The 144,179-nt window shown below is 39.7% G+C and overlaps 2 protein-coding genes and 1 long non-coding RNA gene across 3 annotated transcripts in view; 1 reads left to right on the top strand and 2 right to left on the bottom strand.

The window, feature by feature from the left end:
* LOC124874870 (V-set and transmembrane domain-containing protein 2-like protein) overlaps nt 1-39,233 on the bottom strand; it is a 71,274-nt gene extending 32,041 nt beyond the window's left edge. The window contains exon 1 of the mRNA XM_047376476.1: nt 38,891-39,233. Within this exon, the coding sequence (XP_047232432.1) occupies nt 38,891-39,008 (118 nt within the window). The 5' untranslated portion in view covers nt 39,009-39,233. The remainder of the gene's footprint in view (nt 1-38,890) is intronic.
* LOC124874880 lies at nt 38,376-41,029 on the top strand. Its single transcript, XR_007039908.1, has 2 exons — nt 38,376-38,969; nt 40,875-41,029. It is a non-coding gene; the product is annotated as an uncharacterized LOC124874880 (long non-coding RNA).
* Nucleotides 41,030-46,603: 5,574 nt separating this feature from the next.
* Nucleotides 46,604-141,076, bottom strand: ctnnbl1 (catenin, beta like 1). The gene is made up of 16 exons (XM_047362895.1): nt 140,929-141,076; nt 139,771-140,004; nt 136,173-136,279; nt 135,835-135,974; nt 133,110-133,207; nt 127,180-127,273; nt 116,285-116,376; nt 115,457-115,529; nt 114,458-114,516; nt 110,908-111,056; nt 101,499-101,680; nt 84,038-84,135; nt 79,993-80,073; nt 63,603-63,740; nt 62,017-62,089; nt 46,604-47,057 (listed from the first exon to the last, which is right to left on the bottom strand). Exons 1-16 carry the CDS (start codon nt 140,956-140,958, stop codon nt 46,969-46,971), a joined length of 1,737 nt encoding a protein of 578 aa, XP_047218851.1. The 5' UTR covers nt 140,959-141,076; the 3' UTR covers nt 46,604-46,968.
* Between the last annotated feature and the right edge of the window lie 3,103 nt (nt 141,077-144,179).

Raw genomic sequence — 144,179 nt, 5'->3', positions numbered from 1 at the left:
AACACCAGCAGCTGACACGGCACCCCAGACCATCACTGACTGTGGGTACTTGACACTGGACTTCTGGCATTTTGGCATTTCCTTCTCCCCAGTCTTCCTCCAGACTCTGGCACCTTGATTTCCGAATGACATGCAGAATTTGCTTTCATCCGAAAAAAGTACTTTGGACCACTGAGCAACAGTCCAGTGCTGCTTCTCTGTAGCCCAGGTCAGGCGCTTCTGCCGCTGTTTCTGGTTCAAAGGTGGCTTGACCTGGGGAATACGGCACCTATAGCCCATTTCCTGCACACGCCTGTGCACGGTGGCTCTGGATGTTTCTACTCCAGACTCAGTCCACTGCTTCCGCAGGTCCCCCAAGGTCTGGAATCGGCCCTTCTCCACAATCTTCCTCAGGGTCCGGACACCTCTTCTCGTTGTGCAGCGTTTTCTGCCACAATTTTTCCTTCCCACAGACTTCCCACTGAGGTGCCTTGATACAGCACTCTGGGAACAGCCTATTCGTTCAGAAATTTCTTTCTGTGTCTTACCCTCTTGCTTGAGGGTGTCAATAGTGGCCTTCTGGACAGCAGTCAGGTCGGCAGTCTTACCCATGATTGGGGTTTTGAGTGATGAACCAGGCTGTGAGTTTTAAAGGCCTCAGGAATCTTTTGCAGGTGTTTAGAGTTAACTCGTTGATTCAGATGATTAGGTTCATAGCTCGTTTAGAGACCCTTTTAATGATATGCTAATTTTGTGAGATAGGAATTTTGGGTTTTCATGAGCTGTATGCCAAAATAATCCATATTAAGACAATAAAAGACCTGAAATATTTCAGTTAGTGTGCAATGAATCTAAAATATATGAATGTTAAATTTTCATCATGACATTATGGAAAATAATGAACTTTATCACAATATGCTAATATTTTGAGAAGGACCTGTATACTGAGTGTAATGTACACACAGATTAAATATTTGCACTGCGTAATTGGTTGCCATGTGTTGTATTTAGGGGTATCATAGTAAATGGGGTAATATACAAATATAATTTACAAATTCAGAGTTAGTTTTATTTGTCAGAAAACATGAACGCATGTATAGTTTTGGCACCGCTTCACAATTCTGTACTACTTTGTGATGGTCTGTCAAAAAATATTGCAGGTTGTGGTTGTAATGCAACAAAATCAGAGAAATTTCCAAAGGTATAAATAGTTGTGCAAGGTGTTCTATTTCATGTTTTAATATGATTCTCAAACTATATATAGTTTATCTAAAACTAAAAAAAACATTAAAAAAACTTTGAATATCATAAAAAACGTTTTTGTCACACATTTCAGCAAGCGAAACCCGTATTATATAAATTCATTACACATAGAGTGAAATATTTAAAGTCTTTAGTTATTGTATTGCTGATGATTATGGCTTGCAGATATTGAAAACCCAAAATTCAGTGTCTAAGAAAATGTTAATATTGTCTAAACATTAAATATTGGAAATTCATGGAAACTCCCGAATCAGCTAATTAACTCCAAACACCTGCGAAGGTTTCCTGAGCCATTAAATGGTCTCGCAGTCCGGTCATTGGCTATACAATCATGGAGAAGACTACTGAGTAAATGGCAACACTACATTACTCTAAGATTTGGGGTATATGTGCATGCTTCCTATTTGTCTGTGCGTTGGCCCCGCAACAAACTGGAGACATGTTCAATGTGGACGGCACTGCACCATGACTCTCACCAGGACATATAGGGTACAGAAAATGAATGAAAGTTTAAAATTAGGCCATTTATTTCAACCTGGAAGAACCTTTGGAATGTCGACTCATTGTAAAGTGAACATTTAGAGTTCAGACTATAAAGTGTGTGCTATAGGAAAAGAGCAACTTCTTTTGACACAGAAAAGGATAGAAGCTCTGCTCTAAAAGCGCATTTTTAACACACATAGAGCTGGAGCCAAATGGCCCCCCATTATGGCTGCACTGTTAAAAGCCAGGACTAGGAGAGCTTTTGTGTCCAATGATGAAAAGGCTGCAACAGGGAGAAAAAAAGTGGTGGAGGTGTTGTTTGTGTGTGTGTGTTTGGGGGGGGGGGGGGGGGGGGGGGGGGGGGGGGTTGGAGGGGTAGACAGGACAGCTGGAACTGAGCCTCAGTTTCTGGCAGAGAGTTGAGATTCCCTTCTGCTCAAGTCACTCCTTCCTTCTCTCCCTCCACCTCCTGTTTCTCTGCTATTCTCTTGCTCTTCCTCCTCATCCCTCTCTTCCCTGCAGGTTACTGTTGTGCGAGCTAGGCTCTCATGGGGCCAGCTGACAGCACGGATAGATGAGCGAACTGGCTTATTGGAAGCAGGAACACACACTCCTGTCCACACAGAAGAACACACTTAATCCAGCGTTCCAACACCAAACATATATTCCTGTACACACTTACTCTAACTAAGTCTGTTTTTTAAAAGGAAGCATAGAGTCTGAGGAGCTTTGATTACACACACACACACACCCCACACACACACTCTTGTTTTGCTATATGTAGTGAGGACCATGTGTTGACTCCCATTGACTTCCATTGATTTACAGTTATTTTCAACCCTTTCTATGCCCTAACCCTGACAATAACCCTAAACCTAACCATTATCAGTGCATGCCTAACCCTAACCTTAACCTAAACTCAATTCACACCTTAGTCCTAAACCTAACTGTTAGCAAAATAGGTTGTGAGGACCAGCAAAATGTCCTCACTTTGGTACAAATGGTCCTCAATTTGATGGTGATATCGGAAAATTGGTTCTCACTGTGATGCCAAGACAGGAACACACACACACACACACACACACCCTCAGATATACACCCACAGGAGGTTTATCCACAGGGCTCCCTTACACCCCTTTTCCTCTCTGCTTCTATTAAGGCTGACATTGATGAATGACAGAGATTACAGGACAGACCGCCGCTTAGCCTCATCACAGAATGAATGTAATCAAACACAGAGACATGAGCAGCATTCAGGGGACGTAATACTCTGCAAGAGGGAGGCTTGAGATCTATCCACTGTAATGTGGGTTTGCTTTGGTTTGGCAATATGAAAATAGACAGTTTAACACAGGAGCTTAAGATTTATGAAGAAGCAAGAATGTTACATTGTCCTTTTGCAGAATTTCTTCAATGTCTTTTAAGCTTTAAACATCCAAATTCCAGTTTACCTCCAGCAACAGATATTCTGTTAAAATATGTGCAGATATGACAGGGTGATACGATCTTGGAGGCATACTTAAAAATGCTCTAATATAGCCTTGAAAAAGAAGTAAATGAGTTATTCCTCTTCTCAATGTTAAATTGTGGATTAGTAAGATTATTATAAATCAATGAGATCTAACTGGGGGCATTTTTGTGAGAGTTATTTATTTTATCATTTAACAGGTGATAAAATAACTTGTAAAACTGCACCTAAACACAGTTGTTTATCTCAGTGAACCATGCTCTCCATCTGTAGAAGATGCACCAAAAAGTAATAGTTTTCTACAAAATCAGTGGGGCTTAACAATTAAGGCATACATTAAAAAATCAGCACAATGATTATTAAAGGAAATGGATTTCTGATGCTCTGGGTGACGTTTAAAGCAGAGTAGGGTTATAAACCAATATCAAACTCACTGAACATCTCATACAGCACTTTTCAATCATTTGAAAATAAAAAAGGTAGAAACACCTGCAAACCTACTAAGACTGGCCATCCACCTAAAGTCACCTGCCGATCTAGGAGAGCATTAATCAGACAAGCAGACAAGAGGCCGATGGTAACTCTTGAGGAAATAACACCACAAGAAGTCTTGCTTGCAGTTTGCTAAAAGCCGTGTAGGGGACACTTTAAACATGTGGAATACATAGGGGTTTGGCAAAAATATCATACAGAGATTTTTTTTTTTTTAAAGGAAAATCACAATATTGATTTTATCATAATTCCCCAACTTACAAACATGGATCTCACAAATGAAATATACAACTGAGCATACAGGCCAATAAAACAGATATTAAATGATTAGTTTGTGTAAGTTTTGCCCATCCTAAAATCTACATTTTATCTTCAAACGTAAATGACAACACATGACTAAAGTACAGTCTGGCATAACATAAATATGCAAGTGTCTGAACACTTTGTGTGACTACTGTGTGCAAGTTTATTAAAGTTATCAGCATAAATGTCATTATCAAATATTACAATTGGTAATAGTAGTAGTATTATTCATCAGTTCATGATGCTCATCATGAACATACACAGAATGTCTTCACTATATCTGATAGATAAAACCTTTGACCAATAAACATTTTTGTTATTTCACGCTTTTTGTTTACTACATAATTCCATGTGTTCATTCTTAGCTTTGTTGACTTTGGTGAGAATCTACTATTTAAATAGTCATGAAAATAAAGAGACCTATTAAGTGAGAAGGTGTATCTAAAACCTTTGACCGGTAGTGTGTATATATACAGGGGTTGGACAATGAAACTGAAACACGTGGTTTTAGACCACAATAATTTATTAGTATGGTGTAGGGCCTCCTTTTGCGGCCAATACAGCATCAATTCATCTTGGGAATGATATATACAAGTCCTGCACAGTGGTCAGAGGGATTTTAAGCCATTCTTCTTGCAGGATAGTGGCCAGGTCACTACGTGATACTGGTGGAGGAAAACGTTTCCTGACTCGCTCTTCCAAAACACCCCAAAGTGGCTCAATAATATTTAGATCTGGTGACTGTGCAGGCCATGGGAGATGATTAACTTCACTTTCATGTTCATCAAACCAATCTTTCACTAGTCTTGCTGTGTGTATTGGTGCATTGTCATCCTGATACACGACACCGCCTTCAGGATACAATGTTTGAACCATTGGATGCACATGGTCCTCAAGAATGGTTCGGTAGTCCTTGGCAGTGACGCGCCCATCTAGCACAAGTATTGGGCCAAGGGAATGCCATGATATGGCAGCCCAAACCATCACTGATCCACCCCCATGCTTCACTCTGGGCATGCAACAGTCTGGGTGGTACGCTTCTTTGGGGCTTCTCCACACCGTAACTCTCCCGGATGTGGGGAAAACAGTAAAGGTGGACTCATCAGAGAACAATACATGTTTCACATTGTCCACAGCCCAAGATTTGCGCTCCTTGCACCATTGAAACTGACGTTTGGCATTGGCATGAGTGACCAAAGGTTTGGCTATAGCAGCCCGGCCGTGTACAGGTCCTTCTCAAAATATTAGCATATTGTGATAAAGTTAATTATTTTCCATAATGTAATGATGAAAATTTAACATTCATATATTTTAGATTCATTGCACACTAACTGAAATATTTCAGGTCTTTTATTGTCTTAATACGGATGATTGTGGCATACAGCTCATGAAAACCCAAAATTCCTATCTCACAAAATTAGCATATCATTAAAAGGGTCTCTAAACGAGCTATGAACCTAATCATCTGAATCAACGAGTTAACTCTAAACACCTGCAAAAGATTCCTGAGGCCTTTAAATCTCCCAGCCTGGTTCATCACTCAAAACCCCAATCATGGGTAAGACTGCCGACCTGACTGCTGTCCAGAAGGCCACTATTGACACTCTCAAGCAAGAGGGTAAGACACAGAAAGAAATTTCTGAACGAATAGGCTGTTCCCAGAGTGCTGTATCAAGGCACCTCAGTGGGAAGTCTGTGGGAAGGAAAAAGTGTGGCAGAAAACGCTGCACAACAAGAAGAGGTGACCGGACCCTGAGGAAGATTGTGGAGAAGGGCCGATTCCAGACCTTGGGGGACCTGCGGAAGCAGTGGACTGAGTCTGGAGTAGAAACATCCAGAGCCACCGTGCACAGGCGTGTGCAGGAAATGGGCTACAGGTGCCGCATTCCCCAGGTCAAGCCACTTTTGAACCAGAAACAGTAGCAGAAGCGCCTGACCTGGGCTACAAAGAAGCAGCACTGGACTGTTGCTCAGTGGTCCAAAGTACTTTTTTCGGATGAAAGCAAATTCTGCATGTCATTCGGAAATCAAGGTGCCAGAGTCTGGAGGAAGACTGGGGAGAAGGAAATGCCAAAATGCCAGAAGTCCAGTGTCAAGTACCCACAGTCAGTGATGGTCTGGGGTGCCGTGTCAGCAACTGGTGTTGGTCCACTGTGTTTTATCAAGGGCAGGGTCAATGCAGCTAGCTATCAGGAGATTTTGGAGCACTTCATGCTTCCATCTGCTGAAAAGCTTTATGGAGATGAAAATGTCATTTTTCAGCACGACCTGGCACCTGCTCACAGTGCCAAAACCACTGGTAAATGGTTTACTGACCATGGTATCACTGTGCTCAATTGGCCTGCCAACTCTCCTGACCTGAACCCCATAGAGAATCTGTGGGATATTGTGAAGAGAACGTTGAGAGACTCAAGACCCAACACTCTGGATGAGCTAAAGGCCGCTATCGAAGCATCCTGGGCCTCCATAAGACCTCAGCAGTGCCACAGGCTGATTGCCTCCATGCCACGCCGCATTGAAGCAGTAATTTCTGCCAAAGGATTCCCGACCAAGTATTGAGTGCATAACTGTACATGATTATTTGAAGGTTGATGTTTTTTGTATTAAAAACACTTTTCTTTTTTTTGGTCGGATGAAATATGCTAATTTTGTGAGATAGGAATTTTGGGTTTTCATGAGCTGTATGCCAAAATCATCCGTATTAAGACAATAAAAGACCTGAAATATTTCAGTTAGTGTGCAATGAATCTAAAATATATGAATGTTAAATTTTCATCATTACATTATGGAAAATAATGAACTTTATCACAATATGCTAATATTTTGAGAAGGACCTGTATATTGACCCTGTGGAGCTCCCGACGGACAGTTCTGGTGGAAACAGGAGAGTTGAGGTGCACATTTAATTCTGCCATGATTTGGGCAGCCGTGGTTTTATGTTTTTTGGATACAATCCGGGTTAGCACCCGAACATCCCTTTCAGACAACTTCCTCTTGCGTCCACAGTTAATCCTGTTGGATGTGGTTCGTCCTTCTTGGTGGTATGCTGACATTACCCTGGATACCGTGTCTCTTGATACATCACAAAGACTTGCTGTCTTGGCCAAAGATGCGCCAGCAAAACGTGCACCAACAATTTGTCCTCTTTTGAACTCTGGTATGTCATTCATAATGTTGTGTGTATTTCAATATTTTGAGCAAAACTGTGCTCTTACCCTGCTAATTGAACCTTCACACTCTGCTCTTACTGGTGCAATGTGCAATCAATGAAGACTGGCTAGCAGGCTGGTCCAATTTAGCCTTGAAACCTCCCACACTAAAATGACAGGTGTTTCAGTTTCATTGTCCAACCCCTGTATATATATATATATATATATATATATATATATATATCCAGTACAGACCAAACGTTTGGACACACCTCATTCAAAGAGTTGTCTTTATTTTCACGACTATGAATATTGTAGCTTCACACTGAAGGCATCAAAACTATGAATTAACACATGTGGAATTATATAGTGAATAAAAAAGTGTGAATCAACTGAAAATATGTCTTATATTCTAGGTTCTTCAAAGTAGCCACCTTTTGCTTTGATTACTGCTCCGCACACTCTTGGCATTCTGTTGATGAGCTTCAAGAGGTAGTCACCTGGAATGGTTTTCACTTCACAGGTGTGCCCTGTCAGGTTTAATAAGTGGGATTTCAAGCCTTATAAATGGAGTTGGGACCATCAGTTGTGTTGTGCAGGAGGTGGATACAGTACACAGCTGATAGTCCTACTGAATAGACTGTTAGAATTTGTATTATGGCAAGAAAAAAGCAGCTAAGTAAAGAAAAACAAGTGGCCATCATTACTTTAAGAAAGTAGGTCAGTCAGTCCGAACAATTGGGAAAACTTTGAAAGTGTCCCCAAGTGCAGTCGCAAAAATCATCAAGCGCTACAAAGAAACTGGCTCACATGAGCACCGCCCCAGGAAAGGAAGACCAAGAGTCACCTCTGCTGCAGATGATAAGTTCATCCGAGTCACCAGCCTCAGAAATTGCAGGTTAACAGCAGCTCAGATTAGAGAACAGGTCAATGCCACACAGAGTTCTAGCAGCAGACACATCTCTAGAACAACTGTTAAGAGGAGACTGTGTGAATCAGGCCTTCATGGTAAAATAGCTGCTAGGAAACCACTGCTGAGGACAGGCAACAAGCAGAAGAGACTTGTTTGGGCTAAAGAACACAAGGAATGGACATTAGACCAGTGGAAATCTGTGCTTTGGTCTGATGAGTCCAAGTTTGAGATCTTTGGTTCCAACCACCATGTCTTGGTACGGCGCAGAAGAGGTGAACGGATGGACTCTACATGCCTGGCTCCCACTGTGAAGCATGGAGGAGGAGGTGTGATGGTGTGGGGGTGCTTTGCTGGTGACACTGTTGGGGATTTATTCAAAATTGTAGGCATACTGAACCAGCATGGCTACCACAGCAACTTGCAGCGGTATGCTATTCCATCCGGTTTGCGTTTAGTTGGACCATCATTTATTTTTCAACAGGACAATGACCCCAAACACACCTCCATTGTCCAAGCTTCTGCTGGCAACAACTTAATGCTCACCTTCTACAGATGATACACATGGCCCTGTCTTTCAGTGTTTAACCCTTTCTCTCTCCTAGATATAGCAATTGACTGAGCTTTTATTGTGACTAACTTTATGTGCTCTCTTTCAGACTCTAACCTTGAAAACTGGCTCAGAGTTTATCTGTTCTTTCTTTCTAGGTGAAACGACTAAAGGAGCTACATCCATTAACATTTACTTTTCCTGCCCATAGAAAGTACTCCTGGGTCAGTGCTTCTTTGTTCTCTTTGTGTCTCTGCTCTGTTGTCTCAAACCCCCAGTCGGTCGTGGCAGATGGCTGCTCACACTGAGCCTGGTCCTGCTGGAGGTTTCTTCCTGTTAAAAGGGAGTTTTTCCTCTCTGCTGTCTCTACATGCATGCTCAGTATGAGGGATTGCTGCAAAGTCAACGCCAGTGACTGTCCACTGTCTCTACATGCTCATCTGGGAGGAGGGAATGCTGCAAGTCACTGACTGGATGCAATCTGCTGGGTTTCCTTAGACAGAAACTTTTTATCCAATTTTAATAAATAACTGAATCTGACTGTACTGTTCAGTGATTGGAATGTATGTACCTGACTTTTGTGAAGTGCCTTGAGACGATGTGTTGTGAATTGGCGCTATATAAATAAACTGAATTTAATTGAATATTGTTATAGCCTACAACAAATAAAACTTACATTTTAGCTTGAGCTACACCTGCAACCAGCTTTAAAATAAACATAGATTTAACAAAAAAAATACAAATGTATGATTTCTAAACCAGGCCAAGCATAACTAAAGTGAAACATTTATTTGTTCTGTTAGAATTTATGAAAGCCAAAAACAAAAGAAGCTTGTTGTGATCAAACGTTATAACCGTTTGGAGAAAAAAAAAAAAAACAGCTTTAATCTGTTCAATTTCTATCTCAACATACTTAATACATTGACCTGTACCTGAAGAAAACAAGCCTAATGCTCTAGAGACAATGAGATCTTTAAACTGTCTTCACCAAAACACAAGAATCATCACTCCAACATGTCCTGGAAAAACAATGTAAAAATGATGTAAATAGTGTCTCCGCAGGACCTGTCTTAGAATACTGTCCTAAGACACGGCATCATGTATTTAAAACAGTATCTAATAGCAATAAGGAAAAAAAAAATACTTGTATCGACCATGGTAAACCCGTTCTGGTTGACATCTAACTGGAACTACCTTTCTGTTGGCCTTTCTTTAGTGTAGCTAGCTGATATTTTAAAGGCTCATGGAGCGCATGCATCCTATACAATATGCAAAGTTGGAGCTATGTTATGAGTCTGAAACTGCCACCTAAGCTATGACTAGACTCCTGCCAAAGCTGCCATAAGGAAACATGGCCCAGTGTTTACTTACCTGGATCTGATTCAAGTACAGTAGGTGGTTGTAGTTTGTTCTTACCAAGTGTTTCTGTCTGTGTAAATTGGAAGGTGGGGAAATTGATCCACATCGGAATCACACAAACATGCTGTTTGGGTACTTGATTGTTGAGTATTTCTGCTGATGAGAAAACAGTCTTTACAAAAAAAAGAGAAAGCTACGAGTGCTTTGTGTGTTATAAAAAAGTCAATGTGATGTAATAAGGTGGGCGGACAGACAGTGAATTTGCTGCCGATGACGGCGAACACCGAGGGTTGCTGCTGTCTGGCAGCTTTACAATTTATTACAGGGTTCTGATGGCAAAGTTAAGCAAAATAATACAGAAATTTGTCTTCATATGCAAGCCTGAAATGTTAGTATTCCAGCACACTGATTTAAAGTTAATATTTTGCTTAATCCAAATTTGCATGATAAGCTATTTGCACAAGCCACGAGGAGGGGAGCCTCATTTTCCACTAGAGATAGCCTCAATTCTCCACTGCCTATAATTATACAAATGTAACTTTCCCCTCATTCCCAAGAGAAATATGATAGGAAAATATTTTCGGCCTCCTTTCCTGAACCTGTCCAACATTTTCAAGTAAATTTCATTAATCAGAGACTAAAAAAAAAACTACTTTTCCTGACAGAGGCGAATGCCTGCTCTGCTGCATCAGTGCTTTGTCTTCCAAAACTTCTTGGTAGCTGGCACAAATAAAGTGAGAGCGTGACTTTCACACGGCAGATTAAAAAAGAATAACAGGCACAGAAAGTGTCACATCTAATAGGAAAACGACACATCAAGCCTCCTCTGAGAAGGCGAGCTGTCGCGCAACAACTTCTCCCTCTAAAAACAGAATGAGTGGCGTCCTTGGCAGCGCTAATCAGAGCTGACGTTGGGAATACAACTCCTCAGTTGTGATCTATTTGCAGTGGCGAATGCGGAGCTTCGTTTGGAGGAGATTTCATTTGTGGTGTTTGTCTTCCTGAGACTACAGTTTGGTCTGACTAATGAGCTCCACGTACTGCACAGCTCAAGACAATAGAGACATTGCGGCTTATCAGAGGCTCAGTGTTACAAGGGCGATAACATTTAACCTAGGAAGAGTGACATTTTCAAATTAGCTGTTTAAACATGTCTTTTAAATCTAATGAGACGGTAATTGTTCTGACATGGGTGGCACGCACCTCATCTGCATTTGACCTTAACATTCCTGATGGAATACCAACTTGCTTCTACTAAAAGCACCCGCATCTCAGAGATTAGTGCAGTGCCCTCCACATTTATTGGCACCCCTGATAAAGATGTCAAGAAAGCTTTAAAATGAATGAATCTTTTATTCCGAATCATGATCTCTCCCTGAAAATGCAGAACAATGCTTTAATTGGAGTAAATGTATTCAGTCAGAAGAAAAACATGTTAAGAAATACCAAATACAATAGTTTCACAATTGTTAGTATTTATTTCCAAATGACAAATGTAACCATTACAGACAAAAAACAAATGTGCAGAACAGCACCTCATGCCCACTACAAAGTACGGTGGAGGATGTGTGATGCTCTGGACTTGTTGCTCTTAAATTCCTGGTAACCCAGTCATAGAGCATGGCATCATAAAATCTTTAAAATAGCAGAGCATTTTAAATACAAGCCCATTTGGATTCTAACAATACAATTCAAATGAGTTGTGAATGTGTCTCTGAATATCAGCTTCAATAGGAATATTTTAATCAGACACAACATCAACCTTCCTTCCCCAGACTGAAGTCCCAGAGTAAACGTATGTAGGTAGCTGACAAAAGGCCAATATGAGAGAGGATTAGATTTTTCTGGATCATTCATTTTAGACACTAATAGATGTAAAGAAAGGAGACTCTGGACTGTTGCTTAAAGCTGTGAGTCTTCTAGTGTGATGGGGTTACTACTTCAGTGAAAGGCAAATTAATTTTAAGACTTTTTTACCAATATGTATGTAAAGCATTGAAATGTAACACTGAAACATTTCCTGTTAAATTCTTCTTTTAAAATTCGATTCAGTGTGTATTATTTCAAGACTCTTTGTTAGTTTACTAAAAAGTTTCAGATCCTGAGAGAACCCATAACTTATTGCATATTCTGGTAACAAATATCAGAGATCACAATAGAGTAATTTTGGATGATGGGTGATGCAGATATTTTGGGGCCATCGTTGGAACCGCAGAAATTGAATGTAACTACACTTCCCAGCATCCATTGGAGCTCTGATATCACTGCAAATGATAAACAGCCCTTACAGGCTGATGGTGCGTTGCTTTTAGCTGCTGCTTGGTGCAAAAACTGTACCTCTGCACAAAGGACTTTATTACAACTTGCGGGACAAGTTAACTTTAACTCCCTCAACAACTCTTCGAAGAATAGCTTGGAATAGTTTTGAATTCTAGCTGTCTGACTACCCAGCGGGTTTAAATCACTCACCCCAATCGATGACCTGGATTAGCCTATAGCATTTTGTAATCCAGGTGTGCAGACTAAGGATTCCCCAAGAAGACAACCCTACCTCCTTGTGTTTTCTTATTCAGTCGACTGACCGCAGTTCAGAATATTTGACCCTTTGGGCTTAAAAGGAGAAGTTCACCACTCATGGATTGCATCACAGATGTGTGTGCAGCTCAAACCCTTGTTCCTGACTAAAGACGTCATGTAAAATCTTTCCTTTGTTACTTTTCTCATAGCCTGGGCAGGATGAAATAGGTTAGAAGTAAGACAATCCAGGATTGTCACTGTTTTATTTTGATGTGCCTTGAACTATGTGTGCTCAGACATCATGTTTTTCAAAGTTAATTTGTGTTTTCGACTGTCCAATTTTACGTCAGCTGCAAAGCCGTGTAACTAATCTGTAAGATTTGTATTATGAAACAGCTCTACAGATGCTGTTGCCAGGCATATATAATTTGTGATCTTGGTGCCATACTAACACAGTTTATTTTAAAATCAGTTCTATATTAAAAACTGTCTTACTCATAAAGCAATTTGAGATCATGAAGATATTTAACAAGGATACACTGGACATAAAGCAAATGGCCTCCACAGTGGGTATGGGCTGAGTCCTGGGAGAGGAGACGAGGAAAGTCAGAGTCTAAATGTACTGCTGAGACCCATCAACTCTGGGCAGAGTCATTCCTTCAGTCAAAAGGTGATTTGATATGCAACATATTCTTATCAGTAATCCCTTGTCGAAGGTTATAGCTTCAGCACTGAGCAGTTTCATGGTTAAAGCATTCCTCTGGTGGCAATTGGACTGGAAATTCAACATGAGCTCATCACTGATAGTGTGTCATGTTCAGGGCAATGGAGCTCCAGTACTGAGCTAAACCCTTCTGGCCAAACTATTCCTCTCAAAGCTACACAGCTAGATCCAGGTTGAAGTTCGCCCGGGGGACAGTTAAACATCGGAGCTATGAAATGTCTGATGCTTCTTAGCTTTAAGAACCCTTTCTGCTCTTTCTTTTATGGTCCTGTAAATCCACTGTATGAAAATATCTTAACAGTATTCTACCATATCCTTTGACTTTCTTACAGATGAACTTTTCTTTCAATATACATTGCTGTATTGTATTGACCCTAGCATATGTTTCAGTCAGACATAGATGATTCAGATCATTGAACAAATATTGTTATTGGTCAAATAATATCATTTATGAAGGAAAAACTATCAAAACTTTATTTTTTGGCAAGTTGTGTTCAATTTAATTAGCTTAACTCAGACCTGTTTACTGCCATATCTGTATACTCTAGAAATCACCTAAATTTAATCTATGTAACAGCATGAGGTAGGCTAAAACATCTGAAAAGCAACGCATCATGTCAGGATCTAAAGAAAGTAATTGACACTTATCAGTCTGGAAAGGGTTACAAAGACATTTCTAAGGTCACAAAACAACATCAAAAGCACTGCAGGCCCACGTGCCTCAGTTAAGGTCAGTGTTTATGACTCATCAATAAGAAAGACACTGGGCAAAAATGGCCTCCATGTGAGAAATCTAAGGTCTAAACCTTCTGCTGAACAAAAACATGACAAAGAGCCATCTCATATTTACCAACAAACATTTTGATGACACCAAGTACTTCAGAGAAAATATTTTGTAGACTGATAAGACAAAAGTTGAACTTTTTGGAAGGTGTGTGTCCACAACATTTTAGGAAAAGAACATCATATAGACAGTCAAACATGGTGGTGGCAGTGGGATCGTCTGGGGCTGCTTTGCTGGGTCAGAACTTGACTAATTGTCGTAATTGATGGAACCATAAATTCTGCTCTCTATCAAAAAATCCTGAAGGATAATGTCTAGCCATCAGTTTGCAACCTTAAGGTCAGACATACTTGGACTGTACAACAGAACAATGACCCGAAGCACACCAGGATGTCAACTTTTGAATGACTAAGAAAAAAACTAAATTGAATCTTATGGAGTGGCCAAGTCAAAACCTGGACTAAAATATAAAGTAAAAGTACTTACGTTAGGCCATATATGTTAGAAAGACCCTTCAACATGACTGAATGAAAACAATTCTGCAAACAAGAGCAGCCTGAAACCCCGCTGAGGGGACTTGCAAGTAGTTATTAGGGGCAGGTTGGTTAGGATAACTTTTCCCCTAACTAAAATAAGCAATCATTTGAAAACTACTTTTTGTATCTACTAAGGTTATCTGTGTCTGATGTTGAACTTGTTTGGTGATCTGAAGCATTTAAGAGTGACAGAAAGCAAAAGAACAAGAAATCTGTAAGAGGGCAAACATTTTCACCGCACTGTAGTCATATTCAGCTTCATTTATACAGGGATGAGTTGCAAAGACATCCTAACATAAGAATTAATAAAATATCTAATTTACAACACTAATAAGAAGAAATACCAGGATGAATGATGACAATTTTAAGAAACTGCTGGTAAACCTACCAATAACACAAAAATCACAAATGAGCATGTTCTATCTGATCCCAAACGTGTTTTTTGAATGTTTTTAAGAAGGCTTTTAAGAATGTAAACTTTTAATGTATTAGTTTAGTTAAATAAAACTTAACAAAAAAAACTAAATTAACAAACATGAATGCACATATTCTAGTTTCAACAATTTTAGAAACGTATTAAATAAACTATCTTTGCAGTGGAAGTTCAAGCAACTGCTGTATCAGTAGTTGGAACATTGTGCAATATTTAGATCCATCTAGTGGCAAAGTCTGAGACACAAATTGCTGTTCTCATTTGATAAAAACAATTGAAAACTATATTTTCCCAAAAGAATAAAAAATCTTATTGTCTGTTTGTAGTTGGGCTTAATGTATGCATTTTTAGATTTTTTTATGTTATTTGAATTTCAGAGTGTGGCAATATGTATGCTTTTACATTGAAGGTTTGTGATGCTGCTTCAGTTATGAGTCTTGTTTTATTATTTTAGCCACCCTGCTGAGTATAGGAAGACCCTCGGCTACAAAGTCAGTCGTCTAAGAAATTGGACAAGATGTCAAAGTTGTATTAGGGAGTTCTGAGAAAACCTGGACTTAGCCTGAAAAATTGAAAAAGCACACCTTACAGGTCCTCCTTGTTCTCTGCTGTGCTACAGCTCCTCCCCCAGAGTGGAGCCTGCCGTAAATGCCTAGCTTTCATTTCGTCATCGGTCTTCTGTTTACTTGTCTTTGTTTTCTGAGCAGGTGCCAATCGAGAAATTGGCAGTTTTACTTTAATGTTAGGTTGTTTCTCCGCCGTTAGCACAGCTGCAGCACACTAGGCGGTGTGTGGGGCAGGGGTTTGAGCAGCACCGCTAAGACATTCCTCTTGGTGCTGATGGTTGGTAGAAGTATTGTATTTATATATGTGTCAAGAATATGCATTTCTGCAAAAAGCAGTAGAACCACTGGGAGGAGCCAGAGGAGCTTGATTTTTTTTTCATAGATCATCTGTCTAATATTTTACTGTCAGGACATAGGGACAGTTTTAACAAATATGTAATAAATACACTTTTACAAAAGTTACCTACTGCAGCTTTAACTGCATAGAAGACTGCATAGATGATGCTAAAAGCCTTTATTAGCTAATTAGCCACTAGGCATCTACAGCCTAATTAATAACTGAGCCTATTCACACTAGCATTTTACTCACAGAGAAATGACTCATAATTTATTTATATTTCATAACATGTAAAGATACATACTAAATTAAAGGGAACTGCATGGATAATTAATGTTAATTTGGTTGCAAGATATTGACTCAAAAATAATTTCAAGGCAAATGTAGTAGAACAATTTCAGTTCTCGTTAGGGTCAATGTTTGGAATACTAGAGCATGAAAATAACTGCAGGACACAAGAAAAATTTCAAGGTGGCTAACATCATCTGAAGTCCAAGCAACCATTAAAAATCCCACTGAGAAAATAGATTTACTACGATGCTGCTCTTCCACACCAAGCTGAGTGCAATGCTGTCAGTGTGTGCATTTGTTCACTCCATTCTACACTGCCCACAGGTATCAAGCTGTCCAACGCAGCAGCCTTTTGTAAATACCATGCAGGGCCTCAAAGACGGCCAAGAGCCCATTAGTTGGACATGAAAGGCAGAATATGTGAATCTCTGGCAGCCGGCTAAAAGAATGGAAGAAGATTGGTTGGACTCAAGAGACTTTGTGGCAATCCAGGAAAAATAACACTTAAAGCTATGTATGCCAGCTCATTTGGCTTATATTTTGGTAATTTTAAAACCAACTACCAGCGGTAAAGACATTCAAGTTCCAGCTAGACACAAGTGCATTCACAGGTCCGCTGTGCAGGAGAGAGGCTCTCCACCACAATATAATTAGGCCTGGTCACTGCAGAAATGCTGTAATGGATAACCCTGTCTGAAAATGGCCAGAGGCAGCACACATTATTGAGCATGCTGTTGCTATGTACAGATGTGTGTTAGTGTGTGTGCTTCACCAGGAAGAGGTACAGAGGTAGAGAAATTGCATTTTTTTTCCACTCTTTGCTTTGTTTGATGTTGACTCTTTGGATTATTTGCAAATTAATAAGCACAGAGCTTCAAGATCTGTGCTCTGTGTCCAGAAATGAGAGACTTTGGTATGAAGATAGAAAACTCTAATATCGCTGGTATTTACACAGCTATTTAAATACCCAAGTTGGCCGTCTTTTTACAGTATATTTTAAAAGCCCTTTATTAGAGCTAGTGGTTGGTAGCTCCAATCACCAGTCTTCAATACAACATAATACAGGTGTAGATCATGCATGAGCTGCTGGGAGATTTTCACAGTATAATATCCTTAAATAGAAATACCCCAGTTTCATATTTATACAAAAAATGTATTACCTGATCTAATTGCTTTTAATTACAGCAGAAATACAACAATTATTTCTGCGGCTGATAAATTAACATATTGAATGTGACAGTTATAACAACGTCATCTAAAAAATGTATTGACTGGTAATTAGTGTTTTAGACACAAACCTAAGCTGATACAACCCACTTAATAAAGTTATAGTTTTCAAGTGCTTACTAACAGAACCTTGTAGATTTTTGCTGCTCTACCCTTTAAGGAGTAAAACAAGTGTAACGAGCTTATATTAAAAGATTAATTAGTTACTATTAAATATTATCTGCTCAGGAATAACCTGAAGTTGGATGCTTAACAGACATATCGCTCGTAACTTGTTTACCGTTTTACTGTTATTAAAACAGCGTTACCTTAAGAAGTGGGATTAGTGGAGCTTCTTAATTTCGTGTTTTCTATGATCGCAAACAGACTAATTTCTCTTACTTATAAACGAGGGGGGAAATCTAGGAGCCTACTTGCAGCTTGTTAACTAGCACTGTGCAGCAACAGGTGGGGGAGGATCAGCGCAGGAGAAATTAAAGTCTTTCCTTCACTTTCTCTGCATCTCATAAAAAGGATTTTAATGGCAAGAACGTTATGATGGCAGTTTTAGCGGTTTTGAAACTGGATTTTTTTTTTTTTAAATCATGGTACATTCATGGTATCATCATGGTACATGGATTCCTGTAACTGTCCCAAGCCTACTGCATACATTGGGACCTATAAGCAAGCTGTCCAAGTGTTGTTAAAACGCTTTCAAGGTTAAATTCCAGGCTTAAAAATGTATGATTAAAGTAAGCTTCTGTCATATGGTTATATTTCTGTTTTAAGTTTGCTTTTTTAAAAGGTTTCATCAGGACAAAAGCTTCACTGATTAGTATTTTAAAATGACTGATCCAAATCTTCAGAAATGTATAACTGATTCATTAAGCTGATTATTTTCTATTTGGCTGCAAATATAACAGCAGGAAAACAATATTGAATATTGAAGTCTGAATCTTTTGAGCACAGTGTCACACTCCAACTTGTTGTACCCAGACATTAAGAAGGCAGGAAAAAAGTCATTTAAAAAATGCATTACTGTAAATGGACACATGTTGAGCTAGCAATCTGTACTCTCCCACCCCTTCTCTTCAACATTCCCTCTCCACACAATCCTCAACAACACTCTGTCTACCGTGGATGACTTCAGACCGGAGATGGTCTTCACACGTAAATACCGTTCAGAAGAAGTCTAGCAGAGACTGTATTTTCTGCAGCAACTGAAGAAGTATAACCTGCTACAGGAGCTGCTGGTTATCTTTAACATGCCTTTTATTCCGTCTGTCCTGGGTTGATCCACCACTGTGTGGTTTGGGTCATCCTCTTAACAGAACAGGGCAAGACTGCAACAATCAGGTCTGCAGAGAGGATCATAGGGACTCCCCTTCCCTCCATCTAGGACTTCCACAGGTCTGGAGTCAGGAAACGGGGCACTAACATCTTTGCTGACCCCACACATCCTCGACACAAATTGTTTAGACAGTTACCTTTGGACTGTCTCAGTGATTAACACTTAACAGTCAGAAAGCTGAGCTACTCTGCTGAGAATCAATACAATTCAACCATAGTTTCTTCATTTATAACAATAGTGTACATGCACATATCTCTTTATGAAAAAAAAAATATTTGTTTATATCTTACCAAATTTATATATCTTTATTTAAATGTCTGTACACTGAGAGTAAAGTAGAACCAAGTTCCAAACAAGGCATCAGATTCCTTGTTTATGTGCACAACCCTGACCAATAAGCTGATTCAGATTCCTATAGTCTTGTGATAAAGGGATATTTTTATTGCTGTCACAAGATAACAATGTTTATTTTCTAAAAATGTTAAGACTATTCCTTAATTGCAACTACAACTTTCTTTTTTTTTATAAGAGAACAAATACATAGAGGCAATGGCCAGTCCCGGTTTGCACAGGTTTAAACACATTCCCACAACAACCAGTAGAAAGCTTTCAAATAATGTGGTTAAGCAGAAAGCATCAAGCATATTTTTCCTTTAAATAAAACACTTTCTATGATTAAATATATGTAGAAGACAAAAATCTTAATTTTTTCTTTCAAGTTGCTATCAAATTCCTATCACCTTCTTTTGGAGTCCTTAAAGCATGCACATGGGCTTAGTGTCAAGTAGAAAAACATTGTGTTGCACACAGATATGTCCACCTTTTAATCAGCTTTGTATGCTCAGGTTTTGAAGGTGTCCATATTGTGTATTAAAAAACAAAACAAAGATGAAAACAGCAAATCTTGCTATTAAAAAAATTTTAGAATCACCTTAAGCTGCAGCAAATTTAAGTAATCAACCTCAGTTTCACTTATTCTAGATAAAGTTAGCCCTTTTCTTCTTTGCAACATGCTTTAGCTAATTGAGTTCTGAGGTTGTTCAGTAAAGTCCTTCAGGCCCCTCAGAGCATTTCAATCACACTGTTGTCTTGACTTTGACTGGGCCAATGACTTCAAAAAGATTGAAGGGAAGGGGTGGGAGGTGACAGTATAAGAACCAAATGCCTGACAAATTATGAGTTGTAAACATAATGTAGCCGTTCTGTGATTCACTTCAAACATCTCTTAGGAAAATTAGCAAAATATAAATGGTTTTCTAATATGTGCCATATGAAAGGCGTAGCAGAAGAGCGAACACATTAAAGCAATCTTGAAAGTAATTTTCTCTCTTATGCCTGAAGTCGTGATGCCTGCTGATTGTGTGAAGGTTTGATTTCAAAGGACTGACACGGAGATATGAGGCTACTTCTTCTAGGACAAAAGGATTTACATTTTTGATAGCAGGAGGCCTTCAAGTGGCAGCAGCTGTGACGGTAAGGAGGGAGGATGGGATGTGACAAAGTAAGAAACATGATTTGGAGAAAGATGTTAGTAAGTCTCATATATTAAGACAGCAACTGTCTCTATAGATGACTCATAGGTTAAATCAGTATGTTTATAAGGTCTATAGGTCTACTGTTGGATCATGTGACAGCAGGGTTATGACTATGTTACCTTTACATATTTACTTATGATGGCTTAATGCTTTTTATATCTCAACAGTATGTGAGTCATTGTTGACAGGTGAAGACTGTAATAAACTTGAATAATCAACACTTTAGAAACTTTGTGCCAGAATGACTCAAAATGTATTCTCTTTAACAGTGCTGTAAAGCAGAGGTGAACCATTAGCGCCGTCTCAGCACTCCGAGGATCTACTCAATTCTAAAATTAGTTTGAATGAACCCAATAATAATGAAGACTAAAATCTGATTTTATATCTGAATGACATTTATATTTGATTATTTTCACTGTGAATAAACCCATTGTTCGGTAGGTGTTGGAATTTCTAGCTGTATTTGAAAGCAACCAGTTTTCTTCCAATCAGAATTCATCCAGCTCTGTTGCTCGGCAGACAAAAAGACTTTGTAGTTTTGGCCTTTCGTGATTTTCACAGAGCTAATAATTAAATTTAATCATCTTTAGTTAAGATTTTTGCTTAGGTCTTCAACTACAGTGGACATATAATCTTACAAAGTTAAAACATCCTTTTGTTACAGCTGAACCCTTACCGTGAACATCAGTAAATAAAACAACCTGCTGCAGGTGGTTAGCGAGACAGCTAACCTGGCTAATTAAGTGCTAACATCAGTTTGTCTGTCTGCCCATGTTATTTTGCAAAGAGCCCAACAGTAGTTATCTGGCCAAAAGGCACTTTTAGTCAGAAAATACAAGGAAATTTGCTGGTGGTTGCTTTACCTTTATGTTCAAGTAGCTTTTAAAACTACAGTACTTCCTGGTTCTCTCATGTTTTAGCAGCATTAACTGATATTCATTTCAATGCTTCAGTCTTTCTTGTTTTCTCACTTCCATTATGTTATTGGATTAAAATCAGAATACAGTAATAAATGTAATCATTATAGATGTTCTAATATGTCCACAGTCCGAAAGTCCGTGAATGATGTTTGGTCTCTGAGGTTCCCTGCGATGGATTGGCGACCTGTCAAGAGCGTACTGCATTAAACTGTATTTTATTTTTTGCTCAAGATCCTTAAAAGGCTCATGCCTACTTTTAGGGAAATAATGGAACTTCACAAAATAATACTGGTGTCATACCTGCTTCTGTTTTTGATATATTACCTGGTCTAGTCCTTTGTTTTCTGTCTCCCTACACCCCCAGCCCACACCTATTCTGTGTTTTCTCCTGATTGTCTTGTCCCGTTTGTCATTGGTTCCCCCTGCTGTTCAGTTTTTTGTATTTAAGCCCGTTTGTTTCCTTTGTTCCCCGCTGGTTACTTATGTTATGTGTATGTGCGATCTCGTGTGTTGGCTACCCTGTCTGTGTCCTGCCATGGATGATAAAGACTCATCTTACCTGAAAACCTCGAGCTTCAGGAGTTCTTCCCCGCATTTCAATCCATCAAAAACCCACTTTATGACAGAAGGAACCAACCAATGGGACCAAGCGGGAGAAATGGTGAGGGAATTCAAGAGGGGTGAGATTCTGGCCAAATTATTTTCTCACCTGGTGACCTCTCCCAGCTCACCATGGAGAAGGCTGGAAATAGCTGGCAGCCTTCAAGAATGGTTCGAGGCGAGGAAGGATTTTTTTCCTGATCCTCGGATACACCACATCATTGAGGCCGAGCGACAAAGGGCCCTGGGAGAAATCGCCACTTCAATGAAGAGGCCTCATGCCCCCTCCTCCGCTTGCCTCTCCACTGAAGCTGGAGGTGGCTTTCCAGTTCATGGTTTAGCTCCTGATCAGCCATAGCCGCTGCTTCCGACTCCTAATCCTGTTCCTGGTCCAGTTCTGGAGGGGTTCTTGGATGAACCACCTCCACACCCCGATTCTGTTCCTGGTCCTGTTCCAGAGGGGTTCATGGAAGAACTGCCTCCACACCCCAATCCTGTTTCTGGTCCTGTTTCCAGAGGGGTTCATGGATGAACCGCCTCCACACCCCGATCCTGTTCCTAGTTCTGTTCCGGAGGGGTCTCAAGCCGAGCCACTCTCACAATCCTGGTCCTGCCGCCGGCCGTCAGATCATCATCTCCTACGTTGCCGGCCTGCTCAGCTCCTACGTTGCTGACCTGCTGATTGCCTGCCTCTTCGTCGCCGGCCTGCTGATCGCCGGATCTGCCGGGGACGGCCACCGGGCCGGCCACCTGAACTCTGGATCTGCCGGGGACAGCCTCCAGGCCATCCTCCTGAACTCTGAAGGTTGGTGCAGAGACGTAAAAGTGCTGGGAAAAACATGTAGCCCGGATTTGGAGTCATTTTCCATAATCTGTAAACTGTTTTATTCACCGAGAGAGTTTTCCTCGTTTATAATAATTGGCTCATATTTTCCACCGCATTGCTGCACTTCTGCTATTGAAAAACATCTTGCTGAGCTGATTACAGACCTGGAGAAAAAATACACGGACTCTTTCATCATAATACTGGGAGATTTTAACAGAGCAAACCTCTCAAATGAACTCCCCAAATACAGACAGCATATTAAGTGTTCCACCAGAGACAAAAACACACTGGACCATTGTTACACAGCTTTAAAGGACTCATATCATGCTGTTACCAGGGCTGCTCTGGGTTTTTCGGATCATTATCTAATCCACCTCATCCCAACCTACAGACAGAAACTAAGAGCTTCCAAACCCAAGGTTCACACTGTTAAGAAGTGGACTGAGGAATCAAAGCAGATGCTACAGGCCTGCTTTGAATGCACAGACTGGACTGTTTTTGAAACTTCAGCCAACTAACTGATGAGGTGACATCTAACATCAGTTTCTGTGAGGACATATGTGTGCAGACCAAGACCTTCTGCACCTTTGGGAACAACAAGCCATGGTTCACTCCACACCTCAGGAATCTGCGCAGGGAAAAGGAAGAAACTCACAGCAGTAGAGATTGGGCGCGGTACAGGCAGGCCAGGAACAGACTAACAAAAGAGATCAAAGCAGCTAAGAGAAACTATAGTGAGAAGCTTAAGAACAGCCTTTCTACTGGTGACACTTCAGCTGTATGGACTGGTCTGAGAAACCTGACTGCCTACAAGAGCCCCTCCACCCATCCTGAACAGAGTCGTCTCCTGGCCAACCGTCTGAATGGCTTCTACAGCAGACATGACAAGAAGCCATTCACACCTCAAATCATCTCCTCTACATCCCATTCAGGAACAAGTTCTTCCCACAAAGCTACCAACCCCCTACCTTCAGATCCTCTGCCTGCACTAAAGATCTCAGAGGAAGAGGTAAACAGGCTCTTTCAGCGCATGAAAACAAAGAAAGCTGGAGGACCTGATAACGTCTCCCCATCATGCCTGAAAGCCTGCGCAAATCGACTCGCTCCGATCTTCACAAGGATCTTCAACAAGTCACTGGAGAAATGTGAGGTCTCCTCCTGCCTCAAATGATCCATCATCATCCCGGTGCCCAAGAAACCCACCATCGTAGGATTAAATGACTACAGGCCTGTAGCCCTGACGTCTGTGGTCATGAAATCCTTTGAGCGGCTGGTGTTGAAGCACCTGAAAGACATCACAGGCCCCCTGCTGGACCCCCTGCAGTTTGCTTACCGAGCAAACAGGTCGGCAGATGATGCTGTTAACTTAGGTCTACACTTCATCCTGCGACACCTCGACCATCCAGGGACGTACGCCAGGTTCCTGTTTGTAGACTTCAGCTCGACCTTCAACACCATCATGCCAGACATCCTCCACCAGAAGCTCACCCAGCTCAACGTCCCAGCCTCCACCTGTCAGTGGATCAACAGCTTCCTGACGGACCGACAGCAGCAGGTGAGACTGGGGAGCATCTTCTCCCGATCCAGATCAATAAGTACTGGTGCCCCCCAGGGGTGTGTTCTATCCCCACTCCTCTTCTCTCTGTACACAAATGACTGCACCTCATCGGACTCGTCCGTGAAACTCCTGAAGTTTGCAGACGACACCACTGTCATTGGACTGATCCAGGACGGTGATGAGTCTGCATATAGACAGCAGGTGGATCGGCTGGTACACTGGTGCGGTCAGAACTACCTTGAACTGAACCCACTCAAGACTGTGGAAATGGTGGTGAACTTTCGGAGAACACCACCCCCATACACCCCCCTCACCATCCTCAACAACACTGTATCGGCCGTGGACCACTTCAGGTTCTTAGGAACCACCATCTCTGAGGACCTGAGATGGTCTTCACACATAGACACTGTTCGGAAGAAGGCCCAGCAGAGACTGCACTTCCTGAGGCAACTCAAGAAGTTCAACCTTCCACGGGAGCTGCTGGTTATCTTCTACACTGCCATCATTCAGTCTGTCCTGTCTTCATCCATCTCAGTGTGGTTTGGTTCATCCACAAAACAGGACAGGTCCAGACTGCAACAAATAATCAGGACTGCAGAGAGAATAATCAGGGCTGACCTTCCCTCCATCCAGGACTTATACAGGTTTAGGGTCAAGAAAAGAGCTGCTAAAATCTCTGCAGACCCCACACACCTGCACACAAACTGTTCAGAGTTTTACCTTCAGGCCGCCGCTACAGAGCACTGTTTACTAAAACCAGCCGCCACAGAGACAGTTTCTTCCCCCAGGCTGTTTCTCTGATGAACATTCAATAGAGTATAGAACAACAGCATACAGATGTTGCAAATGCACCTTCTTTATTAGATATGTGTATATTGTACATTGTAAATTGTACATTTGTATATTCTGTAATGCAAAAACAGAACAAAAAAGCAAAGTGTACCGGAGGCAAATTCCTTGTTTGTATGTACGAACTTGGCAATAAAGCTGATTCTGATTCTGATCAAAAACCCACTTTATGACAACTGGAAGCTGAAGAGCTCTTCAGACTGGAAATGACTGATCATGGACCATCGATGCATCACATTTCCCTCTTTGCCGTCTCCTTCAACCTCCTCCTCTTTTTTCTCTTTCCACCCTCAGTGAGGATGCCAAAAGATGATTCCTGCCAAGAGGCTCCCCAGGAGAAGTGTGTGTTGTATCTCTTTCTCTCAGTCTGACTCTTTGCGAGAGTGTGTCTTTCCACGTTGATGGCAACGTTGGCAGTAATGTGTCTAATAGAAGATAAGCAACATTCTCTCAGACAAGTGTTCACAGCCAAAACCTTCCCCAACATCATCAGGCTGAGTGCTAGACAGAATACCGTATCCTGTTTTTTTAAAATCTTTTTAAAGCATGCACACACACTCAGTGTTTATCCATGCAAAGATAGACTTTACTGACATAATACAAAGGGTTTGGTCTCAAAGCTGCCTGTATCATCTCCCACACACACATTCCCAAGTCTGATGATGAATCAATCCCAGAGATGAGTTTCAGCTCTTGAAGGACACTTAAGAGAAAGTCCAGCTTTGCACCAATAAACTGAAAGCTACCCGCAATAATTTTTTCCTTTAAAGTGTGTCCAACTCCCACACAGACACACATACACGTACACCCACACCAGCAGAGCAGTAGAGTGCTTTGAAAGAAAATGAAGGACAAATGCAACCAACGGCACTTGAGTAGAAAGACAGAGGAAGAGCCCTTGACTGCCAGCTGACCCTGCAGCTTGTTTGTGCCGATTCTGAAGAGGGCTTTCTGATTGAGCTGGGGTTGGGGTGGGGTCGGTTTTATTAGGTGTTGCAGAGCCGAAAGTGACAGGCGAGGGATGGAGGAAGAGCTAAGAATGATGAAGTACACAAAAGGTCTGAGTCCACATTGTCAAGCAATGAGTACAACACGTGACCTGCTGCCATGTGTCTGAACAGGTGCGGACTGATAAATTGTCAGGGTGTTTCAGATATAGGCAGATAGAGTTGTCTTTTCATTTAATGTCCTCCCAGACTAGAACAACAGGAACGGATAGAGCAGCAAAGGTGAAGCATATCATACCTAAAGACAGTTTTCTGCTTGTTTCTGTCTGTTGTTTTAACATTCGATGACAATGGCACTCAAGATTTTAAGAAAGCTGTTTAAATCCAAAAAATGTTGGTTAATGTCAGCAGCTTATTTTTTCACATTTTATCAAATTACTACCCATAGACTTTAGTGTAATTTATTGGAATTTTATATGATAGACCAACACAAAGAAATGAAAATTGGGAAGCAAATGGTTTTTCAACATGGTTTACAACTGAATATCTGAAAAAGTGTGGCATGCTTGAGTATTCTGCCCTGAGTCAATACTAAGTACAACCACATTGCTCTTCATTTATGCTGTTTTGTGTCAACCAGCACATCTAGAGACTAAATATTTACCTGGGTCATCCTGACACAAGAATGCTTTGATCTAAACGCTTCCACTGTAGCTCTGTCTCTATGTTTAAGGTCGTCTCCTGCTGGAAAGTTAACCTTTGCCCCACTCTCGAGTCTTAACGGTTATCTGCCTCCGATTTACCTCCATCCATCTTCCAATAAACTGACTTTCTTCTGTATCCCGGCTGATGAAAAGCATGACCACAGCATGGCGCCGCAACCACCATTTTTCCCAATGGAGATGGTGTATTCAGATGATGTGCAACCTTCGTTTTTCAACCCAAATAGTATTTTGCATGTAGACTAGAAAGATTGTTCCAGATTATTATTTGTAAACAAACATTGAAAACCATATTTCACATTTCTCTCTACTTCACAATTATTCACCACTTTGTGTTGGTCTATCACCAATCTCCAACTCCTTGTCCTCAAAAGCCAGTGTCCTGCATGTTCACTTGAAAGAACATTACCAGATCTCTGCAGAACCTGGTCACATACTCTGGTATTAATTCAGCTGTGTTGGAGCAGGGACACTAAAACATGCAGGACCCAGCTCTTGAGGACTGGAAGTGGACACTCCTGGCTCATATACAACTCATATACAACTCATATAGTATTTGGAAATGTATGTTGTAACTAGTCACTTTTGCAAGATACTGTATATAATTCATATTTCCCACAAAATGGAAGTGATTTAAAATCAAATCAACCAGTAACGAAATAATAAAATTAAAAACAATAAGTGTCAGAGTGGTGTAAGACTGCTGCAGCATTTTCACATTTAAAAATACTAAAACTACAAGACACTGTATAGTTATAGATGGTGAGTGCAGAGTTTTTGAACAGTGAAGTACCATACAGACACAAAGGCAATGAGGTCAAAGGTTTTTAATTAACGGACCTTGCTTTCATAGCACTGCAGAGAAAGATACATAATCCAGTTTATTAAAATAGTGTCCACACTACAGAATCCAGCAAGATTCTGCTACATCTGCTTGGTCAACAGGTTTAGACGTTGACCAAGCTGGTGAAAAAGGTGAAAGACACACCAGTGGCTGCAAAGAATTAAACATCAATGGTTTGCAAAACTTTCTATAGGCTTCAACTATTTACTATTTCATTTATTTTATCAACATGACTTTCTAGAATTGAATGATTTGTCTATATAAAAATCAGGATTTTCTACACAAGCAGTACATGGGGCAATGATGTTGATATGAATTACACATAAAACTACACTGCTCAAAAAAAATAAAGGGAACACTTAAACAACACAATATAACTCCAAGTAAATCAAACTTCTGTGAAATCAAACTGTCCACTTAGGAAGCAACACTGATTGACAATCAATTTCACATGTTGTTGTGCAAATGAAATTAACAACAGGGGGAAATCTTGGGTGATTAGCAAGACACTCAATAAAGGAGTGGTTCTGCAGGTGGGGACCACAGACCACTTCTCAGTACCTATGCTTTCTGGCTGATGTTTTGGTCACTTTTGAATGTTGGTGGTGCTTTCACACCCGTGGTAGCATGAGACGGACTCTACAACCCACACAAGTGGCTCAGGTAGTGCAGCTCATCCAGGATGGCACATCAATGTGAGCTGTGGCAAGAAGGTTTGCTGTGTCTGTCAGCGTAGTGTCCAGAGCCTGGAGGCGCTACCAGAAGACAGGCCAGTACACCAGGAGACGTGGAGGAGGTCGTAGGAGGGCAACAACCCAGCAGCAGGACCACTACCTCCACCTTTGTGCAAGGAGGAACAGGAGGAGCACTGCCAGAGCCCTGCAAAACGACCTCCAGCAGGCCACAAATGTGCATGTGTCTGCACAAACGGTTAGAAACCGACTCCATGAAGATGGTATGAGGGCCTGACGTCCACAAATGGGGGTTGTGCTCACAGCCCAACACCATGCAGGACGCTTGGCCAGAAAACACCAGGATTGGCAAATTCGCCACTGGCGCCCTGTGCTCTTCACAGATGAAAGCAGGTTCACACTGAGCACATGTGACAGACGTGACAGAGTCTGGAGACACCATGGAGAGAGATCTGCTGCCTGCAACATCCTTCAGCATGACCGGTTTGGCAGTGGGTCAGTAATGGTGTGGGGTGGCATTTCTTTGGAGGGCAGCATGGCCCTCCATGTGCTCCCCAGAGGTAGCCTTACTGCCATTAGGTACCGAGATGAGGTCCTCAGACCCCTTGTGAGACCATATGCTGGTGCGGTTGGCCCTGGGTTCCTCCTGATGCAGGACAATGCTAGACCTCATGTGGCTGGAGTGTGTCAGCAGGTCCTGCAAGATGAAGACATTGAAGCTATGGACTGGCCCGCCCGTTCCCCAGACCTGAATCCGATTGAGCACATCTGGGACATCATGTCTCGCTCCATCCATCAACGTCACATTGCACCACAGACTGTCCAGGAGTTGGCGGATGCTTTAGTCCAGGTCTGGGAGGAGATCCCTCAGGAGACCATCCACCATCTCATCAGGAGCATGACCAGGCGTTGTAGGGAGGTCATACAGGCACATGGAGGCCACACACAATACTGAGCCTCATTTTGACTTGTTTTAAGGACATTACATCAAAGTTGGATCAGCCTGTAGTGTGTTTTTCCACTTTAATTTTGTGTGTGACTCCAAATCCAGGCCTCCATTGGTTAATAAATTTGATTTCCATTGATTATTTTTGTGTGATTTTGTTGTCAGCACATTCAACTTTGTACAGAACAAAGTATTCAATGAGAATATTTCATTCATTCAGATCTAGGATGTGTTATTTGAGTGTTCCCTTTATTTTTTTGAGCAGTGTACAAAGTAAGAACTTTGCAAACATGGCTGAAGATTACCCCCCAAACAACTGCAGGACATGTTTTCTTTGACTCCGTTTACTATTTTCATTCAGTCAATAACTCTCAGTGCACATTTGAAGGTTAATGGCGACAGAGTCAGGAAAAATGAAGCAGACACAGACTAGAAACAATAATTAAAATAGATTCAGTAAGAGTTCTTTCTAGCATCTGCGCAGTACTTTAGGCCCCTACATCATTGTTTCTCAATATCTGTTTGCCAGGTTTACATGGAAACACAAAAAATTTGTTTTTAAAAAGCTTTCTTTTTTTAAGCAAAAGGTACTAAATGCATGTAAAGAAGACATCCAAATGTCTCAGGACTTAAACATAACACAGTAGGGTTTTCTCTTTAATCCAATCAAACTTTGCTGTCTCCTTGGTTATGTGTTCCTTATTAAGAATAATCAGGAAATCTATGTATTGTATTTGCAACATTAAAATGACACTGTGTAGTGTTCAGTAAGTCAGCATTATTTAATCTGTTTTTTTGAATCCCTGGGAGATAAAATACACTGAAGGCCATAGATAATATAATCACATTTGTGGGATGTTTGTATTTCCATTAAGGAAAATGTTTACTCTTAATTTTATTAGTGAAGCTAAAGTCCCCGCTACTTATAGCAACCTGTTCATAGGGCCTCAGACTTTCAGGTGCCCTTCAGGTCAGTTGATTACAAACGTTTATACTTCCAACCCATATAGTAGCAGTGAAAGAGTTGTGACTCAGACAATTGACTGAGTATATCCAAACATTCCCCACAAGTCAATTATACTGGTAACAACCAATAGTTTTCCATTTTACCATCATATTTTTTTTGTTAGAATAGTTGAACAGAAATATCCCTTGATGTCCCTCAGTGCAGAAATTCAGGTCTACCAGCAGCAAAATGACAGGCAGATGGAAGCAAGCATATTCATGAAAGGTAAAATATAATAAAGAATAATAAGAACTAAGAGACTATACAGTAAGGGCAAACTTACGGCATAAGAAAAAAAGCTTTACAATTATTAAAAATGTCATACTCAGGTTCTAAGAAATGTGCAACTGAGCAAGATAATTTAAAACAAAAAGTACAAACTGTGCTTCGTATATGTGTGTATAAAATTTTGACTATTCACAAGATATGGAAAAACTGTGCAAACAGTAGCAGGGATGTAAACAACCTATTGAGTCTGATTATGTTGGGAGCAGTGATGGTTAGTTTGATTTCTGGAAAGGACCTCAAAATCTCACACTTGTTTATCTGTGACCTGACTTGGGTCATGACTACAACCAATGTTTTTGATCATTTAATTAGGTGGAATTACGCCGGATGACACTTGATTAACGAGTGACTATCACTGATTGATGATGTGAAGTTTGACACATTCTCTACATTTCAAAATAAATGAACCAATGATATAAGTGGCAGGACACATTTATTGAAATGTGTAAGTTTGCACTTTTCTGGTACACCATGACAACTATTTTAATTGAATTTTCCTATAAATACTTTCTAAAAACTTGCCAAATCTTGTTAAAGCATCCAGCCCAAAGCTACCTTTTCCAGCCCAACATGTTCAAAACAAGCCCAATTGGGAGTAAATCTGCCCTATCTGGCAACACTGTGGATGAGTTATGGTACATGTAATGCTGTGAAAAGTAATATCATGTTCAGAAACAATTCTGCTTAATATCTGTATGAATGAAAAAAGCAGATTGCAATCCTTAAAATCTAAAAATAGTCAGAAATGTAGCTTGATTCATATCAAATCTGAGATGTACTCAAGTTTTAAGTGAAATTTATTGAAGGAAAGATATGCAGACAAAAGCAGGAGAATGTAAAATTCTCTCAAGTCCCAAGAAAAACAGACTGTGTGATGTGTGAAGGAAAGAAACAGCTACTTTAATAATTTCCCTTCCTCTCACCGTTTATCACAGGCTGCCCTCCAGCACTTGTCTTCTGAGTGAGGAGTATATGCTGAGGTCAGGACCTAAATACATCAACTCTACCTACCACTGAGCGCCAACAAGCTTTAAAACTGTCACCCTGTCCCCCTCTCCCAACGCATCCTTCCTGTCTGTTCTGACAGTCACCGTCTTCCTCCATTTACAGAGAGGGTCAGACATGGACAGATAGAGTAAATCTCTGAAAGACATTTAGGGCAGAGCTTAAATTGGAAATAACATTTGGAAAATAAATTTTTATTGACTTTGTTATGTGCAACTGTAGAATTGCTATTGGCTTATAATTGTGGATGTCACAAGATATCTATTACAAACCCACCTAAACACCTCAGGGGTATAGATAGAGTTTTATACTGTTAAAGTCAAAGTTGGTCTTGTATTATTCTTTGGGTGAATAATGAGTTTTCACACATTTAACCAAAGACATAATAATTATTTACTTAGGAGGAATGAGAATTAAAAAGCGAAGAAAAACATTGGCGAGAAGTTGTTTTTTTTGGAGATACTGCTTTGCCAGTGGAAAATTAGCAGCTGCCCGATAATCAAGCAGAACACACATCTTGTTTCACTTTCATTTGTTCAGCTTGACAAACAGTTACTGCCCTAATCAATCACTGATGAATGTTTAATGCAGAAAAGGAATTTGTTTTAAGTAAAACTGAAGAGGTTCTGATGGAGCTGCTCAAATCTGTTAAAATCATTCATGGTTAAAAACTCAGTTAGTCAAAACTAGAGGTAATCCTTCTCTGGCTCCAAGTGACAGGTGTTAATTTAGACATTTATCCAGTCTAATATAAATAGATCTACAGTATCAAAAATGAATTTTTTACCACTGAACTCCACACCTGTGGTGTTACAATGCAGACAAATATTGAGTTTGGTGCAAGCTTAAGCTGTCAGTCCGTCAGTCATTTTCTATCGCTTCTTTCATAGTGGGTCACAGGGAAGCTGGTGCCTATCTCCAGCAGTCTATGGGCGGGAGGCAGGGTACATCCTGGAAAGGTCGCCAGTCCATCGCAGGGCAACATGGAGACACACAGGACAAACGACCACGGGCACACTCATTCACACCTAAGGGCAACTTAGAGAGACCAATTAACCTAACAGTCATGTTTTTGGACTGTGGAGGAAGCCGGAGTACCTGGAGAGAACCCAGGAATGCACAGGGAGAACATGCAAACTCCATGTAGAGCCCCGGCCGCTGCTAGCTAACGCCGCTACATGCTAATGTCTGATAAAAAGTCATGCATTCATAGTTCCTATTTGGTAGAAATAAAATATCTTCGTAGCATAAAACAACATACTGCTGTGCTAACAAGCTGTTCATTTAAGATTACAGTTAAACATTTTTACATTCATACAATTCCAACGCACAAGTATATACTGTATATATAATAGATCAGTGTATCTTCTGTAGATATTTTTAAATGGAACCAAGCAGCTGTTTACATAACTTTTTGTGAAAGTCGGTGACTGGGAAATTTATTAATACTGGATCAAATTTAATAATACTGGATCAAAGCACACATTAGATTGCTCAGAATCAAATATGTTTCAGACAGTTTCTTATTGAGTTTTTCATGAGAGTTTTTCCTAGTGGAGGCATTGATGTGATAATATAGAGAAGCCCACTGTCATGATGAACTGTAAGTGAGTGGGAGGAGATGGGCAGACGGGCACATTTGGTGTTTAATTCAGCAGAAGACACGAGTAAACTCCACAAGCTGCTTCATCTGCCATTTTGACAGTAATACTGTATCGGCCATTGTTAAATATTTAAATGTCTAATAGAAGCATGATGCCATTGCCTTGCAGTTCCCTTTAATTGTTGCCCCCTGCCTTTTCCAGATTGCACGCCAGTTTTTAAGCTAATGGAGATGGGGGTTAGAATAGGCTTAATCACAGAACACTGCAGCTGTGCCAGATTTAAACTCAAATATCTATCTACTCAATCCCTCTCAAATATCGCCAAAGTGTGAAGGAGCAGCCATGCTTGAAGCAGCCAATAAGGATTCACTGAATGAGTAAATTAGAAAAAATGGTTCAAATCCAGTCTGATAATGGGAATCAGGATGGTGCTCGTTTCTCTCGTGTTATGGGGTCAAAAGAGGGTGAAAATATAGAACTCAGGCTTTGTTTTATTTGCCAGTGCTCTTAAGAAACCTTTTTTCAACATAGGTCTAGTTGTAGTTTAAACTGGAGTAATCTGTGATTGATTAACAGAACCTTTGTTATTGCCACAGTGCCCTAAACAACCACTGGATGAATACAAAAGCCATTAAATAAATTATTACTGAGATTATATGACCCCAAAATGCCACTCATTGCTGCAGTTCTTGAACAGTGAGCTCAGATTTGTTAGGTTGACTCCACCCATTGTCTACACCTGCTTATCTTTGTGCTTGTCCTGGATAACCATCATTGGGCAAGAGACAGGGACCAGTTAACCTAACAGGCAGGTTTTTAGACTGTAGAAGTAAGCCAGAGTACCCAGAGGGAACCAATGCAAGCGCAGGGAGAACATGCAAGCTCCGTGCAGAAAGCCAAAAGGCCAGGATATGAACCCAGGACCTTCTTGGTTCAAGGCAGGAGTGCTAACAACTGCACCATCAAGCAGCCATAAGTTGATCAATGAATTCAAATTTTACTATAATGTTTTCAGAGATGAGGCTGTTTCACAGCAAAGCTAAATTTGATATCACTGGCTGGAACTGCAGCCTACTTGATGTCTACTGACATGGATTGAATATTAAAGTTTTTTATGTTTGTGCTTCAAAAAACATCCTCACTTCCCTAGGTATTACATAAATATGGTGGCACATTTTCTTTACATTGAAATTACAATTATAGTCGCTGCAGATCTCTAACAGTGAGCTTTACAGACTTGTTTACCATCCTCCTCATTGTGCATGGAGGGTTTCGATTGGTTTAAACATTTTGAGTGCAGATATGGGCAAGTTTCGGGAGTATGTATTTTCTTGTAGCTATTTCCTAGATTTTCTTGAGTTTTAAGGATCAACACATCTATTTCTTAATTAAATGTCATGTCCCCTATTCTTTCCCATTTTGAAGAGTGGCTAAGAGAAATGGGCCTTTGTATCACATATTTATGTTACGGGTAAACAGTAGGTCGTGGATAATTAAAATTTGAAAAGTAATGTATAATTGTCAACTATGCTCCAGTGACATTCCTCAGAAATTGTGAAGGGTACAAATAATTTTGTAAATAAAAAAAGATTTGATTTTGTTTGCTTTTCACACATCTTTACCAGGGATGCCAATTACATCGGACAGTGTTGTAGTTTCGCCTGTTTCCTTTTTTCTTTGAAAACTTTCGGGCTCCTGCTGACAAAACGGCTCATTTACCCTCCACCGAATACTTACGGCAATTGATTGGATGGAATAATCGCCTCACTTGCTCCTAATTAGGAGTTAATTGAAAAGTATCAAAGACTAAAACAACGCCCGAGCAGATGTAGATTTGAAACACTTTCCGAGAATTTCTAATTGATATTCTTTTTATTCTATTCCTTTTCTTTTTGTTTGCCCTTCGTGCATTTCTGTTCCAGCTGGTGGAGTGACAGTGAAGAAAAAGGAAGATTAATTATGACCCTCAGGGGGTTGGAAACAAGCAAGATGGGCCAGATTTGCTAAAAAAGCTTGAGTAAAGCAGACGAGAGCCTCTCCATTTCTCTCAGCTGACCATTTTATTTCATAAGGGTGATGTGAGTCACTGTGAGATCACCAACAAGTTGAAATGATCTCAACAGAAATAATTTTAAAACAAAGAAACAATGCTTGTGCAAAGAATTAAGGTGCTAAATGATTTCTAGAGCATCCATCTTCTCATCATCCCCATCCTCTAAATTATTTCCACAAAATTCCATCAGAAAAGCTAATTTGCCTTAACTCCACACACCACTAATATGCTCCATTCTTTGTTAATTAATACAGCACAAGGCCATTTACTGTTTCAATTAAGACTTAGGAATTACACTACATGAATCTGGTAAAGCACTTGAGTTTGAAATATCTTGTTGCCCTCCTCTTTTTCTCGCTTTCTACCCCCAGGACAAACAAAAACAAGTTTAGACGCATAAGCTCATTTCCATAAAAATCCCCCACACACTGCTCTAAAATATCTCTTCACGCGAACAAACACATCATTCAGCTCGAAGAAGAAGAAAAAAAAAAAACACAGTCGCACATTCTTTATGTCACAGATGCACCAGCATGCTGTGAGGTATTATTCATATGGATCCACGTGGGAACAGCATAATGAACACTTCATTTTTTAAACGGAAAGAAAGTGAGATCAAGAAACGGTTTAAAAAACAAAGCGATTAACGAGGATCCAGCCTAAAGTGCTCTATATATGATGACCACGAGTAAGAACGATGTGATTTATGGAGATAAAGATGAACCATTCAGTTTCTTACAATGTCTGCTGTAAAAAGCTAAAAAGCCTGTAGAACAGATAGACTACATCAGGACATCCTCCACAAGAGGACAACCGTAGGAACACTAGGTAATCTAGACAATTCCTTTACATCAGACTTGACTCTGGGAAATACACTTCCTCGCTTTTAACGTTGTAAGCCCAGCTGGTTTTAGGCAGGATTTAAGATGTTGCTGCTGGGTCTTTCTAGAGCAATATGCACAAATATCTAGTTTCAGTGTAAATGTCTCTTATTGGTCTTTTTGTCTTCAGTGTTTCAATGTTATGACCAGTCTGGCCTTCTGTTCCGGTTGGGTACCATGCCATGCCATGCCATGTCATGCCGCCTTGTTTTTAAAGCACTTAAAAAACAACAATAAAGCTGACCGGAGTCCTGTACAGTGTTACAATAATTGATTAATATAAAAAAAATAAAATAAAACAAGTTAACAAAATAGTAAATAAAAACGAGTTGAAGGCCTGGGACGTAAAAGTTTTTAAACCTGATTTAAAAACAGTAATAGAAGGAGCCTGACTTCCAGAGTTTAGGAGCCACAACAGAAAAAGCCCGGTCAACTCTCAGTTCACACCTTGTCTTTGGAATCACTAAAAGCAATCGATCCACCTATCTGAGAGAACAAGACGGTACATATGGTTGCAGAAGATCAGACAGATGAATGAAGCAAGATTATTAAGAGACTTAAAATCAATGTGAGAATTTTGAAATGAATTTCAAAATAAACAGAAAACCATTTGGTGTTCTTGTTTAATCCCCTCAGGTTTTATGCTGCTGGCTCTGGTGGTGTCAGGCAATAAAGTAATTACAGTATTTTATCAAGGAACAAAAAACTCAAAATAACAAAAAAGGGGAGCTTTAAAAGTCAATAAAACAGACAATACATGCGGTGTATCAGGCAGGATGTGGGGCCACCATAATCTAAGTGTTTTTAGAAGACGGAGGACAAATTTCAACCGGTACTATGACCTTGATTGGTGTTGTTTTTTGCTTGTAGTAAAATATATATGCAGTTCTAAACAGCACTTCAAACAGATTTTCTACATCAATATATTGCTGGTTTAGAAAGTGTCATTTTTTGCTTGTTTTTTGATTGTTACTCCATATTTTCCCACAATGCTAAAGGGATTCTCTTTAGTTTGTGGCAAGTTTTGAAAATAAATCTCATTAGTTATTAATCAAGTATTTTATTGTTCTATTTACTGTTCTTTCGGTTTGTACTAAAATGGATACAACTGGATTGGTAATTTGAAACTGTAACATGGAAACTGTCAATACTGTTAATTACATAAAACAAATATGATCATTATTTTTGGTCCATATTGCCAAGCACTATGGTCTGGTTACCTTTCTAGGGTAATCTTCAGCCTAATTGGCGCTGACCGCTTACCAGCCGGCAGGGATTTCTGCAAGGCGATATGTTTCCGATCAGTAAATGCGGCATAGGTGAGCACGACTGGCTTATGTTGCCAAAATCACATTTTTAAGGAATTTGCCAATAAGTAAACACCATTTGAAATTAGAAAACTTTATTTCCTTTGTAGGCTTCCTGAGACAAGACTATATTATAGGCTGTACTCTAACAGTCCCTAAAAAGTGTTTTTCACCCTTTACAGTGAAAAAGAGACTGTATTCAATGCTATGGTTTCCAGTCTGTGTCATGTTATCAACTCTGCACTGTCCTCAGATATCTCCAGTTGTCCTGGGAGATTGGTGTAGAGAGCAGCTGAAACACCAGTCATTATATTGTATGACGTCGAAGCAAAGCACTAAGTTTAAAAGCTGAACAATGTTTCTGTTAGCTTTATTTGCACAAAATGATCAGGAACAGCACTACAAGAACTTACAAACGGAATTATCAATGAATTTTATTAAAACAAAGAGAAAAGAGAAACACGCTAGCATTGGCCTATGTCAGCAACATACTCTGCAAGAAAACAGCATCACCAGGAGCTGTTTGTGTATGAGCCAAACATATTTTTCAGAAAGCTAAGATTGTTCTGCAGAAACATTATTGGAGATATGGAGTGTCCGACTTTAAGTTGCCTTAGTTCTGCTTTCAGTCGTTCCTTAATAGAAAATGAAATCAACTTCCTGATGTTTTAACAAATCTCTTCCTATGGACGCAGACATGAGCATTAGTATGTTTTCACTTTGTAAGTCAGTGCTTATTGATTCCGATTTGAGCATTTTCCTAGTTAGCATAACTTCCTCAGGTTTTGTGAGGGATATATATATATATGTGTGTGTGTGTTTAAATATTATTCACAGTTAATCATATTTAATGCATGGTAAATATCCACTATATCTGCAACTTAAATCTCCACTCCTGCTTCATAATTATTTTTATGTTGTTTTTTTTTATCATCCTCATCCTATTGCACAGATTCACTCAGCCTCCTATTGTTTAGTTATACATTAAAAGTTGTCCTCTTTACATTTTTGTCAGTTTGAAACTTGTGGAGATTAGCAACCCAAAGCAAAGTAGCCAGGTGTTTGGACATTTACTCTGTGTTTAGCCTCTGCAACGGGCCCAAGAACACACCTGAGGCCATTTAGGGAAGCTCCTGGTTGGGGAAAAGGGGGCGGATCAGAACATTTCTGTGGGACACTAATACAGAATATTAACATCAATACATCAGCCCCTGATAGGAAGGAGCACAGAAAACAAAACCATGTCCATAGCAACAGGATCTGGCTGAATAACAAAAACAAACCTCAGGAGGATGAAATCATCTGAATTTGAAAAAGGCAATTAATTGAGACTTACAGGTTGCTGCAGTTCTGGCACAAAAGGAAACTTACTTACTGTTACTTGTGTGATATCAAAAAATCCCATTTGGTTTCATTGACAGAGAGGAGGAAACACTCATTTGCATCAGTTGCATATATTCATCACCAATCTTTCAAGCCTGCGCTCTTTGTCTGCCTTCTCTTCTGCCGGTGAGCAGATGGCATTACCTGTGCCAGCCTCAACTCTGCTCTTCTGATGTGCTCTCACGCAAGGAAAAGAGTGAAAAAAGAAAGATCTAACACCTACCGTTCCCAGAGATGCGGTTCCCCACGTCTCGGTGTCCAGCCTGCCTTGTAGAGACACTAAGTTGCAGATAGAGTCCCAGGTAATGTAAACTCCCCAGCAGCAACCTGAACGCTCCCATTTCTCTGCTGTTGTCTCTTCGTTTTAGCCCCTTTTTCTCTTTACATCGGACAGAGTGCTTGGCGAATGTTTCTTTTCTTTTTTTTATTTCTTTATTTTAAAATCCAAGTGAGCGGTTCCTTCTAAGCAGTGTTGGGGATGAACAGAAAAGAAAAGTATGCACAGTCTTCTCCTATGCCAGCTGCCTGACTAACTGACTCACTGCCTCCGTTCAGTCGGCTCTACATGAGGCGGAGGAAGACCACTCCCCTACGGGAAGTGCCGCGGCTTGCAGCAGGGAATATCAATTATGAAAGGAGGGATATTAAAAACGCGGTCTTTCTGTCACTTGAAACTTAATGAGACACGTTTTCATTTTGGGAATTTGCTTTTCGAAAAGGCAGAAAGGATTCCAACCCATTTTATTATGTTTTGATTAATGCAAACTATTGTCAAATATTGGTATGTGTTTTTTTTTTGTTTTTTTCCAGACGTGCTTCCATTGTTGTCAGTTAAGCAGAGCCTTAAACGTAAAAATACAATGCAGTGAGAGTATGAATGGTTAGGTACATGTTACACTCACTAACAGCTAACTTTATGCTTTTTTTAATAGTCGTGAGCTATTAGCTACTTTAGCTACCTAGCTTCTTTGTTAGGAATACAGAGGTATAGCTTTGCTTAGTTTGTGTATAGCCTCTGTAACACATTTACTGCTGCCTTAAAGGGTACAGGTGTAAAATAACATTCGTCAATCATTTTTACTGTTTACTAACCAGCCCACTTATATATGTGGGGCCCATCTGGATTTTGGTCAAGGACTAAGTAAGCCTTGGCACCAAGTCCTTGGCACACAGTGGACTTCTTGTGTGGGACCCACTTGGGTTTATAAAATAAAGCTATGCCAGTGAAACCAGTTAGGCATGTCTTGGCTGGGTCTAAAATAGGTACAAAAACATTTTATTCAACAGATCTAAGGCCAATATGGGTCCCACCTTTTACCCAGAGTTGCATCAAACCTATCCAGGTAATTAACATGGGGCCATTATGCAACCTGTGAACAATCCCATATGGGGCACATTCTTTGGCCCATTTCCTGTCCATGTGGGTCATATGTCCATATGTCAATGTTGGCTGGAGAACTGTGTGCTGCTTCCTGCTTTGTTGCCATTATACAGTACAGAGGGCCCTCACCACAAGACACAACCAATCAGTCAAAGCAGCACTATTCACTTTACCATTGTCATTGTTTGGCTTTTTTCTCTGCTCATCAGTCCAACCAGTCTTGAATGACATCTGAATGAAGAGTATACGGCTTTATAAGTTAGTAGGGATCTTGTTTGTCATTGTTTTCGATGTTTTTCCAGAGCTGCTTTCAATCCCAATCAGCCATGGTCACAGGAGATCTCTTCCTGTTAGAAGGGATTTCTTTCTCTCTACCAGCACCCTGTGCTTGTTAAGGATGAGGGTCTGCATCCACTACTTTTTATTAATTATGTTCTCCTGAATCTGTGTGTAGTGTTATAACTCGTTACAATAATACTGAGTATTGCTGAATTTGAATCTGACTGTATTATGCTCAAATGTGTTATACTGAATTGGGTTGTACACAATTGGAAATTAAATGTGAATCCAATAGGGTATAATGGGATGAGGTTTTCTGTGAATTGAAGTTATATCAATAAGCAAAATTTTCCTGTGAGCTCCTTGCTTCCTTCATACCTGGATGGTACTGTTTCTCTGTCCATGGTGCTGAAAAGCAGATCTGACAACACATTGAAAAGCAAGGGATACAGTTTCATCAAAACCAGTATTATTGCACATTGAAATGTGGGGCTTTTATAATGTTTACAGATTCTTAATGTGGATTTTCTTCTTTATTTCATTACAGTGGCCAAAGGAGGTGTTTTTCCACTAACCCAGGGGGAATGATTTGGGTGAAAAGGAAATTAATTCCATTTGGTTTGCCGACTTGACTGATGACCTTATGCATAATTATATGCAAAAATGTGCTAATTAAAGATGACTGGAATATGCTATATTTTACATCAGACTAGCCCTTATTGGTGATTGGCTGCTTGTAAACAACAAATACAGAAAATCCAATCTTTTTTCATGTCAGTGAAAGCACTTCACTAAGCACTAACTGGTTGTGCTGACAGCAATACTCTCTGTTGTTGTAGTTGTTACTGATCGAAGACCTATGAATGTTCACAGCATCTGGGAGGTGTTTAAATTTAAGTCAGAAAAACCCAACAGTTGTTTAAAGCTTCTAAAAAATAAACCATATTTTAAATAAGGAGAGAGATGATAAGATAACAGAAAAGCTTAACATATTACACCAGAACTGCTTGGTTTTATCCAGTTGAGCATTCAACCTGTGTGTGTAATAGTATATTTATTTAACAAACAAGGGTTTTAGTGGTGCATGGGAGAACAACATTCTGGAACCTCCTACTTATGCTGGTGGCCTAGTGGTTAGAGAGCAGGGCTTTTGTATCCTGGAGAGGCCACAAGTACCCTGGTTCAGATCCCACAGACTGACACTCTGGGTTCCTGAGCAAGACTCCCAGAATGCTCCCTGGGCACTGCACTCCCTATAGAGAAATGCAGAGTACAAATTTGGTTGGAATGTGCAATGACAAATAAAGGTTATCATTATCCATACAGGCTGATTTGTTGCAAATCACACTGCTTCTATCAAAGACGTTTTGGCACCAAACCTAATATGGCACGATTTAAGGGGGTTAAAGGCTTTCCAACAATAGGATTTATTCAATAAATCTCCCAAACACAATTTTTCTTACCTTTGTCATTATATGGCATTATCATATGCTTAAGTAATAAAACAGTCAGTCAGTCAGTCATAAAGGACTTAAAGCACTAACGCAAGTTCTAATCATTTAATTACTTAAAGTCTCAGCTTTAATACTCATGAAAGGTGTAAAATATAACAGAAAAAACAAAGCAGGAGCTGTTTTATGTTCCAAATGAAAAGGATCAATGTTGGAAAAAATATCTTTACACAGCTAAGAGCCAAGTATAGATTAATGAAAGCAAAATCAGCCGGATAATAACAGTATGCATACTCTTCTTAAGACTTTGTCTAATTAAAATGATCTTTAAAGACCACAGTAGTTCTGGAGGGGCTTTGTGCAGACGGAGGGAAGATCAATCTGTGGGTGAATGATGGGAAGTAGAGGCTGTGTGACATCGTCCAATTGCTCTGATTCACCGCTTTATTGATGAGGAGATTAAAAAAGCCAAAAGAAGTCAGATCAATACTGAAGTCTGCAGGCAGATCCTGTCTATCCGTCCATGCCTGGTGAATTATCATAAAGCAGCAGCAGTCTAGATGCGTCCAGTACTTGCCGTCCACAAAGACTCTTGAGAAAATAGTTAGAAAGTTCCTTCAAGTTGGACTGTAAGCGAGCATGTTCTGGTAAACAGCTAAAATAACTTGAACCAAGCCGTCGTCCAAATGTTGCCAGTTCTAACTGCAAGCTGTTGCTCGCTGCATGTTTAACTACGAGTTAAAAGGACTCCATCCGTGTCTGTACCATACAGTTTAGGATCTGCCTTTTGTGTGTGCAGTGTTTGGCTCCAGCATCTGTGAAAACATTCTCCTTTGAGGATCTGAGCATTTTTGTGCTGTCTGATATTCCCAAGGCAGCTTCCGATTCAATAAAAAATTTTCAAATATTATTTAGAGTAGCATTGGGACCCAAAATCATGAATGTTAAACCATTACTTCTCAAAATCCCATTGCTTTCCATAAACATGAAGGAGAAACCTCTTCGACTACCTGATAAAAATCCTGTGGTAAACAAAGCAAAGGATTCAGCATTGAAAGAACAAATGGCCAATACTTGAAAATTATCCTTCAATTTCATGATGATCAACAAATAATGGTTCATTTGCCTCTGCAGGGGTGATTAGGCCGTATTCTTCAAGGGCAATCATTGGAAATGAATGTGTTTCTCCATTAGTTGAGTTTACAGCAGCTGAGCTCTGCCGCTGTGCTGCAGCTGGACAGCTGTGCAGCGGTTACAAACAGCTGCTTTAGGCTTCTGATCATTTACTATGTCTGTGCATTTAAATTATTGTTAGGATGCAAAGGCAACAATGATGGAAGTAAGAAATAAGGTTCACCAGACCTGTAACTTTAGCGTTTTGGTTTCATGAGAAGTTAAAATCCTCCTGGAAGAGAATAAATCCTGGACCTTAGACCTAAAGAAATCCAGAAACAATTCAATTATAGGGGAAACCTCAAACTTGACAGAAACATTTTTTTATATGAGAGGACAGATGCTTTCAGTAAAATCTGATCCTATTAACGCTTGTAAAGTTGCTAATCGAAGGTGAGGACAGACAGTTTGTCATGAAGATGTTCATTTGCATCACTACCTGAACAACATTTAACATGTTTAGTTACATCTTTAAATACTCAATGATACATTTTTATCCTGAAAACACCCGAATCAAGATCCTCAGTGTTAATTATACAGATGTGGACAAATTGTCGACTCCTTTCGGCAAAACGTATTCATCTTTGCAGCAGATGAATAATCTCACAGTGAAACATGCAGAAACCTTTGTTTTGAGCACATTTATTCAGTAGGATATAAAATAATTTTTTTTTAATTTTTAACTAAATTCCCATTGGCAAAATTATTCCCACCCCTGCTGTTCCTAACTCACTCAGTTTCAGTGCTCTCTTTTCTTTGGCTCACCTCACGTTTTTAAATACGATGCAAGTCTGGGACTGATGCTAGAAGAGAAGATGCTCTTTGACATCAATGCCAAGTAACCAGGTGCCATGTACATAGTATGTAAGGACTGTTATGGAGACGTGATGATCTCAGGATGCCACTTTTTGTTCTCTAGCAGTGAGCTTTGGAGATTTTTTTAACTCTTGTACCATGTGGTGGCAAGATAAATATGGGTCCTGGTCCACCTCAGTGTCCAATGGTTAAAATAAATGGACCTCTGGGTCACACATTTTTACCCCAGGAAACAGAAAGTCATGGAATGTTATTAGACGTTCCAGGGCTCTCTGATGAACAGAAAAAGCATAAAGAAATGCTTGTTATATTTTAAAGGGATTCTTCAATAATTGCACCACTGGTGAACTTTAATTCCTCACGGAATAAATTTATTCAAATTAAAGGGTGGATTTTTGAAGTTTTTTAGGGTGAGATTGTGGTGATGCAATAAAATATTAATTGGATGACGTTTTAAAAATAACTATCAGGGGTGCCCATTTTGTGAGGGACTGCAGATGAATGAGTGGCAATAAACAGGAAATGTCTTTGAAAAAAAGGGTGGGGGGGGAATCAGACCTTTGATTTCTACACCCTTTATCACTGCTGTCCCTGTGCTTGCCATCAGTAAAACACTACCTTTTCCTTTCAGCCCCGACCAAAAGAGACGAGCCCAACAGCACAGTGGTGCACTGTTTGCACTCAGTCATTTGGAAAATACAATTATTCCCCTTCCCCTCGGCTGTGAAATTGCTGTACGACCGCTGTTAAACACGCTGCAGTCATAATCACTGATAAGAGATGCACAGGGCCGCGCCTCCTCTGCCGATACGGTATGCAGCCGACTCCCCACCGTTCTCCCCATCTTGTTACTGAGCGATATAAGAGTTGCTGAAGACACTTAGGACAGGAAGCAGATGTGACATCACCGTTGCTTGCTGCCAGGAATCGTGGTCCACAAAGGACATCATGTGCTAAATGAGAGGTTAATACAGATGTGCACTAGACAAAACATGAAAAAAGGGTTAGTTATAATCTTTGTTTTATACACGCAAAAAAACCTTTTTAGTATAAAGAGCCACTAAACGGGGTTATGAATGAACAAACCAGTGATAACTTGGGGCAAAATCTTGAAGTATTCTGGTTAGGGGCGTTTTATTTGCATGGTTTTACACAGGCTTGTCCTGTTAAAGGATGGGCCACATAAAATTTGGCCAGAGTTGCCTCGAATGATCTTAGTCCTAGAATAAAACATTTCTGTGCTGATGGCATTGAGCTTGTCCAGGACGACATGGCCCTCATTCAGAGAACATGAAGAGCAACTAAACTGCTTAATGAGTGTGAAAATGAGACACTCACCTGTGGGGGGCTTCAGAGTGAATTGGCTGAACCAAAATATAATCATCAAAATCTTTTTCTTTTTTTTAAAGAAAATGATTCCTTAGAAATACACAGAGAAACCAGCTGGTGACCACAAACGAACAATTTTTTGCTTGGCTGTCTTATCGTTTTACCCAAGCCCCACCAAGGTGTTGCAACACTTATCAGGGTGAATAATGTTACTGTGGGAATCACAAAGTTAGCTATTTTTGGCATCAGCAAGGTGTACAAACTGCAGTGAGAGGTGACACAGAAGGTGCTGTTTTAAAGGACCTTTCATTTCCTATGGAGGCATGTCAGCAGTTCATTTCAGGTTGCTGCAATATAGCGACCTCCATATATAAAATATTGGGAAAAAAGGCACTAGCATTTTAGATATTCTTATTTTAAACTTAGAAAGCAGAAAAGGCATTAACATCAGGAATCTCAAACATTTTTCCATACTCAATTTTCTTTTTTCCCAAACTTATCTGGACCTGGACTATGAGACCAGCCAATTCCATACATTAGAGCATGCAGTAACCTTGGACTTTTAGTGCAAAGAAACGTGCACAAATGTAAAAAATATCTTTGTTCTTTTGTCATAAAAGCAAAAGACGACATAAAAAAATGACACATTTGAAATGTCTCACTAATGCTGGTACATGGAAAGCTTAGTATTTACTGAGGTGAACCACTGATTTAAAACATTAAAAACTACTCTAGTTTGGTGTAGCTTTTCAAAGCACATTACATCCAGATCCTCCTTTCCAGTTGTAGTAATGAGCCTTTTCTCTGCTGCGCTGGGTCAGAAAGTCAAGCATCAGATGGAGAGCTGCACTACTGGCTGCTTATTTGTGACCGTCTGATAAAGGAGCTCACCACCCTCCGATAAAATCAAGTCTCACATTTATATATTTAGCAAAGAGCACTCGACAGTCTGTCTGGCACCACTGTGACGTGAACAGGAAGTAAAGATTCAGACTAAAAATATACGGTAAAACAAGTTTAAGTGGGTTATATCTATGAAAATATCTTTGTTGCACTGATTTCTAATCCAAAGGTAATCAAAATGTGTTTTTTGACTTCAAAGTGTAAAGAAAGCCATGATCCAATATAATGTGGTACACAACATGGGAGAATAACAGTGGATTTGTTTGTGTAAACAGCTGAACTGTAATACACCTCCACAATGATGTGAGCGGCATCACAAAGAAAAAAGCAGCAGTGGGGTGAGAGCTCAGGGAGACTGCTGAGATTCATCCGTGGGTGGGTTCTCAGAAAAATCAGCACAAGCAGGTTGGATTTCTGAGTGGATTCTTACGCTGCGAGGAAAGCTGCCAACATGGCTCGCCGGTCTCCGTCTCTGCTTTCTGTGCAACAATAATCAAGGGGGAGTGTAATGAGATTCATGCGGCAGACTGCTATCAGGACGCGGCGCACGACTCAGTCTGTAAACCGTGACATTAATGAAACAAGCCGCACTTGGAGACAGGAGTTTAATACCAAATGTTTTATTAGAAAATAGCGTACAGCTTCAAAAAACAAAAAGGCGGAGCAGGTGCAATGGAAGAGGACATGCAGGGATGTAATTTATCTACTGTGATCTCATGTTAGTTTAATCAGATAAAACTTTAAATCATTATTTACTCGAGCCGATGGATTGAGTTTCATTTAGGCAAGGTAAGAATAACAAGGGAGTTTCAAGGTACTTTTCTGTACATTTTCTAAACAAACCAACATGTCTTTTTGCAGTTTGTATTTTAATTTCAGTTTCAGTAAATGTTGACTTTAACTGTCTGGAATATGAATGTATTTTGTTTGCGGTGAAGGGTTTCTGTGTCTGTGCAGGAGAGAAAAAGATTAAAAGTTGTCTGCTAGGTCCATGATCCTCTTCCGCTCAGCCTCTTTGAACTCGTCGCTCTTTCCATCTCCGATGCTCTCTGCGTATTCTGCAAAAGACCAAAGAAAAACCAGAGGATTAGTTGGTTTGACACCACAGGCTCTGCTGTTGGGAGTTTTAATCAGAACATCCTCGAGACCAGAGTAGAGACGGGCCCTCTCGTTACACCGAGTAGAAGAACTGTGTGGATTTTAGGAATGTGACGAGGAAGGTCCTAGATTTTAAGCTTAGACTTCTGCAGACAGATCTGTTATGACTTGATTTTAAAACACAAGGAGGCAAAGATGAAAACTGTTCTTAAACACCACACAAGGATCATAAAAATTGAGATTTGAACAGTGGTCAAAATATGTAGAGGTTTGATAAAGAATGTGGCATCTTCATATAGAAAAAACAAAAGAAATGCATCACATTTCTTCCATAGTCAAGCAAAGCTAATGTTTGGACCTTCTATTCCTGTAAATCCTGTAAAGTTGAGAATTTATAATCAACTCCAAAGTAAATGGAGCAGCAAGAACTCTGTTTGCCATGTATGACACCGTAATGAAAAACGAGTCTCTTGTATTTCTAAATGAGAGGAATTGAAGGAGATTAAGTTCAACATAAAGCCCTGCCACATTTTTGAAGTATATGTGTCGATTTTGATGCGCTCTCATTCTGAATAGAGTACGTATGTGTGTAACGGGATCAAGGGTGCTGAATTCAGCGATCTACTTCCTCAAGGTTACTTTCACCTTAACGTCACCGTCTTATTTTAGTTTGTTTTTTTAACCCACCAGGGAGTGTGATGAAAGGAAGCAAATTTTGTGGAGAATGAAGTCTGGCCACACTGATGCACTACAGAGACATCCCATAAAATCAGAATATCATAAAATGTTCAAGATTTTTCATCACTCATTTCAGAGAGTAAACCCTATACAGGTCCTTCTCAAAATATTAGCATATTGTGATAAAGTTCATTATTTTCCATAATGTCATGATGAAAATTTAACATTCATATATTTTAGATTCATTGCACACTAACTGAAATATTTCAGGTCTTTTATTGTCTTAATACGGATGATTTTGGCATACAGCTCATGAAAACCCAAAATTCCTATCTCACAAAATTAGCATATCATTAAAAGGGTCTCTAAACGAGCTATGAACCTAATCATCTGAATCAACGAGTTAACTCTAAACACCTGCAAAAGATTCCTGAGGCCTTTAAAACTCCCAGCCTGGTTCATCACTCAAAACCCCAATCATGGGTAAGACTGCCGACCTGACTGCTGTCCAGAAGGCCACTATTGACACCCTCAAGCAAGAGGGTAAGACACAGAAAGAAATTTCTGAACGAATAGGCTGTTCCCAGAGTGCTGTATCAAGGCACCTCAGTGGGAAGTCTGTGGGAAGGAAAAAGTGTGGCAGAAAACGCTGCACAACGAGAAGAGGTGACCGGACCCTGAGGAAGATTGTGGAGAAGGGCCGATTCCAGACCTTGGGGGACCTGCGGAAGCAGTGGACTGAGTCTGGAGTAGAAACATCCAGAGCCACCGTGCACAGGCGTGTGCAGGAAATGGGCTACAGGTGCCGCATTCCCCAGACCTGGGCTACAGAGAAGCAGCACTGGACTGTTGCTCAGTGGTCCAAAGTACTTTTTTCGGATGAAAGCAAATTCTGCATGTCATTCGGAAATCAAGGTGACAGAGTCTGGAGGAAGACTGGGGAGAAGGAAATGCCAAAATGCCAGAAGTCCAGTGTCAAGTACCCACAGTCAGTGATGGTCTGGGGTGCCGTGTCAGCTGCTGGTGTTGGTCCACTGTGTTTTATCAAGGGCAGGGTCAATGCAGCTAGCTATCAGGAGATTTTGGAGCACTTCATGCTTCCATCTGATGAAAAGCTTTATGGAGATGAAGATTTCATTTTTCAGCACGACCTGGCACCTGCTCACAGTGCCAAAACCACTGGTAAATGGTTTACTGACCATGGTATCACTGTGCTCAATTGGCCTGCCAACTCTCCTGACCTGAACCCCATAGAGAATCTGTGGGATATTGTGAGAGAACGTTGAGAGACTCAAGACCCAACACTCTGGATGAGCTAAAGGCCGCTATCGAAGCATCCTGTGCCTCCATAAGACCTCAGCAGTGCCACAGGCTGATTGCCTCCATGCCACGCCGCTTTGAAGCAGTCATTTCTGCAAAAGGATTCCCGACCAAGTATTGAGTGCATAACTGTACATGATTATTTGAAGGTTGACGTTTTTTGTATTAAAAACATGTGTATTATATTGAATAAAAATGAAACGAAAACCCAAAGATAACAAAAGCCCCAAATTATCACAAATTAAAAAAATAATTAATTTTTAATGCATCAATGGCCAGATCATGGCCTACACAATCATAAGGAAGACTGCTAACTGGACAGATGTCCACAAGACACTAGTTGACACCCTCCAGGAGGGTGATCACAAAAGGCCATTGCTAAGCAAGTTGGTTATTATATGTTGTATCCAAGCATATACAAAGAAAGTTGAGAGGAAGGAAAAAGTGTGGTAGAAAAAGTTGCACCAGCAACAGGGATAACCCTAGCCTTTAGAAGATTGTCAGGCAAAATCCCTTCAGGATTATGGGGAAGCTTCACAAGGATTGGACTGAGGCTGAAGTTAGCACATCAAGATCAACTACGCACAGAGGAATTCTACGAATGTCACATTCCTGCTGTCAAGCAACTCCTGAGTCAATGTCAGAAGCATCCAACCTGGGTTAAGGTGAAAAAGAACTAGATTGTTGCCTCAGTGGTCCTAAGTATCTCAGATGAAAGTAAAGTTTGTTTTTCATTTGGAAATCCAGGTATCAGAATCTGGAGGAAGAGTGGAGAGGCACAGAATCCATGTTATTTTCTGAAGTCCACAGTCAGCACAGACATCTACCAAGATATTTTAGAGCACCTCATGCTCCCTACTGTTCACAAGAAGTGTGGAGACAATGATTTATTTTCCAGCAGGACTTGCCACTTGCCCACTCTGCCAAAGATACCAAAGCTGGTTTAATAACCATGATGTTACTGTGCTTGATTGGCCAGCAAAGTGGCCTGACCTGAAAACCAACACAGTTGACAAGAAGGTCTATCCAAAGGAACCTTCCATTACAGCTCAACAGAACGATTGGCCGATCGTCTCTATGCCACGTCGCATTGATGCGCCAGCCCCAAGTATTAAGAGCATAGAAATGAACATACTTTACAGAAGCCTGACACCTCTGTTTAAAATATTCTTTATTTTATTCATCTGATTTAATAATTTAATTTTGAAGTTTGGATTTCCGTTATCTGAAAGCCATAATCATCAAAATTACAAGAAATAAAGGCTTGAAATACACTGCCTGGCCAAAACAAAAAGTCGCCACCTTGATTTAACAAAGCAAATAGGTATGAGCCTCCCATTGCATAATTACTGTATGAGCGATTATGTTTTGGCTGCTGGCAACAAGTTATTTAACCCTAACTGGTGCAATGAGTTGCTTCTCATTTCTTAAACAGCCATGTCAAAAGACACATCCTGTGGTCGTGGAAAAGATGTTTCAGAAGGGTCAAATCATTGGGATGCATCAAGCAGAGAAAACATCTAAGGAGATTACAGAAACTACCAAAATTGGGTTAAGAATTGTCCAACACATTATTAAAAACTGGAACGATAGTGGGACCCATCGTCTTCGAGGAAGAAATATGTCCGGAAAAAAATCCTGAATGATCGGGATGGGATTTTTTCTTCCCTGATGGCACGGGCATATTCCAAGATGACAATACCAGGATTCATCGGGCTCAAATGGTAAAAGAGTGGTTCAAGGAGCATGAGACATCATTCTCACACATGGATTGGCCACCAAAGAGTCCAGACCTTAACCCCATTAAGAATCTGTGGGATGTGCTGGAGAAGGCTTTGCGCAGCGGTGAGACTCTACCATCATCAATGGAAGATCTTGGTGAAAAATCTATGCAACATTAGGTGGAAATAAATCTTATGACATTGTAGATGCTTATTGAAACAATGCCACAGCGAATGCGTGCCGTAATCAAAGCTAAAGGCGGTCCAACCAAATATTAGTGTATGAGACCTTTTTTTGGTGGCGCCTTTTTTTTTGGCCAGGTGGTGTATTTCTTTCTATGTATAATGAATCTTTATAATGCATGAATTTCACTTTCGGAAATGAGTGACAACAATGCTGAACTTTTTCATGCTATTCTAATTTTTTAGATGGACCTGTATAGGATGGGCAATGTTACATTTGTTGTTACAACATAAATAAGCTTTTTATTTTTTTATAAATACATAATGTGGGTGAAAGTTCTGTGTCCTCCTATTAGCTAAACTAATCAGAAAATCCATCCGGCTGCTGATCATTATGCAAGCATTCGTGATGCCAAGGTGTGTCAATCTTTATCAGACCAGACAAAGCATCTGCATAGCATTAGATTGAGTGATGCTATCAGCTCATTGCTACAACATTTGAGTAACCCGAGCAGCACTAGAATCAATCGGTGCATGTGTTCGGTATATGCGGCCCGCTACACTGAAATGCGCTAGCAAGAACCCAGTACAGGATATCAAATTGTGTATGCAACAGTATCAGAGGTGCTGCAATGCTTTCTGCACGAACACACCCTGTCTACATGGATAAATATTCACTCACCTCGACATGATGAATGCTTAAACTTAAATTAAAATGAATGGTTCGCCCTACCTCCTAATTATTTTTGCTAATATTTATTTGGTCACTTGGGGGCACAGATTGTTGAAATTTCATTTACCATTGAGATAAAATTAAATAAAAAACACAAACAGCGTCTCTCTTGACCCCAAAGGAGTGCCACCCAATATTTCTTTAAGGTAATGTAGTTTTAAACATAATGATCACAAAAAGGTAAAACAGTTAACATGGGTCTTAGTAGATTACACTGCAGCCAACCGGGCAGCTATACGGCTAATTAAGCAGCTAATGTAAGACTTCCTTGTTACTTTCCCAAGAGCAGAATGGCAGAAAATGCACAATGTAAGCATGTTTACCACACATGCAGGAAATTACGATTTCTACCTTGATTTCTCAAAAGAGCTGACCTTGTGTTACAATTGGTGTAATAAGTAGTGTGTTCCTTGTGCCTCTCAATCTTTACCAGTATCCATTGCAAATTCCAAATAAAATATCATTGATAAAAAAAATTATAGTTGTATGAATCGGTAATATAGCAACATGCAACCTTATTTTAGCAGTGTGGTGATATTTTAGTTGTTTTCTTTTTTTTGTTAAAGTAGTAATTAGATTAAATTATTAGTTTCATAAAGTGACGCTGAAAAAATTTATCTGAAAAAAAAAAAAGAATAATAATAATAATCTTTTTCCAGTCAGTAAATGCATCATACCAAAGTGATACCAGGCTATGAAATGCCCTAAGGTAATTTCCAGGTGTTAAGGCATGGCTCTATATTGTGTAAAGTATTTGTTTACATTTTATTTTGTGAAAACAATTAAATGCAAAACTTGGCAGAAAAAAATACATACATTTCTTAGTACTGGTGGAAATAAAGTCCTTTTGATTAACCGATTTATAGAAGAATTAGTCCTTAGATATAAAAATAAAAATCTTTACTAGCAGCCCCGATGATGCAGACATATTGATATGAGAAACAGCAAATAGTATTGAATACAGCAAAAATAAAAAAATATTTTGCTTCTCAGAGGGAATACGAATAGGGACCGTTATCATACATTATTAATAAATCCGTGCCTCAAACAGCTGATTCCTCATTTTGTCTTTTTCAGTCACCAAGGTGACATCTTAATGTTGCTTCCTTTAATAATAGAAGACAACAGCATACGCACACCATTTGTCAGAAAACAGACTGAATCACTTTCAGAAAAATAAAGAGTGGAATAAAATTTTGATCAAGGCAAATAAAGCTCCGTTTTTCATTTTGTGGTCTTGTGTTTGTTTTGTGTCTGTGCGGTTTGACTTTGAACACATTCATTCAGGAGTATGCTTGAAAGTATACTTGAACTGACCACAGCAGGCTCCAAGGTAATTTCTCCATTTGACATCTCAGCGGTTACTAAATCTTCATGATCTTCAAATAATGAACAATTTGTATTTGGAATGGCGGCACAACAGCTTCTTTAGCTTCAAACAACCGAGTTTAAATATTTTATTATATTTTGTGGCATTAAGAAAAGAGCAAAACTGAGATGCCTTAAAAACGAGAATTATATAAAAGCTTTCTGCATCCATTAAGACAATCTTTAGTCTGTTTATGGTTCTGCATCAGAGACTTGTATAAAAACTTCAGCATAAATAGATCCTGACTGTTATTCTGAAACCCAAACAGGTCCTGCTACATTCTGCAGTGCTTCCCTATGTGCTGTTCAACATTTCCACTGTTTTCTTCATTTTGTGTTTCTGCCTCCCACACAAGGCCTTTGAGACCGTTCGACAGTCGATTTGTGAGTCTAATGTGCAGAAAGAGGAAGTTGCAGCTGCCGCAGCCCCGGTGGACTCTGTGCATCCGCTCTGCCTCTGAAGGAGGGATTACACATTAAACCCAGAGACAGAAAGATGGAAAAAAAACAAACTGTTTTTCTCTGGGAGACACTGCAGAGACAATAGAATAAAGGAAGCTTTCCTGACTAACGCCAGCTGGGTTTAGAGGAACGAGGAATGGCTGTCAGTTTTTATTTCTTTCCCTGCAGGCAGATATGCTTTTACATTGTAAGGCTGTAAATAAAAGATTATGGCAGATGAAATGGGACTAAGAAAGGATTTTACAAATACTGAGAACAAATAATACTTGACATTTTCTGTTTAGGAAAGCATAATAAAAACATTCACAGCAGTACTTTTGACCTCATCTATGCATTTCTAACTATTTAAATGATTTCATGTCAGAATTTCAAGATCACCTTATTTTGACCTGGTGGTTTCTGCAAGTTATATTTAAGACTTTTTCAGGAGAGATTCAGGACATCCAACCACATCAAGCAAATGCCAGGGTGTCTCCTCCTGGGAAGTTCTCTACAAAATTATGCTGCCACCATTGCACAGCTTGCTCAACACTGGCAGCAACAAAAGCTGGGTGTGAGTGCATCTGCAGGCACAGTGAGTTGAAGACTTTAAGAGGACAGGCTTGTCCAAAGAAAACGGAGCAAAGTAGCAGCTTCTGTCCAAAAACCATGAAGCACAGGTGGAAATTCTGCAGGAACCTACAGCGATGAACAGCAGAAGATTGGTTCAAGTTATTTTCTCCAATGAATTCTGCTCTCAATCATTTTATCAGGAGGAGAAGAGATGAATACTATGATGAGCTGTGTCATATGATTGGTGAAGCATCCTGAATCATACACAAAGAAGGGTCTTAGTCCCAATTCTGTCCCAGATCTCTGCCATGAATAAAGTGTTGGATCAAATGGTCGTCCAAGACCAGCTTCTTCCAACAATCCAGAAGCAACCTGGTTATAACTAGTGGATTTTCCAGCATGAGGGAGCACTGTGTGACAACACAAGATGGTAACAATGAATGGAAGCGAATTAGTGGCTCTTTAAACTTATGATTAGTAAAGACCTCTGAGAACCTGTGGTTACCTCCCAAAAAGGAGGTGGAGAAGCTGCAACCGATGATCAACAGCAAACACTTATAAGACAAGACTGTGGACCGTCTGTCAGGATTTAATCCAGAAGTTGATTTCAGCATTTCAGAGTGAAATGACAGAAGCATAAACCTTCAAAACTAATAAATATCTGACCATAGTATACCAATATTATACTATAAACATGTTGACATTACTATAGATAAAATTGAATTTATATTTGAACTGGACTAAAATTGAGAATTGTTATTTTAACCCAGTAGAACCCAGTCTGACCTGTAACTACTGCTACTTATTACAATAGATGAGAATAAATCAGCTCTATTGACATGCATTCGGCCATCTCTGAATCAGGGCAAAAAAAATAACTTTTTCTTTTCATGCATACATTTTTTCCTACATATGCAGTAAAATGACATTTAAGAGAGGCTGCAAATAGAGTTATGGGAGGTTTTAATTTCAAGCATAACCTTTAAAAAAGCAGGAAGAGTACATGGAAGCAGAGCTGGCGGGAAAGCAGACCTGCAAGGTACGTGATAGGTTTCTTGAGAAGTTTTCAGTGCTGCTCAGGTCAGAAAGCAAACAGTGACAGTAACCCAAGCCAGAAGACGGAGGTCACTGCATCATTGGGTGTTCTGCAGAGAATTTAATTATGACAGGCCACCATCAATGAAACGAAGTTATGAAATTACATGTATGAAGACACAGGGGTGAAGGGGTGGACAACAGTATGGAGATATTAAGTATGCTATGCTACGAGCTGAATTTTAAGGCTCACTGAGTCCTAAAGGGACAGAGGGAAGGAGAGTCAATAAAAAACACGAGAATCCACAGCCTCTTTAACCGCCCGCCTGTCATTGTGGACCAGTTTCTGCGTCTCCGTGTCCATGAATGGCTTTGCAGTCAGCCATACATACAGAAAGGTCAGAGATTAGGTGACTCTTCAACTCTCCCCAAAGCTTTTCTTCAAGTGCTGCAACCCTCTCCTCCTGTCACCACGGCAACAGGGTAGAAGACAATACAGTACTGAGCATTGCCATTACTCAGGTCAGTGACTACAACTGATCTGCCATGAATACAAGCAGAATCATTTCCAGGTGCCGTTTCTGCAACTGCAGCCAAGGATGGGGACACAGTGATGGACTTTGACGGTGGTTACAGCTGCAGCTGGAACAACATAAAGTCAGCTAAAACATGGCTACGCCAGGGTAGGAGGCAGAGACAATGCAGGGGAGTGTTGATGACTAAAAGCTATGAAATCATGCAGCCTGTGTGATCTTTTAAGAAAGAGATTCTCTCATAAATAATAAAAAAGATCACTAAAACAACCATTAGATAAAGTGTAGTCAGCAAATAAAAAAGTGATAACTAAAATTGCATTTTTGAACTTCTGGATCAAAACATACCATCATAACCCACTGTCTGCAAACATCACTTGCTAATAAATTAAGTGCATCCCTTCTCAGTAAAATATGGGCATGTATCGCATCACCTGCAGACTGTAGCTTACAAACCAGAATGTTGTTACTCCAGTTCACAGGAGAAAAAACAAGATTGTTGATGAGACTCTAGTCTCAGACTATAAATTAAAGTCAAGTCTCAAGTCTTTGCAGTTTAAGTCTAACTCGAGTCTGAAGTCCTTGTTTTTGCGACTTGAGTCCGAGTCACTCTCTCTGAACTCTGAAAAATGACGATTCAAAAAGATAAAAACTAGGAGAGAAACCATTTTGAGTAATTCATAAGTCACACCAAACTGTGAAGCTTTGCAGAGTCAAAAGAATCACATACAATCATTACTGTCACCTTTCTTGCCAGAAGCTCCGTGTGAACTACAAACTTCATCTGAGCACATGTGATGTTTGAGATGAATTGTTGCAGCATCTTCTCCGTAACTGTCAGCCTTTCAGTCTGTGTGACTTTTTGCCAAGTTAGCTTTACCAAATACCTCATTAACTACACCCCACTTACAGGATGTTATTCTCATTCTCAGTCAAATAAAGTCTCAAAAACAATCTAAAATCCCACAGCGGAGTTTCACATCATCACTTGGAGCTGAGCCACTTTGGTGAGCTAAAGCCACCAAGGGTCAAAACAGGTCAGTCGGTGGCACCCTCTGCATGTGCTTAACTTTTTCCTGCAATTTTAAGCTGACCAGGTGGGGCACCTGAAATGGGAGAGGTCTGCACATGTAGGCCTGCTGGAAAAGGTGAGGACACACATGGTGAGCCAGAAAGGTATATATATTAAAGGAGATCAGATGCGCTGGTCCTCAGCTAGTATGGATAAACAGACAAAGATTCTAACTCTAAGTAGCCCTGAGGTTCTGCAATAATACATACTTTAGTGGTTTGAATAGTAAAAGCAAACAGAATCATAAAAAGAAACACCCACATGAAAAAAGCTACTACGGTCAAGAGTGAAAACATAACTATGTAATTAATATAACGGAAACCCTTTTATACACACAAACAAAAACAGTGTTGGTAAGCAAAAACACTGTGTGGACAAGCCAGGCACAAGTGTATGCAAATATGCAGATGAACACTGAGGAGACACCACACAACAACAGGTTCCCATATGTGTGTGCAAAACACAAGCACGCTCTGAGGACTGGAGAAATGCCACGCTGGCTGGCGAGTGACGGATGACTCCATCTACAGCGATACATGCCACAAAGGCCAGGGGGGGGCGTCATCTTCAAGCTGTACCTGATGATTAAACAGGGAGGATGGATGGCACACAAGGACAAAAGTAACACCTGCTACATCTTTGAAAGCAAACAAAACCAAATACGGCAGGACAGGGAATGTAAAAGCAGAAACAGTCTGTTTCATTCTCACAGGGAGGCTCTGATAACACTGCAGTGCAAATATACGTGCCAGAAAGAATCTGAGTGTAAAGTTTTATCATCTGAACACTGGCAATATGTATGAAAACCAATAAACACTTCTGCCTGGCAGTATATTCCTGTGCTTACTACCATTACATCTTTATTTTTACAGCTGTGTTGTATATTCAGCAGACACTTCAGAACTGCCATACTATTACACTCAATTTGCGAGAACTATATAGCAACAATATGTGTACTGCATGGCTATTCATTTTAAAGGTGCATGCAGTACCCTGGAAAAGTATTCACACCCCTAGAACCTTCCTGCTTTGTCAACTTACGACAAACCTTTAGGCTTTTAGGGGGATTTTATGTGATAGAACCACACAAAATCAGCACATATCTTTAATGTGGAAATAAAATGATTCACAGCTTTTAAATATTTCATGAATAAAAAACATATTTGTGTTCACCGCCTGTAAAACAATCAACTTTCACTGCAAAAACACCATCAAGTAATTTGGGTTGTTTCTCTGCAAGCTTTGAAAATCTAGAGACAAAGCAGCAAAACAGCTGAAGCTCAGTTGGAGAGCTTCCGTGACCAGAAACCTTCTAAGTCTTGCTGCAGATTCTCACTTTGCCCATTCTGACAGATGACTGTGCTTTGGTCTGAACCATTTGATTGTAGGCCTGGCTGTAGGTTTGGGTTTGTTCGCCCCAGTTTCACGTTTTTGGGCAGGTTTTCCTCCAGGACTTCGATATAGTTGATTTGATTCATTTTTCAGCAGCACTGACTAACATCACTGTTCCTGCAAAAGAAAATCCCTCCCCCAGCATGATGCTGCCTCAGGAGAGCCCGCAGCATCATTAGGGACTCCTCACACTCCGGTCACCATCTTTTTCAACTGCTCCCCTCTGGGAGGCGTTTCAGGGCAATAAGGACAAAAACAAAGACTGAAAAACAGCTTTTTTCCGAGAGCTGTTATTGCCCTGAACGCCTCATGTACACTGTAACAACTGTCACTATCAATAATGACATTAACAGTAAATACATTCCATGCAATTTCTTCAACACCAAGTGCAATACGCTACCTGATGTGCAATACTGGAACAACCTGTCAATATTCTTGTATATATAATTTTTTTCCACCTGCACAGTCCTTTTTTTTATAACTTTTTTATAACTTTTAAACTTTTTAATATTTATTTTCTTTAATTCGCACTACTTGCCTGCACTGTTTTGTTTTGTTTTGGTTTGAAAATTTGGTTGCACCCATGTGGAGCAATGACAAATAAAGAATTCTGATTCTGAACATGCTTCAGTCTGAGGATTGGGTGTTTATGGTAATGAGAGGTGGCAGTTTTCAGCCAAACACAGCATTTCGCATGTAGATCAAAACGTTCCATATTGGTCTTGTCTGACCAGAGCACCTTTTCCATGTTTTCTAAGTTCGTACAAGGCTTGTAGCAAACAGGACATTCTTTTAACAAAGGCTTTCTTCTTACCGCTCTTCTAGCACTCTAAAGGCCAGATTTGTGAGGTGCATGACTAAAATGTATTCTGCTGATATATTCTCTCCACCTCTCTGCAGCTCCTCCAGAGTAACAATGGGAATCTTGGCTGCTGCTCTAATTAATGCTCTCATTGCCTGGCCTGTCAGCTTAGTTAAACAATCTTGTCTTCGTAGGTTTATAGTTGTTTAATTTCAGATAAATTAAAAAGGTCTCCTGTTAGATGTTTGGATTTTGGGATATAGTTGCAGCCTTTAAAGAACAAATCTATTTAAACTGAGATCAAATTAAACACACAGATGGACTAATGTGACTTCTGTGGGCAATTCGTTACCAAAATTGTACTCGGTAGGCATTAGAGTGAAGTGGTTTGAATACAAATGCATGCCACAATTCAGATTTTAGCTCTAAAAAAAATTTTGAAACCACTTTCAATATTTCACTTATTCTGTCCATAATAAAAAAATCCAATAAAATTTGTGGTTGCAATGGGACAAAAGAGCTATAAATCAGGAACACAATCAGGCTCGAGACCGTTTAGTCCCGGGCTCGGTCTTGTATTGTTGGGCCTCAAAAAATTGGGTCAAGGCTGGTTCAAGACTCAATATGTTTTGTCAAATATACAAAAACGTAACTCCCTTTGATCTTGACCCGCAGACTCACACCCCGAGAAAAAAATCGCCCGACAACAAACTGTAATCGAATAAAAAGCTAAAGCAACAGAAGTGATGAGAGGGAAGCTGCCATCTCAGCAAAAACTGTTGCTAATGACAGCGAATTCTTAAATGTTCAAAGCAACAGACTAGATTACGGCATTTGGTCCTCAAAGTGAACAGAGCGTATTTGTAAGTCCACCTCCAGTCTAGCTTTTATGGAGGAAACACCGGCAATATAACGGCAGAAAAATAACCGCAGAATGCAACGTTACTAAATTTGCTTTCATGAACATAAAGCGTATGAAGAGAAGGAGAAGAAAAAACACAAGGTAAGGGGGACGACATCTAGTTTTACTGGACATTTACAACAGACACACAGGGCAAAGCAGCAATATCTTATTTAATTACCATCAACCTTTGGGAAAATGTGACAATGTACTGTAATTAATGTTCAATAATATTTTTTCTCTTATTTAACGTTGAAATGTGCAGCTTGGTAGCATGATTTATTCATCTAGTACATGGTCAAGTTTGAACCATATCAGATTAATTGTAAAATGTTAATAACATGGTCCTTTCATACCTTGAGCTTAATGACATTTTCGCTCATTTAGGACTGGTGTCCAATGTAATGACGATTTTTTGTCCCTGTATTTGTTTTGTGAAGAGTGGTAAAAATCGATTTCTTTTGCACATTAAACTGTGGGGGTTAAACAAGTTACAACTTGTACAGCTGGCTGGAAGTCTCCTGCATTTGAGTATTCATCCTAGCAACCTCACTCTCATCACAAAACATCTAAGTAAAGCCAATTTATCTTCCTTTTAAACAGAAAGCACTTACCTGTAATATTAGCAATCAGTAGTTCATTTCAGCTGTGACATTATGTATATAATGTCAGACCTTATTTTACAAAAGTAAATTTTGATCAATTATGTTTTGTAAAAGTTTTTAATATTTTATTTTACATAATTATTCTTCTATGTTTTTTTATTTATTAAACAACAACTGTACAACATAAGCTGATGAATTCAGTTCATCAGCTTATTTGTATTGAGAGATTGTGTATCGATGTCTGGATGCATTTAAAAACGTACATATTAGTTTATTATGACGATTATTAGATTATTACCAAGAAGTTGTTCTGGTTGGGTAAATTACTATATTTCATACATTTCTGCAATTCGTGGAGTAGAATTTCTTCTTAAAAAATGCTACAAATCCGGCCTTGGCTCGATGTCTGGTATAAATACTTTGGAAAAGCTCTGTTCACATAGTTACATGTACATATACAGAAACATGATGGCTAAAATCCCAACGTGTAAAAGATAAACAGGCCAATTCTGTGTATAAGGAGGTTTGACACCATCTGTAACATTTGAAGAACAATTATTTTTGCAGGGAAGTTACAGAAGGATTTATCATTGCATAATTATCTCCTGTGAAATCAGTACAGCCACCACTGCATTATGTGTCATTCCACCCTTCTAAAAGGCACACAGTGATCGTACAGCGTTTCCGCCATACAAAAGGTTTGTGTTTTCAATGGTTAACATATTTCGGTGAGGCCTAAGGCGAGTTTTTGTCTTGCACTAAAAAACTAAGGATGAGGAGATGCCACGCAGGGTAGCACAAAATGCTCAGTAAAATGAATCAGCAAAGGGCTTTAGACAACAGGAGTATAAAAATAACTCCAGGCAATTCAGCCTTCAAAAGAACTTAAAACCCTTTGCATTATTTTTATTTTAAATGAAATGTTTTACAACGAGGGTGGGATGGGGAATTGGGGGTCCTTTGCACTGGTGTGTTGTGTGACTAAAGTAGCAAATTCAATGGTGGCCCACAGGCTGCAAACATGTTTCAAGCTGTACTGCTGACAACTAGAAACTGATGAATCTTTACAACTGAATATAAACCAATTAACAATTTCATAAATACGGGTAAAAAAAACATGGGCATCTCATAAGATCTCATTCACTGGTTTCTTGTACTTAAAAATGAATGAGGCTTCGAGGATATGATGCAATCCTTTACAACCTGGAGAGAATGAGCTGATAGGAACTATATGCAGTTAAGACGTTGACATTGTTAGTTATCATCTGCATAAAGAAAAGAGGCTGATCAATGCTGTTTCGCAACTTGTCAGTGAATGTGCTGGAATTGTCTCAAAACCATAATATTCCATAGTTTAACTCTGAAGGTGGGAATTCTTACAGGGATAAAAGTTTGAGTGGTCCACATTAGAGAAACACAGCACCTCCTGCTGAAACGTGTCAAAATGTGCAGAAAATGTAGAACTAAATGCATTGTATGAGTTTATGCGTGAATTAGTGAATTAGGGACACACTGTAAAGAACTTTACAGAACCTGGTTACAAGACAGTGAGCCGTACTTACCTCTCATGATGTGGCGCACTACTTTGACCGAACCTCCTCTTATATTAAGAATTTGATGAACCCGCTGTTGCAGCTAAAAGAAATAAAATTGAAACAGAGTTATTATTTTTAAAAAGATTATTCCTATTTCAGCTACTGTTCCAGCATGTTCGGCTCTGTACTTCAGCCTCTGCAGCACGCTTGTCACAGGAAAAGAAAAACAACTTCCAGGCTTGTCGATTTAATTATTTAATGTCTTCACCTTCCAGTTGCGTAAAAACACGTGTTGCTAATGCTAACACATCCAATATGTTTAATATGTTGGCTGAGATCAGAATCTATGTGTTGAGAAGCAGTGTTGAGTGCGTTTGCCCCCCAGGAAAAACTTACCAAATGCTCTCTCACAATCGTAAACAGCTTTTGGTGGAGAAGGTGTGATGGTGGGGGATGGCGTCCCTCTTACTGGAAATCAATGGAGGCAATCTAAATACACCCAGTATCAATATGGGATACTACTGCCAGTGACAATCCCAAATCTCCACTTTTAAGGACCAAACTATACTCCAAGATGTCAACCTTTGACCCCAACAAAGCGGAGTTGATGAAAGACCACATCCAGAATTTGATAGAAAAGAGGATTGAATGACCTGCATGCAGTCCTAACCTCAACCTGTAGGATCAGAACACCTGTGGGATCAACTTGGGCCAACTATTCATATTAGACCGACCGGCACAACCACACCGCCTGACTGGTGAGAAAGGCTGGTTGGGAAATGTGACGCCATCCCACAGCCGTGTGTGACCCAGCTGGTGAGCAGCAGGAGGAGGAGGTGCCACGCTATTATGATTGTGTACAGTTCTTTAACGCACAACTAAGGCCATTGTTTGTTCAATAAAACAATTGTTGAGTGGCCAATATGTGATGTATCTTCAAATTTAATCATTCAAGTCAATAAACAACAACAAACAAGAATCAAAAGCAGAAGAAGCTATTTGGCATCAGTGGAGAGAAGTTTTAAGTTTTTCACCGGCTGTTGTTTCTCAACCCAGAATGAATTTTCCTTCCAGCTGACACTTCAGCATTCAGTCAGTTTTTTTAATTACACACACTCTTAGCCCTTATTAACACCATGTATCGTTCCATCTGACTAACATTTTGTTTAAAAAAAAAAAAATCATAAAATATTGAAGCTACGTGTATGACCTTTTTGTTTGTATGACACAGTGCGATCAATATAACAAATTAAAAACAATGAGGCTCGGTCAATGTCAGACAAACTGTTGGTCTAATAAAGAAGTAATTAAGGACCTAATGATTTTTATCTTTCATTAAAAATCATAAAATGAACAGGATAAGATAACTTCTGGTCAAAATCTGAGTACAAAGTGATTCATTGTTCATGATCAGAAACAAAAGTAGCACTCAACGAGTTCAGTTAACTCAGATTCGGTCTGAACTTTGTGAGCTAATTGGATACAACAACCACATAAACAATCTGATGGTTGTCCGCTTCCACAGACTGCTTGATCGAAAGCCTTAATGATAATTGATTGGTGAGAAAACTCATTTAAAAAGCCAGAGTCAGTGTGTGTGTGTGTATGTGTACCTGTGAGACTCCTGAGCTGCTGATCTCCACCATAATATAGCACAACAGCTGAAGAACAAACAGTCCAGCATCTAGGCGGCGAAGGTAGAACTCGTCCTCCATGCTGTCGTCCAGGATCTCCCCCCGGCGAACCATCTCCTGAAAACACAGCAGGAAGAACACGTTTAAATACACCATGTTGACGATTCTGAAACCTGTTAATAAATCTCCATTTGTTGTTTGTTTTGGTAAAGAGAGGCTCTAACATAAAGAAAAATCTGAATTATTTAGAAGCAGTTTACAACCTTTTTCCACAAATCCATTTTTTACCACTTAACAGTTGCAGAATTAATGGATTTTTACAGAAAAAAATACAAAACAAAACTCTCTGAATAACATGTATCGGCACACTTGCATAGTTATTCATCTCAACAGTCCTGTCAGTATTCCAATAACACACTGCTGCCAATAAGCACACGGTCCACATTAATCATCATTAGAGATTAAGAGGTAAACCTGAGAGTGGAGAGCTGAGCCTGAAGTGAGAGCTACTGGAATGGTACAGAAACACGACCAGCCTGCGTTGAGCTGTCAGACTCTTAAACAGAGCTAATAATAAACCTCACTTATGCAACTCATTTAGAGGCTTTCTGACCGCATTATAACATCATTTAACATCCCAATCTCTTTCACGAAACACTTCATGAACGCACTTGGATACTTTCTGGCCACCTCTGTGATTACTGAAAGAACCAAAGCAACATGAGGGGTCGAAGTCGACCTAACGCTGTTACACCTCTGGCTCATCAAGCAAGTTGTTCATGACCTCATAACGGCAGACGTATGCTATATTTAGCTGGCTTTGTGACTCGAGGGTGTTATGTAGCAGTGACCGACGGTTTGTGTGAATGGCTGGTTGGGAGATTTCTGGAGAAAAAACACCATGACCACTCTGAGTGGTGCTTTCTATGTACACTGCGGTTTTAAAACTGCAAAAATGTTTTGTTGCTACAAATTAAAAACGTTTTTAGTTTTCAGTTTTTCCCCAGATGTACTGCACCTTCCCCACCTGTTGCTGTGCACTGCTGGTCAGCTGACTGAAGCAAGGCTACTACCCTTTTCCCTAGCTTACAAGAAAGAGACAGTTGGCTGTTTGGAAACTTAAGAAGTTGTCTCTTATTAAGGTAACACTGTTTTAGAACCACAGGGGGAAAACCAACACCAGTATGTATGTTAAGCAGCCAACTGCAGGGTGGCTTGCAGAGCAGACCGCCCAACTAATTAACTAGTTAGTATCGACCTATAATAGTTGGTGATTCTTTATTAAAAGAAGAATAAAAAAGACAACATTGTGATGCAGAATAAAAGTTAACTATAAAACTATTTATATGTAGTGCGCCATATCGAGCCTATTTGGCTTTGCGATGCAGTTAAATAACACAACTGCTTTGAGAAAGAAGCTAATTATTATTAAACTTAAGGTACCCACAGTTTCAGGTCAATTAACCTCTTAATTTGTACCCCATTTGGCACCCGCACATTGTCTTTTTTCCTCAAACCTACTCCAATTTTGTAACTATTAAGAAACCATTTCATATAAAGGTAACATAATAGTAGTTAATTAATTAGAAAAATTACAGGGAAAAATAATTGTATTACATGGAAATTTGTTCAACTTCAATTAAAGAAAACATATCAAGCAAAATCTACTTTTTTAGCCCTTAAATACATGTTGTTGCGTACTTGGAGGCTGTAATAGTGCAGAAAAGGTGAATTTAGTGTTGCAAAGATATCTTTATATTCTGTTTGGGTCATATTTTTCAGTCCGTTCACTTTTCTTTATCATCTATTACGATTTTCCATCTATTACGTCACAGTATTTGCTGTGGAACAGCTAAAACAGTCATGGACTTCCAGCTGATCAATTTCGCATAACCGCCATATTTATTTCTTGCTGCCATTTTGTAGTCCGAGCTCAAGTATGCATTTGCAGAAAGATGACAAGTTTGTTTCAGCTGTTGGGTGTTAACCCACACAATTCATTACACTGACCCCTGGCATCAGAGCCTCCTCAAAGTGCCTGGTTAAATTTTATTTTTCATGGAAATGTTCCCACATCAGTGGGAATATTTCCCCACTTCAAGGACGAGTTCCTTCAACAACCTCCTCTAGAATCAAGAAGGATTTGCTGAAAGACTTCATCTGATTAAGGGGTCAGTTCCTTCTGTCTATGGAAACGATGGATGCAGCAAAGCGGTAAGCTGCAAATAACGCTTAAATTAGCAAAACACTTTATTTTAGACATGAATTTATTGTGTGTTGATATGACATCCAGGCCATTGTTTTGTGAGCAGTAGCATCATGCCTTCTGCTTATGTTAGTGCAGTGTGCTGCTTTTAGCTCTATGAGGACAGAACCGTGCTGCATGTTTTGAATATTATTATAACATAAACAGTTTAGCATCGTTTTTGCTTTGTTCCTGCACCTCTAGATAATTTTGCCTCTGTTATCAAACTACACAAATGGCCAAACAGGTTCAAGTGGAGCGCTCTTTGACCTGTAGGGGGGCGGGGTGTAAAGTGCCTGTACAGCATTTAAAGAGACTGCACCAAAACGAGTTGCTCTCAGACGCACCTCAGAACGGTGAAAGCGGAGCCTGTGGAGCTACAAGAATGAGGAGTTCAGACCAAATCATTGCAGTTCCACTTGATATAGACCACAACTGAATGATTTTAATGTGAAAAAGGATTTAAAAGCATGATATGCCCCCTTCAATTAATTAGAGAAAGGAATAATGTATTAAATGTATTTACAGATTTAAGCATACTGTGAACTGTAAACCCATGTACGATCTGAACCAGTGTTTAAATGATACCTCAAACAAAAACATCAATATGGTTCTTCATAAAAAATAAAGTCATTCTTAAACCCAATCCTAACGTTTGGTTCACTAAAATGTCTCAGCCATGCCTAAATTATACCTCCCATTCTGCTCTACTGTCCACTCGACCACGAAGCCTGTGAGAAGTAAAGTTTCTCATTCATCTGTACTCGCCTGTGCTTGGTCAGATGTTTGTGACTGCATGGTGGGTGTGCCCACAGGAAAAATAATACTTCCAGTCAGAGGGCGGCAACAAACAAACAGCAATTTAAAAAATGCACGGAATCAGATCATGCGCAAAAGAAGAAACACAACAATAAAACTTGTTTGAAAGGAACACAGTGAACAGAGATCTGCAGTTTTCTTAGTGTAGATATTTTAAATCTCGGGGACAATAAGGATATAAAAAACCACAATGATATTCTGTTGAGAAAACAGTTTTTCCCTTTTCCCTATTTTTTGTTTCTTTTATTCTCCGCTTTACCATAGATAAGTGTAAAGAAGCCCATTATCACCCCCTTTGATGGAGCCCATGATTGTCTGCAGGGTCCAAGCAGTTTGCGAACACAGATATGGACAGGTAAAAGCCTCTAGATAGCAGTTATGCAGAACAGTACACAACACATCTGCGACCTATTTGTAGGGTTGTGTTAAGAAGTATTGATTTTTGAATTATTTTATCCTGACTAATAAAAATGCACCCTCAACAATTCTGCAAAATAAAATGTTAATACCAGCTTTAAATTATTAGCCAAAGAACGGAAATAATTAAAACTAAAACCTTTGTTAAGGTCATTAAATGCGGGGCATTTATCTTGTTTATTTCCTCTGGGTATAAAACTGGCCTAGAGCTCTGTTTTAATACAAACATGACCAGTATCACATCGTAAAATACTTCCACAGCCTGGACGCAAACTAAAATAATGCGATATGAATATAAAACTGTTTTCTTTTCCCGTCCAGTAAAAAGGAAACAAGTTTGTCTCTGTAGTCTGTGGAGAAATTGGAAAAATGTAACACCGATTTAAAAGCAACAAAGACACCTGTGCAATCATGGAGGGAGAGTGGAATCCAGACATGCACAATACATATGCTACCCACAGTAATACGGAGCTGGATGCATGTTCTGATAATTGCCTCGGATACCTCCATTATCAACCTGTTTTCATTCCAAGTATCGCCTTCTCAGCTGCAAAAAGATGGACATTTATCCAAGAAAAGTAATATGACCACAATCTAGGTTTAATGGTAATCTAGCTTAAAAATTAGAAAATCAAATCATTCTGAAAAACTTTTCTCATGTCTCCTTTACCATTTTTTTATAGAATTTAGTTCGAAAAATCTTTATCTTTACTTTCTTTTATAATAATTTCCAGCCAGAGGTACACTGACCAAAGGAACACTTCTATAATCAACTTATGCAAATGTATTGTTTTTAACAAATATAAATGTTCTTTATGCAGGATCTGGCACAAAATCAGAAAACGGATGTAAACTTAAAACCCTTGATCATCTCATTGCAAAGCATATTTCTGATTACTGGGCCCCCTCAGACGCCTTGAATATAGCAGCTGGATAGACAAAAGAAGCCTTTGCTGCAGCATGAAGGAAAACTTCGGGATTTCTTACATGAAGCTGCTTAGCAGTGTATGTCTTACCTGCTGCAGACAGAAGTTTAACCATGCAGTGCTTTGCAAAAGCATTCTTCAACCTTTTTCGAACAATATGTTATTGGGATTTTATTTAATAGACCAATAGAAAGAAGCACATCAGTGTGAAATCCATGGATTGTTTAACATTAGATTGACAACAAAAATCCAGAAAGTGACGCATGCCCCCTTTACTCTGAAACCTTTAATTAAAATCCAGTGCAGCCAAGTGTCTATGTAAGCAAACTAATTGGTAAATCAAGTACTCCAGTGTGTAATTTATTTTTAGTATATATATCAATAAAAGCATTCCACAAGGTATCTAAGGGTCAAAGCAACCATGCAGAAAAAGGTGCCTTGGTCAGATGACCCCAAAAATGAACTTTTTGTCCTAAATTTAAACCGCTATGTGTAACAAGAACAAGCAGAGCACATCAACATGGTAGTGGCAGCATCATCCTGCGGAGACACTTTTCTTCAACAGGGACAGGAAAGCAGGTAAAAGTGGGTAAAAGTGAGTAAGTAAATGGATGGCCTACAGGGAAATCCAGAAAGAAATTTAATTACACACCAATGCAATTTTGTTACTAATCAAGTGATTTCTGAAGACAACTGGTTACAATGGATTCATTTAGTTGTCTCAATAAAGTGGCTGAATACAAATGCATGCCCCACTTATCCATTTTGTGTAAAAAATGGGAAAACCAAGCCGTATTTTAGTTCCACTTTAGTTAGTAAGGACTGTGTGTTGGTCTATCAGATAAAATCCCACTAAAACACATAGAAGCTGATGTTACAGCCTGGAAGAACCAGAGGCCTGAAAACAGCAGGACTGACGGCTTAAACGATGAGCGCTCAGGTAAGCTGACCGACCAGGAATTAAACAGTGCCACACTGACCCAAAGTGCTCATCAGAGAGACTGATGGGAGCTGCTGTGTCAAAATCTAACAATGCGCCGAGCAGACAGTTACCACTGACACCCCGGCCTATTTGGCTGCTCTGTTGTTGCCAAAGAGAAAAAGCAGGAAAAACATTTTCAAATAAGATGTTAGACAAGTCGACTGCTGCATTCTCTGGGGAGCCTCACTCTAATAGAATGGAGACAAGATGTTCAACACAAGATGAATCAAACCAGACTTCAAAATATCTGCGAGGATGGGGAGGTTTTGAGCAATGACAAGTGCATTAAATATTCATTATTGTGAGCAGAGGAAGAGGATGTCTGGGATATTAAAATGGGAGCAGGCGTTGCTGCGCTGTGGCCGCACTCATTACAGCCGCAGAGTTTTGTCAACTCGCGAGTTTTGACACTGTGGCCAATATCTTTTATGTGTCAGCTTGGTCCCTTGGGCAAACACCGGACAGAAGAAGCAGAGAAAGAAAAACGTGTTGAAAAGAGGGATTGGACAAGTAAATTACTGCAACCTCAGGGGAGCCCTGCAGCCCTGCTACAGTACAGACAAAGTAATAAGCAGTGATTTTCAGTCTCAGTCCCTTTAATGTAACTCAGCAGCCCTCTGCTTTCGTGCTTGTGAGGTGGAGTGTGTATGATTTATGGAGGGCGCTGCATAACTTTTTAATCCTTTTATTAGTATATGTGCATGGCATGGAACTCACCTTTTTGTAAGAAAGTTTTTATTTGCTTTATATACCTGTGCTGGGATGAATAAACGGATGTGATTTCTTTAAACATTTTGCTAAACCCACACTCTGTGGCAGTGAGTATGTGAGCAAGATATATTGTCCTTGTAAAGGCTTAAGCAAAGACAGCCTTATTATGAAATGGTGGCACACAAGTTAATGCTGAAGTCAAGTTTAAAACTCAGAGATCTCGAGGGAACATGCTGATTTCTTGTTGTGACAGAGAGAAAATGAACAGCCTTGTTCTCTCGGGAGCACATCAGTAACTGTTTCTTCCACAAAATGGGGCAAGGCGAACCAACAGGGCTTCTGGGAGGGAGGAGATCACAAATAAAAACAAGCTAAATCCGTGATGATTTGTCCAGATATTAAAATGCTTCAGAGTAATCAGTAGCTCGTTATGGTTGGTTTCAGAAGGCTTCCTTAAATGCTTGTTTGGTTGATTGAGTATGGCAAACCTGTTTCGATGACACTCTCAGAATAGCACTCCAGCCCTCTGCATTTCCCACAGCTCTAAAATCTTCTGTGGTCTTCCTGTTTTTCTACTCCAAGGCAGCTTCACTTTAAACAACTCTTGACTGATATATCTTCTGCACATATTCAAACTATCTCTGCCTTGCATCTCTGACTTTAGCTCCGAAATTGCTCAACTTGAGCAGTCCATCTGATATACTTATTTCTAATCCTGTCTTTTCTGGTTCCTCCCATTAAAATCGTCTGCTCTCACACCACCAGCTCCTCCACCTGTGTTTTTGTTAGTGCCGTCCTCTTCAAACAATCTCATAGATCCTTCTGTCAAAAACCAGCCATAAGACTAATTTCCTTGCGTCCTGTTATATATATCTCCCTCTCTTGTTCACATCAAGACTAACCCCAGGCACTTAAATTCATCCTCTTTCGATACCTCGACTCCTCACAGTTTCACTGCTCCACCTGTGTTCATCTTATTCGCACACATGTATTTTTTCTCGCTTCAACCAAGCCTAGACACAGGGGTAGGAAAAGGCCAGAGTACTAAAAATGCTGATCACATGAGGAAGGGCTTTCTGTGTAAAAACCTTTCCCAAATCAATGTGCCAAACGACTAATTCGTTCAAATGGAAACTCAAATTTCATTTCCGGTTTTAAACATTTTTACTGAAGCAGACTTATGAGCTTCTTATGCGTAAGAGTAGAAATTAGTTTTTGTTATACCTCTTGCAAATCTTACAAGAAATAACACAAACCACAGCTGCAAGTTAGGCAGCCAGTGAGGGGGAGTGGTGAGCCCTGGTTTAAGGATCAGAACACAACACAAAGTATTAAAGAAAAAGCAAAAAACATTTCTACATTTTAAAAACATTTAAAAAACAAAACTTATTTCTATCAAAATTCAAAAATGTCAAACTTTCTCTTCAGTTGAAAACCTAGTTCCCACAACTGTTTTCTCCAGATTTGAAAAGAACATCTCACAAGAAAACAAGTTTTTTAGAATAATATAATTAGCAAAACATTTCCTAAGATACATTTATTCGTGATAAGTTCATCTCTGAGCCCACAAACGGAGCAAAGTGCAAAACCCAGTGGTTCCTGTCTTCCATTCAGTTTGATTATTTAATGACTTTAATAATGCTGTGAACTAGTTTGTGGTTCTAAGGAGCTTTCAGCTGCTACACATGGAGACAGGCCATGATGCTGCATTCAAGTACCGTTCGTAAACTACATAATCCAAACTAAAGTGGCTATAAATTATTTGTCTCTAATTGTTATAAAAAATTTGGATAATTCAGATCTGCTCCACTTGTTCACTCCTAGGGAATATGAGTATGACGGTCCACCATTATGTTTGCTTTAGTTTTCATGCAATGTGATTGTTCTTCTCCAGAACTTTCCCAACCAACAGAAATTATTCAGTTACATTACGTAAAAATGCTAAATATAATTTTCTTATGCACAAGACAAAGTTTGCATCTTTAGACTGTGCCTAAGAGTGAACACTGTGCAAGCTCCATTAAAATCCAAAACATGAATGGACTGGTTGAAGAGCAAGAGGTTTGAAAACAAGGAAAGATGGAAGACTTTTTATGAATGAAAGCAAAACAACATCGATGTTGAAGAGATGGTGATAAAGCTGCAACAACAAAAACATGAACAGATGCACCTATTATTCTTAGGAATAACTATATATAGCCCATCTAGGTATGACACCAAAATCAAACAAATGCTCTGTTTTAACTATTGGCAAACCTAATCTAGGCCATTTCCACTGTACTGCTACAAGAATGAACAACCACCCAAATGTCTAACTAGTGGGAAAGCATACAGTGGCATTTTATCGTATTAAGGTCTGCCTGAGACAAGTTTTGCTGAGTTTCCCCAATCTCAGATGAGTTTTTAGCAACAAACAGAAAACAGATGAAGGTTTAGGAGGGGGAAATGTGAAGACAACTGAAGGAGGATAGAGAGAGAAATTTGAAAGACGATTTATACATTGGATCAAACTCACTGAAGTTGGTATGGAAAACGAAAAGGGCACATAAGAAATGAAGAGGAGGATATTAGAAGACAAGAAATATTAAAGAAAGAAATGAGTCGGGGAAGACTGGGAAATAAAACAGACTTATGGCAAGAGGGAAAAGTAACTTGAAGGTAAAGGGAATGAGAAGGATAGAAGGAGGGAGGAGGAAGAGAGATACCAAGGTGGGAAGAAAATAAGCAGCTTATTAAAGGCACTGGGGCTGGAGACGCAAAGAAAAAGCAGCAGCAGCTTTTCCTCCGCTATCCTCCTGAGAAATCTGGGGATAATATGTTGCAGAGGAAAAACATTTTGCTTACCGCCCCCTAAAAACAGGCTTAACTAGGGGAAACCAAAAAGGCAGGGCAGAGAAAGATAAAACGCTGCTGCTGACGGCAGCCGATTCAGGCTGAGGAGCGGGACAGAACTGGGTTAGCGTCTTTATCAGCTTATTTAAAGTAACGTGGCATTTGGTGGGGGCTTTGATTAACACCAACTTAAAATGTCATGCAGATGTTTCAGCATTTAACATGCATAGCAGGAAAGAAATCACGGCCTTCTGTCAAGTCGGCAGACAACACTGAATGATATGTTAAATAAATTATCTCAACACAATCAAGACTTGTAAATGTTTTATGAAGTTAACTGATAAAGTAGGGCAATGTAAAACCCTAACTGGAGTAAAACGTTGAGATTAATGCTTTGCAAAATCACATGTGTGTAATTTACTTGAATGCCAACATGGCAAGATCAGAAAGATTCCACTTTCTAAGTTTAATGAAAAGAAGCCTTACCAATGTGTGCTCTATGCTCTGCATATTATACTAAGGTAAAATACCTTCAATATAGTAGTAATTCTGAAATTAAAACATACATATATATACATGCATATACATATATATACACATATACATATATACATAAAGATATACACTCACCGGCCACTTTATTAGGTACACTTTGCTAGTACTGGGTTGGAACCCCTTTTGCCGTCAGAACTGCCTTAATCCCAGGGGTGGAGAATCCAGGTCCAGAAAGTAAAAAGCCTGTACAGAGATTAGTCCCAACCATTTAAATTTCTATCTCCACAACATAGACAGGGACTAATCACCTGGTTAAGTGAACAGGATGAAGGAAAACTAGGCAGGCTTTTTACTTTCTGGACCTGGATTCTCCACCCCTGCTCAATCCTTGGTGGCATAGATTCAACAAGGTACTGGAAACATTCCTCTGAGAGTTTGGTCCATATTGACATGATAGCATCACACAGATGCTGCAGATTTGTCAGCTGCACATCCATGATGCGAATCTCCCGTTCCACCACATCCCAAAGGTGCTCTATTGGATTGAGATCTGGTGACTGTGGAGGCCAGTTGAGTCCATTGAACTCATTGTCATGTTCAAGAATCCAGTCTGAGATGATTCCTGCTTTATGACATGGCGCGTTATCCTGCTGTAAGGAACCATCAGAAGATGGGTACACTGTGGTCATAAAGGGATGGACATGGTCAGCAACAATACTCAGGTAGGCTGTGGCTACCATCCGAATGTCGCAGCAGAAATCCAGACTCATCAGACCAGGCAACGTTTTTCCAATCTTCTATTGTCCAATTTTGGTGAGCCTGTGTGAATTGTAGCCTCAGTTTCCTGTTCTTAGCTGACAGGAGTGGCACCCGGTGTGGTCTTCTGCTGCTGTAGCCCATCTGCCTCAAGGTTCAACGTGTTGTGGGTTCAGAGATCCTCTTCTGCATGACTTTGTTGTAACAAGTGGTTATTTGAGTTACTGTTGCCTTTCTATCAGCTCGAACCAGTCTGGCCATTCTCCTCTGACCTCTGGCATCAACAAGGCATCAACAGAACTGCCGCTCACTGGATATTTTCTCTTTTTCAGACCATTCTCTGTAAACCCTAGAGATGGTAGTGCGTGAAAATCCCAGTAGATCAGAAGTCTCTGAAATACTCAGACCAGCCTGTCGGGCACCAACAACCATGCCACGTTCAAAGTCACTTAAATCACCTTTCTTCCTGTTAGATAAATGTACATACATTACTCAGTTTTCATTCTACATTACTTATTTACTATCTAGATGTGCTGTTTATATTACTGATTGAGAATGGTTGTTATCTCCTTATATGCATAGAGGAATATGATGTTGCAACATGAGCACAGGATGTGAGAACAGTCTGTTTTCACATAAAGATAAACTCCCTCAGCAGTTGAAATCTCATGTAACTAGGGCGTTCCTTTTCTAATAAAAGCATGAAGAGCGGAGACTGTCTTCAGAGTGTGTTTGGAGGATTGTAACTGAGACAGTCTCCGGGACACTCTCCTTGCAAGTTAAAACAAACTAACTTCTCTGTGTCTTTCTTTGTGCAGATGTTGTAATGAGTGTTGGGGTTTAAACCTAACACTTCCCCATTCTGATGATCGGTTTGAACTGCAGCAGATCGTCTTGACCACGTCTACATGCCTAAATGAGTTGCCTAATTGAGTTGCTGCCATGTGATTGGGTGATTGGAAATTTGCATTAACAAGCAGTTGGACAGGTGCACCTAAGAAAGTGGCCGGTGAGTGTATATACATATATAGATAGTTTTTCTTTGATTATTTTTTCTCAAGAAACTGAAGCTGGATCCCACTTGTCTGTGTGGCTAATATATTTCTTCATTTCTAGATTTTGCTTTTATTTTTCATGTTCCAACCACAAACGTCAACGTATTTTAAAGTATATCATCATAAACACCAAGGAATGCAGCAGACAGGTTTAATGTTGGGTTAGGTTGAAAGACAATAGCTCAAGCCTTGGATATCTCCCAGCTGACTTTTAAATTCAACAATTAAAAAAAAAGCATGGAATGATTGCAAACCATGACATGGCCGCTAAACTGACAAGCGGGACAAGGGGAGCATTAATAAGAGAACCATAAAAGAGGCTCTTGGTAACTGGAGAAGCTGCAGAAACCCACATCTCAAATGGGATAATCTGCCAACAAAATAACTAGAAGTTGTGCACAAATATCAGGCAATTATGGAAAGGTCTCAAGAAGAAAGCCATTGTTAACAGAAAGTCATAAAAAGTCCAGTTTGCAGCTTCACTAACCATGTTGGGGCGATAGCAAACATGTGCAAGACAGTAGTCTGGTCAGATGAGACCAAAATGCAACTTTTTGGCCTACATGCAAACCCCTGTGTGGCAGACAACTGCACATCATTGTGAGCATGTCTTCCTCAGAGTGAAACATGGTGGTGGCAGCATTATGCTGCAGGGAAGCTTTCTTCAATAGGGAGAGAGAAGTAGGTTCGAGCTGACAAGAAGTTGGGTGGAGCTAAATATTGGGCAATCCTGGAAGGAAAACCCTTTTGGAGGCTGCAGAAGACTATAGACTGGGGCAGAAGTTCACCTTCCAGTGTGAGAGCAATCCTAAACATTCCGGCAGAGCTACAATGGAATGGTTTAAGATCAAAGCATATTCATTTGTTAGAATGGTCCAGTCTATGTCTAAACGAGAATCCATTTAAAACAATAATCTCAATTCAATTCAGTTTTATTTATATAGCGCCAATTCACAACACGTCGCCTCAAGGCACTTTACAAAGTCAATTCAATCAAATCATACAGATTTCAAGTCAGGTACATACATTCCAATTTTTCCAAAGTATCGAACTGTGCAGTCAGATTCAGTTCATTATTCAAATTGGTTAAGAGTTTTTCAATCTAAGGAAACCCAGCAGATTGCATGGAGTCTGTGACTTGCAGCATTTACTCCTCCTGGATGAGCATGTAGCGACAGTGGGCAGTCGCTTACGCTGACTTTGTAGCAATCCCTCATACTGAGTATGCATTTAGCAACAGTGGAGAAGAAAACTCCATTTTCAATCTAATCTGAATGCGCTAAAAAACTTTTGCAAAGAAGAATAATCTAAAATTTCCATCTGTAGATGGGAAACACTGATAGAGACGCACATCAAAAGACTTGCAGCTATAGTGGCAGCAAAGGTGGTCATTCCCAAACTACTGACTCAGGAGGTCGAATACAAACACACACCCTGGTTTTCAGATTTGTAAAAACAACTTTGTGATAGACCAACTTTGTGTTAGTGTTGGAGTCATCCATTTTGGGTACACAGTTGAACATGCGCAGCTCAACAGACAGCGCAGCTCTGACGTCACCCGGGATAATAAAACCCGCGGAAAACAACTTTCGTGGCCATTTCCAGCGTGTCTTACGGGAAGACGCAACGGAGGCGCATATCTAGAGAGACAAAAGCTCACAGGCGAACTTTTTCTCCACAAGGCCATTCTCGGAAGAGATTGAAAACTGGAATTCTGCCTGATACAAGAAGGTCAGAATATTCATATGCCGATCGAAGACCACGCAGGTGAAAAACCCACAGAGGTTTTATTTCCAAGGAGATGAGTTTCCTCCTTGTTGGTTCAGTCGACTAAACTGTTCTTCATATTTTCCCCACTTGGACGAATGAGAAGTTTACCTTTTTTTTTTTCTTGAGGTGATCACGGACGCGTAATCGCCACCCCCCCACCCCGTTTTTCTTCAGACCTGACCCATCCTCAACTGGTGGAGAGAAGAAATCAATGTCAGTGTAATTGTGTTCTTTTTATATTTAATTGGATAGGTGCATTTAGAGGTCTGGGGAGGATGAGGCATAGTTAAGCTGATTTAGAATCACCAGTAGTTAATCCAAGGTATCAACTTGTTGCATGCAATACTGATTGAAGTGTTTTATGCTGAGCTGTGTTTTGATTTGTTGTGCAAGCGCTGCTGAGTTGTGCGTGTTCATGTTTTTGTCCAGCTGATCCCAAATCAGCCAGGAGTTAGAAGTTGGACCTTTAAAGTTTCCATTCAAAGCAACTGTGGTCTGGGCCTGGCCTGGCCACTCCTTTGTTCCAGTTTTATTACTGGAGTTTTTCCACTGTGTTCCCACCTCAGAGTTTTATTACTCTTTGTTTGAGATTTGGGGCGATCAGCTGCTAGAGGCTAAAGGGGCGTGACCCCACCGTTTTAACAGCTGATCGCTGCAATCGAGACATCAGCACACCAGGATGACTTCTCTTTCTAAGTTAACCCAAATTGCACATGTTGTCCATAAAACTGCTGGTTTGATCTTCATAGACATTAAATGCACATATATTTTTCTTTTATAATTATTGTTAGGTAGTCATTTTTATTCCCTTTGTGTAGAATAGTGCTTGTTAGTTAGGTGAAGGTTTTTGGACCAGAATAATGGTATATCAGGATTATTTGGCTTCAATAAATCTTCATATATATAATTAAGAGAAGCGTTTGTGTTTATTTCGTGCAAGAGTGATTTATCTGTCAAAACAAGGTCGAAGATCCCCCACCTTCGGTGAAGCGGTTGAATAAACAGTGACATTTTGTGGTTTTGGTTAATAATTTATGACTTGTTAATGATGGACAGCTAATTGTAATTATTAGGAGCTTTGAGCCCATAATCACAACACCAGAGGACATCTCTGATTTCTATTTGTAAGTAATGATTTTGTTTAAGAAATTATTTTCCTGAATTATGATTTTTAATTATAATTTTTGATAAATATTAATTAATCGATAATCATAATCCTTACATTAGTCTATCACATCCCAATAAAATTACACTGAAGTTTCTGTGTTATATTGCATCCACTGTCATCCAACAGTACCACGAGAATACACCTAAGTCAGAATTAACAAGCATCCAGCAGTGAGATTAAAAATAATGGCCAGCTACTCTGATGCCTATAAGTGCATCGTAAATGGAGTAAATTGTCTGTGAAAGAAGCCAAGAAAATTATTCGACTGATTTTAATCAAACAATATAAAGTTGCCAATAGATAATTAATGGGTCTCTTAAGGTTTTGACCTATATATTTTAGAGTCCATCAGGAACACCTACCAGATGCTCTCAGAATTAACAGAAAAATAGGTATTAAATAATGTATTCCCCCATGTTTCAACATTTGTATCAAATTGCCCTAAATGCAGAGCAACCCACCCGAACACCAAGGTTAAAATGTTTCGTGGCTCCACAGGGAAGTTAGCACACCCCTCTTCATCTTTGCTCCAAGTTTAAGGGCTCACCGAACACATTATTTTTATTATCTTCATAATAACCTCACTTTTCATAGTGCTAGTAGTTTACCAGCATTTCACTCTGCTGTTCAGCTTGGGTCACATTAATGAGATATTCGGAGTATTATCCAAAGTGTTTAAATTAAGTAAGGAGCAGAAATGTGTAACTGTGCTAGAAATGATAAAAATAAGTGCCTTGTGTCACTTTTTGCCTTCTGTGTGTCTGGCTCCCAGATTGGCTGTGAACTGGGGCAGTTTAGTAATGTGCTTTTAAAGATAGCTGCACACACGGACAATGCTTCTCTTCACCAGGTTATCGTGGAGACCCTCATTCACCATCCCGTAGGAGCAGGAGAGCGGTTGCGACAGAGGGAGATGGGGAGAGAGGAAAGTAAAAAAAAAAGGAGGAGGAGTAGAGGAGAATGTCAAACTGTCTGGCCTTTTCTAGGCAATCTTACCACACTGTCTGTCTGAGAAATTAATCTTGTCATCTTAAGATTGGACTCTCTTACTTATCTGTCTCCACCCACACCTCCTTCGACATTGCCATACCCTCTTTCACTCAAACTATATCACCTCTTTTCATTTTATTTCTCATTTTACCCACCTCCTCTTCAAGTATTTACAATGTTTCTGGGACTTTTTTCTTGTCTGTCTACATTATTGAAGACACCTTGTTTTTACACCAATATCCCCTGCCTGGCCTGCCATACCTCCACCAAGCTGTCTAACCCTGAGCTCCATGCATGAATGTACACCTGCAGAAACACTTATCAAACTTTGCATTCCTCTGTAAACTGCCATAAATACATGATGTTCAGATGGCTTTTGCTCTTTTTTCACACTGTTGAAAAGGAGCCAACATTTACTTATTTTATAACATTGTTAGCAGATAATATCTCAGCATCATAAGATTTCTAGGGCTTCAACTGAAATGAGGAAGAAAGTACTTAGAAAAGATGACATGGACATTTAACTTTTTGTCTACGTGCCCTGGAACGCTCACACAGCACATCACCCTGAACACACCATTCTCACAGTGAGGAACAGTGGTGGCAGCATCATGCTGTGGGGATGTTTTCCTTCAGCAATAGCAGGGGAGGTGGTCAGAGCTGATGGAAAGATGGTTGCAGCTAAATACAGGGTGATCTGGAGGAAATGTCCTAGAATTGGCCTAGTCAAAGTCAAGAACCAAAACCAATTGAAAAACGAATACTTTCCATTTAATTGAGCTTGAGATACTGAACGTGCAAAGAGGTATGAGACGTACCCAAAAAGACTTACAGCTTTGACTGCTCACTTCTCAGAATTGTTTTGTAAAAATGTTATTTATGCACAACTTTGTGTGTGTCTAGCGCAAAAAATGTTTTGTAATGCTACAAAATGTAAACGAGTTAAATGTGTAATAGAAACTGTAAGCTGTATGAGAAACAAAGAAAGTAAATCCGTAAAAAAAACAGCAAACTGTCTGAGCTTGTTTTCAGTGAGCAAACAAAAGCTTTATTCTTGTGCTTTTAATCTTCAAAGTAAAAGATTAATTTTTTCATGAATCCTTCACTTCAACAGGCTCAACATGAAAACAGTCACTGAAAGGTAATGGAAAAAAAAACAAATGAAGATCAATATGGAAAGAGGATAAATAGATGGATCCTTACATGTTTCTCCCCTTCGATCCTCTTATCAGCCTGTTGAACAGCCTCCAGGAACTTAAAATACAACTCCATCAGTCGATCCACCTGGAGATCCAATGAATCCAGAAATGAGGAGGAAAGATGACATAAGATTAGAAAGCAAAGTGAGGGTTTAAAATAACAAATACAGGAAAGAAAACCAGACAAAAAACACATACCGATTAATATAATTAATATAATAGTAATATATAAAAGTTTGGATGGCTAAATATTTTCTCTAACTAAATGAAGATAAAACTGAAAATCTTGTTTGTGCCAGAGAAACTCTGGGTCTTTAAGTTTGAGGTCGGGGGACTTTTTAAAAAAGCAACTAAAGATGTATCTTTTTTTCAACTGCTTTTGATTTACAAATTTCAATGTACTGATGTTTAATGAATTTTATTTTATTTTGTATAGAACTTTGTGATGATGTCCTAGAAAGCTGCTAAATAAAAAAAAGTCTTATTTGCTTAGTATCTGAGGAGAAATGCAAAGTGCACAACATAATCTAACAAAAGCGATTTACTGCTTCATGTATCATCAATATTTACTAACTCATTGTCCTCTTGGCCACAAAGCAGTTTGTTTATTACAAGAAGGTTTTATGAAAAGCTGAAATATACAGAACAAAAAAAATAACAGACATAACTCTTCAAACTGGATCCAAGGGTGTCATACGATCACGCGATCATATGCACTAAGTTAAGTACGAATGAATTGCTGTTTGTGTATCCGGTATTCATTCATGAATGGGCGTAATTAAGGTACAAGCGTATCTTGACTTTTCTCTCTGAGGTCTAAAGAAGCAAACTGTGTTCCAGAGAGTTCCTAGCAGAGACCCTGTCTCTACAACGCCGAGTGGAGCAGTTTTCCCAGTCTGAAGAAGGACAACGGGAGCGCATCACCGTGGCTACAGCAGTAACGTGCAGTTTGGTCGGCCGACAGAGCAAGCCGCCCCATTTGTCGTTTTATGACGTTTGGTTTTGTTTGTGTTGAAAACTCAGCCATCTTAGTGTTAGCAGACTATCTGTAAGCACGTGCTCAGTTTGTGTGTTCTCTGTGTTTTTATTTAAAGTTAAGACGATCTTTATTTAAAGAGTGATTTTAAACACAGAAGATTGGCCATAACGCGCCGTCCACGCTTATGCATTTTAACCCTTTTATTAATGGTATTTGAAAGGTATGTGTTTGATTCTGATGATAAGCTATACGCTTCTTTTGTTAGCTTTAACCGCTAACAGCTAAGAACTCGTGTTTGCCTGCTAAGATCATTTACCCAAAACGTTGTTAGTTTTCAATCCAGTAAAATAATATTTCCCAATAATATTTCCCTAAATATTATTTTACTAGACTTGATAACTAAGTAACACAATTAAGCCCATTTCTCAAAGATTTGTTTCTTATTCAAAATAATTTTTATTTAAATATTATTTTAATAAATAAAGGCAGCTAATTAAACACTGTTGAGAATTGGTCATCCAGAAGGTTGGTTTTATTCAGCAAATCATTCTTTAAAATATTATTTTATTAAAATAATATTTTATCTGATCTTGCATTGTGAATGGTTGTCTAAAGGTATACCAATTATTGCCCAAATTAGTTCCAAGATTAACTTAACTTAATTTCCAGATTCTTCAAGATAATAATTGGTTCTCAAACATAAACATTGCATGGTAATGTTGCATCACTCCTTTGGTCATGATTTCCAATCATCTTTAATCACCTTGTTTATATTGTACATAACTAATTAGTCTACATTATTCTTTAATTCTGCTTGGTAGTTTAGTTGGATTGTTTTAGCATAGTAAAGAGTTTGTTGATTGAAATATGTTTGACTTTGTGTTGACTTATATTTGTTAATAAATTCTTGTATTTTAAGAAATTGTGTGAATTAATTCTGTGTGTATGCAGAGTTTTGCTGTTCAATAATGTCAGAGCTCCGCTCATCCCTTTCTATTTTGTCCTAATACCATCGCCTTACTGGGCTGATATTCACAGGACAACCCTTAACAGACCTAAATATTATTGAATAAAATATTAAAATATTAATCTTAAATATATTCATATTCATAATCACAAAACAAATAATAGTCTTAAAATCTGACAGCCAAATCATTTCGTTACAGTGTTTTATTTGATCTCTCAACCATAGTAAAGGGATGCAGGTGTTAATGAAATTATATTAATTTAATCAAATTTTCAATTGAAACAGAGCATCAACAAGTTTGTCCGGGTCTGTTTATCTGCATAAGAGATACATGTAATGAAATGGGTGAAGGGGCAGCAGAGAGAAAGAAAATTTGTTATTTCGGAGAGGTTTTTAGTGAAACAGCAAGAACATATACAGTCATGGTCCTAAATGTTAGCACCCCTGAAATTTTTCAAGAAAATGAAGTATTTCTCACAGAAAAGGATTACAGTAACACATATTTTGCTATACACATTTATTCCCTTTGTGTGTATTGAAACTAAACCAAAAAACGGAGGAAAAAAGCAAATGGGACAGAATGTCACACCAAACTCCAAAAATGGGCTGGACAAAATTATTGGCACCCTTTCAAAATTGTGAATAAATAAGATTGTTCAAGCATGTGATACTCCTTTAAATTCACCTGGGGCAAGTAACAAGTGTGGGCAATATAAAAATCACACCTGAAAGCAGATAAAAAGGAGAGAAGTTCACTTAGTCTTTGAATTGTTTGTCTGTGTGTGCCACACTAAGCATGGACAACAGAAAGAGAAGAAGAGAACTGACTGAGGACTTGAGAACCAAAATTGTGGAAAAATATCAACAATCTCAAGGTTACAAGTCCATCTCCAGAGATATAGATTTGCCATTGTCCACAGTGCGCAACATTATCAAGACGTTTGCAACTCATGGCACTGTAGCTAATCTCCCTGGGCGTGGGCGGAAGAGAAAAATTGATGAAAAGTGTCAACACAGAATAGTCCGGATGGTGGATAAGCAGCCCCAAACAAGTTTCAAAGATATTCAAGTTGTCCTGCAGGCTCAGGGAGCATCAGTGTCAGCGCAAACTATCCGTCGACATTTAGATGAAATGAAACGCTATGGCAGGAGACCCAGGAGGACCCCACTGCTGACACAGAGACATAAGAAAGCAAGACTACATTTTGTCAAAATGAACTTGAGTACGCCACAAATACTTCTGGGAAGACATCTTGTGTCTACTGCTTACCGAAAACAGAATGAGGCCTACAAAGAAAAGAACACAGTACCTACAGTGAAATATGGTGGAGGTTCAATGATGTTTTGGGGTTGTTATGCTGCCTCTGGCACTGGGCACCTTGAATGTGTGCAAGGCATTGTGAATTCTGAGGATTACCAAAAGATATTGGGTCACACTGTACAGCCCAGTGTCAGAAAGCTGGGTTTGCAACAATGAACCCAAACATATGTCAAAAAGCAACCAGAAATGGATGGAAACCAAGCGCTGTAAAGTTCTGAAGTGGCCAGGAATGAGTCCAGATCTAAATCCCATTGAACACCTGTGGAGAGATCTTAATGTTGCTGTTGGGAAAAGGGGCCCTTCCAATAAGTGAGACCTGGAGCAGTTTGCAAAGGAAGAGTGGTCCAACATTCCAGCTGAGAGGTGAAAGAAGTTTATTGATGGTTATAGGAAGCGACTGATTTCAGTTATTTTTTTCCAAAGGGTGTGCAACCAAATATTAAGTTAAGGGTGCCAATAATTTTGTCCAGCCCATTTTTGGAGTTTGGTGTGACATTCTGCCCAATTTTCTTTTTTTCCTACCTGTTTTGGTTTAGTTTCAATACACACAAAGGGAATAAACATGTGTATAGCAAAATATGTGTTACTGTAATCCTTTTCTGTGAGAAATACTTCATTTTCTTGAACAATTTCAGGGGTGACAACATGTAGGGCCATGACTGCAAATAAGTAGCTTAGACCTACTGCAACCTGTTTTCAATTATTAGCAGTGAATATAAAAGAAATACGAAGCAGGAACGAAGAAAAAAAAAAACATCAAAAGGAACGATAGAAAAACCAACCTTTTCACAGTCGTTTTCTGTAAACTTGTTGAGTAGTCTGGTTCTCTGCTGGGACTTGAGGTTTCTCAGCATGGAACCGATGACAGAGCAGACGTGTTCTGAGGATGAGTTCAAAGTAAAGCTGTTAGTTACAAAACAGTGTCTCAAATCCTGCCAAAGGTGCATATTATTGTAGGCTAATTACATTTACACTACCAGTCAAACGTTTGGACACACTTTCTCTTTCAGAGCTCACAGCATACAAGTACTTGAATTTTAATTGACATACACTATATTGCCAAAAGTATTGAATCCCATGACCAAATCAATGAATTCTGGTGTACCAATAACTTCCATGGTTGCAGGTGTATAAAGTTTGGTGTGAAGAAGCTTGACTGGCCTGCACAGTCTTGACTTTAACCTTCTTAAACACCTTTGAGATGAATTAAAGCAGAGGCTGCAATTCAGGTTTTCTCATCTAACTATAAACACACTCCTAAACCTTGTGGAAGATGTTTACAGAATAGTTAGTAGCTACTGCTGGCAACTGTGGATCCATCAACAAACTGGACCTTATAGATTAAGAACAGGATGTCATCAAAGGTCATGTACATGTAAAAGTAGACAGGCAAATACTTTTGGCAACACAGTGTATGTTATCAGTCAAAGCCCTCAGAAACAGCAACCTGATTAAAAAAAAAAAAAAAACGCCAGCTTGGAACAAAAGGAGAAGAAAATGTAAATTACATTTCAAAATCAATTTTCATTTCAGAGCCTGCTGGAACATGTGTAACAGTTTTGGCCAAAGCTGAATGAGGTTTCTCACAGTGATGGAAATTTGCCTGTGGCAGCTTTGGGGCCATTTAGTGAGCAGAAGATCTGCAGACATGTTAATTGACTAAATTAGCAACACAAACATAATGAAACCCCTTGTTACTCATGCTTTGTGAGAAGGATCATGTTCACATCTCTTCTTAGTCACAGGCTCCAAGAGCAGGTGGCCGTCATAGCACAATATTTCTCCAAGATATTGAATGAAATGCAGTGTATACACAGGAGGGGGCCCAGGATGACATTGTAAAAATCTCTGGATATATACAAAGCGAAGGCAGAAAAATGTAATTGGACTTTATCAACAAGAGGTCAATATTCTCTCTCAATGGGGCTTTTCAGTTGCCAAGCAACAGGAGTGCAGGAATCAATCCAATTTCTGCATTTTAAAAGGGCTCTTGTTTGCTGTCAGCTTCCTTTGTCCAATCCCCCTATGACCCACAGTGTCTTTACTCACAAGACATGAGCGCCAAGAAAACTAAAGACTGTATCACCTGCCACCATCAGTTGCTTCAGAAGGCACATATATCCATCAAGAGTTACAGCATGAGCAGAAATAGCCCAGAAAATGCACTGGAACAACATACAGCACAGCGGTCAGGCTGATTTAAAAGCACAGACTTGAGAAGAAAAGAAAAAAAAAACATCAGAAAAAGCTCACATAATGGGCCACTGCGGATACATTCATCAGGCAGAAGCCTACAACTTTGTGGAAGTCATCTGAAATCTAATGATGAAGCCCACAGATTTCAGATATGTATCTTTAATATGTGTGAAAACATCAAAATATTGGAGAATAAATAAGCAACAAGACCTCTAATACCAAGCATGATACTTGCTATTATTGGAGATGCACCAATAAATCAGCTGGAGGACGGAACAGGCCAATTCTACGCCTGATTGGCAGTAAACGCACCATATCTAATTACTAACAGGAAGCGCCGAGAACACTCTTCAGTGTAGAAGTTGCTACTGAATGAAAAAAGTTAGCCTTTTCCAGTATCACCGGGGTGTTTACAAAACAAATCAGCAAGCACAAGAGTTGTGAGCATTGATTGTTCATTCAGGCTGTTACTTTTAAGCTAGGGCTCAGACTTCATCAAAAACCAGGAGGCTAAATGTTGGCCTGGCTTATCCCTTTGCAGACCCTGATCCTATCTGTTGAAGAACATCCTGGATTAGGAACAGCTTGCAATCGTTTGGAAATCTTACAGTTAAGCAGTGACGCTACTTTTTACAGCTAGAAATCCTAACCATGCTAATCGCTTCTATAAGTCACTAAAGACACTTTAAAATGGCAACTCTGTAATCATTTTATTATTGTTTGCTTTATCAGTGAAATCCTGTTTAAATGCAGATATGCAACACCAAGAGGCCTCTTTCTCACACGTTTGTTTCAAGATAACGACTATTGATGACAGAAAGGGTGCTTAAAGAAATTATGATGGCCATATAGTTTGTAAAAAAAAACAACTCACATGTGGGGCATGTGAAGCTGTTTATAATATTCCATCTCTTCCATATGGGCTTATTTTCTGCGAGGTTTAGTCTGTTTCCCGCTATAAGCTTTAATTTAAGATTTTAAAGATTTAAGCTGTTTGATTGGAAAGATTTGAAGCCACAGATTTAGTTGGAGTAGGATCAATCAGAGATTTATTGACTCACGTTGCCAATGCTTTTATTGAAGCCTAATTGAATTTATGAAGAATCCTGTAGTTTTTGGTTGTTGTTAACATAATAAATGTGACAGAGATATCTGTAAATATAAAAGCCAACTTAACGCAATTACAGTACATCTCATTTACTCCATTCAAAATAAGTAGTGAATGTAGCTAAAAGACAAGACTTAATTTATATTAAGGTAGTGTGGTTGTTCAGGTAATTATGGCGTAATATGCTACATTAGATGTTGCACTTAGATAAAAAAATGCAGAGAATTGAAGCCTAAACAAATGCTGGAAACTTGCAGCAGCTCGGTAGTATCTTAAACTTGAAAAAATAAATTAAATTAAATACCGCTCCGGCTAATATTATCTACTTTGCATAAAAAAAAAAATTAAAGGGCACGGTGCATGGTGCAGAGGTAGAGTGTGTGTCCTACATGCAGGGGCAATAGTCCTCAGCGCAGCCATCTGGGGTTCAATTCCCAACTCGATTACCTTTGCTGCATGCCTTCTCACCTTCTCTCTCTGCCCATTTCCTGTCTAAATAATACAAATAAACCCACTAGTGCCAAAAAAAAAACCTTTAAAAAAGAGGATGATGAATTGTATTGACCAGAGAGCAGCAATGGTAGGGTTTCCTTTGATAGATTTTTTTGACAGGTCAAAGATTAAATAGTTGGTTTTTTTTTTTTCCTAATCTTTTAATGTATCAAGTCTGAATTCTCACCATTTAGGTAGATAAAGGCACCAACAAACAGCATGTCCTTTGGAACACATTTTTGAGTTTATTAAATAGCAGATAGGCAGCGGCCCCTCCATGAACCTGTTAGGATAAAGCTGGTATGTATGGATGTAAGTGTGTGTGTCTGTATGTCGGTGTGTGTGTGTGTGTGTGTGTATGCGTTCATGTGTGGATGGATGGATGGAGGACTGGTTTGATCTATGGTAACTGTCCCGGTAACCAGAGGACAGTAAAAATTCTTAATCCCAAGAACATCTCAGATATTGTTCAGATAGGGTTTTTTTCACTTAACAGATAAACCAGCAAGACAGGAAAAGGATGATTTGGTTGCAAATCAGGTTAGTCTGGTGAAAGGGTCCCTTATTTTATTGTAGAACACGTTCCTTCTTGTACAAAGGGACAAGGAGGCTGACTGCCATTTCCAAAAGGACACTACTTTATCAACTTGATCCAACTGGTAATTGATGTCACCACCCCCATGCCCTGCTCAAGGGGCTATTGATCGCTGGCTGTGGAACGATTCTCTCCAAAGACCTTAAAACTCTACAGAAACTGCTCCTTTGAGATTTGTGAAGCAGTGGAAGCATGATTGGGTTGCAGGTACCAAAGAGGGGGCAAAGCTAAATAAAACAGCTTCTTCATCTGTCTAAAGCAGACATCAGGTCAATACTTATTTCAAAAATGCTGCTTCACACTGAACTATTTAACAATAACACAAAACAAAGATTAACAATAAAATAGGTAATATTATAAAAGGAAAACCATCAACCACTAAATTTTTCTATAGTTTAAAGAGCGCTCACTGGTATCAAAGGAGATCAAGCAGAGCTAATTCAATTCAATGCCAAGACTAAAGCGAAAAAAATGGGTTTTCATCTTTATTAACAAGATGTCCAAACAAGTTCAAACTGGTTTGGAATAAATGGTAAGAGAGAAAAAGATAGTTGACGCAGATTACGTACAGCAATACAACAGATTTGAAAGCCCACCTAAGGTGGTGCCAGGGTGAATAAATGAATGCTAAATATTCACCAATTAAAACTGTAATGGATTTATGTATTGAATCAAAATATGGTATATAACAAAAGTGTCTATAAAAATCTTAGACCTGAAATTCTGATTTTTAACGAAATAATCTGTTTGAAAATGGCTAAACAGCAGAAGCTGAAGGGAACCCATTTCATTTGAAATGACAGGTTGCAATGCTGTATAAACTGTTGAATGGTTTTTTGATTACACTAAATATGATTCCCTCAAATGAATCTGTATAAAAATGGATCATCAAAGAGTTTAAATTATTAAATATGTTCAATCCAAACCTTTCCATTCACAAAATGAAAATATGCACATAAATATGAAACCACACAAGAAACTGCAGCTGGACTTTGTATGGTTTCACAAGGTGGAACAAATTGTGTCGATCTTCTCAGAGTATACTACCTATGTAAGTCTACAAAGCACTGAAAAACAAAATCTACCATTAATTATGGTGCAAGTGTCATATTTGTTGTGTATTAATATTTAAAAAGAAGAAATCTTGAGTCAAGCATTAACTGACAGTTTAGTCCTGAATGACAGAGGAGCAGACAGGTGGCCCTGATTCAACCCGAATCCCCTCTACCCTGGGGAGAGCAATCAGCCTCCCACTCCCATGGACTAGTCTTGTGAAGAGTCTGCATTCAGTGCCTGAAGAAGAAAGATTAAATTCTGGTTCTGATGTGCTGCGTTACTGTTTAAACTTGAATTACAACGACCAAAATCATCACATGTGGTGCTTTTGCCCTTGGGTACCAAATATTGCCCACAAGCATTTTCATAAACCTACATTTTGCTGAAAGTGCTTATTATTTACTCATGCCAGGTGACTATATGTTTTAATTATTATCATCTGTCATTTTTGAAAAATAAGATCCAGGTTTGCATAATAATGGCTCCAAATAGAAAATAATTCATTAAAGAGACGTTTAGTGTCAGTAATTATGAAGTTTGCAGTTGAGACATTTTGTCTACAGCAGTAATGAAAGTGCTGGAGACTCCAACCATCCATTGGCCAGTACAACATTTGGCTACCATGGAGACCAAACACAGGCTTGACAGGAGAAACCGCTGACCAAGGAGGCAGAAATGTCTTATACCCTAGCCCACTGTTTTATATGGATGGGCTGCAGATAGCAGCATGGAAACGCTGCCGTGTCATTTATGTTGAAAGTTAGAGAAGACAACTAGCAAAGTCCTAGGGGCAGATTTGTGGCATAGGAGGAGTTATGTCCTTTTGATGGCATGTTTTCTTCTTTAAGACCTTCTCTTTCAGATGCTGTCTTATAGCTGCTGGTTTGGGGTCATCATCAGTTAGGGTCTTACTTTGGGTCAAGAATCTGCCTGTGCCTTCATGGGCACCTCAATGGATACTCTGGCTCAGTGCAGATGATATTTTTGTGGTCAACCGCTTGACTACGGCCTTGAAAACTCCTGATCAGCTGATAACCATCTAGTTTAAGTTTTAATGCAGTTTTCAATAATTTGTCTAATTTTGATCCGGAGTATAGATCAATAAACTAAATTATAGTGCTGTTTCTGACTTTATCAACACAGTTTATGACTTTGAATATTTGCACTGTCCTATGAGTTTTATTAAAGCAGGATGGTGTTCATGAACTATGCCTGAGAATCTGGGTTTATCCCTCAGTTGCAGTTATTTTCTAAATACCAATAAGTAATCAGAAGTGTTTGCATGGAAAGTACTCACAAACACAAACTGTTGTTTGAACCACATTTATAAATTAGACAGTTTATATTCTGTTGGCGGGGAAAACAAGTTAAATCTTGTAATTTGTGTCAACATACTCTCATTTTGCACTGCAACCCTCCAGAGCATGCAACAGAGATAGAATGACATTTTTAGTGGCACATTGACACATCGTCATAACTCTGGCTGTGGAAGACACACCTTTGTTCTTTGTTGCATCGTTGTAGAAACATTTAGGGGCCAACTCTGGACCAGCTCTGGTCTAGCAATAGAACTGCTCTGGTGAACACAAATACTTGATTCCTTGAAGGGGAAAACACTGCAGTCCGGTCTAGATTTGCAAACATAAATGCCTTATAACAGCGTTTAGGAAAAATGAAAATGTTTCAGCAATCCTAACACAGTATATTCCCCTTATTGTTATAAGTTTAAATAATCTTTAGAAACAGAAAGTATATTGCAAATTTATTCCACCATGAGTCACTTCAAAACCAACAGTACATTTCAAAAAGCTCATAATAAAAAAGTTTGAGCTAATAAACTCTTCCTCCCAACTGAAGGATACTTTTCTTCGAAGCATTCTGAGCTACCTTTCCTGCACAGAATATTGAGCATTTTAAAATTAAGCATAAATATGCCTTAGCATATTAATGGAGATGAAACAGGATGAATCCTCACAGCAGGAAAGACTAAGCTTGAACAAGATGGTAATAAGATGCATCTTTACACAAGGATCTAAACAGCAAAGCTTCCCTCCTAAACAAACTTATAATAGGATTACATGATACGACTATGTCAACAAAGATTACAATCAAATTTGCATCATGTAGAATGCTTCTGATTTCAATCAGTGCTGGAAGGAGATGATTAAGTGAGAGATGCATTTGATTAGTTTTTGATTGAACTGTGTGATTAATTGTTTATTATTAAATTCAAATCACCATGTTTTCCTGCTACAGCGACAAAAAAAAAAAAATATGCAGACGCTGCCAAAAGTATTCACACCCCTTGACCTTTTCATATTTTGTAACATTACAACCAAAAATGTATATTGTACTTTGAGATTTATTTGATTGAAGTGGAAGAAAACTAATATACAGCTTTCCTTTTTTTTATAAAAAAGAAAATTGTTCAATTGAAGTTATTCCATCCTGTAATAATAAGAGGAATGTGGCAGAAATACAAACCTAATAAGACTTGGCTGTCTACCTACAGACCGGGAAAGAGTAGCATTAATCAGAGAAGCAGTGAAGAGGTTCAAGGGAACTCGTGAGGACCTGCAGAGATCCACAGAACAGGTGGGATAATCTGTGGATATGGCTCCTATTAGTTATGCACTTAACAAATCGGGGCCTTTACAAAAGACTGGCACATGTCCACAGATATAAAAGACTGGCACATGTAGCCGACAGCAAATGTGGAAGAGATCAAAAATGAACTTGAACTTTGATATGGAGTAAAACTAAAAGTACCCATCACTCCGAACATACCTTCCTCACAGTAACGCCCCTTTTCCACTGGCTCTACTTGGGTTACACGGCTCTGCTCCACTCAGTCTCTCTCTACTCAGCATGGTACCTGTGTTTCCACTGACCCACTGGTGGCTGGCGCTATCGCTTGAAGCCCCACCTCCAGCCGTCAGTGTAGTGCGCTGTGCCGCTATTAATGTTACTGAGTGACACTATCAAGAAAATGTGATCTGCTTAAAACGATGATAAAAAAAAGTTTTAAATAATAAAAACAAACAAAAAACAAGAAATGTTTCTATTATTGTATATGCAACAATGTCGTATGTTTTTTCCATGTATAAAATGATCCACTGGGATGCTTATCTGGACCACAGCCCAGCCAGATCTTAAGGCTCAGGGGTTCTGATGTGACGGGTTGGCAGGAGAAGCAGAAAGGAGAGAGGCTGCTTTCTGGACTGGTGAAGTTCCAACGTTTGGCTGAAGAAGTTACAATTTTGGGTTTTATGAGGACGTTTTTGTCACAGCCATGGCAATAACGAGGACCAGGATTTAAAGCGCCAAACCGCGGACCTCTGACCGTTATTAAGTTAGCTTTAGGTTAGTTATTGGATATGACCTCTTTCACCCTCTTCGCTACATTCTCACACTACTCTCCAATTTTGCATTATTTGCTGTTATTTCAGCTTTTAACTTTGTTCTCTCTCTTTTCTCTTCCTAGAAGCTACACCTGGCCTGTCTCTGTCTACCTGTGACACCTTTCTGGAGAGGGGCATCGTCCAAGCTTCTGCTGGCAACAACTTAATGCTCACCCTCTACCAATGATCCACATGGCCTGGCCCTGTCTTTCAGTGTTTAACCCTTTCTCTCTCCCAGACATGGCAATTGACTGAGCTTTTACTGTGACTAACTATGTGCTCTCTTTCATACTAACCTTGAAAACTGGCTCAGAGTTGATCTGTTCTTTCTTTCTAGGTGAAACAACTAAAGGAGCTACATCCATTAACATTTACTTTTCCTTCCCATAGAAAGTACTCCTGGATCAGTGCTTCTTTGTTCTCTTTGTGTCTCTGCTCTGTTCTCTCAAACCTCCAGTCGGTTGTGGCAGATGGCCGCTCACACCGAGCCTGGTTCTGGTTCTGCTGGAGGTTTCTTCCTGTTAAAAGGGAGTTTTTCCTCTCCACTGTCGCTACATGCATGCTCAGTATGAGGGATTGCTGCAAAGTCAACACCAGTGACTGCCAACTGTCTCTACATGCTCATCCAGGAGGAGTGAATGCTACAAGTTACTGACTGGATGAAATCTGCTGGCTTTTCTTAGACAGAAAAACCTTTTATCCAATTTGAATAAACAACTGAATCTGACTGCACTGTTCAATGGTTAGGATTAATTGTTATGTATGTGTCTGACTTTTGTGAAGTGCCTCGAGACGAAATGTGTTGTGAATTGGCGCTATATAAATAAACTGAATTGAATTGAATTCGTGCTCCACGGATTCATTGGGGAGCTTCCTCCCATTTGCCTGATTACGGGTAGCTGCTCTCTGCCTGCTCCCTTCTGCAGACACTGACTCGCTTAAGGACCGTCAATACATTTTCGAACCAAACACGCTGTTTCATAGTGGTATTATTTTGTGTGTTTTGGGAGAAATGTTTGTGCCTCTGAACAGCTGATTTTAGGTATGATCAGCTGTTTTATGATATTAAATACAGCGCCCCCTACCCGCATGTAATTCAGAAAGCTGAAGTGTCCTTGTTCTTTTCTTTCAGTATTCAGGCATGGTTTATGATTTGTAAATAGTACAATTATATTCTGGTTTGACCCACTTTGACCATTGTGGTCCACTGTAGTTACTCTTGAGTTTTCTTAACTTTTCCCTGCACTACATCTTCAAAAACCATGGCCATCCCATGGCCAATCAGTAAAGAACAGTCTGTTCATATCACATGTAGTCCCTACTCAGGCCTGAGCTTACCTGCTATGGTAGGTACAGGTATGGAATGAAAACAGTAAACGAAATGCCTACAAAGTAGCTTGAGTGGAGTGAAACCGGCCTAAATAGAGCCAGTGGAAAAGGGGAATGAAACATGGTGGTGGCTACATCTTGCTGTGGGGAATGCTTTTGGTCTGCATGCACAGCAGAGCTGGTCAGGGTTCATGGAAAGATGGATGGGGCTAAATACAGGGGAATCCTAAAGGAAAACCTGCAAAAAGGTAGAGGCTGGGGTGGAGGTTCCCCTTCCAGCAGGATAACAACCTTAAACATAAAGCCAAAGCTACAACTGAATGGTTAAGGTTAAAGTATAATCATGTGTTAGAATCTCCTAGTCAAAGTACAGACCTAAATTCAACTGAGAATCTGTTGCACAACTTAAAATGGATCGCTCTACATCCAGTCCTGCTGGGCTTGAGCTACTCTGCAAAGCAGAATAGGTAAAATGTTCGGTCTGTTGATGTGCTGGGAAGACATAGCCCAAAAGAGTAGTTCTGCAATGTACTGACTCAGGGGGATGAAAACAAATACATGCCATACCTTTCATTTTCATAGATTGTTTTCACTATGAAGAAGTACTTTGAAAGGCAGGTATATTCATCCACATACTGATAACTTGATAAAAATGTACACTTCTTAATAGTAGAAATAAGTAATAACTTAACTGCCTGTTTAAATTATAGTCATAAATTTATGATGAACCTGCAACCTTTGTTTTGTTTGCAGGAGCAGCACGATAAGCCGCTTTAATAGAGATATTCTGTTTTCATTAGATGGGCTTTTCCCTATCAATGCAAATATCCAAAGGAACAGCAGAGGCATTATAATATGACAGTTTCTCTAATACGGGTCTCTCTATCAGCCTGCATGCCTTACTCATTACTTATGTTAGAGCATTCATTAGAAAAATAAAGGTCACAATACAGGCATTCACAGCTCTGGGAGCTTGTTTGTGTGGAATTTAAATTATATCAAGTACAAAGGCCTCTGTGGTCTCTCCCAGCCTCACTCCTTACCAACACAACACACATATGCACACGGGCAGACAAATAAGCCCCATTCCGAGTTGGAGTTGGAGATGGAACTATGACTATTGTGCCTCGCCATGTAAATTAGTTGTTTACTTCTGTTCCCTCGAACACTCGCTCGCATCATTAGCCACCTAAATATTACAACAGGCTGGCACCGATTTCCATCACACAATCTCATTTCAGTGGTAATGACAAAGTACATACACCAATAAACATAGACCCCAAAACAAGTAGCAGAATTGTGACAAGAATACTCATGAGCGACAAGATGTAATTTGTCGTCGGGGTTGTGTTTCCACCCTCCCAGGTTTTTTTTCTTCCCACATACAATCTCTTCATTAATTATGCTCTTTTTATGCTAATCTGGCTTGGTGATCTCAGGTCATTTGGACTGAGTCAGTTTCAGAAAGGATCTTGCAGCGATCAATCTTTGCACTGAAGTTTATAATACAGAGGAATTAAATGGACATGAAAGAAAGACGAGACTAAAGAGGGAAGGACTTAGAGGTCCCAACCTCTTAATTACATTTGTTTGAAGCATACAATAGTTAATTAATCTATAGCGTTATTGTGTTATTCAGAAGAACCTCTTCATTAATGACATTTTCAATTAGTAGGCTTATAGAGAGGGATGGGTAACTCAATGATTTGCATTTTGACAGGCATTTCATTACACCTATGGCACTTTGACAAAACAGTGGAGACTTGCTGGAAAATCTTCTACAGGCTAAATGCAAAGAACATAAAATAATAGCACATGAAATACAAAAGCAAAAGACTACCTGAAGCGATTATAATTATTAGATCAAATTTTCCACTCTTACACAATAATTAAGCTGCACTGATCAAGAAATTGAGATTTAGAACAAAAAATTAAGATTATTTTTGTTTTCACTGATTAATTGAAAGTTTCACCAATGTTTTTTTTGCCATAGGTATCTATGGCAGGTTTAGTTGATGGTCACATTTTACAAACTTGTTTTTTCTGACCTCAAGTTATACTAATCTTTTGGACTGGCTGCACCAGAGTGCGAATTGAATCTGATACAGAATCTATGGAGGTACCTAAAGATTAGTATTATGGCAAAGAGGCCTTCGAGCCACAACTCATCATCAGAGATAAAATCATGAAAATACAAGAGGGAATATGCAAAAAGCCAGCCAGTAATTAGATTAGGAGGATTTGATCATAGAAATACCAATCCATATTTTTTTATTGATTACAAAGAAGAGTATAAAAATGTAAAAATTGACATCGTTTCATTATTTTTTAAAAGAGATGCACCTCTCATGTCATTTAGAAACAAACTTCTTGGCTGGCTAAATTAACCTAATGTATGTTTTTGGACTATGGGAGGAAGCTAAAGTACTTGGAAAGAACAACGAATGTAGGTGGAGAACATGCAGACACCATGCAGGAAGAGCGCAGGCTGGGATTCAACCCCCGGAACTTCTTGCGGTGAGACGGGTCCAAACAACTACCCTAGCTCCACCGTGCACAAAGCTAAGAAGCAGGTGCTAATTTTAGCACTGTTAGCAGCTAACAGACAGTTGCAAAATTCTCACAGTCCTTACAGATCACTATATTGCCTACTGAGTCCAAAAATTGCCAGATAAACAACCTAAAAGTGGTGGAGGCTTCATCAATGACTACGTAATAGTGTTATCAGCCACCCGACAAGGTCTTCATTAGCTCAGTAAGTCAGCATAGTAGGACAATAACTCAAGAACTACTTCCTCTTCAACTTCAAAATAAGAGTCTAAAACATGGAAGAACGTTTTCCAGCTTAAAACATTCTTCTTTACATACTACGCTCATTATCAATATTTACACAGATTTCGCCAGACAAGGTCTCATTGACTGCGACTAGGTATTGATTCACAAGACAGACTTTGCTTTGATGAAGTGACATCTGCCATTTTTTATTTCATGAGAGCTCCTTACCCAGTACTATTTTCTATTTATATATTGATGATGCTGTGACGTACTCTTACATCCACATCTTATCAGACATTTTATAAGTTCCAACTTTCTTTTACTGCAGTTCAGATAACATTAAGCAATCAAAACTAGTTCTGAAGGCTTAAAAAACAGAAGTTATATTGTTCTCTAACTCAAAATTGAAGTATCTGAATCTTCACTCTTCATGGTCAGCGATTGAGTTAGAATCTGAATACAAGCATCTAGCAACCCTGATTGATCATTTCTTTCTCATAGTATCGAATCAAACAGTTTGTAAAACACAGAAGCAAATAGTTGGGTTTCTTTTTAAGTAATGTTTTTCTTTTGAGTCTAAAACATGATCTGTATCTGAACTTTTCCTTTCATACTTACAATCTTAAAGTGCAGGAGTTGTCCTGCCCCTTTTCATTGCGCTAAGGGCTTGTAGTGAGCTGGGAAAAAAAAACATCTCTCTGCCCTCACTCATGGAATCATCTCTAAATTGAACTACATTTGAAGAAAGTCCTCTCACAAACTTTAAACAGTGGAACTACTTAAATGTCTGAGCCAGAAGGACTTTATTTGACCAGACAGTTGCATGTGTCAGTGCACAGATTTTAGTTTTAATTTAAAAACGTATAAAACTAAGTTATGTGTGTTGTATTTTAGAGTCTTTGTAAGCCAATGTCAGGACATCCTTTAAAATGAGATCTTAAATCCCAGAGGGTGTTAATAATGGGTCAAAGAAAGCATTAACACAACGAAAAGGTAAACATGTTTGAATAACAACAAATGTACTTAAATGCCATTTTTTTGACCAGTTATGAAAATATGCCAGAACCTTCAGCACATACGAAAGGGGTGCAAGAGACTTTCACTACCAGGCAGGGTTATCTTCCATACTGTTCCTCTTGCTGCTTAAAAGGTTCAAAGGTTAATTCAGTCTCTTGGTGATAAGCGACACAAAGGCAGACAATTTGTTTTCCTCTGCAAAGCTGAGACGCCTCGCCAGACGGATGAAACTTAATTAACACAGACAAGAAAGAGGGGAGATGTTTCATGTTTTGAATGTAGTCAAACAAAATAATCCTAAGAGTGGAAAAAGGTTTTAACTATTATTTTCCTTTCTTGTTTTCTTCCAGTTTGCACTTCCCATCTCTCATTCCAAAATGAGAGGTTTGAGGGCACAGACAGGAAAATCAATCAAGATTGGACTGATATCAAACTGACAGGCTGAAGAGGGAACAAACCGATGCATGATCAAGCGAGTGACTCCACAGGAGATGAAGATGCAGAGAAATGCATTTACTGCATAGATTTGACTAGTTTATTAATTTAACTTTGCACATTACATATATATACACATACATACACACATACATATATAAACAATTTTAGACATTTAGTTGTTGTTTTTTTATTTGAAAAATAAAGCTAAACAGTATACTGAATCCTCTCCCTGGGCTGCTACCTTACCGTGGTGGAGGGGTAGAGGCTGGCGGTCTGATCCTTGGCTGCAGAAGCTGGCTCTTGGGACATGGAATGTCACCTCTCCGGTGGGGAAAGAGCCTGAGTTGGTGTGCGAGGTAGAGAGGTTCTGGCTAGAAATAATCGGGCTCGCCTCGATGCACGGCTCTGGCTCTGGAACCAGTCGCCCTGAGAGAGGTTGGACACTCTTCCACTCTGGAGTTGCCCTTGGTGAGAGGCGCCGAGCTGGGGTGGGTATACTTGTTGCCCTCCATCTTGGCGCCTGTACATTTGGGTTCACCCCGGTGCACGAGAGGGTAACCTCCTTCCGCCAACCGGTGGGGGGACAGGTTCTGACTTGTTTGTGCTTATGCACCAAGCAGTAGTTCAGACTACCCACCCTTTTTGGAGTTCTTGGAAGGGGTGTTGGAGAGCACTCCTTCGGGGGACCCCCTTGTTCTGCTGGGGGACTTCAACGCTCACACTGGCAATGACAGTGAGACCTGGAGTGGTGTGGTTGGGAGGAATGGCCCTCCCATTCTGAACCCTAGTGGTGTTTTGTTATTGGACGTCTGTGCTCATCATGGATTGTCCATAACTAACACCATGTTCAAGCATAAGGGTGTCTGTATGTGCTCTTGACACCAAGACACCCTAGGCCGCAGTTCAATGGTTGACCACTACCTGTAGGTCAGATGACTCCGATGGCTGGGGGGGGATGCCAGTCAGACCTGGAAGACCCAAAAGAATCTTGAGGGTCTGCTGGGAATGCCTGGCGGAGTCTCCCGTGAGGCGTAGCTTCAACTCCCACCTCCGGGAGAGCTTCAAACAAATTTCGGGCCGTGGGATTGCGTCTCTGCTTTTTGCGGATGATGAGGTCCTATGGCTTCATCAGTTCGTGATCTACAGCTCTCATTGGAGCAGTTTTCAGCAGAGCGTGAAGCGGCTGGAATGAAAATCAGTGCCTCCAGGTATGAGGCCATGGTCTTGAGCCGGAAAAGGGTGCCTTCTCCGGGTCAGGGGGGAGGTCCTGCCTCAAGCGGAGTTCAAGTATCTTGGGGTCTTGCTCACGAATGATGGAAAAATGGAGCGGGAGATCGATCGACGGATTGGTGCTGCCCCGGGTACCCGGGTGTTGTACCGGTCTGTCATAGTGAAGAGAGAGCTGATTAAAAAAGCGAAGCTCTTGATTTACCAGTCAATCTATGTTCCTACCCTCATCTATCGGTCATAACCCAAAGCTCATAACTGAAAGAACGAGATCACGGATACACGCGGCCGAAGTGAGTTTCCTCCGCAGGGTGTCTGGGCTCTCCCTTACAGATAGGGTGAGAAGCTCGGTCATCCGGGGGGGACTCAGAGTAGAGCCGCTGCTTCTCCACATCGAGAGGAGTCAGTTGAGATGGCTCGGGCATCTGGTTAGGATGCCTCCTGGATGCCTCCCCAGTGAGGTGTTCCGGGCACGTCCCAGAGGGAGGAGGCCCAGAAGAAGACCCAGGACATGCTGGAGGGACTATGTTTCTCGGGTGACCTTGGAATTCCTTGGGATTCCCCTGGACGAGCTGGCCCAAGTGGCTGGGGAGAGGGAAGTCTGGGTCTCTCTGCTTAGGCTGCTGTCCCCGCAACCCAACCCACGGATAAGCGGAAGACAATGGCTGGATGGATGGAATGATGGATGGAGTATACTGAATCACAACTGTCGTCACAACATCAATGTGCAGCTCTGCAATCGCAACAGATTGCTTGAAGCCTCCACCATTTTTAGGTTGTTTATATCATTTGGTAGGGTGCTGTATTTCAAGTGCCTATAATACACTCACTGGTCACTTCTAGGAACACCCTGCTGGTACCAAGTAGGACAGCTCAACCTTAAGAACTGCTTTGAATCTGTCTAGCTTAGATTCAACCAGATGTTGGAATCATTCCTAAGAGATGTTGGTCCATATTGACATGACAGCTTTACACAGTTGTTGCAGATTCGTCAGCTGAACATCCATAATACAAATATCCTGTACCAAAACATCCTGTATTATATATTCACCAATTTAACAACTGGCCATTATTAAATGATCTCAAAGATAAGTCCAAGCGACCAAACACATAGAATAAAGCTAATATTTAGGCTGTAAGACAAAGAAGATACTGGAAGCTGTAGGTATTATTAACCCTTGGATAGTTTCTTTATATTCACTTCATCCCTAGTCTGTCAATTCCCCTCTGACATCAGCAACACATTTTCTACCACACAACTGGAGCTTACTGGATATTTTCCCTTTTTCTGTTAACTCTGTCAGCATAAGAGATGGTTGTGTGTAAAAACCCGAGTAGATCAGTGGTTTGTGAAATACTCAGGCCTATCTGGCACCAACAACTATGCAATGTTTGAAGTCGCTTAAACTCCCTTTCTTGCACATTCTGAGGTTCAGTTTAAACTGCAGCAAGTTGTCTTCACTAGGTCTGAGGTGGTGCAACGGGATTGTTTGATTCTCTATTTGTTTAAACAGGGAATTGAATAGGTGTACCTATATAAAATACCATAGATATAAATGGATTTAGAATTTTGTGACTCTTACATAGTGGGGCTATGATGATTAAAAGGACAAGATTACAGAAATATTGATCAATCCCAATGAAAACCATCACCAAAATAATCACAATTGGATGTTTTTCTAATATTATGTAGCTTTAAAAAATAAATTCCCATTTATCGCCTTTACTTTTCTAAACCAAAAACACCTCAAACCTTTCCATGTTAAAGCTGCAAAAATAGTCATCTTAAATGGAAACTTTATCATTGTTATTTCTGATAAAATATTCATCAAACCCAACAGAAAATATGCAAAAGATTAAAGCATTCAACATCAGGGTGCCCCACTGCTGAAATATGGGATTCAATAACAAAGATCAAGGTCTGACTTCATTATACATTTATGCACAATTAATTTTAAACACCTAAAAGTTTTATGTGAAATAAGTGATAGAATATAAGACAGAATAGAAAATGTAGTACAGCCATTAAGATTTAGATAAAGCACAGAATGCTTTCATATTAAATTGGAAATAAAACAGCAGCCAAGCTTCCTGAGACTGCACAAGACACAGTTTGAGTTTACACTGTTGCTTGATACCATCAAATATCAATCAGCAGAGTGATGGAGGCTTGTTGCAATGGTCACAAGAAATGCATCTTAGGTCATTAGTTAAAGCTTCCAAACATGACCCGTTGCAGGATATCAGAGGGAAAAAAACAATTCCAGATATTTTTCAATCAACTCATTGTTCTTTTGGGATTTTTTTTCCTCTTATTTTACAGATGTTTAATTATCAGTACACATGCTTTGCTTTTACCCTGTAGCATGTTGCAAAGGACAGCTGAAGACAAGAAAGTGCTGCATAACATAAGTCAGAAAATAACGACGACTCAAAACGTGCACAGAAATCTCCATTACCCAAAAATAAACAAATCACAGTCTTCAGAATTTTACCCAGTGGGTCATACTATTTGAAGAGGTCACAGCTGGGTTGAATCTTTGCAGCTGACTGCAGCTCTTGTATAGAAATCAGGTTAATGCTGCCCCGTACTTTAATCACTCACTAACCTTCGTGCTCCTTCTCTGAAGAACCAGTTTTCTTCATCTTCTTTGGGGTTTTCATAAAAAGTGGAAAGATGGTCCGCAAGCCCAGGACATCCACAAATTTATGGCAGTTATCGGCTCCCTCAGGCCCAATCATAGCATGGTCCAGGACCTTCAGAGCACTGGTTCGAGACATCTTCTTTTCTCTGCAGAGGAGATACCATCAAAAAGTATATTAGTAAAAGTTCTAAAACACAATTTGGACTGGTGTAAATTCATTTCAACAACCAGCTCCAGTCATATGTTCTTGTTTCCAGACAATAGAGGATTATTATTTTGAAAGAATAACTGGACCAGTCAAAAAGCTGTAGTTCTTGAACAAAATATAGAAAAAAAACAAGCATTTTGTCCACATAGAAGCAGTTTAAAATTGGTAAGGATTTGCACAGCAGTTATTTTTTAGACATCTAAATTCAAACTGTTCAAACTAAAGAGCATACCAATTTATCCACAGTAGATCAATATCAGTTCATTGAGTACAGAGGAAATGCAATAACATCTAGCTTTACATATGAGAACAAAATTAAACTCAACTGTTCCTTAGTAACAGTTCTCAGCTATTCTGTTGTAGATTCGCTGCTGTGTTGTCGTCTTTTTTTCAGTGGACAACCAAGCTTCCGTGAAGCATTAGTCTTTGAACAGATGACCTCATATTTGACTTTAAGATGCTTTGATATCATTTATCAGACCATAGACGATTCTGAGATCAGCCCTCCACCACCGTGCTTCTTAGTGGATGATGCATGATGTGTTTGTCTGACATCTTGTGTTTCCGTTTTCTCCAATCATGGCATTGTGATCGAGCAATCTCTACTTTGTCTCATCTGCATAAAGGAGTTTTTACAGATTTTCTGTAGTTTGCGTATCGTTGTGAGGTTGGGGTTGAAGATGCAATCATACACCTGCTTCAACGAACCCGCTGTTATCTGGACAAAGTAGTCAGCACAGCGGGAATCATGTTCCTTGATTTCTTCAATATATTTAAGCCAGATGAAGTCAGAAAGCACAGAAAACACAGGTGGAGGCTTCAACAATCTCCTGGATCAAGGACTACCTCACAGATCAATGTTTGTGAGACTGAAGGAACAGGTAGTCAGCAGCATAGGAGCAACACAGGGTACCGTACTCTCACCATTTCCCTTTCACTCTGACCACCCCAGACTTCCAGTACAAGACAGTGCTGTCATCTGCAGAAACACTCAGATTAATCTGCAATTATCAGGCGCTTCAGAGATGGACAAGAAGTTGAGAACAAGCAGCTGATAAAACGTCTTGTAGCATGGTGTGTGAACAGTCACCTCATTTAGAATTTTAAAAAAACCTAAGAAAATGATGATGTAAGGAGAAACAGCATTAGGTCAAACACTATATCCATCGTAGGAGACAAAGTGGAGGTTGGGGAAGAGTGTAAGAAGATGCAACAGTGAAGCTGTCTTCAAGAAGGGGACAGAGCAGACTGTAACTTCTTCAGGAGATCAACTGCAACTCAGAATCTAAAACTTGTGAAATCTGGACTGAATTGTCATACACTGATTATCAAATTTTTGAAGTTTACACATTCAGATTAAAACCTAAAGATTAATACCTAGATTAAACATGGATATTAAACATAGAGTGTTTACAAGCCAAAGAAAACCATGAAACTGCTCTCTTTGATTTTATATTGGTTTGCATTTATCCATTTATATTGTGAGCAAAGTGTACCGGAGTCAAATTCCGTGTTTGTCTGTACAAACTTGGCAATAAAGCTGATTCTGATTCTGGTTTAATCAGCAACTCAAAAACCATAACATAGGATTTAAAATGGCAAATCTAAAATAAATGGACAAGGATCTAAATATAAACAAATATAAAAAGCACCTTACTTCTTTTACATAATTGTCTTTATTTAATAGATTAAGGAATAAAGCCTGGAGACTCAAAACTTTCCTGCTACCCAATCTTCCAAAGGCTAAATAAAAACCCATACCAGAAAACTGAGAATAAGCCCCACAAGTACCCTCTTTTTATCATTTCAAAGATTTACAACATTTCTCACTGACCTAACCACACAAATATTATTCAGTGTCTTTCATTCATCCACCACTCGGCACTAATATCAGAGAAGTATCCTGCAGAACAAACACTCATCTGTTTCCCATCATCAAAGCCTTGCCGTTCTATGAACCTTTCCTCAGTCTGTTTACATCTCCCATTCTATCCCACACTTCCTCTTAGGAAATATAGCTGTCTGTCTGAGTGTCATTTCCCTCCGTTTCCTCCAATGACAGATGACAGAGTTTATCTCAGAGGAGGGACACATATTTCAGTTGTGTCTGGTTCTACAGACAGACACGTTGGAGATGATGGACGGCTGAGGTAGGCAAGTGGGAGTGATGTGCAGTATACTTTCCAAATGGAAGCTGAGGTAATTCAGGCCGCAGATAAAAACCTCCAAACTCGACAGTTTGGAGGCAACATTTCGCCAGAACTCTGAAGTAGTCAGGAGGTCACCGTGAGTGTGATGGGAGTGGGGGGTGGGGACGAAACATGTTTTTATTATTGTAGCACAATTGTAGTAAAAAACACAACAAGAGTAGTTTAGGAGTTATTTGATGTGTGCACAGCAGTGAATATGTCGAAAATATTTAGACAGTGTCCAAAGAATCAACTGTTTACAGGAAAGTGAGCCCAAGCATTGATTTTAAACTCCTAAATAAAACCAACTATTTACATTGGATCGGAGGTCCAGTTACAGGTAAAGCTAGAGGGATCAAGATAGACCAAGGTTTTAGAAAATTGCATTTCAAAGCTACAAAAGGTTTCCACGGTACAGTTCCTACAGTTTAAATTATATTTTCCATGGCAATTTGACTTAAGAGTAGCACTGTGCTTCCCACTATCCCTGCCTGTTGCTGAGCACTGCCTGTCAGCTGGCTTTAAGAACGCTTCAACCATTTTAACTTGCAAGAAAGACAAATTTCGCTCTTATGAAATATTTCTGATTATAACAAACAAAAGCAGTCATAGTGTGGAGAGTAAAGCACATTTCTAACACAGGAACATTTTCCAGGAACTAGGGTAACTTTCTGGGGGGCTCATCAACCTTCCACATTTCCAAGGCATTTACCAGCATAAAAATTTGGAAATTGTACTTTTTGTTTACCAAGAACATTTGGATGGAAGGTTTTTTAAGAGAGAGGGCTGTACATTTAGACCTGGTTAAATAATCAAGTGCTAATTTGTTTTTGGTTTTGTGGGGCACTAGTGGCCTTTATTTTTGTTATTTTTCCAAAGTAGGCAGGCAGGAAGTAGGGTGGAGAGAGGGGGAAGACATGCAGCACAGGTCTCGGCAGACGGGGCTCAAACCTGGTATGTCTGCGTCAAGGACTGAGGCCGCCATATACAGGATTAAGACTTATTTGCTGTCACTTTAGGTAGCCTTATTTAATATCAATAAACTCTTACTTCAGGCAAAACTAAGCATCTTCCTCACAATACTACTGAAGTATCGCATAATAATATTTGTTTACATGATAAAAAATCTTTAGTGTGCAAAACTTTTCTTAGCAGACAGTGTTGAAGTTAGAAAAGGGAAATCTTTTTTCCTTTTAGTCATCCATCAATGAACTCCTAATGTCACAGAGGAAGAACTCTGAATTCAGACATCTACGACTTGACTTCTATGTTTCCCAGAAGTCCGCCTGTTAATGGTTGACCAGCCTTGGCTGACAAGGTCCTGGTGCTACTTCCCAACTGAACTCAGAGGTAAGAAAGCTTTCACTGAGAGATGAAGCTGCACCCAATCAAATCTACCAAGACTGATCATCACCCTGTGGAGTGTGACTGCAATATCTGTTTGTTTACCACTAATATTTTTAGAAAACGTTCTGCAAGATGCCATTTTATACTCATCTGGATGACTTCTTGTGCATTATTAAGTATGCACTCTTTATATTAACACTGTTCCAAAGGGTTAGGGTCCAAAGTCAGGAGCCTGCAAATATCCCTGAAGCTAGTACCAGGATAGGTCTGCTCAGCTTGCCTTTCAAGGAGCGACCGAGACCCATCATATTGGCTGTGGAAGCCAAATCGACCATCCCTCCAGCCAAACAGGGATTACGGTGGCTAAATTACGGACTACAGAGGGCAATCTCCTCTATTGGTAACTTCCTGAAGTTCTGGCCCATTTGTGGGATTTTGAGATGCCTTTCATGAGTGTAACCCTTCCTTTTTCTCTCCCAACACCTCTTAAAAATAACAATTAAGCCATAAAACTCCTAAGAAGAACATCTCAAATAGTCTTCGTCATCGCACATGAGAGTTAAACAGAAACTTGAGTTATAGGCTAAATCTTTAAAGAAAAGGAGCTCCTGTTCTATTTTAACTCTATAAGTCCACAAGTAGTGGGCACTTTACAATTACTTATTCATCCTGTTTGTTTCATGAGTTATTAAGGCTTGCTTTGTTTTATTATCATTTCATAATAAGTACATATAATAATAAATATTGCATAAAGAATACAGAAATCTATTCTCTCAACACGCAAAGGTGTTGTTTGTACTTCAGATAAAAGTACATTTATTAATAAGCAAGGAAACCTATTGGATTTCTGATAACCAGCGAGACTGGTTGAATTATGGAGAATGACATTCATTTTAAGAGGCTTGCAGTTTCCAACATTCAGAATTTATGTTTTTTAATCTTGAGTCATGATGCCATAACACTGACATTTTTACTGATATTATTCTGTGAAAAGCTCACATTGGCCCATCCCTGGTTACTGCAATAGGTCCAACATTAATCTTTCACTAAATTTGATCAAGCCACCATAAATGATTATGTGCTACTTTTAAAAGACAGGGCTGATTCTGTTCTAATGAGATATTGATCCGAATTTTAAATCTGTGTGTCCAGTGATGTGATTATCAGTGCACAGGTGCAGAAGCTGTGAAGGTTTCATAAATGCATGTGATGTGTCTGCATGAGTCTTTAAGGTCATCTCCCTGCCTTGCTGCACTCTGCTAACTGTTGATGGATTGAATGAGTGGCAGACTCACAAGGCAGTAGAGTAGAAGGAGAGAAAAGAGGAAAAAAGCTCTGAAATGAGCTTTTAAAGGACCAAGAAGGTTTCTGCAATGACCTCGAAAAGGGAGTATTTTTCTCTCTTTTGCACTATAGTATCTCAGCTTATTTATATAACAGCACTTCGGAATATTTAGGTAAGAATATCATACAGTGGATATAAAAATTGTATACACGAGTATAAATAATGCCAGGTTTTTACTATGTGCTACTAACGTGCATAACAGTGAATAAAATAATACTTGCTTTGCTACAAATACAGCTACAACACCTTTGGGGGATGAGTCTATCGGCAGGTGTCACGTGGACTTGGCAAGTTTTCTCCGATTTTGCCTTATGAAGGTCCCCAACATCGGTCCTTTTGTCAGGGCCTCTTTTTGCCCACCACTGTTACAGGTTTTCAGGCCAGCTCTCCATAATGTCTTCATAGTAATATAAAGCAATATAAAATACTGTGGATATGTTTTTAGTACCAGTCATCTGACTGACACCTTTGAGCAGTTAGATCACTTTGATCTTTTGCATCTGCTATGAAAACCATGGCTTCAGCTAAAAGATTTAAATGGTGAATTTAATTTAAAGAGTGCTTTGACATCATGTGGTTTATAAATAAATGTGGTATGGTGTGGTAACAAATTGTTTCCGGTAGTTAAAAGTTTTGGAAAACTGATGGGAGCAGATTAGTACATTTCTTCGCACAATTTCCCCCCTAATAGATTTGTTTTGTTCAAAATTTGTCACATAAGAGGTGGAAAAAGTTTTGAAATGATTTATTACGGTCTCATTTTTTAATAGCATTTTAATAGCAGTACACTCACTTCTAATAAATACTCTACATCATGCAGCTGTGCTTCTGTAAGCTAAATCTTGGATTGGATTACACTGTTTATATGTATTTTTCTTCATCACCTATGTAAATCCCCTTCTGCTTTTCTGCAGCTAAAGATTAGTTTGTAATCAAGTATTCTATCGATTATTGTGACAATTAATCGAGTAATCTGATAAAGAAATTGGTACATTCTGCAGATTTTTTTATTTAGCTACTCAATCTGTTTTATGAGTGATAGAGATACACGAAAACAAATGCAAGTAAACAAATAATTCAATTTCTTTTTTAAAAAGAATAATCAGATTTGTATTGCCTAAAATGCAATAGCATAGCATGACCTTTATTGTACACTTGAACATTGGTTGGTAGCAAAGGAAGCATCTGGTTGACTTTTCATCAGTACAGTGCTATGTATTAAAAATGGTCACAAAGTACATAAAGCATCACTTGCATAATGCATTCTGGATTTTTAAAGAGATTTTTTTAACATCAAAAAGCATTATGTTATCTAGATAAGTTTACAAGAAGGGTTGTACTTTAAGTGCCAAGTTAGACTCTTCTTGTTTGTTTAGTGCAAAAACAAAGAAGAAATAAAAAAGATTGTGCTTAATAGGAGATATTTTACAGAATTTGAACCAAGTGAAAGTAAAACTATGCCACTAGTAGTTCTGGATAGAGCAGATTTACAGACAAAGAAGGTTTTTCATCCTAATCGCGAAATGTAAATATTTTTCGATTTGATTAATCATGAATAATCTGATTGTTTCAATCCTAATGTCATCTACTTTATTTTTTGTGTGCTTTATAAGTGGCAATAATATCATTAATCAATGTTATTGTTGCAGCTGAACAGGAAAGTACTGCGCAACATAAATGCATCAATGTTTCCACAAAAGAGAGAGCCCGAAGGTTACTTTGAAAGACAAAGGGACAGTCCTGCAACCATCCCCCACGACGCCCCCCAACAGCTGCAGCCACAATCCACCACCCCCACCTCCCCAACCTCAAGAGGGGCCTTGGCACCTCCAACCCCCACCCTGAAGTTCCCCCCCACCAGCCCCCTACCCACGCCGAGGACGGCTCTTTCCATCCAGGAGAGGGACGTCAACAAACTCTTCAGGAGACAGAACCCCCGGAAAGCTGCTGGTCCGGATTCTGTCTCACCAGCCAGCCTGAAGCACTACGCTGATCAGCTGTCTCCAGTCTTCACAGACATTTTTAACACCTCACTGGAGACATGTCATGTGCCAGCCTGCTTCAAGTCCTCCACCATCGTCCCTGTTCCCAAGAAGCCAAGGACCACAGGGCTTAATGACTTCAGACCCGTTGCCCTGACCTCTGTGGTGATGAAGTCCTTTGAGCGCCTTGTGCTCTCACACCTAAAAGACATCACCGACCCCCTCCTGGACCCCCTGCAGTTTGCCTACAGAGCCAACAGGTCTGTAGACGATGCAGTCAACCTAGCCCTTCACTTCATCCTCCGGCACCTGGACTCCACAGAAACCTATGCCAGGATCCTGTTTGTGGATTTCAGCTCTGCCTTCAACACCATCGTCCCAGTTCTGCTCCAGGAGAAGCTCTCCCAGCTGAGTGTGCCCGACTCCACCTGTAGGTGGATCACTGACTTCCTGTCTGACAGGAAGCAGCGCGTGAGGCTGGGGAAGCACGTCTCTGACTCCCTGACCATCAGCACCGGTTCCCCCCAAGGCTGTGTTCTCTCTCCTCTGCTCTTCTCCCTGTACACCAACAGCTGCACCTCCAGTCACCAGTCTGTCAAGCTTCTGAAGTTTGCGGACGACACCACCCTGATCGGACTCATCTCTGATGGTGACGAGTCCGTGTACAGATGGGAGGTGGACCATCTGTTGGACTGGTGCAGCCAGAACAACCTTGAGCACAACGCTCTGAAGACAGTGGAGATGGTTGTGGACTTCAGGCAGAACCCAGCCCCACCTGCCCCCATCACCCTCTGTGACTCCACAATTGACACTGTGGAATCTTTCCGCTTCCTGGGAACCATCATCTCCCAGGATCTCAAGTGGGAGCCAAACATCAGCTCCCTCATCAAGAAAGCCCAGCAGAGGATGTTCTTCCTGCGGCAGCTGAAGAAATTCAACCTGCCAAAGACTATGATGGTGCACTTCTACACAGCCATCATTGAGTCCATCCTCACCTCCTCCATCACCATCTGGTACGCCGCTGCTACAGCCAAGGATAAGGGCAGGCTGCAGCGTGTCATTCGGTCTGCTGAGAAGGTGATTGGCTGCAGTCTACATTAACGTTCAGCTTGGACTCCTGCTTTACTTGCACAATGATCACCTGCACTGTTGTATTGCTCTTGCATCTTATACTGCTCTATATTTACTCTCACTCACTTAAAACTGTGCACATATATTTATATTATATTGTAGATATGTTTATACTGCACGGTGGCGCAGTTGGTAGCACTGTTGCCTTGCAGCAAGAAGGTCCTGGGTTCGATTCCTGGCCTGGGGTCTTTCTGCATGGAGTTTGCATGTTCTCCCCGTGCATGCGTGGGTTCTCACCGGGTACTCTGGCTTCCTCCCACAGTCCAAAGACATGCCTGTTAGGTTAATTGGTCTCTCTAAATTGCCCTTAGGTGAATGAGTGTGTGCTTGGTTGTTTGTGTGTTGCCCTGCGATGGACTGGCGACCTGTCCAGGGTGTACCCTGCCTCTCGCTCATAGACTGCTGGAGATAGGCACCAGCTCCCCCGCGACCCACTATGGAATAAGCGGTAGAAAAAAATATATATATTTATACTGTTTAATTTGTACTGTATTGCACCGACTACGCCAAAACAAATTCCTTGTATGTCCAAAAACGTACTTGGCAATAAAGCTTTTCTGATTCTGATTGATCCCTTTCCCCTCCATTATTTCTTATTTCTCTTTGTGTTCTGTTCTATGACAAATACAATTGTGTTTTTGTAAATATCTTAAACTGTTTGCAATTGATGTTTGAACCATTAGGAGAAGGTAGAAAATGTAGTGGAAACAACACACCACTTTCAAGCAAATTTGTCTTACTGACTTACCTTATTTATTGTGAAATTTCACACTCTTCATGTATTTATCTATTTATTTTTTTGTTCTATAAAACTGAACTTAATGACTAGCCAAATGGTGTTTGAACCATTAACAAATCTGAAAAATGGTTTGGAACAACTGTTTCTACATCTGCAACTGGAAAATAAACTAATATGCTATCTGTAGCTTCTGTTTAAGAGGAAAAAAACACAGACGACAAAATAAATTTCACATCAATCAGTATATGATCCATTTAGCATTTTATCCAATCCACTGTTTTTTTTAGATTAAACTTGTACTGGAGCAGTGCTTCCACAGCTGGATATTTGCGGACATGCGGTCAGATAGTACAGGCATGAAAGTGCTACCACTGACCGCTCAGTTCCCAGTTGAGGTACTGGTAGTGTGTCGCACACAAACTGAAGCCTTACCTGAGCATGAGGTTCATTAGCTGCAGTCCTTCTCCTTTAAGGAAGCGGTCCCGATTGGAGGACAGCATGAGGCAGGAACACAGAGCATCAAAGAGGTTTTCCATCATCTCCTGCTCCTCGGCTGTGTTTGGGTTGTGACGTTTAAACACCTGAGAGAGGAAACAAAAAAAATAGAAAAAAAGATATTTGGGCAAATTTAGCAACTGTTGGGCAGACTAAGAAGAGTCATTATTCAACAAAGAAAGTCAAAATCTTAATAGTAATAATAAAAACATATTTTCAGATACATTTCCTTGCAGAAAAATTCGTATCTCTTGTTTGCATTTTGTCACAATACAACCACAAACCATCAATGCCTTTCTTATAGACAATATACGATAGACCAACACAAAATAGAATATAATTGTGAAGTAAAAGGAAAATACATACTTTTTTCTACTTTTTTTAGTCTGATGCCTCTAAATAAAATTCAGTGTAACCCACTACCTTCACAAGTCACCTAATAAGCATCTAAAATCCCCGTGTGTAATTTATTTTCAGTATAAATATGGCTGCTCTGAGGTTTGTTAAAAAATATGAAGCTAATTTTATTTCAGTAGCCTCTTTCCCAGATAAAAATCCCAAAGTGCTCAACAAAGATTACAGTTTAAAAATTAAAGCATGATCAAAAAAAGAACATTCTAAATCACAGATTATAATATAAAAGAATATTCAACATATTAATATTAGTGAATAAACAGTATCATGGAGACCAAGGGACACACCAGACTGGTCAATGGTGAAGGAGTGGAGAAGTTTAAAGCAGCCTATCCATAATACAGGTCCTTCTCAAAATATTAGCATATTGTGATAAAGTTTATTATTTTCCATAATGTCATAATGAAAATTTAACATTCATATATTTTAGATTCATTGCACACTAACTGAAATATTTCAGGTCTTTTATTGTCTTAATACGGATGATTTTGGCATACAGCTCATGAAAACCCAAAATTCCTATCTCACAAAATTAGCATATTTCATCCGACCAATTAAAGAAAAGTGTTTTTAATACAAAAAACGTCAACCTTCAAATAATCATGTACAGTTATGCATTCAATACTTGGTCGGGAATCCTTTGGCAGAAATGATTGCTTCAATGCGGCGTGACATGGAGGCAATCAGCCTGTGGCACTGCTGAGGTCTTATGGAGGCCCAGGATGCTTCGATAGCGGCCTTTAGCTCATCCAGAGTGTTGGGTCTTGAGTCTCTCAACGTTCTCTTCACAATATCCCACAGATTCTCTATGGGGTTCAGGTCAGGAGAGTTGGCAGGCCAATTGAGCACAGTGATACCATGGTCAGTAAACCATTTACCAGTGGTTTTGGCACTGTGAGCAGGTGCCAGGTTGTGCTGAAAAATTAAATCTTCATCTCCATAAAGCTTTTCAGCAGATGGAAGCATGAAGTGCTCCAAAATCTCCTGATAGCTAGCTGCATTGACCCTGCCCTTGATAAAACACAGTGGACCAACACCAGCAGCTGACACGGCACCCCAGACCATCACTGACTGTGGGTACTTGACACTGGACTTCTGGCATTTTGGCATTTCCTTCTCCCCAGTCTTCCTCCATGACTCTGGCACCTTGATTTCCGAATGACATGCAGAATTTGCTTTCATCCGAAAAAAGTACTTTGGACCACTGAGCAACAGTCCAGTGCTGCTTCTCTGTAGCCCAGGTCTGGGGACTGCGGCACCTGTAGCCCATTTCCTGCACACGCCTGTGCACGGTGGCTCTGGATGTTTCTACTCCAGACTCAGTCCACTGCTTCCGCAGGTCCCCCAAGGTCTGGAATCGGCCCTTCTCCACAATCTTCCTCAGGGTCCGGTCACCTCTTCTCGTTGTGCAGCGTTTTCTGCCACACTTTTTCCTTCCCACAGACTTGCCACTGAGGTGCCTTGATACAGCACTCTGGGAACAGCCTATTCGTTCAGAAATTTCTTTCTGTGTCTTACCCTCTTGCTTGAGGGTGTCAATAGTGGCCTTCTGGACAGCAGTCAGGTCGGCAGTCTTACCCATGATTGGGGTTTTGAGTGATGAACCAGGCTGGGAGTTTTAAAGGCCTCAGGAATCTTTTGCAGGTGTTTAGAGTTAACTTGTTGATTCAGATGATTAGGTTCATAGCTCGTTTAGAGACCCTTTTAATGATATGCTAATTTTGTGAGATAGGAATTTTGGGTTTTCATGAGCTGTATGCCAAAATCATCCGTATTAAGACAATAAAAGACCTGAAATATTTCAGTTAGTGCGCAACGAATCTAAAATATATGAATGTTAAATTTTCATCATGACATTATGGAAAATAATGAACTTTATCACAATATGCTAATATTTTGAGAAGGACCTGTATATTGTGCATATCTGACAACACTGTTCAATACACCATTTAAAGAACTCCAAAATGTAAAACTGCCACCTGGACTGACAGGCCTGTCAAGGAGAGTATTAATGTACAAACAAGAGGTCCTGGTTGTACTTTGTTCTAAGGGATCTAGAGCAGGGGTCCCCATCCACTGGGCCGCGTCCTGGTAACAGGTTGTGGGTCTATTGGTCCTGTGCGGATTGTAATTTCTGTGGTGTTGACAGCCAGAGAATGTGACTGGTTTTATACTCAAACAATCAGAAGCGTCCTGTCAGTGTGCTTAACAAGCAGGAAGATACACAGTTAAGGGGAGCAGGAAGGGCAAGCAGCTGTAAGTTCTTGCTTATGCGTTTGTTTAATTTCCATCCACAACATTACAAAGGTGCTGCCATTTAATTACATGCAGATATATTTCTTCTAGGGAAGAAGGACAGAGCTAAATACAGGCTTGATCTGAAAGTAGGGCAGAGGTTCATGGCCCAGCAGGACAATGTCCTCCAACCATTAAACATACAGACAGAACTACGTTGGAATGGGCTCAATCAAAGCACATCTATATGTTATAATTATTCTGCTCAGACCTAAGACCCCAAACCTAACACTCTCCATCTAATTAGACTGAGCTTGAGCTATTTTGAAATGAAAAATGTACACAAAGTGCAGGCTCTAGATGTGTAAAGGTGACAGGGACATACTGCAAAGCTGTATTTGGAGTGAAAGGCAGTTCTGGAAAGTACTGACTCAGAGGAGCAAGATACAAATGCATGCCACGCTTTCCAAAAACTTTTATCTGTAAATTTGCAAAACCATGTATCCCTTTTCCTCCAACTCACAATAATGCAATACTTTGTGTTGGTTTTATGACATACAAACCCGATAATACACAGAGTTTATGGTTGTAATGTTGCAGAATGCAAAAACAAAAAAGGTCAGAGGGTATGACTACTATTGCCAAGCACTATATGATGCTGATCAATCAGCACTATGTTCCACAAAGTCACGTATTTCAGTTGGTTCGTTTAATGAGTTGATGGGGATCGACTGCCCAGTTTCAATATGACAGAACAAGCAATGTGCAAACAGTACGGCCAACAAGGCAATATGTTTTCCACTGAAGGTTAGTGGGCAAAAAGAAAAAACCATCTTACAGAGAGCTGCTGCAGTAACACATCGATACCATCCATTTCTCCCAGTAGTTCTCGGGTAGCTGTGGGAAAAAAAATACAATAGAGTAAAGACTAAAAATGAAAGATTACAATAAAACGGCAGGTAAAGACTAAAAGAAAGAGCAGCAAGATGGATAAAAAACAGTTTAAAGCGTTTTCATTTATTACACAGTGCAAAACAAAAGTCTAAAAGGGGAGAAAAATGAGGACAAGATCCAAAATGCATGATCAAACTGAAAACAGTCAGAGGAAAGATGTGCTCTTTAAAACACTCATGTTGTGAAACTAATCCATGTAGACTCCAGCTCTGGAACACTTTGTTGATAATTTTCCACTTTAGCTTTGACATCTGTGCTTTAAGTCACATTCAACAGCAACAGAAGAAAACCACGAGCAAATTAGGACTTCAAGGAGCCATATAAAGTGCCACTTTCTATAAAAACGGGGTGATTTGCCTTGTTATTACCTCAAGAAGACCTCAAAAATTAAAGCTGGGACATTATCTGTGACAGCTTGTCTTAAAGTCGGTTTTTCTCTGAGGATGTGGAAATGCAAAGAAAATAGCTAATAATTGAGACACAATAAGTAAAGAAAAGGGAAATTGGTGTAAATTGAGACATGAGTCCAACTGCATCATTAAAGAGAGCGTGTCCATGGACCTGACCATCCTGTGGCTCCATCTATGACGTGTTTTTTTAGTGAGGATGGGAAAGTAAGAAGACGACAGTAAATATACCCAAAGAGATGGTGGAAGACATGAAAGGTAACATGAAGTAGAAAAAGTGATGCAGGAAAATGAAATTGACAAAGGAGTGGGAAAAAGGGAGAGGGAGGCAGAAATTCAAAGGAATATTTAGGAGGTTTAGTATTAGAGAAGAGTAATGAGGAAAAAGGACGGAGGAAATCACAAAATAAGGGGAAGCGGACACAGGACACATCAGGATGGAGGTAATAAAACAACATTTACAGAGACAAACTTACTGTCGTTATTTTGCAGCAAGATGGCCAGAATCTCACTGCAGTACAGCTTGTTAGCATCAAACGGCATCTTGGCCTGAGAGAGAGAGCGAGTTCTAATTACCACTCATCTTGAGAAGCTCTGTTCTCCAGAGAGCTACAAAAATCACTAGGTATCCTACATAAAAAACCTGCAGTTTGTAGCCTCGGGCAGCAGCCTGCCTCATGTAGTAGATGAAGCGGCATTTCGGAATAAATTTATAGCCTCATTTAGTTCAATCACAACAGCCAACAGAGTGAAAACAGAAAAACGAATAACCTTTGGAGCAACACAACTTTCTAATAACTGAATCAGAAGCGAATTTAGATAAATATACAGCTACAACTGACTATTACTTTCATTACATGTTAATACAGTTATTAAACTAAATCACAATTTCCAAGTTTATGAGGTACGTTGTTTACACAAGAATTGAGTCACGTAACAATTAAAACCTCATCTGACTAATTTAAATCATCATTTTATTATATTTATCTAATGAAACTCCCTTTTTTTACATGAAGGCAACTATTAAGTTGTTATTTAGTGATTTAAGTATTTTATTAAACAAAAGAAACAACATAAATCCAAAATGTGAATTTACAATATACTCAGGTTAATTTCTAAGCAAGGCTGCAGAATATCAGCAAAATATGTAATTACGATAGAGTTTAATATCCGGTTAAACACTGTGTCCAATCTTACTGTATTTTAGCAAATTACAAACTAGATGGCAATGTTTTTCTAAGTAGGATAGTCAAAACAATCGACTTGTATCCGAGCAGCAACATTCCAATTGACCAAGTTCTTACCTTGATCCTTTTGAGCAGCCACTGCATGAGTCCCTGTTGAGCGGCTTCAGTGCACAGGCCAGGTCTGAACTCTGCCATATTTTCAATAATAGCTGCAGGAAATGAAAAAAAAGACAACGAAAAACTCAGCCATGGAAAATCGTTCCACCTGAAAAACATGAGATAGTTTCAGTTTTACGAATTATTATATAGCTGGATCAACTGTAGTAGTAAGTACGCCTAAGATTCGGAAGGTTTTGGGTTCAACCCTGCAGTTCTGCTCCTGAGTTTTTATCTTAACAGTTTTTCTTCCATAATAATCACCATCAGCGCAGTCACATTTGAGTTGTCATTTACTACACCAGTAATCCTACTTAAGGTTTTTGTTCCATCATACCCCTCCTATGGTTTTAACTCCTTTCAATGAGACCAAAGAAAGTACCGGAGTGACAGGAGTTGCTCTGGGTCAAACCGTCCCTTTGCCAATTTCTACTGCTGTTTTCCAATTTCCATTTCTTTAAACAAACAGTTTCATACCCATGTACTTAATCCACTGAGTATCAGGTTATTTTGCTTTGTAGTTTATTATTTCCATGAGTTGCTGTACAAGACAGTCATGGGAAAAAATGCTTCATTCTGCCATATAATTTCATTAAACTATATTATTTTCATTTATCTTGGTTTTGGTCTCCATTTTGTTCAGTTGACTGATAAAATAAGACAAGATTCAGACTCCTGATCAAGTTACTCTACGCAACCCTGCCCCGGCTGGTTTATTGAAGTTGTTTAGTCAAGCTTCCTTACAGTAGACATGGACAAAATATAGAAAATTAATTTAAATCATTGCCTGTAAAAGCAGGTATGGCACGGCCCACTGGAGGGTACAAAACAACACAAATTGTAAGATACACCCCATGGCTTACTATTCCTGAAAAAGTCGGATACAAAACATTTAAAAGGTCAGACACTGATGCTGGACAAGAAGACCTGGCACCCATTCTCCGCAATTCATCCCAAAAGGTGTTCTATCTGGTTGAGGTCAGGGCAATGCTCATGAAACTCAGGTTCAGACAAAGTTGGGAGCATGAAATGTCTGAAATGGCTAGGTGTGCTGAAGCATTAAGTGTTTCTTTCACTGGAACTAATGTGCCAAGGCCAACTACAGAAAACCAGCCCTACATCATAATCCCCTCCGCACCAAACTTTACACTGTGCAGTTAGGAGATTGTTGTTTTCCTAATTACTGCTTAATCCAGACTTTGCCATTGGGTTGAAAGACAAAGAAGCATGATTCCAGAGAACCCATCTCCACTGCTCTAGAATCTAGTGGCGCGTTTTACATCTCTGCATCGGCCACTTGGCACTGTACCTCTTGTAAGACTTAGATGCAGCTCCTCGGCCATGGAAACCCATCCCAAGAAGCCCTCTCTGAATAGTTCTTGAGGTCACATCTAGTTTGTAGGCCTGTAGCAAATAAATCTAAAGGAAAGTCATGACCTCTGTGCACTACACACCTCGGCACCACTCCGCAGTTTTCTGTGACCTACCACTTCGTTTCCAACTTTCCCATTTACTTCAGCTTTGTTTAAATAACAATTGACATTTAGCAATGAGGACATTTCACAACTGGAGTTATTGCACAAGTGTTATCCTATTGGTACCACGCTGAGATTCACTGAGCTCCTGAGGCTGACCCAATGTTTTAGAAGCAGTCTAGCTTTCAAAGTGGTTGCTTTTATACACATGTGGCCCTGAAAATTACTTGAACAGCTGAATACAATGATGTGGATGGGTGAGTGTGTACTTTTGGCAAGAAAATGTATATTTTGTTTTAAATCGTACTGTTAGTACTGTGAAACAGTGATATTTGTAATTAAGGTTGACATATATATATGAATTTAAAAACGGTGCATAGCTAGATTGGTTTTGTAAATGTTGTGGACCATGAAAAGATATTTTTGTCCAGTTTCCAGGATATAGGGTGCAGTCTGTTAACAACAATAAGGGCTTACAGAGAACAGATGGATGGATGGAAACAGCAATCTGAAATTCCAGATCAAAACTGATCTTATTAAGCGGATCAAGTATCAGTCGGGTGTGACTAATCTACATCAAATCTGATTTTTCTCTCGGTGCTTTTTCCCCAACTTATCTTATAATTCTCTGCTTCCAAAGGTCTGTCTCTGCAATTCATGCCTCCATCAGATCAAATGGAAGCAGAGGGAGGCTGAGAGAGACTGTGAGATGTGACGGAAGGAAGGAGAAAAAGGAGAGAAATGAGCAGAGAAGAAGGGGGACGGGAAAAGTTAGGTAGACAAGTCAAAGATAAATGACGAGAAAACTGAGGGAATGAGAGACACCAGAAATGAGTGAGGAGAAGCTCAGCAATATGAAAATAACAAAAAAAGCAAAAACCAACATCTGGAGAGATGGGCTGCAGATGATAAGAGAACTGATGGAGAAACAACAACAGAGAAGGAGATTGAGTGAAAGGGTGCTGAGGGAGAAAGACCAAGGCCCTTTATCAGGGATTCAAACAGAGCAGACAGCATCCTAGAGGAAAGCAGGCCCAGAACAGAAAGCGGCCAAGGCAGACAAAAGGCTTATTCAAGCTTGGAGAGCTCCCTTGATAACTCTCTCTCTCTCTCTCTCTCTCTCTCTCTCTCTCACACACACACAGATACACACAAATGCAGAACTTCAGAGGATGCACAAGTGTTGCTCCCATGATGAAAGCCACATACACAGAGCCAAATACACACACCTAAACAGCCCTCTTGACACACAGCCTCAATCTGGCAACAAAGAAAGAGAAATCATCTCAGTAGACTCATTCAACACAAAAAGAGCTGAGGGGCAGAAAGTCTGATTCATGTGAGGCTAAATACAAAGGCTAGGACTGCCCTCTCCTATATCTTGTGTCTACATTTACTGCTGTCAAAGGGACCATGCATGTACAAAAATTAATGGCTTTTACGTTTAGTCACTTTTCAAAAGTTTACCCCCTCTCCAACCAACCCAATTTACAAATACCAAAACTAAGCCCTCCAAGTCATTTCAGATACGCCTATTTCGCAGGAATTTGTTAGAAATAATCTTTATTAATATGCTCATAGCTGTTTTTCCCTTTTATACTATAGTGAAATAAATATAAGTTCTAATGTTTCCCTTTTGTTACAATAGGATAAGAATGCTCATAAACATACAATACAAGGATAAATGGCCCAAGGTTTGTCATAAATGACCTGAAGCTGGGGCACTGGGTTTGATAGTGGAGCAGCTGGCATAACTGGGTTGATTAGAAAGCTACAGCACACTTAAATTAAGTATGGACACCCACCACTACACAGATAGACACCACAATGGTGACACATAGTCTACTGATAATCACTGACGGAGAGAACATCCATTGCATTGGAGTGCCATATATAAAACTACATGTGACCTTCTATCGAGGCTCTACGTCATCCTCTAACAGACGGCGACGGTCCAAGACAGGAGCCTCAGCGCTGATCTCTGTAATCATTCCTGTGCCTTAATTTAGATTAAAAGAGCTAAAAGTTAGAAACTGTTTGAGAGTCGTTCATTTAATAGTCTTTAGATAGAAGTAGTGACTGTTTCCGGGGTCCAAGTACCGGAAAACTGTTTTAAAAAACACACAGTACGGTTCTTTCCTCAAGCTGCACACACACTTTCAGAGGCACAATGCTACTGATATCAGAACAATGACCAGGATGTCATATCAACACACAGTAAATTCAATCATTCATCTTCTATGCTGCTTATTCCATAGTGGGTCATGGGGGAGCTGGTGCCTATCTCCAGCAGTCTACGGGCGAGAGGCAGGGTACACCCTGGACAGGTTGCCAAACTATCGCAGGGCAACACAGAGACATACAGGACAAACAACCACGCACACACTCTAAGGGGAACATTTTTGGACTGTGGGAGGAAGCCAGAGTACCCGGTGAGAACCCACGCATGCACGAGGAGAACATGCAAGAAAGACCCCTGACCAGGAGTCGAACCCAGGACCTTCTTGCTGCACGGCAACAGTGCTACCAACTGCGCAACCGTGCAGCCCTAGCTTAAAAACAGTCAGGACATTTTACAACTATGAGTTAAGCACTGGAAAACACATAAACTTATGTTTTCTATAAAAAACGCATTAAAACAAGTGGAGTTCAAGACATAAAATATGTGCATTCAAACAAGGAGACTGTCAGTTTTTACAGTGATAGGGACCCAATCCCAACCAAATTATTTAAGGAAGTGTTCCCTCTGATTACCAGCCCCATTTTAGATATGATTAATCTATCTTTAGTAAATGGATATGTACCACAGGTTTTAAGTTAGCTGTACTTAAACCTTTACTTAAGAAACCTTCGCTTGATCGAGATGACTTGAAAAATTACAGACCTATATCCAATCTTCCATTCTTATCTAAAATTCTTGAGAAAATTGTTGCTAATCAAATGTGTGAGCATTTATACAGCAATGACCTGTTTGAAGAGTTTCAGTCAGGTTTCAGAGCTCATCATAGCACTGAAACAGCTCTGCTGAAAGTCACTAATGATATTCTTATGGCCTCAAATAATGGACTTGTGTCTGTTCTGGTTCTGTTAGATCTCAGTGCTGCATTTGATACAGTCGACCATAATATTCTCTTAAAAAGGCTGGAATAGGCTGGTTTAAATCTTATTTGTCTGACAGATTCCAGTTTGTTCATGTAAATGATAAATCATCTTTAAACTCCAGGGTTAATTGTGGAGTACCACAGGGTTCAGTACTTGGGCCAATTCTCTTTACTATATATATATATATATATATATATATATATATATATATGCTTCCAATAGGTCAAATTATCAGGCAGCATGGGATACATTTTCAGTTAAGCTGATGAGACTCAGCTTTACTTATCCATAAATCCTGATGAGCCCAACCAGTTAGATAGACTACAAGCATGTCTTGAAGATATAAAAACTTGGATGACTTTAAATGTTTTGCTTCTAAATTCAGACAAGACAGAAGTTGTCGTCTTTGGACCGGAGTCTTTAAAAAAGAAACTGCTTAGTCAATCACTTAACCTGGATGGCATTAAATTGACCTCTGGTAATAAAGTAAAAAACCCTGGTGTTACTGTTGACCAGGACATGTCATTTAAATCCCATATTAAACAGGTTTCTAGGATTTCCTTCTTTCATCTCCAGAACATTGCCAAAATTAGAAATATTCTATCCAGGAGTGATGCTGAAAAACTAGTCCATCCATTTGTTACTTCAAGGCTGGACTATTGTAATTCGTTACTATCAGGATGTCCACAAAATGCAGTTAAAAGCCTTCAGCTGATTCAAAATGCTGCAGCAAGAGTTCTGATGAAAATTAAAAAGAGAGATCATATTTCTCCTATTTTAGCTTCCCTTCATTGGCTCCGTTAAATCCAGAATAGAATTTAAAATTCTCCTCCTCACATATAAAGCCCTTAATGATCTAGCTCCATCATACATCAGAGATCTGATTGTTCCATACGTTGCTAACAGAGCACTTCGTTCTGAGACTACAGGTTTACTGGTGGTTCCTAGAGTCTCTAGAAGTAGAATGGGAGGCAGATCCTTTAGTTATCAGGCTCCTCTCCTGTGGAACCAGCTCCCAGTTTTGGTCCATGAGGCAGACACCCTGTCTACTTTTAAGACTAGGCTTAAAACTTTCCTTTTTGATAAAGCTTATAGTTAGAATGGCTTAGTTTATCAGGGAGGGAGCCTTCCTCCCTCCCTGTTGGATGGAGTAAGGGGGAGTCAGGTTTAGCCTAAACCGGCTCAGTTATGGTTGAGGTGCAAACACACCCTCCATTTCTGCTACCTGTGTGACCCCTTCTCTTTTCCGATGGTTGTGATCAGTCTGACAGAGAGAGATTTCCCAATCCTTGTGGTTTTTAGTATAACAATGACCATGAGTGGGACCCTTTGTGGGGTTCCTTGTGACGACATTGTTGTAAATAAGCGCTGTTTAACTAAATAATCTGAACTGAAACTATCTGTGTAGTTATGCTGCTATAGGCTTAGGCTGCTGGAGGACATAATGACCACTTTCACCCTCTTCGCTACATTCTCACACTACTCTCCAATTTTGCATTATTTGCTGTTATTTCAGCTTTTAACCTTGTTCTCTCTTTTCTCTTCCTAGAAGCTACACCTGGCCTGGCTCTGTGTCTACCTGTGACACCTTTCTGGAGAGGGGAATCGTCCGAGCTTCTGCTGGCAACAACTTAATGCTCACCCTCTACCGATGATCCACATAGCCCTGTCTTTTAGTATTTAACCCTTTCTCTCTCCTAGACATGGCGATTGACTGAGCTTTTACTGTGACTAACTGAATGTGCTCTCTTTCAGACTCTAACCTTGAAAACTGGCTCAGAGTTTATCTGTTCTTTCTTTCTAGGTGAAACAACTAAAGGAGCTACAGGGGTTGGACAATGAAACTGAAACACCTGGTTTTAGACCACAATAATTTATTAGTATGGTGTAGGGCTTCCTTTTGCGGCCAATACAGCATCAATTTGTCTTGGGAATGACATATACAAGTCCTGCACAGTGGTCAGAGGGATTTTAAGCCATTCTTCTTGCAGGATAGTGGCCAGGTCACTACGTGATACTGGTGGAGGAAAACGTTTCCTGACTCGCTCCTCCAAAACACCCCAAGGTGGCTCAATAATATTTAGATCTGGTGACTGTGCAGGCCATGGGAGATGTTCAACTTCACTTTCATGTTCATCAAACCAATCTTTCACCAGTCTTGCTGTGTGTATTGGTGCATTGTCATCCTGATACACGGCACCGCCTTCAGGATACAATGTTTGAACCATTGGATGCACATGGTCCTCAAGAATGGTTCGGTAGTCCTTGGCAGTGACGCGCCCATCTAGCACAAGTATTGGGCCAAGGGAATGCCATGATATGGCAGCCCAAACCATCACTGATCCACCCCCATGCTTCACTCTGGGCATGCAACAGTCTGGGTGGTACGCTTCTTTGGGGCTTCTCCACACCGTAACTCTCCCGGATGTGGGGAAAACAGTAAAGGTGGACTCATCAGAGAACAATACATGTTTCACATTGTCCACAGCCCAAGATTTGCGCTCCTTGCACCATTGAAACCGACGTTTGGCATTGGCATGAGTGACCAAAGGTTTGGCTATAGCAGCCTGGCCGTGTATATTGACCCTGTGGAGCTCCCGATGGACAGTTCTGGTGGAAACAGGAGAGTTGAGGTGCACATTTAATTCTGCCGTGATTTGGGCAGCCGTGGTTTTATGTTTTTTGGATACAATCCGGGTTAGCACCCGAACATCCCTTTCAGACAGCTTCCTCTTGCGTCCACAGTTAATCCTGTTGGATGTGGTTCGTCCTTCTTGGTGGTATGCTGACATTACCCTGGATACCGTGGCTCTTGATACATCACAAAGACTTGCTGTCTAGGTCACAGTTGCACCAGCAAGACGTGCACCAACAATTTGTCCTCTTTTGAACTCTGGTATGTCACCCATAATGTTGTGTGCATTTCAATATTTTGAGCAAAACTGTGCTCTTACCCTGCTAAATGAACTTTCACACTCTGCTCTTAATGGTGCAATGTGCAATCAATGAAGACTGGCTACCAGGCTGGTCCAATTTAGCCCTGAAACCACACACACTAAAATGACACGTGTTTCAGTTTCATTGTCCAACCCTTGTACATCCATTAACATTTACTTTTCCTTCCCATAGAAAGTACTCCTGGATCAGTGCTTCTGTGTTCTTTTTGTGTCTCTGCTCTGTTCTCTCAAACCCCAGTCGGTCGTGTCAGATGGCCGCTCACACTGAGCCTGGTCCTGCTGGAGGTTTCTTCCTGTTAAAAGGGAGTTTTTCCTCTCCGCTGTCGCTACATGCATGCTCAGTATGAGAGATTGCTGCAAAGTCAACGCCAGTGACTGTCCACTGTTGCTACATGCTCATCCAGGAGGAGTGAATGCTGCAAGTCACTGACTGGATGCAATCTGCTGGGTTTCCTTAGATAGAAAAACTTTTTATCCAATTTGAATAAAAAGTTAACTCGGACTGCACTGTTCAATTGTTAGGATTAATAGGAATGTATGTACCTGACTGTTGTGAAGTGCCTTGAGACGACATGTGTTGTGAATTGGCGCTATATAAATAAAACTGAATTGAATTGAACTACTAGGGGAAAGAAATGTCTGAGATCAAAGATATCGAATAAATACACAAACTGCTTGCCGCACTGCTAGAGCAATGGATACATTCCAAAATACTTATTAGACAGTTATTTGGTTATTGGTCTACATTTCTGTCAAATAATTCTGATGATTCTTTAAAATAACTTTTTCTAATAAAGTTTGCTGTCATTTTAACATTATTTGCAACTTACCGCTTTGCTGTGTCCATTATTTCCATAGACAGAAGGAACTGACCCCTTAATCAGATGAAGTCTTTCAGCAAATCCTTGTTGATACTGGTGGAGGTTGTTGAAGGCACTCGTTCTTTAGGTGCTTTGTGCATGCAAAGAGGAATTTCCCCACTGATGTAGGAACATTTCCATGAAAAATAAAATGTAACCAGGTACTTACAAGAGGTTCTGATGCTGGGGGATGGTGTAATGAATTGTGTGGGTTAATACACCCAACAACCAAACTGAACTTATCATCTTTCAGCGTCGGCATACTTGAGCTTGGACCACAAACTCTGTTTTATAGTGACTGCTGACACACACAGTGCATCAGAGCAACTAATTTAAAAAAATGATAAAAAGACCAGAATTCAACCACAAATCTCTGTTTGGTGCTACTCTATTCAAGAAGCCATCATACATACAGAATTGATAGATGACCAGTGAATGATATGTCTGGATTAAAAGTCTCAGATCTCTGCAGTTCTTTCAATATTATGGCTTGGACTTTGCTCTAAAGACGAATGTCCCATTTTGGGACATATGAGGAACTGACCACAGCTGGACTGGGGAGAGAGATTTCAATAACGAGAAATTGTGTGAGCCCTGTATTTCAAACGTTCATTTGGTCAACAATATTAAAAAAGAGTGGACATGCTCCTAAACCTCAAAGAATACAAATCAGGTTGGTCTAGCCCTGCTTTATGATGGGGAAAAGGACTCCAACAAGGGTTTCCTGCCAGTCCCCTCTCCAAACCTCAAATAGTGGCTCATGCGCTGCTTGAAGGCACCACTCTTCCGTGTACTTATGTTTCTGATTTAAACAAAGCCACGTCTATCAAATGTTCAGAATATTCAAGCAAGCTATTTTTATCCATTATGCAGTAAAGCACTGAAGTCACTGCAGAACTTGCTGTGTGTCGTGAATGCCCCAGATTTCTCAGATACATGCCTCTCAAGTTTTACATTTAAAATCACTACATATGCATCTGAGGTCATTTAAACAGTTTTCATACTTCTCATATGCATGTCATGCACACATGCAGTACTGGTAAAAACCATTGGACAGTGCAATTGATTGATTTTAGCAGAAAAAGGGGGAAAAGAAAATACTTAAAGTATTACTTTACTTAATAAATAAATAAATCCAACTATGAGGAGGAATACAGGACTATGTCTTAATGGCTCAACAAAAATGCAAGAACCTATCAAGTGTTTTTAAGATATTTATATTATACTTGGCATTGCTTTGAGAGTTTTTCACAGGACATTACTAAACAACTGCAACAACATGGAATCTCCATGGAAACAAAAAGCCCAGATGACACGCACAAACCTTTGTGGGGAGAGACTACACCACTGCAGTGCTGATGAAGATATATTCTGAGCTCAAATAGTGAATGCACAGCATAGGTTAAACAAAAAGAAAAATGTCTAGAAGGTAAATAACATATGACACAACGAATAAAACAGACTCAGTGGACACGCTGTCAAAAAACTACATTGTAATACATTGTAATGTGCATTTCTCTGGGATTCAGTTCAAAACCAATGCCTCTACAGCATGTTTGTTCACGTTTGCACAATATAAATACATTGATGAAGAAAATCTGTAATTAAATTAACCCACAATAAATATACTCCCTGAATGCTTAGCCCTGCTAAACATTTTTGCACTAGTGTGGGCAATAAAGGTTCTATACTAACACAGAGACCACAGGAATTCATTGGATTCTACACTCATGTTCAAATGGATAAAATCTGAACGGAGTGGGAAAAGGGAAAACGACCATGCGTCCATTTTTTTGCTGTACTCACATTAGACAAATGATGCCCAGTGTGAATAATATGGTGTACCCAAACAGAGAGCCACTGGTGACAAAAGCCTTTGCTTTAAATTAAAAATGCATTCATTTCTGAACTGTAAATATGAAAAAGGGAAAATAAATCTGAAATCATGAGACCAAAAGTGGAGCCACAAAGAAAACTTGATATCATAGTATGAAAGATCCACTGGCACAAAGGAAACCAACAGATTATTGCATTTATTTGCTCCTAATGCTGCGTTCCTGGAAGAAACCAGATAAGGGTCGGAGTTATAAAGTCGCTGAGGTAAGCCTCACCTTTTACTTTTACTGTTTATGGGGAGTTCCCTATGTAATAAGCTGTGTTTCTTTCTGTTAGGACATAAACACTGGCAGAACCCCAAGAAGAAATTTGGTGGAATTTTGTATTTTATTTTTATTTATTACACTTTCCCTATAGGTTCATGGACAATGTAATGCATAAGTAGGTAATATTCTAAACACAATACAATGTGAACAAAATGTCTTAACTAGACTAATTGCCCTCTGGAGACAATAGGTTGAGTTAAGATTTGCAGCAATATGTAAATTTGTTTCTACATTATAAATCCAGCATATGGTGACAAGTGTTGCTTGTTCACAGTAGAACACCGATGAACACTTTCTTACCAAGCGTGTTGTAGATGCCATCAGCCTCTTCCTTCACTTGTTCATCCAGCCGCTCCATATTCTGCACAAGCAAAGCCACCACCTGACCCTCCAGCTGCACACAAAGATAAAGTGAGACATTTTCTACAGCAGAACAACATAAAAAGTTTATTTGTGATAAAAAGTACAATAGTGAAACTCATATTTTGCAGGTTGTCAACCACAATAATGTAGTTCTGTAAAGATGTAACCAGGTTCCTTTCTCTGATCCTCAGATGTCACATAGAGCCTCAGCCTCTCCTTGTTCACTTCCGCATTTTAGCTAAATCCACTCCCTGTTCAACGTCAAAAAACCTTTATGTGTGGCCTTTTGCCATGCCGATTGTGCCACACCCACTCATGCTCAGTGGTTCATTGCTCTCATCATGCACTTAGGTCTTAAAACAAATGTGTTATTCTGTAAAAAACTGTAGTTTAAGAAGTTATTGGGATCCTTCCAAAAGTAATACATGTCTCTTAGGTTCAAACAACCCTAGCTCCAGCTGTATGTGGACAGGTTTTATAACTGCAAAGGTCTTAGGCCTTGTCATAACATAAAGCTATGTTCGTATTTGAGGCTGTGGAATGGAGTAACATATTAAGCTTAATTGGAGCCTCAGCAGCTCAGTTACAGATCTTCTGCTCCAACTTATGATGTTCGGTTGTTAATTACACAGGCTCGGATACCTAACATTGCTTCTATTCATTTTAAAATATTAATAAACACGCCTAATATAAAATTTATCCAGGTTGTCTAATAAAAAAAAGAAAAAAAAGAGTCAATCATCACACCCAACATTGGGCCTATAAAACTGTGAATGTGGTGAAGGATTTCATTCTGACTGGATTTAAGCTCTATAACTGGCTTTTTAGTATGACAGTAATTTCTAAAATAATTCTTAAAACAAACTTTACAAGTTCATGTATTTTTGCCCGGATGCCACATCATTGTTTTATTCAGTGATACATAAAAAAAGCTTCGAGAGAAACAATGAGGAAAAAAATGTAGAGGAAGACAGAAATAACAGAGTTATGTTTCACTTTAAGGTCAGGGTGTAGGCAGAGGACGTTTGGACGTTCTCAGAGAAGCTGTGACAGGAAGCAAGTGTTATCAGTCAAGTCGAGATTGGAGTTACAACCAAACAAAGATTGTGGGTTGCCAGCGGGTTGGATGAAAGTACTATTACAGATGAAAGAAGATGGACAGCCGAAGCAGATTTATACGCCAACAGAGACCGCCCTGAATCATTTTGATTTATCTTATCAAGGATAACACCTGGCCTTCTGGCAGCAAGGACACCGGAGCTGCAGGCGTCACAGCAACACGGAGGAGACAAATGGAATCAACCAACCAACCCCTGCTGCCCTGAAACTGCATCCTTTCGAAGAAGCTGTAAAGAACAGTGGGTTTATGGGGCGCTCCATTGGATGGTAAATGGACTGCATTTATATTATGCCTCCACGTGGAAAGGCTGGCAAAGCAAGCTGAGCTGCTCTCTTACCCACTGTCATGAAAGGAACCACTGCAGTCACATGCAAACCGTAACATGTCGAGCAAGAATAGTTGACCCATTTGAGCTAGTGTCTGATTAGTCCTGTTAGATGATGGACAACTAACAAGTCGGCAGAAAATACCACACAACCCGTTTATAGACCATTATAACGCTGACTCAGCATCCTCATTAAGGCAAAAATCAGATGTCATTGCAACACCAAGGTTGATGAAAGGTTCAAAGCAGCACCATTACTGCTCAGATCTACAACCAGGTTTTTAGTGCAGGACTGAAAAGGCATTCGCTCCCTTACAGATTTCTACTGTTTTTGCTTTCTTGTCACTCTGAAAATACTACAGATCAAACAAATTTTTAACATCAGACTGAGGAATTTTGGCTGTCTCTTCTTTGCAAAGTGGTTTTCATTTAGCCACATTGGAGGGAACTCGATCAAGAATAAACTGTTTTAAGGTCAGCCCAAAGCATCGTAATTTAATTTAAATTCAGATTCTGACGAGACCACTCCGAAGCCATCTTCCTGTGTTCTTCAAGTGTGCTTCAGATCATTGTCCTACTGCATAACCCAATGCACTTCAACCTAAAGTCACGACCTGAGATTCTCCTTCAGGATTTTCTGCTCCAGAAAAAAGGTCACAGCTGTATCAATTACAGTAAGTTGTCCAGTTCCTGAAGAGGCAAAGCAGACCCAAACCATCACACTACCACCACTGTGTGGGTACCTTCATGCTTGAAAACTTTCCAACGTAGCTGAATTAAAAAGAAAACAACTATTTGACAGAGAAGAGTGGGCCAAAAACATGCTCCACAGCGTCAGCAATTTCAAAAACTCATTGCCAAGTATCACAAAAGCTTAATGGCAGTTATTGCCGCCAATGGTACCACAATCAGCTACAGGGGTTGGACAATGAAACTGAAACACCTGTCATTTTAGTGTGGGAGGTTTCATGGCTAAATTGGACCAGCCTGCTGGCCAGTCTTCATTGATTGCACATTGCACCAGTAAGAGCAGAGTGTGAAGGTTCAATTAGCAAGGTAAGAGCACAGTTTTGCTCAAAATATTGAAATGCACACAACATTATGGATGACATACCAGAGTTCAAAAGAGGACAAATTGTTGGTGCACGTCTTGCTGGCGCATCTGTGACCAAGACAGCAAGTCTTTGTGATGTATCAAGAGCCACGGTATCCAGGGTAATGTCAGCATACCACCAAGAAGGATGAACTACATCCAACACGATTAACTGTGGACGCAAGAGGAAGCTGTCTGAAAGGGATGTTTGGGTGCTAACCCGGATTGTATCCAAAAAACATAAAACCACGGCTGCCCAAATCACGGCAGAATTAAATGTGCACCTCAACTCTCCTGTTTCCAACAGAACTGTCTGTCGGGAGCTCCACAGGGTCAATATACAGGTCCTTCTCAAAATATTAGCATATTGTGATAAAGTTCATTATTTTCCATAATGTAATGATGAAAATTTAACATTCATATATTTTAGATTCATTGCACACTAACTGAAATATTTCAGGTCTTTTATTGTCTTAATACGGATGATTTTGGCATACAGCTCATGAAAACCCAAAATTCCTATCTCACAAAATTAGCATATCATTAAAAAGGTCTCTAAACGAGCCATGAACCTAATCATCTGAATCAACGAGTTAACTCTAAACACCTGCAAAAGATTCCTGAGGCCTTTAAAACTCCCAGCCTGGTTCATCACTCAAAACCCCAATCATGGGTAAGACTGCCGACCTGACTGCTGTCCAGAAGTCCACTATTGACACCCTCAAGCAAGAGGGTAAGACACAGAAAGAAATTTCTGAACGAATAGGCTGTTCCCAGAGTGCTGTATCAAGGCACTTCAGTGGGAAGTCTGTGGGAAGGAAAAAGTGTGGCAGAAAACGCTGCACAACGAGAATAGGTGACCGGACCCCGAGGGAGATTGTGGAGAAGGGCCGATTCCAGACCTTGGGGGACCTGCGGAAGCAGTGGACTGAGTCTGGAGTAGAAACATCCAGAGCCACCGTGCACAGGTGTGTGCAGGAAATGGGCTACAGGTGCCGCATTCCCCAGGTCAAGCCACTTTTGAACCAGAAACAGCGGCAGAAGCGCCTGACCTGGGCTACAGAGAAGCAGCACTGGACTGTTGCTCAGTGGTCCAAAGTACTTTTTTCGGATGAAAGCAAATTCTGCATGTCATTCGGAAATCAAGGTGCCAGAGTCTGGAGGAAGACTGGGGAGAAGGAAATGCCAAAATGCCAGAAGTCCAGTGTCAAGTACCCACAGTCAGTGATGGTCTGGGGTGCCGTGTCAGCTGCTGGTGTTGGTCCACTGTGTTTTATCAAGGGCAGGGTCAATGCAGCTAGCTATCAGGAGATTTTGGAGCACTTCATGCTTCCATCTGCTGAAAAGCTTTATGGAGATGAAGATTTCATTTTTCAGCACGACCTGGCACCTGCTCACAGTGCCAAAACCACTGGTAAATGGTTTACTGACCATGGTATCACTGTGCTCAATTAACCTGCCAACTCTCCTGACCTGAACCCCATAGAGAATCTGTGGGATATTGTGAAGAGAACGTTGAGAGACTCAAGACCCAACACTCTGGATGAGCTAAAGGCCGCTATCGAAGCATCCTGGGCCTCCATAAGACCTCAGCAGTGCCACAGGCTGATTGCCTCCATGCCACGCCGCATTGAAGCAGTCATTTCTGCTAAAGGATTCCCGACCAAGTATTGAGTGCATAACTGTACATGATTATTTTAAGGTTGACGTTTTTTGTATTAAAAACACTTTAATTTTATTGGTCGGATGAAATATGCTAATTTTGTGAGATAGGAATTTTGGGTTTTCATGAGCTGTATGCCACAATCATCCGTACTAAGACAATAAAAGACCTGAAATATTTCAGTTAGTGTGCAATGAATCTAAAATATATGAATGTTAAATTTTCATTATGACATTATGGAAAATAATGAACTTTATCACAACATGCTAATATTTTGAGAAGGACATGTATATGTCATTCCCAAGACAAACTGACGCTGTATTGGCCGCAAAAGGAGGCCCTACACCATACTAATAAATTATTGTGGTCTAAAACCAGGTGTTTCAGTTTCATTGTCCAGCCTCTGTATATTTTGAATTTAAGATGAAAAACCTTCTTTGTCTGTAAATATGCACCATCCAGAACTCAAGTGGCATTGCTTTAGCTTCACCTGGTTCAAATTCTGTAAAAAAAAAAAAAAATCTCCTACTAAGCTCCTTTTGCTATCCGATTATTAATCTATTAATAGAAAAAATAAAAACAGTCGACAGGTTAATTGATTAGCACAAAAATCGTTAGTTGCAGCCCAAACCTGCATACATCAAACTTGTATCCCAGTGAAAGCTTCAGATGCACTGCTGAACTTTCTTGGCATTTTCAGGCTGACACTCTCACAGACTGAAACGATTTAAAACTCGATTTAAAAGAGAACGCAAACAAACTCTTCTAAACAAGATTCTTTCTGGATCATTGAGTTTAGGACAGACCCTTTAAAGCTACACACAACAAATCTCCATTTATACCAAATTCAGAATTATAACTAATAGTTCAAATTAACGAGGACGAGTGTACTGATGTTACAGAAGGCTTCAGATAACACAAGATGACAATGAAGTCAGAAAATAAGACAAAAAAAGCTATGTCTATGTGAAAGATGCAATCACTCAGAGCTGACTGATTATCCACAGATGAAAAATATTCAACCTGACAGCTCAAATGCCCAAGCTTGAAGCAGTCAGTCCCAGCGGTAAGGGACAAGCCACAGCATCTCTGAGGAAAAGCCGCAGTGACACCCATGAAGAAGTAGCCACTCAGTTCCTTTCTCCATTCAAAGCTATAACCGCACATTACTGCAGTTTGACCTTTGTGTGTGTCACTGTAAATGTCAGAAAACATAATGAGATATCAAGAGTATTGACGTCCCGATGAGTGGGTGTCTCTTTGGTTCACAGACAGTATAACAGACGCATGGATGAGAAAGCTACAAAACCATTATGTAGGAAATTTATTAATGAAACAAAGCTAGAGAGGGATGAACGCTATATGAATGGAGTAAGAACTGGACAGGGACAAATAATAGCTGCATGTTATGCGGGATGAACATATCGCACATCTAGGTGTGCAAACAGGCGTTCAAGCAATAATAAGCTTTCTAATAATAAGATAAAACTCTCAAAAAATGTAAATGTCTGCATGTCAATGAGAACCAGTAAACGACGTGCTATGTATTCATTAACAATGACCAAAAAAATCCATTTTCTCTGCCTAGTTTGGACCCAGAAGCCCAGAAACTTAAGTATTGATCCACCAAGAGTCGTGTGATGACTGACATCAATTCTAAACTCACCAGAGCATCAATGAGGACCTCGGCTCCCTCCTCACTCTCATGGAGCGTGTCGATGTCTGTAAGCTCCTGCAGGAGGTCCACCACAGCTATGGCAACATGTAGGTGACATTTAGGAAAAAAAAGACCGTACTACTACACCCTTTTATCATCACATTCCTAGCGCAACTTTAAAATGATTACATTGAAATTAACATTTCTAATTCTTACAAAGTCTAGAAGCACAATTATGTAGGCTTAATATCTGGGTAACTTGCTTTCAGAGGCAAGGCTTGGTTCAACTGCAGAAACGCATAAGGACCCTCTGCACATAATTTGAAGTTCTAAAACTATGGACAACTATGGGAAAATTCAAAAAGAGGATGGGCTCTGATGTCCAGTATGTTCTGAAGCCAGAAAACAGATAAACCCATAAGCCACCTTACTTATAGCTTGGGTCTTGTTGGATCTACTCTCAATGAACACAACTGGGTCCCTGGACCTGCTTTTCTCAACGTTCTGTCTCTCATCTCAGTGGACGGGGGCTCTCAGCAACATCTGCTTAACCTGACCTCAATCTTCTTTCTCCAAGAAGAACAAGCTACAGGCAACAGAGTAAAGTGGGCCGTCTCTTTGCTATTCAGAACCAAATAGTAAAGCAGTAGGAAAAGTGATCTTGCTGAATAGGTGGCAATGGTCTCTAAAGGTGTGCATGAAGGCAAAAGAAAAACCAAGCTTAATGGAACTTTAAAAATTAGATGGTGAACAAAACTAAAAAAGGCATGGTGAAGAAATGTTTAGAGGTTCCAAACTTTATCAATCTTTTTCGATAGTTCTGGTTCTTTCTGTATCTTTCAGACCACCACTTTCTTCAACGTTTGCCCCATCTCATTAGACAGGCATTCTAAAACAAAGACTTTTTCCAACCTCTAGTTTACGTTTCCAAAGCGAAAGATCGTTCCAAAGCAAACCTAAGATATTATGGGCTGGTAGCAGAACTCCATGTTAAGGTAATATTGAGAGCTAAAACAAAGTTTAGTTCTTTAAACCTTAAAAACTTCTACGTTCTAAAGTAGTTAAATAAAACAATTCACTTTAAAGTTAATTTTTTGACTTTCATCTAAATGGAACAAAAGGTGATTCCATCTTGGTCAGAGGAGTGAAAGGTATGAAAATGCATGCCTCCATGCGCTCAGATATATTTAGAAAATGACAGATTTATGACCATCTTTCAATGCTACAGTTCCCATTTTTGACATTCTTTTGAAATGTTTTCAACTGCTATTTATTAAGGATTCCCATTAGTACGATGCATATTAAACATAGTAATTACAATAGAAAAAACAGTATTAAGACTAGTATTAGAAGCCTAGTTTACAAAACTAGCCATACTTGATGATTATTTGCCTGTAAACCAATAACTTTAAGAAGTGACTGCCTTTAAGTCTTTCAAATTGTTAAACAATTTGACCCATTCATCTTTTCAATGGTGCTTCAGCTCACTGAGGTTCACTGATCTCTCTAAAGGGTCCTCTGTCTGGATTTTAATTGGTCTTGGGTTTGGAATTAAACTGGGTCACAGCAGCACCTTCGGTCTTTTCCTTTTCACCCACTCACTTGTGCTCATTATCCTGTTTCAAGTTCATATTACAACCAGCCTTTAGGTGTTGACTGGATGGTCTCACATTTACCTCCAGAATAACCTGGTATACGGATGACTTTAGGTTCAACCGCATGGTGCTGAGGCCCAAATCGTTGCCCTTTGATTTCTTTGCATAACAGTAGGTATGAGGAGTTTGAACCGGTGTGTTGGGTTTGATTTTCACCTAAAGTGGAGCTGTTTCATTTAAATTCAGTTTCACAAACATATGCCATGCTGCCACGACAGAAGGTTTCTCCTGGAGACCGACTATAGTTTTAGAAGCTTGAACAAGACAGTTGAGAACTACATAATACTAGAGGTGCACTGATTTTACTCTCTTTGAGAACTATAGGATATAAGAACAGCATTGAAAACAACTTATTTCTAGCCTTGCTACTCTGAACAGTTATTAATTGTTTCTATTACAAGCAGAGGCAACATAAGTCTGTGTGACATTTTACACTGGCTAGCATTTTAGGTTAGCAGTTGGCACATTTACAGCGACTGGTAATCCAGAAACAGCAAGCTCAATGTGCATTTTCTAAATAATATGGATCATTATCATAACAAGAGTTCGAAAAGGGTGCAAATATTTCCAAACCCAGAATATTAAATGGTAGAAAGCTCAGAAGGATAAACCAGAACTCTGCTGTACTCTGATCAGTCTTCCTGTTATCTTATATCTCTCTCTCTCTCTTTCAGCCTACATGAAAATGTCTTCACATGCCGTATAAAACACAGTATCCTTGTAAACAGCATCTTGCATCTCTACAATGTTGTCAGTGCAACCTGGCAGCACTCAGGGCTGATCAAGCTGAAAACCAGCCAGCTCTGGCACAGTGGTGGAGCGCGCGGCACCATGTATAGAGGCTTCAGCCCTCGACGTGGCTGTGCCCTGGTTCAAGTTCCGGTCACTGCAACCTGTGCTGCATGTCTTTGCCCTCTCTTCACCCTGTTTCATGTCTGCCTACTTTAAGAAAAATGACAAAATAAAGGCCACTAGTGCTGCAAAACAAATCTTTAAAAAAGGAACTCAATAGAGGTCAACGACACTAAAGTATGACAGTAAAAACCAGCATGTCATTCAAAAACCAGTCAAAAGGATATCAGTGTTTTCATGACTAAGAAGGCCCAGCAGTGAGTGGACGGCATTAAGCTCCACCAGTAAGTGGTAGAGATCTGGCATCGTTGCGATCACGTGCATTTCTTGAATGATGTCATTCAGGTCTAGCTCCGACTCCATAAACCTGACCGAAAAAAAACACCAATGTTAGCACAACCTTCAGTTTCTGTCAAACTGGATCATATTACATATGATAAATTTACACATTTAAATCATAACTTGCAACGTGAGGCACAGTATAAAACAACCCAAAAAAGAGAAATAACTTTTAGGAAACTTAAATATAAAGTGAACCAAAATGCAAAACCTATAATGGTCTTACTTCTCTGGATTGTCTGGAAACTTTATCCTCAGTTCCTGGTTTTTGTATGACCTTTTCTCAAAGGTCAGGATCATTTTCTTCACTGAGCTCTCGTCAACCGGCTCCGCCTGTTTGATTAGTGCAGAAGTGGAAGAGTGAGAAAGAAAAGGTGGAGAAAAAAAGGATTTTATTGAAGCAGCTGTTGCAATAGCAAAGGAGCCATCAGGGTGACCTTAATTATGTGAGAGGAGCACTGGAGTTTTTTTTCCTATCTCGGGGATATTTCACTGAAAAGGGAATCCATTTAACCTCCTGGTGGCTTAAAAGCCATAAATTGCTGTGCAGATAATGACCAGTTAGGACATTTCAACTGCCTGACATTATGGACCAATGCAGCTCTTCGCTCTGAGTACCTCTTGACAGAGCGAATCTTTGAAAAGGGTACAGAGTGGGATTATAGGAACCTAATTATAAAAGGTGCACTTTTCAAATGTCCTACACATGATGGCATCGGTAACACTCGAAATCCTACAGAAATTCTCCTGGCAGAACCTTTTACATGTGGCTATTTTAGTATTTTAGGTCATGACTGAAAAACAAGCTGCATTAAAACATTTAAAAGCTATGAAGGTTGGTTTGTGATATAAACAGACAAAAGACCGATATTTTTGAGGGCATCATACAGCCAAAGAAATTTGGAAAAAGAGGATAAACAATAGTTTTACCTCCCACCCCAAAGCTTCCTGTGCATTTTTCATAACCAAAATGCTTACTTTTCCAGACACTCTCAGCCTTTTTTGACCTATTTTAAATTAAAAATACTAAAGTTCACTATGAATTTACAGCAGGTATTTCTAAAGAGTACTACATACAAAACTTGTACAAAAGACAGACAGTAAGGAAGGTTGGGGTGGGTGAATGGATGGACTGACAGCAGGCAGACTGACTAATGGATAGACAAAGGTGTGAAGTGATGGATGGGCGACGAATGAATGGACGGATGGACAAACATGTGGACGGACAAATGAAATGGGGCAGGGAATAAAGTTTTAAATAACAAAAATTTCTTCTTGATAGTTATCCACGCCATAATTATCGAATTCCCTACTTTTCCAGACCCTGTAAGGAAAGCTGGAATCCTAGCCACATTTTGACACAATAAAGAACATGTGGGAATCGGTATATTTTGTGATTAAATTAAAGTGAAAATAAATTCAGAAATATCAACCAGAAATGCCTGCAAATTAGAACACACTAAAGACATATTTTGGATCCGATTGGATGCCGTTACCCTCTAAACATACACAACACATACAGTTTAACTGCAAAGTTTCTGTGTTGATGTACATACAGCTAAAAAGATTTGGATAGTCAGTGTAGTTGGTCCGGTTCAGAAAAGGTAACGTAGTTTAAGAATTACAGATCTCGTCAAAAGGATTCGTTAAAAAGATGAAAAGCGTCCAGCATTGTGCAGGAATTCAATCAGATGACAGAAACATAATCTTTATTTTCTGAATCTGTGGCACTGGCTGACTGAAGTTGACTTTCAGCTAAGGCAGTAAGTACAACAATTATTTATCATCAATTCAACCACATCTAATAATATTCCAACGTCTAGCATATCTCTCTGCTGTTTGCCAATTAAATAATGTACTGATTTTAATGTACTCGTCTGGAGAAGGTTATCTATTCAATATGAGTTTCTGTTGATCCAGGAAGATTAAAGGACACAGAAAACGGACTTTTACATTTAAACTTCCTCAGTTTAATCTTGAACTTTTTAAGAGACAATCCCCGGAGCAGTTCGAACAGATCGGAACTGAACCTGAAGTAATTTTCCTTCATGTTCTCGATACGGTCACAGAATCCAGTCAAATTCAGGATTTGTGCTTAAAACAGAGGTGAAATGAAAGATGTTGCACCTAACCAAAATATGCTATAAATACAGACCCAAATCTCTTACACAGTGTAGATGTCTTGTGAAAAAAATACCTTTGAAAGTACTATCAGAAACCTTTAATTTCTTAAAACTCTCCGTCTGCTGAATATTGATTAAATTTAAATCATTAAGAGACAACTAAGCAAAACCAAAAAAAAAAAACTAGGATCAGAACAAGGCTGGAAAGATAACTTGAGAAACTGGAGTCATTCGATTTAAAGATAAAAATAAATCCTTGATTGTAGTTATTGTGTTTCACCAGGACAAACATCTCCGTCACATCTAAAATGTTATAAACCCAGTCTGTAAACACATCAACAAGTAACATATTCTCGGCGGCCTTTGTTTGGACAAAGAAAACTTGATTTGGAATCCCTTTATTGTTTTTAAGTATCAATGGTTTTAGTCCCATCTGTTTTAACCTTTCAGCCCCTCTGGACTCCTCTGAGAAAGGATTTTGCTGGTCCCTAAAGGTGAAACAACAGTCCTATTTATTTATTGCAGGCCTCATCTTTGAGCGGCCTTCCAGTAGATCTGGGAGAAACTGAAAATGTTGATGGGTTTAAAAGCTAAAGAAAAACGTGTTTAGCCCGCCTTTCACTTTTGTAATTGTGTCTTATCAGTTTTTTTGTTTTTTTTATTAAATGTATAGTTTAGTTTTATTGTACATTTATTTAGATTTTAGCTCCATTTTAGATTTCATCAGAAACAAAAAGATTTTATTTTTCATCTCTATTTGTCTTTTGGATAACGTACATTTTCATTAGTGCTTTCTCAATGTTTTTATTTATCCCCTGTGCCTTCTCATTGCCTCAGTTGTTCTAGTTGTCTAACATTTCTTTACTTACTAACATAGTTTGGCATTCTCTGGCGTGATTGTTGATGACTGTATGTTTTTTTCTTATTTCCACTTCTGTAAAAGCACTGTTATATTTCATTGTAGAAAAATTGCTCCATAAAGTCTGATTTGACTGTCAAAATTTGCTTGTTGGACCAACAAAATCTAAATATATAAAAACACATAGCATAACGAGCCAAGACAAGTCGATTTTGGACAAAAGTCAAGTGAAAATATTGTAAAACATGTTTGTTGTGATGCCTAAATTAGCTGAAAATGGTAGTGTGGAATCACCATCAACTTTGCTTTGAAACAGGATTCCTCACACAGACACAATCCATCTTTACAATGAGACCAACAAGCAGATGCAGCTCATGTACAACCTGGGGTACAGAGTTTGTGAAATAATAATGTGACCAACACATGGAGCGGGCTGCTCAGTTAGATACCTAACACAGCCTGATGCATGGAGGTTCTTATGAACACTTCCTAATTGTGAAACAACTATGGATCGATGGGATGTGCTTGATTAATGAAAACCATCAACTGCTGCAACTTTATGTCAGACAGCTACTGGTCTAAAAAGAAACTGATGTATTTTGCCTGCAAACACACACTGTGTAAAGGAGGTTTTATTTGATTTACTAAGGTGTTTGTTCATTGTTAGGCATTAAAACTGGTGAGTCATCAAGTTTTTATCAAATTCTTGCATCAAGAGGTCAAGAACTACTATAACAGGTTGTGCTTTGCTTCTCTATGAGTTACAAACAAGCAACATAAAGCAGAGATTCCAGATGAAGTTTATGTCAAATAATATATGATTAAATAGTAAATTTCCTCACCTCAGGTTCTTCCTCATCCTGATCCATCAGTTTTTCCAAGATCAACTTTTTGTCTCCAGTCGGCTCTTCCATTTCCTTCATTTCAACACCTCCTTCTATTCCTCCTCCCATGTCTCTGTATCTGGCTGCCTCCCTGGCTCCCACACCTTTCTGCTGCTTCCCTGCTCTGGAATTGTCGTCTCCTCCTGCAGCTCCTCCATCCTCTCCCCTCAGGCGCTTGGCTCCTCTGTCAGGCTGAAAGAAAAGAAGATTTACAGTTACACACACACACACACATATATATATATATATATATATATATAATATCCAATATTGGTTATGAGCCATTACAGCAGTATTAATATTAAAAATGTATCAGTGTATCTGTAATTTTTATAATTTATGTGGTTAAAGAAATTCTGAAATGTTCCAATTTGCAACACCAACTTAAAGACACAAATTTTGGATGGGCATAAAAAATAAAAAGACAAAATCTGATTGATTTTATTAATACAGTACTAAATGGTCCAGATTAATATTTCTTTTTAAAGCTCTTTAAACTGGTTTTTCACTCATTTTCAGTTATTAGGCCAGACAAATATTTGTTGTTTAGTTTGTTCAACCAACTGATTCTGACTCATGAATCAGGCACATATAAAGGCTCCCAGAGCCAAAGAAAGAACCACAGCAACACACCAGAGACAACCCAGGTTTCCTTTGAAATTGATTCAGAAAAAGAACTCTATAGCTACTGATCAAGACAACTTTAAAGAGTTAAAAGGAAGGCTGATCATAGGAAGCAGAGTATAAAATATTTAAACAATGCTCTACATTTGTCGACACTACAAATAAAGCTTAAAGATGTAAATAGAATCAGGGTAACCTAGTTGATTTGTACAAAAAACCCTCTTTTGAACCTTTGTTGTACTGCGACATTTTTAAGTTAATAAGTTCATGTTTAACGTTCATATTTAAGATAAAGAATTCAATTGATCTATGGCCGTGTTAGCTTTTAAATTAAACATTTATAGCCTGATATATAAACAGAAAGATGTAAATAACGATTCTAAACAAGTCTGCTATCCAATTTGTAACTTCGAACAAGGCTGTTGCCTGCAAACAATTCAGAGGGATAAATCAACTAAGCAAACCTACATCCGCTATAAGAAGAATACATACCTGATAGTTCAGAAGCTCTCCGACATCCATTTTTCCTGATTACAAACCTGTAACGTAAATCAACTGCGTTTAAAAACGAAATTCTGCACTACCAGCTTTTTGGCTAACAAGCTGCGAACTGAAACATGCCTGCCGTAAAGCGTCACTCTCTCTTCACATCTTATCGTAAACTGTTATTTTTGTCGTAAAGCGCGGTGAAAAAAACTTAGGTTTTCTTTTTCGCTATTTTGGCAAAGAATAAGTTCATTCTTTTAAAAACAATTTTGTTATTTTTTTCTTTTGTTTATCTGGATATCATATTGCTAGATAAAAGTGAAATAAATCTGAAAGCCACATAAAAGCCTAATTCTGATAAGGTAATTCTGAATTAGAATATGGAGCTAAATTGGGGCCATAAAGTTTGTTCAAACGAAAAAAATTTGAACCTGAAAAATAAAAGTTTGTTCAAACGAAAACATTTTGAACCTGAAAAATAAAAGTTTGTTCAAAAGAAAAAAAAATTTATCTGAAAAATAAAGGTTTGTTCAAAAGAAAAACAATTGAACCTGAAAAATAAAAGTTTATTCAAAAGAAAAACATTTGAACCTGAAAATTTATTTTGAACCTCTCCTCAAAAAATGTGAAAACTGGAAAAAGTTTTGCAACTGAAAAAAAAAACTGCTGTGAAACTGGAAAAAAGTTCAAAACTACTTTTCAGATTCAAGTTTTTTTTTTTTCGAACTTGCGGGTTTTTTTTCGGCTTCAAATTTTTGGCCCTGTTTTGGCGTGGGGGGCGGGGCCTCGGATCACAGGGTGAGGAATCATGACTGACAGCTCAACACAGCGGCTGAACAACATATTCCCAGCTGTTGCATTCAGAGACCGTGGGAACTGGGAATATCTGTAATACATCATCAATATTCTATATATATGTGATTAGTTTGGAAAGATAACTTGCTTCACCGATAGAAGCAGCTTACGTGAATACACGACGCGCATCTCAGAGGACAAAATATGATCTTGACAGATTTGCACAGCATTTTAAGTCCGTGTTGGAGATTTCCCATGCTCCCAACATCAAGCAAAAGAACCGCTAGACTAAGCGGCAGGAATGAAACCAGATGCAAAACGAGCCGGTATTTTCCGAATATCCCTGCATAATCAAGCCTGGACTTGTTTTCACAAGGGCTGGACTCGGGTTTCGGTTAAGTAGCCCGGGCTTTTTTTCTGATCTCCGCTCTTCATTGTCAGCTCAGCTGGCCGCCATGCAGCGCATGTTTATGTGTTACAAATCAGCTGGCCGCCAGTGCGCAGCAGAGCTGATCTGGCTGACTGGAGCAGAGGAGAGGTTTGTCCGAGCTACCGCGCCCTGTCAGACCTCTCGGAGTTTCTCCGATCCTTGGTCCCCAGAAGCGATCAGACGCTATCTAACACTGACTCTTAAAGGAACGACTCTCAGTTTCTAACTTTCAGCCCCTTTAATCTAAATTAGTCAGAGGAATGATTACAGAGATCAGCACTGAGGCTCCTGTCTCGCACCGTGAAGAGCCCAGAAAGAATGTCACATGTAGTTTTATATATGGCACTCCGATGCAATGGATGTTCACTCCCTCAGTGTTTATCAGTAGACTATGTGTCACCATTATGGTGTCTATCTGGTACGTTGTGTAGTAGCGGGTGTCCATCCTTAATCTAAGTGTGCTGCTGCATTCTAATCAAACCAGTTACAGCCTACTCCACCATCAAACCCAGTGCCCCAGCCACAGGTCATTCATGACAAACCTTGGGCCATCTATCCTTGTACTGTGTCGATGAGCATTCTTATCCTATTCTAACAAAAAGGAAACATTAGAACTTATGCTTTATATCATTATGGTATAATTGGGACAATGGTCCAGAAAAATATCAGCACCCCAGAAACTGTTACCACTTGCGTACTTGATGTCGCGCTTGCCCTGTGTCTGTGCAGGGCGTGGGCCGATGGTTCAGCTCGTGGGCCGGTGGTTCACGGGCTGAAGTGAACCACCGGCCCACTAAGCCAGCGGTACACTGGAGATTTCCCCGGTTGACCCGTATGCCAGTTTGGCCCTGGCTGTGAAAATACCGGCTCGTTTTGCATCTGGTTTCATGCCGCTGCTTAGTCTGGTGGTTCTTTTGCTAGATGTTGTGAGCAATCTCCAACACGGACTTAAAATGCTGTGCAACTCTGTCAAGATCATATTTTCTCCTCTGAGATGCGTGTCGTGTATTCACGTAAGCAATCACATATATATAGAATATCGATGATGTATTACAGATAATCCCAGTTCCCACGGTCCCTGAATGCAACAGCTGGGAATATGTTGTTCAGCCGCTGTGTTGAGCTGTCAGTCATGATTCCGCACCCCCGTGATCTGAGGCCCCGCCCCCCACGCCAAAACAGGGAAAAAGTTTGAAGCCGGAAAAAAAAATCTGCAAGTTCGAAAAAAAAAACTTGAATCTGAAAAGTAGTTTTGAACTTATTTTTTCCAGTTTCACATCAGGTTTTTTTTCAGTTGCAAAACTTTTTTTTTCCAGTTTTCACATTTTTTGGGAGGATGTTCAAAATAATTTTTCAGGTTCAAATGTTTTTCTTTTGAACAAACTTTTATTTTTCAGGTTCCATTTTTTTTTTCTTTTGAACAAACAATATGGCCCCAATTTAGCTCCATGATAGACTGAATTAAAATGTTTTGACCTTGTGATAAATCAGCTCTAGTTCAGACTGATTTAACTTAATTAACCCTTCGTCACTAAATGCAGACCCATTAATAGCACAGTTTGTGATATGTGAAACCTTAATTCAATTCTTGAAAACCAAAAAGGGGAACATTCTATTATTTATATGTTTACTTATTCGTTTTAAGCGGTCACTTCAGATCTGGTCCATTTCAGCAAGGGAATTATGATACTTTATTTTATTTGTAAAAGTTTTAAAAAGTGCTATACCCAAGAATCACATTTGTTGCAAAACGCATGTTTCGAGATAAGAATGACACCTTTTTTTTAGAAAGGTTCCGCATCTTGTAATTGTAATTAGGGTTTCTGTATAAACCAATCACGCATAACATTATAACCAACTGCATAAAATGTGATGCACCTCTTTTGGAGCCAAAACAGCCCTGACAAGGCATGGATTCCCCTAGATTCCTGAATATTTGCTGGTGTATCTGGTACCAGGTTTTTAGCAGCTTTCCTGTAGCTAGGAGCCAGGGGTTCCATCAGTCTCCATCAACCAGACTGTTTTTGTCTGT

Source organism: Girardinichthys multiradiatus, chromosome 1, assembly GCF_021462225.1.
Source record: "Girardinichthys multiradiatus isolate DD_20200921_A chromosome 1, DD_fGirMul_XY1, whole genome shotgun sequence".
In the NCBI taxonomy this organism is placed as follows: domain Eukaryota; kingdom Metazoa; phylum Chordata; class Actinopteri; order Cyprinodontiformes; family Goodeidae; genus Girardinichthys; species Girardinichthys multiradiatus.
The sequence above is the reverse complement of the archived record's forward strand: the minus strand, read 5'-3'. Positions and strand labels throughout refer to the sequence as shown.

What these genes read in the sequence shown, in the direction of transcription:
- ctnnbl1 (XM_047362895.1), bottom strand. Translation starts at nt 140,958, where the DNA reads ATGGATGTCGGAGAGCTTCTGAACTATCAG. An exon ending in GGCTGCTCAAAAGGATCAAG is followed by an intron (nt 115,530 to 116,284) that starts GTAAGAACTTGG and finishes TCTCTCTCTCAG; the next exon opens with GCCAAGATGCCGTTTGATGC. An exon ending in TGTTACTGCAGCAGCTCTCT is followed by an intron (nt 111,057 to 114,457) that starts GTAAGATGGTTT and finishes TTCCTCTCTCAG; the next exon opens with GTGTTTAAACGTCACAACCC.